General features: G+C 45.4%; 6 protein-coding genes across 16 annotated transcripts in view; 3 read left to right on the plus strand and 3 right to left on the minus strand.

Moving 5' to 3' along the window:
- The window catches only part of LOC132461340 (ion channel TACAN-like), an 8119-nt gene extending 4497 nt beyond the window's left edge, over nucleotides 1-3622 (minus strand). Inside the window, exons 1-7 of one of the 2 annotated variants that reach the window (XM_060056407.1) lie at nucleotides 3451-3622; nucleotides 2789-2907; nucleotides 1934-2065; nucleotides 1748-1807; nucleotides 1538-1633; nucleotides 1358-1447; nucleotides 1199-1264 (exon numbers count right to left, since the gene is read on the minus strand). In XM_060056407.1, coding sequence (XP_059912390.1) covers nucleotides 1199-1264; nucleotides 1358-1447; nucleotides 1538-1633; nucleotides 1748-1807; nucleotides 1934-2065; nucleotides 2789-2907; nucleotides 3451-3525 — 638 coding nt within the window. In that variant the 5' untranslated portion in view covers nucleotides 3526-3622. The remainder of the gene's footprint in view (nucleotides 1-1198; nucleotides 1265-1357; nucleotides 1448-1537; nucleotides 1634-1747; nucleotides 1808-1933; nucleotides 2066-2788; nucleotides 2908-3450) is intronic. The other variant, XM_060056408.1, reaches the window with a different exon arrangement.
- A 266-nt stretch (nucleotides 3623-3888) lies between these two features.
- On the minus strand, nucleotides 3889-7095 carry styxl1 (serine/threonine/tyrosine interacting-like 1). 5 transcript variants are annotated; one of them, XM_060056410.1, is made up of 8 exons: nucleotides 6125-7083; nucleotides 5852-5913; nucleotides 5677-5776; nucleotides 5435-5469; nucleotides 5088-5230; nucleotides 4905-5002; nucleotides 4202-4314; nucleotides 3889-4075 (listed from the first exon to the last, which is right to left on the minus strand). In XM_060056410.1, the coding sequence occupies exons 1-8, from the start codon at nucleotides 6243-6245 to the stop codon at nucleotides 3944-3946; spliced, it is 804 nt and encodes a 267-aa protein (XP_059912393.1). In that variant the 5' UTR covers nucleotides 6246-7083; the 3' UTR covers nucleotides 3889-3943. The 5 variants fall into 5 exon arrangements, with proteins under 5 accessions (XP_059912393.1, XP_059912392.1, XP_059912397.1 ...); XM_060056409.1 differs by having other exon boundaries at nucleotides 5336-5469; nucleotides 6125-7075; XM_060056414.1 differs by lacking the exon at nucleotides 4905-5002 and having other exon boundaries at nucleotides 5336-5469; nucleotides 6125-7095.
- A 717-nt stretch (nucleotides 7096-7812) lies between these two features.
- Nucleotides 7813-14694, plus strand: yipf5 (Yip1 domain family, member 5). The gene is made up of 6 exons (XM_060056415.1): nucleotides 7813-7952; nucleotides 8860-8977; nucleotides 9217-9389; nucleotides 9582-9727; nucleotides 12015-12196; nucleotides 13417-14694. Exons 2-6 carry the CDS (start codon nucleotides 8868-8870, stop codon nucleotides 13577-13579), a joined length of 774 nt encoding a protein of 257 aa, XP_059912398.1. The 5' UTR covers nucleotides 7813-7952; nucleotides 8860-8867; the 3' UTR covers nucleotides 13580-14694.
- A 28558-nt stretch (nucleotides 14695-43252) lies between these two features.
- LOC132461346 (glucocorticoid receptor-like) lies at nucleotides 43253-120402 on the plus strand. 6 transcript variants are annotated; one of them, XM_060056422.1, is made up of 12 exons: nucleotides 43253-44540; nucleotides 45215-45266; nucleotides 45932-46043; nucleotides 46194-47491; nucleotides 97582-97736; nucleotides 105635-105661; nucleotides 108727-108843; nucleotides 111198-111524; nucleotides 112738-112882; nucleotides 113739-113869; nucleotides 119480-119637; nucleotides 120141-120402. In XM_060056422.1, the coding sequence occupies exons 4-12, from the start codon at nucleotides 46203-46205 to the stop codon at nucleotides 120291-120293; spliced, it is 2502 nt and encodes an 833-aa protein (XP_059912405.1). In that variant the 5' UTR covers nucleotides 43253-44540; nucleotides 45215-45266; nucleotides 45932-46043; nucleotides 46194-46202; the 3' UTR covers nucleotides 120294-120402. The 6 variants fall into 6 exon arrangements, with proteins under 6 accessions (XP_059912405.1, XP_059912403.1, XP_059912401.1 ...); XM_060056420.1 differs by lacking the exon at nucleotides 45932-46043; XM_060056419.1 differs by lacking the exon at nucleotides 43253-44540 and having other exon boundaries at nucleotides 44567-45266.
- Nucleotides 120403-120506: 104 nt separating this feature from the next.
- LOC132461176 (uncharacterized) lies at nucleotides 120507-121349 on the plus strand (the record flags this gene model as incomplete). The annotated part of the gene is made up of 1 exon (XM_060056221.1): nucleotides 120507-121349. A coding segment is annotated over one exon (843 nt), but the record flags the coding sequence as incomplete, so codon positions are not given.
- A 5560-nt stretch (nucleotides 121350-126909) lies between these two features.
- Nucleotides 126910-134661, minus strand: part of LOC132461348 (rho GTPase-activating protein 26-like) — a 75357-nt gene continuing 67605 nt past the window's right edge. Inside the window, 4 exon segments of the mRNA XM_060056424.1 lie at nucleotides 126910-127879; nucleotides 128076-128167; nucleotides 130295-130414; nucleotides 130780-130815. Coding sequence (XP_059912407.1) covers nucleotides 127791-127879; nucleotides 128076-128167; nucleotides 130295-130414; nucleotides 130780-130815 — 337 coding nt within the window. The 3' untranslated portion in view covers nucleotides 126910-127790.

Raw genomic sequence — 134661 nt, forward strand, 5'->3', positions numbered from 1 at the left:
TCATTTGAACTAGTTAAGTTCAAATGTGAATGCATTATTGTCTTCTGAGTGAATTGATAACTGATGTTGGAATGTTTTAGGTGTAAAAATGTGCAAAGTCTCAATGATGTGGTAGTAGGTGGTTGCGGTGGCGTTTGGAGAAGGGACTTAAAGTAGTAAAAGGTTGACCCCTGTCCCTGGCATTGTCAACTGTTGTCTGATAGAAGTTTCCTGTTTTCTAATATAACTTTAGATGACAATTTAACTAGTAGCTCATGATAGTCTGTGAGATTGTTCCTGACGTGTACAATCTCCTCTCAGCCGCCCTGAGTGCCCTACGAGTTTCGCGGATAGTGTTTGTGACCCAGGGATGACGGTGTTTGGAGCTGGATGGTCTGCTCGAGAGTTAGCAAGCACTATCTATACATGATGACGGTGTGAAGCATAGGGTGTTAGTGGCTACACATGTCTGAAGTGATATCAATTAGTCAACGGAGGGAAGGGAAGATGATACCATTGTAGAACACTGTTCAGTGGAGAGGTTTTTTAGATTTCGGTAGGACACTGCGAGGGGAGGTATAGCAGGACATTCCAACAACTGCACAGTAAAATGAATAAACAAATGATCTGATAGATGGAGTGGAGATACTTTATAAGTGGCAGGGTGTGAATGCATGTTAGGTTAAAAGAGCTGAGTAAAGCTCAGCTCTGGGCTGAATGAGAGTTTCCCATTTGCATATTAAGATCCCCTAGAATTGAAAAAGGACAATTGTCCATAGGCAATGAAGTTAAAAGAATGTCCAATTTATTGTCAAAGAGACCACAGAACCACTGGGTGGGCGGTAGATTATAACGACATACATAAATCCATCGTCCTGAGGAGTTAACATAACGTCCTTGATTGCCATATCAAGATTGAGTTCAGTTAAGAGGTGAGCATGTAATTATAGAAATCTTAAAGCATGGCTGCAGTTCTTAATTGCCTCTGCAATTAGCTAATTGTTGCAATTGAATGAATGCAAAATAGGAAACAAATATAATTGCGATATATATATATAGTTATAATAACACAGCATCCCTAGGATTAAAATAGGTATCTACCGATACTGTAACTACCTGATCACCATTTCTGTCCTAATCGTTCATGCCTCTCCCATAGCCCCATTGATTGCAGGCACCGCTGCCTGCACTGAAGTCAAAACAAAATCATGCGACTCACCACGTCAGCATGACCCCTGAGAGGAAGGTGGACACATAGTGATGGAACACCCACCAGCCCTTGATCCTGTGGACACAGCGAGGACACAATGTTTGGTGCACAGTCCTCGGTCAACACTGTATCTGTTACTCCCAGACAGAGACGGAAGCCCTTCCCCACCTGGAGCCGTTGCTGATCAGGATGCTCTCTCTGATGGTCAGCGTGCAGTAGTACCACACCAGTAGGAAGTTGAAGAGCGCATCCAGGGCTCTGAAGGAAATGAGCAGGCGAGCGTACAGATCAATTCTATTTTTCTATGTCAATGTGTCAAAAGGAACCCCGACATCGCCGTGGCTTCACCTGTAGCTCAGTAGGAAGCGGCAGGTGAAGGAGAACAGGAAGAGGATGACCGTGAGGACCAATTTAAACTTCTCGTATTCATCCTTGTACGCAAATCTGTAGAAGAAGAAAATGGATGATTGGATTGGAAGCACCGGGAGTTCGTTCTTCTCCTTCTCCCCACATAGTGCGGGATCACTGGGACGACCCGAAGGACACGGGGGGGCTTACTTAGAGTGCTTGTTGAGCAGCGTGACGTTGATGTTCCCCAGAACCAGAGAGAGGTACAGCCTGAAGAGGAACCGGAGGAACACACAGGGTAGTAGTACCTCAGCAGGTTCAGTCTTAAACTTCACCGTTACATCAAGAAAGAGAAGTTAATTCATGTGTTGCTGAATCATTGTAAAATGGTCAAACCCATTCTTCTTGGGCAGGAAAGCTTCCATCTCTAGGAAGATGTCCGGCCTTCCTCTAATACTGTCCTGGATGTCTCTGATGACGTTCCTCTCCTCTGAACTCAGGTCTTGGGCCGGGTGTTTGGTTCTACATCTGAACAGAAGCACATTGGGACAAGATAGATTGGTGTTTCATTTAAAAGAGAAGTCCTCTAGCGTTTATTACCATATAGTTGCATTCTTACATTAGCTAAGCAATGGTTAAGTAGCACTTTAGTAGTGGGTTACGTAAAATTTGTGCAAAATTGTGTACAATTAGTGCAATAAATATATATATATGTATGATATACATATAAAGAATCGTGAGGTAGACTCTGATCTGGGCTCTATCAGTCCTCCTCTTTATGGCAGAAGCTCTTCTGCTATAGGAGATGCCTGGAGGCCGTTGACAGACAACAGAGGGCTGCAGCTTTTTCCTGTTTTTTGAGGGAGATATTCTACCCAGGATAAACTGATATGCACAAATAGATTGATTTGAAACCCTGACGGTAACCTTTTTGCTATTTACTAGTGCTGGCCAAGTTTGATTAAGTGCTAGCTAATTACACCCCTAGAGACCCCCGCTTTCAGAGGCATGATCGGACCAAAAACTATGAAGCAAATGAAGGAGGAATACCCTGGGTTGTTAGATGACTAACCAAAGTTTAGCTTAGATTACTTACCCGGATTCTAGGTTAGTAATCTAAACTGTGATTGGGCTGTCCTCGTGATGGAGAACACTCAAGACAGCCAGTGAGCGCACTGAGTAAGTAACTGTGTTACTAGATGCAAACTCTGGAAAGGCATCGCGGGATACTTATCTTATGGAAATACCTACTCTTTTATTGAAACAGCCAGCTCCTTTAACTTCTTCCTTTGACGTGTGATGGCACTGCTGCAGCTGTCTTGCAGTTTGGTGACCTCTTCTAGTTTATGTTTATAAAGACGATGAGTTTCCTGGAGAAAATAATATTATTTCTGTAGGCAAACATAATGTAATTGTATTCTAACGGTGACACATGTGTGGCAATCTAGTGCAGTTTGTATACATTCGATTCTAAAATAACACATGAGATGGATTGAAATAATGAGAATGGAAACGCTTTTGGCCTAGACTGTAAACCGATTCTCTTTAATCTGAATGTAAACATGAAACCAAAACACAAACTAAACATTGAATCCGGAGCTTGTGACTTCTCTGTTAACAGTGGGCTGTCGTGAAAAGTATAGAGATATTGTTGTCCACATATGGTCGATCATCTTAGATGAGTTTTCATCGTTAATAAAATAGTTATAACCTGGACGCGTTGATTTTTCATTAAGGTGAATACACTGCTCAGCAGACCGGATAAGGAAGGCAGTGAACTAAAGCTGATTGTTCAACACATCACGCCTGTCACTCCTTAGCGGAACATTACTTATCCGGAGGGCGTTACACCCGTTCATTGTTTGGTTAGCCTATATAATACATGTTAAATAAATCTTTTTAAAATCCTTTACCTGGACCTGTTGATAGTCCTTCTCCATGACCTCCCATTCCTGTAAGCACTCACTGAGACTACTCGGGCTACTCATTGTTGTAATCTGGTCTGACGGGTCGTAATGGCAACCTCGTCCTCCGGTGTGCAACAGTTGCGTCCTGTTGAGCGGCCACGTAGTACGTAATGCATCCAGTCCGGCTGCAGAGCACCTCAGCGAACCAATAAGATGATCTCTGGGTGTTCTCATTGAGTCTCAGCCAATGGGAACGCTGGAACAGCCTCTTTAAATAGCCACGTGGTTACCAGGCACTCTCCTCATGGGCTGTTGGTGGTATTTTTAGAAGGTAATTTTGTCAAAACTTTTGCCGTTACATGTTAAATAAATTAATACACTTTATTCCACTTTATTTTATTTATCAATAACAAACAATCCATTTAAATTAACTCAGAAACACTATTTCCAGATTTGTCCGAAATAAACCGACTTTTATTTCGCAAAATCAATTATTTCATCAGAAATTAGGTTCCGAGATATCCGTTGATCTTTGTCCCGTTGTGTGAAGCTCCCAGTCGGACAGCTGTTGCACAAAGCCCCTGTTTGGCCTCATGTTAGACTTGCACTTTTTCAGATATTTCCATGCATCCTGCAGGAATTCAAACGGAAAATTAGTTGAATGAATAAAATAACAAAAAGATAATTTAGTCATATACTAAAACGTTACAGTGCTGGAAGGCAAGTCCTCATAACACAAAAAAAGGCGACCACTCACCTCCAACGGGTATTTGAAATGGTGCATGAGGAAAGCGATGGTAGCAGCACTACAGCGGCTGATGCCATGGGTGGAAGTTACCATAACAGGAGAGCCTTTTTTCACGTGAGAACCTGCACATAAAGACAAGTGAGGGATAACAATAAGACATGTGCTCATCAGTCCTCCTTACACATTCTGATGATGGAATTAATAAATAGATGTTCATTAGATCAAACGAAGGTATACAATTAGGTCCTGAGGCCAAACATTGACCAAGTTTAGGTCAAAGTTTCTTCTTGGAGAATAAACTCCTTATTCTGTAAGAGGAAGTTTAGGGGCTTTGAGTGCATTGAAAAACAATATATAAATGCAATTAATTATGATTACGAATTTGGTTATGCTTTACACCTATACACTTCCACGTCATGTTTTCTGTATTTGAAGTTTTGTCGTGTTTATTGTGTTGATTTGTGTTTGGTTTGAAGAGCCCTTCTATAGAGGACAGCGCCCTCCTGAGGGCAACAGAGGGAAGTGGTTAACGAGTGAGAGAATCACACACTGAGTTTGGCCTTCCGTCTGCTCGGCTGTTCATTCATCTAGAGTGGACTGTCTCTTTGCATTGTCAATTGACTTGCTTAAATCACAACTAGCATCCATACATCACATTAAAAACAGTCAATAACAAACTTGAACGATAACCCATGAGGAATTGTTGTCTTACCAATAAAAACACAGATCCTCTTCAAACTAGAGAACAGATCTGCCGTGACAGAGTCCGCCAGGCACACATCAAGAATTGGGTGGTTCGTAGTCTTGCAACTAATAAAATAAAGATTTTTTTGGAATGAATAAACTCATAAATCGCATATTCTATGTTTAAGACAATTGTTCAACGATCCCTTACTTAAGCGCAGTACTTGAAACATTGAGCATGGCGCTGATCTTCAGGTCCTCACACATTCTGGGACTCCTGGCCTGGTTGTGATCGGCCATGTACAGTAGGCCCACTACAATCTCCACTGGGTAGGGCTCGAAATTGTCCAGCTCCTAAAATAAAAACAAAAATCCACTTGTACATTTCTATTAATCGATAGTGTTAATGCTCATCAAAAGTGTTAATTCTGGTGCTTTGACAGTCACACTGGACCCGACCATTATAGTGTACATGATTTTAAAGCTTCTGAAAAACGGGTAGAGTGCAGAGAACTTCTGGTAGCCTCCTCTCACGACGAAGACGGGATAGAGGCTCACTTTAGCGAGAACCTCCGCACATCTTACGGCTTCACCTGTAGAATACATGTTATCATGAGACCAGCATCATGCGTCACGCTGCAGACCCATCGAAGAGTAGGCTAGGTCCTGCAGGACTTCAACGCCCTCCGTGGTGCAGGCCTATTGGTTATTATCACATTTGCCTCCCTCTCGCAAATGTTTAATTAATCATTTTGTCTATTCATTGTATGCGTTTTGCTTAGAGATAAGGCTGCTCTTACCCAAGTCTTTCAGAGAACTCGTGTCAGAGTCGTACACCACTATATGCCTCATGCTCTCAACTTCCACATTCTCTGGAACCACAAACATGCCCTTGCTATCCTGAAAATGTGATGAATGCACAAAGGTTAAAGACTAATTGTTCCTCATTTAAAAGTCAAACTGACATTTGCTTACCCGCTGTGCATTTTTAGCTGTTATGATATGGCCAGTGTTATAATCCAATTTACATCGGGAATCTGGTGAAGACACACACACACACACACACACACACACACACACACACACACACACACACACACACACACACACACACACACACACACACACACACACACACACACACACACACACACACACACACACACTTGACTTCTCGTCCTTCTCTTGTTTTACATGGACACCTGGATTAGCTACAATACCATCCTTTAACATCCAGCAGATACTCACCAATTAAGTAGAGGTAATTTATTTCTGCCAACTTGGAGACATTGGTGTATTGATTGAGCATGTTGTACAACACACTCGGTTCACAGATCAGTACACCACCCATATTGCGGGTGTAGGCCATGGCATACAGCTATATCTAGGTGACTTACACCGACAATATTTCAACCTTACTGTGCTGGTACGACTCGTAAGACTACAGTTGTAATGATAGTGCAGCCTACTCAGCAGCGCCGTCCGGTCTGGTGCGTCTGTTTGCAGACCGCTGCATAGCAACAGCAGCTGCAGGGACCACAATGCTGATTGACACCTTTCAATTGGAGAGAGGTAGTGGTGTCAATTATTTGGCCCAGTCCACATGGGCGAAAACGATATTTTCCCCTCCGTTTTCCTTTGATGCGTTTCAGGAATATCTCCGTTAAGACGGAGTCATTGCGAAAACGCATCGAGGTGTAGAAACGCTGTAGTTGTACGTATTCAAGGCGCTGGTTCTCCACCAAAAACGTGGAGCGCATCCAGGAGATAGCAGTAATTAAACCTTTTAGATTGAGCCGAAATACTTCTTAATGTAAAGTTTGTAATTCAATTTACCAAGGGGCTGTATTTAGAGCTACAAAAATAATACAAATTAAAAAACTACCTCCGTCCGTCGACGGATCTCATTGACTTTGCATGGGGCGAACTCGAAATGCATTGTGGGTCCGTCCATTCCGTCAGCTCCGTCTCTTGCGTTCAGAAGTTGAGAACATTTTAACTTTTCAGGCTGCAACGGATCCGTCAGCCAATCAGATCGTGGCTCCGTCGGCTAATACAACTCCCCCATCCGTCAGACAAGCCTTCCGTCATCCTTTGGTCTGGTCCTATATTCTCCTCTGCAGTCAGCTCTTCTCCTCTCCTCTGTCCCCCCTTCTCCTATGTTCTATTCTACTCTCTTTATCTCTTCTCTCCGGTCATCTCCTCTGCTCTCTAATTCATATTCTTAAATTCTCATGCTACCCCATAAACCTGAGGAATGTCCCTTCCACCTTTCCTCTGGGTCAGGATGACTCACTGGGAAGGGAAGCTGCCTAATAATACTGCATGAACTTTAATCCAACAAACAGTAATATGGCTATTTATTATAGCAAGTCATGCTATAAAATTATCAACCATATTATCGAGTGTGTGTGTGTGTGTGTGTGTGTGTGTGTGTGTGTGTGTGTGTGTGTGTGTGTGTGTGTGTGTGTGTGTGTGTGTGTGTGTGTGTGTGTGTGTGTGTGTGTCTTCCCCAAGTGTGGATAGGTGTGAGTCCAAAGAAAAGTCAGACCCTTGGTGACAGCCATGCCCCCCTTTATGGTCGCAAATGTATAGATTATACAGATTTCAATGACCCTCCTTTGCACCTTTCAATTGTAATACACAAAGCAGATACAGCAGAGCGATGCGTACTTCAAGTTTAGAAATTATTACACATGGAGAGGATGGGTGAAGTATTCCATTTATTTGGTGGATTTGATTGGCACAGTCCAGGGAAACACTGATTTAGTTCTGGTTTAAACTTAAATATTATCCTGCTACTTGAAACAGGGGCCGGGTCTAGTGGGCATTTTCCCTGAAAACATGTATGTTTATGACACCGCAAGATGTACCATGACATAGGTAAAAGTATAATTTGTATTGTGATACCCATCAGTATGAACTGAAGTACCTCTTTCAATCACAGGAGGCACCGTTTATTATTGTAACGTTTCCCTGTTTGTCCCTGACCGGCCCCCTTACGTAGAAGCAGAACTACCCTGACACGTAGCTACCAAGTTGTTGGGAACCTGAGGAGATTTGTCAAACGATACAGGTAACCCTCTACTCCTAATTTATCAATACTTTGTACAATAAAAATATAATTGAGTGGCTTGACTATATAAATGTGGTATAGTCATCACAAGGAATATGAGCGAGTGTGTCACTGAGCTGTTGGCCCCCGGTATGGAGTAAGGAATAAGCACACTGGTGTTAGCATTGGAGGTAGCGTTAGCTTCCTAGAGATGGAGGAGGTAAATACATTTAGACAAAAGTATTCCTTTGTTCAATGCTAAAGCGGTCTGAAATCACTGTAAGTTGTCAGTTGCTTTTATTCACATTTATTTGTTGAAAGTGCTGCTGCTTGTAGACAGAAGTTAAGTGTTACCAAAGTGTCACCCATATGATTAACCATAATAAATCACTGGTTAATGCACATTATATTTGACCTTATATTGTTTAGCCAATATCTTCTGCAATATGTCTAACATTCTCGCCCTTCTCATGTGGTTGTTGTTACTGGAGTGTGTACCTCAATGCGGATCGTGTACATATATTCATGATCATTACCATGCAAGAAGGTACCAGCACAGGTTTTGCGTTATGCCTCAATGTTTAGGACGTCATCACTAACTTCCTCGGCACTACCGTACTGTATCACACATTGGTGGTTGTGTAACTTCTCTGTTTACTTAGTCGAAAGGTATATATCATCCAAATAAATGGACTTTGGCCAATTGTAATAAATTAAAATGATAAGAATTGAGTAACAGGAACATGGTAAGACAAATTGCAGGAGTTCATGTGAGAATGCATAATGCTCCCTGGGCTGACTTGCAACAATTAAGCCTTCTCTTAATGGTTTTATTAAATAATTGCTGTCATTCCAGTGTCTGTTCAGTCCTATACCAACTTAGGTACTTGCCCTGATAATGAACAAAGGATTGCTTCCTGAATTGCAGAGGGAGACATGGCAGGGTTTGACAATTTAAACGCAGACTTCTACCAGTCCAGCTACAGTGTGGACGACCAGAACCAGGGCTCCTATGCTTACAACGAAGGCGAGGGCCAGGCCAAAACGTATGCTTCTTCCGTGTCCTCCTTTCTCTTGTTCCACATATATAATATATATATATATATATATATACATTACACATATAATCTATTATAGCGTCTGGAAATTGAAATATCTGGTTGATCTTTTCTGTTTCAGATTATAATGCATAATGAATACACAGAGGGCATTTGCCAAGGAAATGTATGTTTTTGTTGCCTCCTGTAGTGTGTTTGTTTTGTATTTATGTGTGTCCTCTCCACAGTCCCTATGTCCAGTACGACTACTCCCAGAACATGGGCTACGCTGCCCCAGGGATGATGCAGCCCCAGCAGCCGTACTCTGGGCAGATCTTCCAGCCCACACCGGCCTTCACGCCCACGGCAGCACAGTCCATGTACGGCAGCAGCTTCGATGACGAACCGCCCCTACTGGAAGGTATAGGGGCGCACACCCTTTTCTCTGGGCACACTTTAGTTAACCTTGTATTCGTTTCTAGTTTAAATCAAATGGAAGGAATCAATGATAATAGATTTGCTTGTTCAAAAAGGGAGAGTACTGAAAATGTGTAAAAAGCGATTTAGGCTGTGATGATTCCCACCTGAGTCCGGCTGTGTTTCCTTGTCCCAGAGTTGGGGATCAACTTCGACCACATCTGGCAGAAGACCCTGACTGTTCTCCACCCCATGAAGGTGGCGGACGGCAGCATCATGAACGAGACCGACCTGGCGGGCCCCATGGTGTTTTGCTTGGCCTTCGGTGCCACCCTCCTCCTGGTAAATCTTAACAAACTCCTTATTTGTACTTCCAATGGAGCTCCATTTATGTTGCACGCGGAACAGATGCTAACAAGTCATCATTTGCAAGTCCAAGTCAAGTCTCAAGGCTTTGGTCATGGGTCCAAGTCAAGCCTTGAGACTCTTATTGTTGTAGTAGAGCACCAATTTTCATTACCGATACCAATACTGAGCAACATATCTTTGAATGGGTCGATACTAAGGGTGTGCACGGGTACACGTGTACACGTGTAACCGGTTAGGAAATCAAAACCGGTTAGGAAAAATCAGTAAACGAAAACCTTAAAAAAAAAAAACGCCATTGTTTAAATTGGAATCGCGACGTCTATACTTTCAACATAAAGTGTACATATTTATAATTTGAAATTCGTCCCAGCCTTTATACCACAGACACTATAGGGTTAATAGCATATAACCACGTTTTCTGATTACCGTTTAGTGAAACAGTAAGTTGACAACATCCTGATTAACACCGCAGCTGCAAATGAACCCCACGGAGATAACCATGGCAACCGGTGAAACAAATTTTATTTTTGCGATCAATCTGCGCGCGCATCGGCCATGTTGATAAACAAATAATCCCTATTGAACTAAATTAAACCGAGTGAGCGCGACTGCGGTCCACTTAAAAAAAACAAAACCTCATTATTTAATTAAAAAAATTGTTAACCGTGTACACGAAAGGAAAGGGGTCGTGTAACCGTTTACATTTTTTTGTACCCGTTCACACCCCTAGTCGATACAAACTTTGATCTTCAAATATATCTAAACAGATTTTCGATATCATTTAAACTTGTTAAGATTTAACAGTTTTTAAGTTTTAAACCTGCTTGCTATATTTCCATTTGGTCTCATTGAGTCCCATTGAGCCTGCTAGAGCGTGACCACGTCACCCGTCCTAGCCCAAGGTGGCTCATACTAAAGCTAACTATTTCGGACGTTGCAGAACCTTGAAGCACAATGTAAAGCTTAAACTGTTGCAGTGTTTCTTGTTTCACTGGCGCTAAAATTATTCATGGATTGGAAATGTGATTGTTGAGCTGCGGGCGTTTGTGTGTGGCCAGCTCTGTTTATTTTACAATGGGTCCCGATGGAGACTGTTGTTTTAGAACGAGTCTATGGCTAGAGGCTAGCTTCTTCCTACTTATCCAGGTGTGTAGCTTCAGGTATAAGCTAAATGCTAATGAGCTTAAAAACTATTTTCTTCACTTCATGCTAACTACACAAACGATATGTCATATGAAAGCTGAGACTCTAGTTTTATTATGAGTTTCTTAAAAATATATAGACCTACACACATAACAATTCATTAGCGTTTATAGGACTAAACTAAACGTTTTAATATAGTATAGTTGATGTTTGCATTTGTTTCTTTCTGTATTAAGGGGACATTTCTTATGTTATCATTGTGCGCTGATTATCTTGCAGTTCATAGTAAGCAATTCACGCTCCTATTTACATAATTTTAGTTCCTTTGTTGAGCCAATGTAAATGCATTGAATGCCTTTAAATAAAAGATGTAGCAGCATGTAAAAACGGAGCACTACAGAGTTTAGTTTGGACTATTTAAGGAAAGGAGCTCTAACGGATAGTACGCACCTACCCCCCACTTAAGTTTCGCCTGTGATTTGCTCTGTAATTATCAACATGCGCAACACAAATTTTACCAGTCCCTGGGAAAAAAGTGCAAGCTCGCAAATATGTCTACGTCTTTTCCCTGCATCATTGCTTTTTATTTTTTTAATCATTTTAATTATTGTTTGATTTTTACTGGACAAGTTGCATATGACTTGATAAAAAAAAAAAAAAAAGTCTTAAATTGCAATCATTTCAGTAATTTTCACTCCAATTATTGCATATTTGCAAAAAGCTGCTGCACAATAAAATATTTTAAGTCGCAAATATCACCCCAAAAGAAGTGAAAAAAAAGTGTGTATATATATATATACTTTTTTTTCACTTCTTATATATATATATATCTACACTTTTTTTTCACTTCTTTTGGGGTGATATATAGTGATCTCAATCATGGGATATTGCCCAAAATCCTGAGATAGCAAACCAATCAAATTGCTCCACCTTAGGAGGTTCACGTGTAGCATATATATATATATATATATATATATATATATAACCACACATCCTTGCTCTAACTATTAGTATTCATTGTATCATTTGTTGTAAAGCAGTCCTACACATTCATCTCATACGATATCCATTTTTCCACACGTAACACACCTTTCCCTATTTGCTCCGACTCTCCCAGACGGGTAAGATCCAGTTTGGCTACGTGTACGGCATCAGCGCCATCGGCTGCATGGCAATGTACTGCCTCCTCAACCTCATGAGCATGACCGGCGTGTCGTTCGGCTGCGTGGCCAGCGTCCTCGGCTATTGCCTCCTTCCCATGATCCTCCTCTCCAGCTTTGGCGTCCTGTTCTCTCTGCAGTGAGTATTCAGCACCATAAACAACGCAGGACGTTGATTAGGGGAGGGAATCACAGGGTACCTCATGATGCGATACGTGATACATGGCCCACGATACCGATAATATAGCGATACAGAGATTCTGCAAAAATCGATGTAAAGACAATCTGATAACGACGCATCACGATATATTTCTGACGATGAACACAAAATGAATGTAAAAAAAGTGCTGGATTTAGGTCTTTATCATGGTCCTTTTCATATTCCTCTTTGGTTATTTAACTTCCATTCAAGTTTCCTTCGTTCATGTGTCGAGTGCCACATCGAGGAGCAGGTAAATCTTTTTAGATCGCCTTACTTTTTCTAATTATTATTATTACTACCGCTTTGATCAAGCATGAAGCGCAAAGTCTGCATCTAGTGTTTAATACAGTATAAACGCTGTTTCAAAAAGTAATGTCCCAACCCTAACATTACCAAAAGGTAACCAACTATGTTTTACTCAACGCTATGAGTATGTGGCTATAGCGACTTAAGGCCTGAACACATCTGCTGTGAAATCTGATTGGCTGCCAGAATCTGGTCATTCTATTCACCAGTAGATGTTTTTTTCCCTTTGGAGCGGTGACTTTAGCTCTTCGTCCCCAGTAATGGAGCAAACTGTTGAGTCATACAGTATTTGACCCTGCTGGGTGGATTTCTAACCATTAGGTGGCGGCAGACACTCAAATGTGAGGAGGTTACATGGCCATTGTGTGTGCATTCCTGTCCCTGCTGGTTGGATAATAACACAATTACCACAATTATTATATTGATGTCTGAAAGTTTAAATGCTGTAGGGTGTAGCTGTGTGCGTCCGCTACACATCAACACTAGGTTTAGCACCCAAAGAAAACCCTACACAAGCACTTCTGATGTAGCTTTGGCGTTAAAGATCCCATATCATGCTTTTCTACGGTCAAAAATAATAATTAGGGGGGTACTACTAGAATAGGGTAAGATGCCCGTATGTTAAAAATACCCCTTGTTATTCTCACACTGTTCATTTTTGCAAAACCAATTTCAGCATCTTTCCATAACGTTCTGATTCGTATCATGTTTAAGGCCCCCTCCCGAGTGGCCCACTCTGCTGTGATTGGTCGAACGCTTTGCGCCTGCGTCAGCAGACTAAAGTAAAGGGAAAAGCATGGTATCACCCCTTTAAACTGCTTGTTTACCGAAGTCCCTTTCTGCCTCCCCAGGGGCCTGATGGGGATTATAATATCGGCCGCCATCATCGGCTGGTGCTCCCAGTCCGCCTCCAAGATCTTCATCTCGGCGCTGGCCATGGACGGGCAGCAGCTGCTGGTGGCCTACCCCTGTGCTCTGCTCTACGGCGTGTTCGCCCTCATCTCCGTCTTTTAAGAATATGCCCCGGAACTACCGCTGTCCGTTGTCCATTCACAGCCCCCGTCTCGTCGCACTGGAAAAAAAAAATGCATTCCAGGGATGTTGGCTACAAGGGGGAGGAGCTAGCTTTTTTTAATGTATATGTCTGTATACATCTATCTCTCTCTCCCTCTCTATCCCCTGACGTGCAGGCACAGCATTCCAGTGCACTCATAGACTGGTGCAAGCGCGCACACACACACACACACACACACACACACACACACACACACACACACACACACACACGCACACACGCGCACTACTACCCCGCCCCCCATCTGCTGACCTAATCAGGGAGCCCAAAGAAGAGGACAGTGGGGTTTGAATGGAGAGCAAGGTGTCCACGTGTCTCCCCTGACCAGCCTACTGCCCTGTGGAGTGGATATACGTGAGGGTGTGTGTATGCGGTTTACGGAACAGACGAACTCTAGGTTACAGAGGAGTACCTGCCTCCATACTCCCAAGCCAAGAGGAGACCATCACCTCTGGGGGACATAACCCACAACCCAGCCTCCCTGTCTATCCTCACACACACATGCACACACACCTCTACCCACGGGCGCAGATGGGACATTGCCCTGCCACCCACCCCGCCCTGACTGAAGAGAGATTCTATTTCCATTTTCTTTTCCTAAGATTTGCTTGAAGTAGAAGGTAACGACAAAAGGCATGTATATGATTTATGAACAAAATATAAACTAGGTTGTTTTGTACGGTTGGAAGAGGCAATGGTGTTATACAACTCGGGTCACTGATGTTCAGTTTACACAGTTCTCCTTTTAAGGAAGTGTATTGAGAACTCGCGTGACGTCGCCTGCCTACTGTTATAAACGCTAGATGCAGACCGTGCTTCATGATAGCTCAAAGTTGTAGTGTTATAAACAAGGCGTCAGACATGATTCGTTTTTTGGCCTATTTCTTTCACTGGGAGATAGTTTTCCCATTTTAGTCAGTGGGAAAGAGAAAAACGGCCATGTTGGGGTCACATAATATCAAAAACCATGGACTTAATCAACACATTGCTTTCATTTTGTGGTTCGGCTTACCCATTTAAGATCATTAAACTTTGTATGAAAATGTACTGTAAACTATGTTCGCAGGAGTTTACTTTCTTTCTTTAAAGATCTACACTTTAAGTGAATATGTCAAGTGTGGATCTAGCATTGCTAGGTTTAAAATACCTCTCCTTGTGGTTTGAAGGCACCATGGGTACAGGAAATGCTAATCTGTACTTTTAAATTACACTTTCTCCATCACTCCAGGTTAAGACCTTAGCCAAGCCTGGCTACAACTTTTTTTTATTGGCTCCATCGCTAAACAAGGCCTCCCCACGACTCACTAATTGGTTGGCCCAGAGCCTGCATGATTGTGAACTTCTAGAGTGCCTGCCAAAAATGACTCTTTACATATACACTCATAAATCGAATCATACATTTTGTCAGAAAGGTGCAGGAGCAACTCTTTTATATTTACTCCTGCAGCTGTTTTACAGGTTTCTGTATGTACCTTCGTCATGGTACATATTGTGGTGTGACTGTCATAAACAAACATGTTTTCAGAGGAAATGCCAGCGAAACCCGGTCCTTGTTTCAAGTAGCAGGATCGTATTTAGGTTTAAACCAGAACTCTAAATCAAGGGAGTGTTTCCCTGGACTATCAGGATATTCGGTTTCAGTATAGTTAATTTCTATCACGAGGAACAATCTTGGATAGGTTGAAATGGAAATATGTGCGTTTATGTCAGGCATCAAAGCCATTATCTATGGCACCCGTCATGGCTATTTCCCAGCTTCCATTGGCTGAAGCCTAGTCAGTTCATTCACAGTACGTCACCATGGAAAGGCTCTGCTCTCTGTCTCTCCAGCATTTGCCAAACAGCCTGGATTTATTGTTGTTAAAAATGACAAAACGTGTAGGCCTATTATAGCCTATATTAAATATTTATTTATTTGTAAAAAAAAATTAAGCTGTACTGTGACATACTCTGAACATGCATCAATTTGCATTACTAAATATTGGTTTTGTACTGTGAGCCGTCAAGAAGCAATGGAATCAATGCCCAGGGAGCCTTTCCATAATGGAATATGTTTTGATGCTCTCAGGGGCCAAAACAAGCCTTCTCACAGGACTTAGATTGGCGGGTGCTATTGCCCCAAAGTTGTTATGCCGATTAAGGCTGCAGCGTTTCACTCAATACTGGCCCATCTCAAAGAATGTTGGTGTGCAATCAAAACGATTAGAAAATAATAAATAATAATAGATCAAATTTATATAGCGCTTTCCCCAGTGCTCAAAGACGCTTCACAATCGCTTCATAAACTAAATCGTCAGCTTGCCTTTAAAGGTTAAGAGCAAGGGTGAAAAGGTGTGTTTTAAGGGCAGTTTTGAAAGATGAAGGAGTGTTGGCATTGCGGATGTCGTTGGGTAGGGCATTCCAGAGGGCGGGGGCGGCTGCAGCAAAGGCTCCCGTCCCGAGGACCGGAGGTTGTTCCTGATGGGGTGCAGGAGATTGGCATCGGCGGACCTGAGACAACGGGTAGGGGTATGGCGGTGGAGAAGGTGAGAGAGGTAGGGGGGAACCAGGTTGTTGAGGGCTTTGAAGGTGATAAGTATTTTGAAATCAATCCGGTATTTGACTGGAAGCCAGTGGAGGTCTTGGAGGACAGGGGTGAAGTGGTCAGAGCGGCGGGTGGATGTGAGCATATAGGGCTGCGGAGTTTTGAACATATTGCAGTTTATTAAGTAAGTGTATAAAAACAGAGACCAGGTCGTAAAGTTCAGAAGTTTCCATTAGGGTATCACTGAACTATCTTTTAGTTGAGTAGTGACGCCACTAGATGAAAGCCTTCCCCTGAATGCTGGTTTAACATAGCCAATTAACCTGCAAATCCAGAAATTGGGCAGAGTCGGTTGTTTGTTATGCATGTCTTAGCATTATTATTATTAACCCTAACCCTAACCCTGCATTATCATGGTCACCTACAAAGCACAGGAGGAGCACCAGGTGCTTCGTTCTGCTGAAACAGTTTAGCATCAATATAGTTCAGGACGGATGTGGGGAAAGGTCTTCAATAGATGTTATATTTGTGGTTTGGACCTTTGTTTAAACAACGACAGCTGTGCGTGAGATAAATAATATTTCCTGTGAATAGGATGTTTAACCTATTGAATGGTGAAAAAGGAAAGTACCGTAAATCTTATGTTTTAGTTTTGAGATAAATCAGTAGGCCTATTCTATATGAATTTGATCCACTTGTAAGACCAGTTTCTGTCTCCACATTTACCTCGGATTACAGTGTCGAGGCTAATGGTTTAAAAATAAACATATAGGGCCTACAACTTAAAAATAGACGACTTTTTTTCTCCAAAACATTATCCTTAAGGAAGTGATTACCGAAATAAATGTGTTTCTTTTCGCCCCACCTGGGATTTGTTTTTGCCAAGCCTAAAGGAAGATCTCACACATGAGGCTTCCTTCAAATATCTGGAAAACCACTTAGCAGCTTCTTATTCAGAGATGGAAACAAGTGATTTTCTTTTCCCACCAGGTCCACGTCGAGGGTGAATTTAGAGCAAACTTAATCCTCTGTTTACATTGCAATTGTACAATTATGTTTTCTTAGTATATTTTTAAAAACTGAGTTTAGTATAATGCAACCTGTTATTTCAGTGTCCTGTATATAGGCCAACACATGTCGCTCATTGAAGTCTAAATAAAAGATACTTGTCGGCCCATGCTTGCTTTTAACCCTATTTTAATGCTAACTATACATTGTTTTCTTTAGCGTCATAGGGAGGATCGTTTGGACTTGTGAAGTCATAGGCACTGTGTTATTATTGTGCAAATGGAGTGTGTGGCTCGTTGGGTAGGAAAACTGTATGTGCTAAAAAGATCTTTCAACATCTGGATTTATTCAAGGACACTGTGGGCTGTTTCTTCTGCTTCCTCACCCCGGGATGACCTGCTGCTGGAATTCAAACCCAGCATTTCCAGGTGTCCATTACTCTCTCGACCCATTGCTGAGGAAAACAGGGGCCAATACAGTACAAGCTCAGTGAGTCATTTATATAGTTTAGCATGTTCAATCTCAACACTTGGATAAATATGTATGTATATTTGCATTTTCGAAAGACGTGATTAGCATAGGCTCTACTCAGGTTAAATTTTATTTTATGCTTGGCCTGATAATAACATGAAAAACAAAACACATGGATGTTAGATGAGGACGTCATGTTTACAACTGGACCACTAGGTGGGGTTGTTAGTTTAAGTAATGACCCATCGTCTCTGCCCTGGTCCGCTCTCAACTGCAGATCAACTTCTATTAGTCAGGTGGCTTAACGAGTATTTTCGACATTACCGTTACCGGGCGGACAAAAGCACCACATTTTGCATGGTAGTCACTTTTAGCCTAGGAGCCACCCCTCCCCCCTCCCTATTTAATATTTAAGGGTATTTTTCAGAATTCGGGCCCATTTTTCAGAATTCGGCCCATTTCTGTCCACAGACAGGGTGTAATTATATTAAAAACGAATTACATCTAATACATTTTAGATCCATTAATTAGTATAAACAAAAACAAGCCTAGACTTTTTTTATGGTTGCTCTTACTAATGATTTTAACACATTTTATTGGTGTTTAGTGGTACAATATCTGTGTTTTGGTGTTGTCCGCCACCATAGTTTTCACATGTCGTGCCATATCTCAAACATTATTTATCACCAGAGGGTGGGGGAGAGTCTGTGGGGGAGGGGGAGTTCGGGGGAGGGGGCAGCAGGGCATGTTTGGTGCTTTTGTCCAGCCTGTGTTAAGAATTGCAGGAAGGGACTCAAACGCAGACCCAATGCAGGAAAGAACTCAGAATTTATTCAAAAACAGTTAACACTCTCAGAAGTCCAGAACACATTTACATTTGCAAAGTGGTGAACAGTCCAGGTTTGCTTTGCCACAGCTGCAGTTGGAACAGTCTCCTTTGCAGGAACATTTAATGAGCTCCCTGCACGCTCTTGAAACTTCTGGAGTTGTCATCCAAACAGGCACCCATAAGTTGGATACCTTGTTCCAGGCATACTGTTGTGGAGAAGGAACCACCTGCTGTGTTTGTGTGCTGGTAGTCCAGATTCCTGCTTGATACACTGCTCGTCTCAGGTGCTGGAGCAGTGCATCCTGGGTGGGTGGCAATTTGTCCATTGCCAGATTCTTCTTGCAGAAAAGTTCCTTTCTTGCTTCATTGACTGAGGTCAAAGGGCTTGTTTTGTCATACAGAATAACAGTCAGTCTCTCGAGCTTCTGGAATGATTCATCATCCAGTTCGAGCTGCTGGAAGGGATGGTTGGCCAGAAATACAAATGTCTCTGTAACATCTTCATAAGACTGCCAGGCTTGCCATACTGACTTCTTGCCTTTTCCATTGAATGCAGAGGTCGTGTCACAGCCAGAGTATGCATGGAACACAGGTAGGCCTTTTGATCGTGACTCCCCGAGGCTTGCACAGATGGTGTTGATGTGGTAAAACCTGTAATTCTTGCCCATACCAAAAGCAACCCAGATGTCGACCAAAGGTTGAGTCGCAAGCATGTCATGGAAGGTGCCAACAAGTATGACAATGACATCTGTATCCACTGTACGTACCAGGAACTTCGTCTCCCCTTGTTCCAGTGCATGAAGAATGTGGACTACAAGCCTCGTGTCTGCTTCCTCCTGATTGCAGTTGTTCATGGGGCTGCTGGAAACAATGGATACCACAGCTGGCCCTGATGTGGCCACAAGACAGCCTTGTCTTGTGGCCAGCTAAACTCTTTAATCTTGGAAATCAAAAAACCAAACAGTTCCTCCTTGTTCATTGAGTCCCGAAGGAAGTCCATCCAATTGCCAGGAAGCTTGGTATGACTTGATACTTTCCTTCGTACACCTGTGCCTCGCTTTTCTCGGGTAGACTCTTTCAAACTGTCTGTGGTGTAAGTGTCCCAAACAAGATCCAATCTTTTTGCATCCCGAAGCTGACTCTCTAGGTAAGGGATGAATATTGCATCTGCATACTCATCAAATGTGCTTACTCTGGTTGTGGGCAAGCAGTGGACGATGACGGCACCATCTAGGACTTTGCAGTTGTAGGTTGAAGGTGGCTCTGCTTGCCCAGGCTGGTCAAGACATTGGAGCAGGTGAGACTTTGTGTTTGGTAAGTGAAGTGCGCCAAGGTCTGACAGAGAAGGTGGGAAGGATTGTATCTCATGTGCAAAGAAATCATCCAAGTTTCCATCCCGGCTTTGCATTGAAATGTACAGCCTGCCAAAGAGGGCTACATTATTCTGAAGCACTTTGATCTTCTTTCCCTGCTTAGATGTTTGCTTGTGATGACATTTTCTGAAGAGCGGCAGAGAATTTCTCTTGATTGGGTCATGGATAGAGTGGGTGCGGTCATCAAGCACCTTCTTGACAAAGTCTTGGTACTTTTTAACCATGGGACAGGTAGAAATTAGCCAAAATAAAGTACAAAATGCATATATATATGCTTAATCTGTGCATGTAGTTTATTAGTTCAAGTAACATTAAATCCATATGCATATTTTTATTATTAATTTGTGATAAATAATGTTTGAGATATGGCACGACATGTGAAAACTATGGTGGCGGACAACACCAAAACACAGATATTGTACCACTAAACACCAATAAAATGTGTTAAAATCATTAGTAAGAGCAACCATAAAAAAAGTCTAGGCTTGTTTTTGTTTATACTAATTAATGGATCTAAAATGTATTCGATGTAATTCGTTTTTAATATAATTACACCCTGTCTGTGGACAGAAATGGGCAGAATTCTGAAAAATGGGCCCGAATTCTGAAAAATACCCTTAAATATTAAATAGGGAGGGGGGAGGGGTGGCTCCTAGGCTAAATTTGACTACTAAGCCCTAAGGAAGACCCATGCAAAGTTTGGTGCTTTTGTCCAGTCGGTATCGGTATTTTCGTTAAGCCACCTGACTATATAGAGCTCGGACGTTCGCCCCTTCCGGTAGACCCCCATAGGGCCTTTGAGATCGTAAAATATGAATGGGTTTCAATGGAGAGAAAGTAATTATTTTCTCTTCCCAGTCTTTTCTAATGCCTGCTGACTTTTCCAAAAAAATAATTCTGCCCCTCTTTTTTTGCTTTTGGACATTTTCTTGTCTTTGGCTTTCGTTGGCCATCTCACTGCTGTATGCTGATCTGCATTTGTCTAAAATGTTAACGTGGATTTATTTATTTACTGTGCCCGTGGTCGCTTCAATATGTATAACAGTCTTTTCATTGGGAAAGCTAGCTACGCATTTGGATCATTTGCCTGACATTTGCTATGATACAATATATAATGTATGCATTACATTTTGGACAGTCTATTCATGACAAGAGCCATGGAGTTAGAGAGGTAGTAACTCGGCTGGGAGTGGTCGCCTGGCTAGGCTAACTAGTAGTTGTGGCTGAGCTTGCTCGGCTTAGTAAGTGGTGCATTCTCGAACACTCAGAAAACTCAAAGTCCCAAACCAAACTAATTCAATCTTTGACAGAGTTATAGGCAAGAGTTTAGTGAATATTTCGGTATGCACTTATCGCTGAGACTAACAAGTTTATGTTCGAAATATATCCAATGAATCACATTCCGACTGTTCCGCATTTCAAATTCTTCGGCCATATCTGGGTACCCTGCTGCCAGAACAAACCAAATTGACCTGTTTAATGGTGACTGCCAGGCCATTGCCTCTACGAACACGACCATGCCTCGGCAGCTGTATTTGGGGCAAAGGCCTAGCAGCCCAAGACCCTCCACAAGGAGATAATAAACAGAACCATGTACAAGGCCCTTTCCCTCAAAGACACATGCTGGGAGAGTTAATTGACAATCACTATTATCCGGTCCACCTGCTGCATGGTTGGTAATGGGGAACACCTGCCGGCCATCAGGCCACAAGCCAGTTTGCAAGCTACTGAGGCAGGCCGTTGCCTTTGAGGAAGTAATGTCGTCACCTAAGAGAGAATGCAGGGAAGCGGCCAGTGGCCCTGAAGAGGCACCCAAGGCTTGAAGAGGGACACTATGCTTTGGCTGCCCTGCTCCAGAGCTAAACCAATCTCCAACCCACGATCAGGAAGTGGCACCAGTGAACCCCACCTCCAAAGCAGCCGGCTAGAGCCCTTTAGGAGGTACTGTGTCAACCTTTTGCTGATGGTGATGGCTAGGTGTTACGTGTGTGGTTGTTTTTCCTGTGTCTCCCCTCTCGTTCTCTGTAGGTCTCACGCCATTGGCTGTTCCTCCACCATCGTCCAACCCCCTGTCCAATCTGGGAGCTGTCTGTTGGCCAATCAATGTCATCTGGCCTTGATAACTTGCACCTGTCTGTCTCCATTGTAACACGCCATTGTCTGCCTGTGTCATGCCGTTGCCTTTGTTTTTGAGATGCCATAGGGGTTTAGGTGAATAGGTAAGATACCCTTGGGTGTACACTACCATCACGTATTTTTCCTCTGTTATCTCATCAGGTTAGAAGCGGGGCCACCCTCTGTATGTATTAGCTAGGTTGTATGTGTGCACTAGTTAGTTGTCACTTTATCTTGTTTTCTTTGATTTGGTTCCGCTTATAGTTCCCTATTCCCCTTGGCGGAACACCCGCCAACTAAATACACTTATGTACCTAGTTTTCTGTTTTGCCATGCTTTATTGTTCTCCCAGTCAGTCCAACAGCAACATGTGTTATGGTTCCCCTACTCCCCTACTAGACGTAGCAAGCTAACATCCTGGAGCCGTAACAATAGGCCTTTCTAGAACCTTTTTGAGCCTTCAGCCACGTGGGAAAAGTGGCCAGCAACCGATATGGGTGGAATCCTGCTCCCATTTTTGAGTGGGCAGGCCCAAAGGGTGTGTCGAGACCTGATGTCAGTGGATGCTGCTAATTATGGTAGCATCAAAACTGCTGTCCTTGTCCACTTTAGACATAGCAACACTGCTATAGCTCAAAAATTCCATGCATGGATGTAGAACCTCGGCCTGCACAGACCCAAGTGGCCAACCTCGCCTGACTGATCCAGAGTTTTCTTATTGAGGTGAACGGTTCTTGCAACACCACCCTTTCTGAAGACCAGACCAGCCCGATTACTTTCATGAGCTAGTGGAGCTGTTAAAGAAAGACAACAGGGATGATCAGAATGTTGTGGACCAGCAAACCTGAGTTCCCAAGGGCCAAATACATATGGATTCCAGGCCCTATCGAGAAGTTGGAGAAAGAGTCTCGCCTGCCAGCCAGACCAGTTTCCCATTGAGACGGCGGCCTGTGAAGTCCCTCTAGTGGTAGGGAGGGATTGCACATTATTGGCAAGCCCCGAATGTCAGAACCCAGCGGACCACATTTGGGAAACCGCTATGTAGGAGCCTCTCCCACTCTGCCCCAGCAGTCTTGGAGACAGGGTAATCAAGCCTCAAATCGGCTGGTAGGACTCAGGAAAACACAGTTGCAACAAGTGAGAACCAAGTTAACCGACAACCAGACTCTTGAAGCTTGAGTGACCTGTTAAGGCCAATTCATAACTCCGGATCCCGACGAAATTCGTCTGTCCGTACCAAACGTTGTTTCCGGGACTACCCGGGCCTTCATACCTCCGTCCGGTTTCAGCGTTGCTATGGATGTTACGCAAAACATCCACTAGAGGGCAGTGACTGTTGTGTCGCAAATTACCGGCATCGACAATCGCAAACATGGCATCTTCAGAGGAGATGATTTTGCTTTGTGTCGTCCGAAATCTGCAAAAAAAGGCGCAAAAGAAAGGGTTGGCCTACGCGGCGGTGGCACGGGACACCCCTCACAAACCCGCAGATTCTCTCCCCAAATGTTGCGCCATTTTAAATGACCAGTTATAACTCATTGCCAGTTGAACAATAAAATAAAAAGGTCAGGTATATAGTATAATATAAGTATAAAACGTTAAAGACAATATATATACATATAAGATATTATACTACTCTATCTATTTTCGCGAATGGTTGGTTTTCTGACTCTATACTGCCGCACCGATTTCTGTTGGTATTGCTCCGTTTCTCCCGGAGCACTCCGGATTCATAAGCTCAGAGGCGACGGACCCACTGACGGACGAAAGGACCTCCGGGACGGGACGAAAGAGTTCCTATCAGTAGCCTATTTACCGTAGGGTGTGAATGGGCCTTTAGCCCATCCAGAGGCAGAGGGGGTCAACCCTCTTATCCCACTCCCCATCATTTGAGACTTCCCTCAGCCAGATAGCGAATGATGTTGTGGGACCCCTCTCTAAGTCGGATGGACTATGCCACCTGCTTCCCGGAGGCCATCTATCTAGTCATTCTGCGCATTCATGAAAAATCCGAACTTCAATTGACCATTTTAAACGGACAATGCAACAGATAATGAGAAAGATGATTGACGTTGATGGGAGGAACTGGGACCAGTTACTTCCCTATGTAATTTTCTCCGTCAGGGAAGTTGTTACGGTAGCGAAAAGGTTGGTTTGGACCCCGGATGCAGAGACAGAGACAGTACGGACAATCCACGGTTTATTGTCAACAAAGGGAAACTCAAAAGATAACCAGCGGGGAAGGCGAAGACAGGAGCGGGTAGGCGTAGCTCGCGGAGGCACCGGAGGTTGCGGTCCGGGGGTAGTCCACTGGCGAGGAACTGGTGTGGCAACCCCACGCCATTGGCCAGGGGCCAGCCGCTGCAGCACCCGCCCCGTGGACAGGTGGTGGAAGGAAGATACCTCCCCCTCCACCCAGCTGCACTAGAGGGAGCATCAACCGGGCCCAGGGAATCAAGAACATTGGGGGCACCTGGGGGACTGGGACGAGAGAGGAGCTTTAAGGGCTGGGGACGGGGGAGACGTGGGAGACGGGAGAGAGGGCTGACCAGGGAGAGACGTGTTGTTGAACCGGCGTGCGTTAACCAAACGTTTTCCCCACCAGGAGTAAGCCGGAGGCGTCGGGTGCTGTTTCCCCGCCGACCCCGAGGAAGGGCTGGACCAGGAGGTCCCGCGCCCTTATTCCCGATTACAGAAGAACCTTAGTTTATATATGATTTCCCTTTTTGTGACTGGACTTGCAATAAAACCCGTTGCACCGCAACCCTGCTTCATTCGTTAATTCCCGAATCCCCGCTGCCAACGAAGGGGGTTGCCACACTGCCAACTGACGAAAAGATAACACGACGTTTAGGAATCACAAAATCAGGTTAGGGAATCGAAGGTCGATGTACACACGTCAGCCAAAATACCGAATGAGACGGAATAATCTGGCGCCGACGAGAAGTCCCCGCCAGGCTTAAGAAAGTGTGTGATTAGTTGATGAGGTCCAGGTGTGCCACGTTGCGGTGCCCAGCTCCGCTCGCCACGCCCCGAACCTGTCAAAGAACCAATGCCTGTGGAGCAAATCATAGAGCAACCGTGACAGAAGTGCCCCAGAGTTTAACAGGTTTCTCCCCCTTTGAGCTGCTCTATGGTCAGAGGGTTGTTCAACATAGTAAGAGAGGCCTGGGAACAGCCATTACCCCACAGGTCAGATAATTGAGCGAGCCCGAATGTCTAAGGTTTTTCCCCTGGTTCTGCATCATATGCAGAAAGTGCAGAAGGCACGGGCACGGATATATGACTGAGGGGCCCAGGTCAGAGAATTTAAATTGGGTGTAAAAGTCTTAGTACACTTTCCTACAAATTAGTTCAAGTTCCCCGCCAGTTGGAACAGGCCATATGAAGAGGTAGAGAGGAGGGGTAAGGTAGTCTGGTCAGTGGACAGGACAACAAACATACCAAACAAACCTAAAGAAATGGTTGGAACCGGGGCATCCCCAGTTGCCTGCCCTGTCCGTTAAGTTTCCTACTCAGATCACACCAGAGGTCCCCATTGGTCAGGAGCTGACCAGAGGAAGGACATAAAAGAGCTTCTGGGGCAAGCCGGAGATGTATTTTCTGACAAACTGGGGCGTACCACCATCACAGCCCATAATATTAAGATGAAGCCCGGGAAAATAGTCCGCCTGAGTCTCATCGCAGCTCAAGGGAGGAGGTGAAGATGAGGCTGGTGCTCGGGGTGATGGAAGAATCTCAGAGCATGGTCTAGCCCCATTGCCATTGTCCCAAAACCACTACTGTATAATGTTAGATCCGTCGACTATACCGCCTCACGGGAGGTGGATTCAGCAAAACCTGTTGTCCAGTAACAGTTGTTAACAGGTCGATGGGGAGACTCGCCTAGCCGCCCTGACTATCGTATCAACCAGACACCTACCCCGCTTGCTTCGGCGCCCCACCCCTGAGCATAACCCTGGGCAGGGCCGTGGCTGCCGATCGTGTCGATCGGGCGACAGTCACCTCGTCGGGAGCAGTCAGGGTGAGGCGTCTCGCTCAGGGACACCTCTACACTCGGAGCCGGGGAACAAACCAGCAACCTTCTGGTTACCAGGCAACCGGCTCTACCTCCTGAGCCCCATGGGGACTCATTCACTCTACCCAATTTATTTTTGCACCCCAACTGTATTATTGCAATGTTTGAAGTGGTAATGTGAATAAACGCATTCATTCAAGTGTGAGGATGTTTGGTTATGAGTTGGTGATCTAGTTCCCCTCACGTTTTTTTCCCCCTATGGTTTTCTAATGCTGGCACGAGAAAATTCATGCATATTTACGTGTATGTGTGTGTGTATGTGTGAGCGTGTCTGTGTGTGTCCGCACGCACGTTCCTGTGCATGTGTGTGTTTTAACAGTAACAGTGTGTGTGACTACACAATGCAACCCTCCAAAGTGGAAATAAACAAGAACAATACTGGTTTAGGAGCCCTATTTTAAAATCAATCATTCATTTATGTATTTATTATTAATTGTAGAAACCATTATTATTAATGGTTTCACCTTTTCACCCAACCTTCTCTATAAAGTATAGTGGAGTATAAGCATGTTACACAGTCGCCGTTAAGCTGTTTGATACGCTGTTGTTGTAGTCGGTCACATTAGTCTTAACGCACTAGATTAGGCCAAATTAGATGTTTTCATGAGCTGACACTTACCATTGTGTGGGGAAGTGGGAAAAAGTCTAGCCCTAGTATCCCCGATAGTAAAAAGTGTGTAGGGTCAGGTTTAATTATGTGTTGTGTATTAATGTGTCTTACGTATGTTTTTACTTGGGTGCGTTGTGAAGCAGTGTGCAGCCATCGTTGTGATCATTCAATGCTCACCTCTCCCCTGTTGGAGCCTGTGTGTGGTGTACGTTATGGCGCCTATGGCTGCTGTGCATCCACAGAGTATGGCTGCTAAACACGGGTAGTGGATACGGTGTGATAGCCCCCCACCCAACATGGTCTCACAGGAATCCGTGAAATGACTACGGTCGAACGCTTAACTCGAAATCCGTGGCCACATCACGGAAACACGCCGATATCCGTGTGTGAGCCACGGAATAACAGTGTCATTTACTTGCATTGGAGCGAATTCCGTGGCCACATCACGGAAATCCGTGATGTGTCCACGGATTTCGAGTTATTCGTCCGTAGTCATTTCACGTATTCCTGTGAGACCAGGTTGCTATGGTGTCAAGTGGCCACTGGGCAGCTACCACTAGGGGGTGCCCGCGGCACTAGTGCCCCCTTTTTTCTTGGCTCATGATAGGCCTCTGATCTTTGTAAAACCCAAACAAATTGTTTTTATTTTTATTTTATTTTTTATTGCAGCTCATGATAGACCCCCTGGTCGTCGTAGGCCCTGGGGCTTCAACCCAGGTAAGCACGTGCATCAAGGCGGCCTTGGTTAGCAGAACTCTTCTTGAACATTTCTTCTTGTTCAAATGGTTGATTCTTGTTTTATGTCCCACAAGGCTCTTGATTTATTTTACATCTGACACGGGTGTGCATAGAGGTTCTGTTTACAGTTGAGCTGATCCCTAGAAACAAAGAAAAGCATCTGTCTTTCACACCTTGGGCTCTCTCTCTCTCTCTCTCTCTCTCTCTCTCTCTCTCTCTCTCTCTCTCTCTCTCTTTCTCTTTCTCTCTCTCTCTCTCTCTCTCTCTCTCTCTCTCTCTCTCTCTCTCTCTCTCTCTCTCTCTCTCTCTCTCTCTCTCTCTCTCTCTCTCTCTCTCTCTCTCTCTCTCTCTCTCTCTCTCTCTCTCTCTCTTTATGTAAGAGGATAGGATCAGGTAGCATGACCTCAGTTAGCTGATCAGGGTTAATAGAGATTTCACAGCTGCTACGGTGGGAACGGTTTTCAGATATATGCATAATGAAGGCCTAATCGGTTGGTACAAAGAAAGTGTGGCTCTTTATGTCTTTGTCACGTATAGGACCACTTTTATTGATGGTATGCTTACCATTGCATGTATGTGTGTTTATTTCGCACGTATCTCTGAGTGTTTCCTTCTGGTTGACATGACACAGCGCCGGGCCCGGTGCCGTGTTGAACCCCTATGTCTCTTCATGTCTTCGGTGGTTAGCAAAAGAATGAATATTCAGTGAATGTTTTTGTGTTCGTATTAGTGGGGCGAGAGAAACAGGACTGGGTGCTTTGCGCCGCACATGGCTTCCTTTGCGCGCATTGATTCAGGCGCAGGCTGCTGCTTCGCAAGCTCCCAGTGCTAACAATGACAAAGCCTGGAAGCTCAATTAAGATAGCTGTAAGAGATGTAACTCTGTGACAGTAGTAATAGTAATAATAAGGAATATTAAGAATTATTATTATTATTATTATTATATATTCAACGATTTTGTCTTTACTACAGCAATAATTCAAGCAATTATCCTTTTTTATTTTATAATTTAGCTGTCCAGTAATTTATGAATTTATTACATCCATATTTTATATCAGCCCCAAAGAGATGGGTCATGTTTTCTGCAGATATAGACTTGGATAGAAGCATGACGGCCTTTGGAAGTATAACTTCTCTTCATCGACCCCGGTTATTCTATAGCCAGGACGTAACGACAAATCAGACATAGTTGAATGAGACCATTGAAGTGCAATGCTGATTCACCAATTTTAATAAGATAAATGCAGGCCTACGCACACACAGCCATACGCTCACACCGACACACAAGCAGACAGAAAAACACACAATACAGGCTGCATTTATTTCAAAGGTGTTCATTCCTCAACGCCAACAAGAACAATAATATGTGCTCTGGAAAACAACTGGTTCAATTAAGAACGTTGACGGCAACATCTGCACCAGTCACGGCCACAGCTGCTGGCCACCCCACCCCCCTCCCCCCAAGAGCCGAGGGGGGGACGACGACGAGGCAGTGGGTCTGATGAGCTGACCTCCTCCTCCAATCTCCCTTCTACTCCTCCTACATCTTAGTTCTCCTCTCCTCTCCTTCTCCTGCGTCCTGCTCCTCCGTCTGCAGCAGCCTCCTCGTCATATCCTCAACCACCGCCTACTATGTCCTCCTACAACCTCCTCCCCTTTCTACTACATCTTCCCCCTTCCCCATCCTCCACCTCCTCCTACTTCCTCCCCCTCCTACATCCATCCTCCTCTTCCCAGATAGTCCTCCTCCTGCATCCTTCCACTTGCAGCCCCCCTACAAACACACACACACACACACACACGCACACACACACACACACACACACACACACACACACACACATACACACACACACACACACACACACACACACACACACACACACACACACACACACACACACACACACACACACACACACACACACACACACACTGTCTCATTCAGTCACACACAACAAACAAAACAACAACAACAAACCAAATACATAGCCTCTCCTTTCTTGCACCCTTCTTCTGTTCCTTATTTTTCTCTTGCAATGCATGGTCCTCCTACACTTTCCACTCCTCCACCCTCTCCTAGTGAGTGTGTGTATACACGTGTGTTGGTGAGACTGAGAGTGTGTACGTGTGTGCGTTGTTGTTGTTGCAATGGCAAGGTATTGTTCCACCAGCAAGGCTGTCACCATGGCTACACTGCTGAGCTACACTACCGATGCACAAACACTCTCTCTCTCTCCCTCACTCTCTCTCTCTCTCTCTCTCTCTCTCTCTCTCTCTCTCTCTCTCTCTCTCTCTCTCTCTCTCTCTCTCTCTCTCTCTCTCTCTCTCTCTCTCTCTCTCTCTCTCTCTCTCTCTCTCTCTCTCTCTCTCGTGCGCATGCGTGAGTGTTTGCTGAGCGAGTGTGTGGAGCGTGTTGGAGTGGATGGTTTTTCTTCCGAAGCAAGGTATCTGTAAATATACACTGGTGTTTTCTCACAATTGGTCACTGTCCCTTTCCCTCACGTTGTTTTAAGCACCAGGAGGTTTTTACGCGGCGGGGGGGGCGCTGATCGTGTCTTTTCCCGGTCGCTATGGACGCGGTGGCCGCGGGCGTCAGTAGTAAGGGTAGCGGGGCTTTTAAAAATCTTACCCGCCGACATGGGCTTAAAGTCCCTGTTGGAGCGGAATACTCCGTAGAGGAGTGCTGTCTGGCAGTGGGTGAACTGGTGGGATATGACAGCATGAAAGCCGCATCCAGGATGAACAGCGCGATTGTTATTTTTGTAGACACGCTGGACAAAGTGAACACCGTGGTGGAGCAGGGAATTGTGTTGAGAAATACGCATATTGGTGTTTTCCCGCTGGTTAATCCTGCAAAAAAAGTAATTCTATCGAACCTGCCTCCGTTTATTAGCAACGAGGCTTTGGAAAAGGAGCTGTCACGTCATGGGCAAATTGTGTCAGCAATGAAGTTTCTTTCCTCCGGCTGTAAGTCAGCTCGTGTAAAACATTTAGTGGGTTTCAGAAGGCAGGTATACATGATCCTTAAAAACGAATATAATGATGAATTGAAGGTGGTGATGAAGTTTAAAGTCGATGGCTTTGACTACACCATCTTTGTAACCACTGAGTCAATGAAGTGTTTTGGCTGTGGGAAAGAGGGGCACTTGGCGAGAGGCTGTCCAGAAAAGAGGCAAGGGGTGGAAGCCCAGGAGCCACAGGCTGCACAGGCAGAGAGACAGGCTGAAGTAGTAGAGAGACAGGAAGTAGTGGCAGAGGCAGTGCTCCAGGTTGTAGATGTGGAAGAAGGGAGGTCAGATGTAGTGGCAGAGGTGGTGGCTGCCGAAACAGGGGAGCAGGCAGGCAGTGAGGGGGGGTCAGAGGAGGCCGCAGCCCAGCGGCCAAATACAGATTCTCAGCAGGAGGGAGGGCAGCCCTCTGCTTCTACTTCTTCGTCTAATATAGTCATAAGTGCACCCACTCAGACTAGTGTTGAGGGAGAGGATGAAGAGGAAATGAACGTTGATACTTTAACAACTGACGGGGAGACAGGAATAAGAGATGATGAAAGTTTGTTTAAAGTGCCAAGGATAAAGAGAAAGACAAGGTCACAAGCAAAAGGGACAAGGTCAAAAAAAAAGGTAGTGCAGGATAGTGGGACAAATGGAGGCTCTGACACAGATAGTGATTTAGAGTTATCTGATTCATCTTTAGCTGATGGTCAGAAAGCCAATGGTTACAGTTTGGAGCAAATTCGTAGTTTCCTCGAGAAGATGAAAGGACGACGGGCTGTCAATGTAGGGGAGGTTTTCCCAAACCGCTCCTTGTTTGTTGAATCAGCTAAATGGTTGATCAGACACAGAGGCGCTGATGGTCTTATGGACACGGAAGTGTATAGACTCAGAAAGATTGTGCAAAGAGTGAACGCAGAAATCAGCAATGATCAAGAGTAAGGAGATACTTTTTTATTGTTTCATTACTCTTGCTGTACTTATGGCTAGTTTTAGAATCTCATCTCTTAATTTAAATGGAGCGAGAGATGCTAAAAAAAGAGCTTTGTTTTTTGAACTTGTAAAATTAAAGGGCATAGACATTTCTTTTTTACAAGAAACACACACCACTGCGGACATTGAAGTCGAGTGGAAACGAGAATGGGATGGCAATATCGTTTTTAGTCACAATAGCAATTTGAGTGCTGGAGTGGCAATTCTCTTTGCAAAAAACTTTTTGCCAGTATCGTTTGACTGTGAAGAAATTATAAAGGGAAGACTTCTTAAAGTCACTGCACGATATGAAAAAAGCACCTTTACATTGTTAAATGTCTATGCCCCTGTTAACCCACAAGAAAGATGTTGTTTTTTAAATAAATTAGCAGACACTCTTTCAGGCTGTGCTCAAACTGATTTCCTAATCCTAGGGGGTGATTTTAATTGCACTGTGGATGATTTAGACAGAAATCATTTGGAGCCAAATTTACAGTCAAGGAAGTTTCTAAAAAGAATTATTGCAACCTATGAGTTGAGTGATGTGTGGAGATCCAAACATGGAAACTGCAGGCAATATTCATGGTCTCATGCCAGAGATAATTATATTACTCTGGCTAGATTAGATCGTTTTTATTGTTTTAATCATCATTTGCAGATTTTTAAAAAATGTTTTTTGAGTCCAGTAGGTTTCTCAGATCATTTTTTGTTGGTGGGAACTGTTTTTATAAACAGGGTTAAACCTAAAAGTGCCTATTGGCACTTTAACATCTCACTTTTGAATGATTGTACTTTTAAGAAATGCTTAACCTTTCTTTGGGAAGAATGGAGGTGTAAGAAGCATGAACATTCATCCCTCCAGCAATGGTGGGACTTAGGAAAGGTGCGGGTTAAGCAGTTTTGTATACAGTACAACTTAAATGTTACTCGAGAGGCGGCTCAATCTATTAAAAACCTAGAGACCAGTATTGTGGAGCTCCAGGAATTGAGTAATTCTACTGGGGACCAATCACATCTTAAAGCTTTCAAAGACAAAAAAGCTGTTTTGGCAGACCTGCTGGGAGTAAGGGCCCAGGGTGCTTTGGTCCGATCTAGGTTTAGAAACATAGTAGAAATGGATGCTCCTTCAAAATTTTTCTTTAATTTAGAAAAAAAGAATGGCCAAAACAGAATAATTCATTATATTCAATCAGCTGACGGCATAGAGCTCACTCAGTCGGATGATATAAGAAAGAGGGCTGTGGATTTTTACACAGTGCTCTATAACTGTCAGTACACTGAGTTTGACCAGAGAGGAGAGTTGTTCTTTGACCAGCTCCCTCAGTTGTCAGAAGATAACAATGCTAGCTTAGAGCAACCACTGTCTCTGCAGGAATTGCAGGGGGCGCTCATGAGCACAGCTAATGGGAAAGCCCCAGGAATTGATGGTCTACCTGTGGATTTTTATAAGTGTTTTTGGTCCACGATCGGGGTGGACTTGCTAGAAGTCATAAATGACAGCTTGGCTGCAGGAAAGCTTCCTCTAAGCTGTCGTAGAGCAGTCCTCACTCTGCTACCTAAGAAGGGAGACCTGTCAGAAATTAAAAACTGGAGGCCGGTCAGTCTGCTATGTGCGGATTATAAAATGTTATCAAAAGCACTAGCAAACCGTCTGAGAAGAGTAATTGGAAATGTAATTCATATCGACCAATCTTACTGTGTCCCTGGCAGGTCGCTAAAAGACAACATCTCCTTAATAAGAGACTACCTACAGATCTCCAAAACCTTAGGCTTGAACTTCGGTCTGATTTCCCTAGATCAGGAAAAAGCTTTTGATCGAGTGGAACATCAGTATCTTTGGGAAACGTTGGGTGCTTTTGGTTTCTCTCCTGTTTTTACCAACAAGATTAAAGTCCTCTATAATCAAATTGAAAGCGTGCTCAAAATAAATGGTGGCTTAACTGCCTCTTTTGCAATCAAGAGAGGTATTCGCCAGGGATGTGCATTGTCAGGCATGCTATACTCCTTGGCTATAGAACCCTTTTTGTCAAAAATAAGGAAATCCTTGAGTGGGGTAAAACTGTCTGTAAATTGTGTACCGTTGCATCTGTCGGCATATGCTGATGATATTATTGTGGCAGTAAATAATGATGGTGATGTGGAAAAATTAATGAAGATTATAGTGTCATTTGAAAATATGTCTTCATCTAAGGTCAACTGGGCTAAAAGCAGTGCTCTTTTAAGTGGGAATTGGCATGGGAGGGTACCTAAGTTACCTGATGGGATTTTCTGGGAAAGACATGGCATCAAGTATCTGGGAGTGCAACTGGGTGATGACTCTGCAGAGAAAAGGAACTGGGAGGGAGTGGTGGAGAAGATGGAGGGCAGGCTGGGGAGGTGGCGCTGGCTCTTGCCCAGGATGTCATACAGAGGCAGATCAATCATTATTAACAACCTGGTGGCCTCTTCTCTGTGGCACCGGCTAGCTGTGTTGGAGCCTCCTGCAGGTCTTTTGGGGAGGTTGCAGAGTATTATTGTTGACTTTTTTTGGGACAAGCTCCATTGGGTCCCACAAAGTATATTATTTCTACCTAAAGAAGAGGGAGGACAGGGCATAGCAAGTCTAGCAAGCAGGAAAGCAGCTTTCAGGTTACAGTTTGTACAAAGCTTTCTATACGGACCACAAAATCTGCCGTGGAGACAAGTAGCTGGAATTGTTTTTGGTTGGGTTGGAGGTTTAGGTTTTGGGAAAACGTTGTTTTCTCTGGACTGTTCTTGCTTCAATCTAAATGTTTTACCACCTTTTTATCTAAGTGTTTTGAAAACATGGAGTGTGATGGAGGCTGGTTGCTTAGAAGCCACATCCTCTTTGTACTGGCTGCTAAGGGAGCCCATTCTAAAGGGGGCTCGTCTAGCGGCTGCATGGGAGGAGGTGCCAAACATGACTGGATTATTGAAGAAGAAGGAGATAACAACTGTCCAGGAGTTGTTGCAGCTGGCTGGTGCTCAGGTGGACAATGCAGAAAACGTGGCGGGAAGACTGGCAGTCCGATCCACACGTGTGGTGGGACGTAGACTGGACGGTTTTAAGAAGGCCTTGTCCTCAGAGGACAGAGCTCTTCTGACTGGATGGTTTAAAGGAGACTTAACACCTGATCATCGTGACCCTTTCCCTAAGATATGCATCCGGCCTTTTGGGAAGGACTGTGAGGCTTTGGGTCCTCTGCTGCACAGGCAGGAGTGGATGTCCATGGACTCTGCGAGTGGAAAGTCCTTTTACATGGGATGTGTGAAAGCTTTAAATAAGGAAAAACTTAAAGGCAAGACTGACACTCCCTGGAGGGATCATCTCAGAGTAAAAGCTGAGGTCAAACCAGCATGGAGTACACTGTACAAGGCTCCAGTCACAAAAAACATTGGGGACTTGCATTGGCGTGTTTTACATGGAATCATAGCAGTCAATGCTTTTGTCTCTATTCTAAACCCTAGTGTGTCGGATAAGTGTCTCTTCTGTAACCTGAGGGAAACCATTTTTCACTGCTTCGTTGACTGTTCACGACTGATTCCACTGTTCCAAAACCTGAGGTCCGTTTTGTCTTTGTTCAAAGAAAAATTTAGTAAACAGTTGTTCATATTTGGTTTCTCCTATAGGAAAAACAAAAAGAAGAAAGGCAAGCTCCTGAATTTTCTTTTTGGTCAAGCCAAGATGGCCATTTATTTAAGCAGGAGGGAAACGATAGATGGAGGCCAGAGACGTGATTGTGTGTCAATTTTCAAGTGTCTTGTTAGAGCCCGTATACGGTTTGAATATAATTATTACGCAAAGATGGAGGATGTGGATACGTTTAAAGGTGTTTGGGACAGTGAAGGCATCCTTTTCTCTTTAAAAGACCCAGACATTACCTTTACAGATCTGTTGCTTTAGTTTGTTTTTAATTTTTGGTTTTTGTCTCTTGTTTTTTTTGTTTTTTGTTTTTTTGTTTTTATTTATGTATTTTATTGTGTGTTGTGTGTGTCTGTGTTTTTGTTTTTGTAAAAATATGTAAATAAATAAGCGGTTTTAAAAACTCAAAAAACTCTCTCTCTCTCTCTCTCTCTCTCTCTCTCTCTCTCTCTCTCTCTCTCTCTCTCACACTCACTCACTCACTCACTCACTCACTCTCTGTATATATATATATATACTGTATATATAAATATATATATGCACGCACATGCACACGCACACAGAGATATTAACATCCAGTCTAGCCAATCTCGTTCATTCATTAATTGATGTATTTACTTATTTTGAATCCACAGCACGGAGCACAGTGGCCTCTTAGACAACCACAGATTTCAGGTCAGACAACTGACTGGTCCAAAGGGCTTCTGTCACCCATGAGGACATAGCAGCACAAGGGCCTGTCGGCTGGCCTAGTTTTGTCTTGGGCATTTGGTGTAATGATTTTGGATCCATAAAGCATTCGCTACATGAGTTATGGTCTCCCTCTACATACATTACGTGGCTCTGGATTGTCACAACACAACAATCATCACAACACCACAACACATATGTGACACTTGCTACGTCCCTATTGTACATGGTGTACTCTGCGTCTTGTGGGTCGGGCGTGGAGGTAAATGTGGTCATGGTTTCACTATTCAGATGAATATGCTCCATTCTGATGAGTCAACTTGCCCGGGATGCTACGCAGGTTCTCAGACCAAATAAACCAACTAAGACACAATTCTCAAATGTTGGGGCAGAGTTCAATTGAGTGCTGCCAGGTTATAGGTGAAAGTGAGAACATCAATAAACACTTAGACGAAAGGTGTTCTCACCAGCAACTGGAGGGGAGGATATGACTACAATTGAGGTGGACGTTTTGGTTCAGTGTGTTCTAGGATGTACGATTGCACCCAGATTGAAATCTCTGACTTGAGTTTCTGCCCTCTTTTTCCAAACCACACCACGTCTCGGCAACACCAATCGTTTCGCGGAACTCACTCAAACATTTCCATTGAGATGCTGGGTTCATTCAGTACGTGGCGTCTACGTCCTATCTTTTTGTTTTATTGATTAGGTCTGTCACCATCGATATCTTTTGTCCTGAAAAGCCGTTGGATTATAGTTAGTTGGTTATAGTTCATATTTATAGTTACTTAATTGTACACTTTTTTTCTATATTTGTCCCTTGGTTTTATTGGTTTCGTTTTTCTTCTTTCATTCTTTCTGTATTTATTTTGCTTGCCTGTCTCTCTTATTTATCCTGCAGGGGGCAATACAGTCACAATACAAACACAATTCAATCCAGAACGATTTACTTACTTCGTTTTTCATTTAATTCAACTTGAATTAATGTAATGCCATATCTTAAAGGCCAATTGTGTGTGTGTGTGTGTGTGTGTGTGTGTGTGTGTGTGTGTGTGTGTGTGTGTGTGTGTGTGTGTGTGTGTGTGTGTGTGTGTGTGTGTGTGTGTGTGTGTGTGTGTGTGTGTGTGTGAGTGAGTGAGTGAGTGAGTGAGTGAGTGAGTGAGTGAGTGAGTGAGTGAGTGAGTGAGTGAGTGAGTGAGTGAGTGAGTGAGTGAGAGAGAGAGAGGGGTGTGAGAGAGAGTGGGGTGTGAGAGAGCGACACACACACACACACACACACACACACACACACACACACACACACACACACACACACACACACACATACAGACTTCCATGCAGACAAGCATCCTCACACACACCCAGGAGTATCGATCGTCGATACAGAAATGTCTGCCCCTTCTAATGTGTTTTACCAGGATGTGAGGCACAGAGAAGTCATCCAAATACAAGGCTTTCATTACCTAGTTAATTCCCCTGCTAATGAGAGGCTTGTTTATCTAGCAGGGGTGATTAGATGGATCACTTAACTCTGATTGGACTCTTGGCTGTTAATCATCCATTAGGATGCAGGCTAAGGACATGTTCCCATGCCTTTGCCAGGTTGAACACAGCTGTTCAGGGGCTGATTGTGGCCCACAACTAGACCACCAGCTCAAAACATGCAGCATGTGTATAATATGGTGTTCGGGGATATTGAATTAGGTTTTATTCAGCTCCTACTACGGTTATAAATGAATGATCTGTTGAGCAAGAGTGGGGGTCGAGAGCAGGCTGTGAGTTTGTGTTCGATGAAGTCTTAAAACGTTTACATATCTAAGTGTGCTGCCTTAAAGGGCCTCAGGTGATGTTAAATAATCAAGGCTACCTCGACTAAAAAATGAAAAACGAAACTGATAAAAAAGCGTTATTTAGGGCCACGTGTAAAAGCATTCTTGGAATAGTACACGGCCCACACGCATATTCTCGGGGCACAATTACATCCACACACCCATTGAGACAGCCTCTTCTAAAACAGCAATGATGCAAAATCAAGTGTGAATTCGCTATAGCTGCAGCCATGTATTTCTGTGGACCAACCGACCGACAGAGCGAGCTAAAAGAATAAAATCCAGGGCCCCTTCAGACGTGGGCCCCTAGGCTGCAGGCTAGGGTAGCCTGTGCGTTGATACGCATCTGCACCCATTCATTACAGGGGATGAGGACAGGTTTAGGGCTGTCAACTTGTCATTTTTTGATGTTCTTAGTGCCGTCAGTGTTGCAGAGCTCTAGCCTGGTCCTACCAGACCATCGTACTTCATTTCATTTGTACAGAAGGTCTGGAACTGCCCAATTGACAAACGTTCACTCACTTGGAGGCGGGTGTCTGTAAAAGTTTTTAAATGATTGGATCTGCCCAGTGCCACTCTGGATCTGCCATAACCCATCGCATAGCGTTTGGGCGTGACGTATGTCATGCGACGGGACCGGCTCCTTCACCACTAACGGAGCCAGCTGGAAAATCAAACTTTTCCCGAACCCGGTGGGGAGAAGCGCCACAACATCATGGCCACCAACAAAACTCTCCAAAACTTGTTCTTGCTCCGGCTTTAATTGATCGATATTCGGCTGCGATCCCAGTACAGACCGAATAGCTTCTCTTGTATCCTTCTCCATTGTCTTCCAGGTCTTCCTCTGACTACAACTGAAACTGGCGCGCGACCTCGACGTCATCGTTCTCAGCCACTCCCTCTGTTCGCTGATTGGACCGCCAAAAATCTGGCTTCCAAGGAACCCATGCATATGAAGCAGACCCAGACCTAGTACTGAAGTGAAATGAAAATTGAGCGGAAGTAGGTAGGTGGGCGGTGCCAGGCTAGCAGAGCTCTACTAATCGCTCCTTTGTCTTCCTTCGCATTCATTGCACGTCTTAAGTTAACCATGAGAGGAACATGATGTCTATGCCACCATAGGTAGCTGGTTCACACCACATTACATCATTCGGTGAGAGAGAGAAAATAAGGTTGTGTATCTGTAGATTAAATTCTGTTTCATATCTGATGGTTTCATCTCACTCTGCGGGCGACGTAGTAAGGGAGAATTTGTCTTCAGTGTATGTCAGTGGACGTTTCATCCTTCCGGTACATTTAACAGACATCGTGTGCACAACAAAGTGTGCCATAACGTCTCCCCGAGAGAAAGAAATGGCCTATGCCTTTGTTTTCGTGCGTTGACAACTTTTGTTAATAGAATAAATGCCAAACGCTGTACGTCCTGTTCCAACCAAACAATACTCTTAATCTAATGTGCTGTTCTTACACAACCCAAAGCATGTAATTGCTATGTAACCCACGGAAAAAATGAATGCAATATCTATTTGCTATACACAGCAGTTGTAGAGCGTGAATGTACAGCCTGTGTTATCTACACCCGCATGTGGGTAGCATGAAAAAAATGCACCAGGAGTGCTGCATTCTGGGTGCCAGCGCCCCGGCAATCAGCTCAATGATCTAATTTTGGTGTGTGTGTGTGTGTGTGTGTGTGTGTGCATGCGCGCGTGCAAACATGTGTATGCATGGATGGATGGAGGGGGGGGGGGGGGGGGGGACAGAGAAAGACCCAGGGAAAATAAAACACTTCCATGGTGTGCTGTGAAGAGGAGCCACCATGTGTGTTAATGCGTTCAGTGTCGAGCCCAACCACAGCAGCGGTAGCGTGTTTGCCTTCATCCCTGCCGTGAACATCTATGTTCACCTAGTTCCCTGTTTTGTCCATGTGTTAAGAACATCATGTGTAAAAACTATAACCCTGTATGTTACCTCCTACACCAAGTGCAACATATAGAGACCCGACTCATTCCGGGACCTTTAACAGAGTTCATTCAGGCACTCACAGGTGTGTTAAACAAATTCACAAACAGACACACACAGTATATTAGACACCTCCATACCCAGAGGTTTTATGCTGAGGTGCACCCATATCCGTCGCTAATCAACCACCACATGTATCTGGTCTTCAGCTATAAGGACCGCATGGTGGACTGGCTGAGATGGTCAGAAGTCTTTCCTTGCTGTGGGATTAGCTGGTTAAGGCTGCAGGTTCCTCTTTCACTCCGGTGACCTTATCCAAGAAGAGGACCGAGTGTTGGTTGCAAGTGCGCCAGCCAATGACATATGGCCAAGGTGACGTGTCATAGGGCCACTGACCAAGGAAACCGAGGAACCTGAATGGATTATGGGATTAGAGACAGGTGACCTGGTGACTCTAGTAGGTCAGACAGAGGGAAGAAAACACAACTATCATGTTCCAAGGAAGTTAAGGTGCTGAGTGAGACTACATTCACTACATTACTTGATAGATCTGTCTAACTATCTATATTTCTTTCTCTTTCTCTCTCTCTCTCTCTCTCTCTCTCTCTTGCTATATACCTATTTCTCTTTCGATTTATCTATCCATCTGGATCTATTCATCTAGATATAGCTATCAATCTATCTTTCTATCTATCTATCTATCTGTCTGTCTGTCTGTCTGACTGTCTGTCTGTCTGTCTGTCTGTCTGTCTATCTATCTCGAATAATCGTCTCTCTCTCTCTCTCTCTCTCTCTCTCTCTCTCTCTCTCTCTCTCTCTCTCTCTCTCTCTCTCTCTCTCTCTCTCTATCTATATAAAGATAGATTTAGATGTTAAAAGCAGTTAAAATTTTGAAAATAAAGGAAATATAAGAAAGCATGACTTATAGATAAAAAACTAAATGAAATTTTGATTATCAGTACAAGAAGGCCTACAGTGCAACAATGAGCTAATATTGATTGAGTGAATCAAGGTGTTTCCTGGAACTGTGCCAAATAGTCTTTCAGCTTCTCCATAGGTATAATTACCTTAACATGCAGAATGTAGGTCAAAATATGAAACACTATGAAAAGGACAAAAATGAAAATGTTAACAACACATGAAGTTGTTATGGAAGTTGTGTGTGTATTCAGTGTGAAGTAGGGCAGTAGTAAGGTATACTATCTAGATCTGTCCATCTATCCTTATAAATGTATCTATTAATATATCCACATCCTATACCTCTACCTATCTTCTAGTTCTATCTTAATCTACCTATCCGCTCTATCTACCCATCAATCTTCATCTCTATTAATATCGCTCTATCTCCCTATACCTTCCTATGTATCTCTATTTCTATCTAAATATAGATCCACCTATCTGTCAATCTATCTACCTAGCTGTTTATCTTTCAATCTATCTATCCTGTCCCTTTGTCTCCCTCTTTGGCACAGTGAGAGTGTACGCCTGTGCCTTAGTCACCGACCATGCCATTAATATTTCAAAGCCTAGAGGATATCCAAGGACCATGTCAGAAGGCTTTTGCTGCATGAGTGCATCCCTATGCATCGCAGCCGGGCCAATAGGTTGCTGCTACGCGGCTTCTCCACATGCCCTCATTACTTCCATAATGTCGGATAACTCGGGAGCTAGCAGCCAGCGCCTCACCACTGCGTCACCACTGCTCTCACTAACTAGTTGGCCGAGGTTTATTGTCCGTCTGCCTGTCTATCTGTCTGACGATGCATCCTTTGCTATCTGACTGCCTGTCTGCCTGCCTATCTGTCCGACGATGCATCCTTTGCTATCTGTCTATCTGCTGCTTGCCGGACAATTTGTCAGCCTGTCTATCCATCCCTCCTCTACCCCCTCACCCCCCTCTCTCTCAATATATGTCTGTTTTTGCTGAATTGTATATTTCTCATGTTTATAATAACCCAATGCTGACTAGTTACCTCAGAAAAAAAGAATATGACCATAGAAAAAATAATGAGCAAGCCATCTCCGACATCATCTGTTATAGAAGGGTTGGTGGTAGTTTATTTAAAATAAACCCTTGTTGCTACAAGACTGCATGTTTGTGTTTGCATCTGAATAAGAAGCGGTTTATTGCAGGTTTAGTTTCCACGGGACCTTTGCTGATAAATTGGTGCAGTGATGAAAGGGATATGGAAATGGACATCTACATGAATTTCATGAATCTAAAAAAATAGAACAATGTATCTTCATAATTGCTGCCATTGGATAGATTACCCATGTCTGTTTATGTATAGGGCTCCTCCCTATGCTGCTATTGACAAACTTATTTCCTACAGAGATCTCCCACGCCATGCGACTGCGGGAGAAAATACTGGTGCTGATATTTGTATCCATAAATATGCAGTAATCAGCAGTCAATCAAGCTGTAATCAATTTGGCATTGAGACATGTTTACTTCAAACTAATTGCACATGGGATATTGTTGGCTTTCCATTGAACACGTGCATAGCTGGAAATTAACCTGCAGAAGCAGAATTACCAATGTAGTTTGTTCCTCCCACATTGTGATAATTCGGTTTTGGGTTTTATCATTGATGTGGAAATGTCCATGTCGAAATTGTACTTGCATGCACACAAACACAGACACATATATGTCTATACTACAGTGCACCACATGTTCTCCAACCAAATGTTTATTGCTTTCTTATTGGTGACTATGGGCACCGGTCATTACCCAATATTTAAAACTTGCCGTGTACCCTGGGTTGTGTTTTGAGAACAGTGTGGTTTGCTCTGGGCCCTGAGGGACCTCAAGTCTCTCTCTAGCCATGCTAACGCTAATGAGACTGTCGCATGCACAGGACACACTGGGCTAGCTGCTAATCACACGCTTAGCATGGAGGTCTGCGCACCCCCCCCCCCCCCCCCACCCTCACTTATGTGCTCGCCTGCCTCTGTCCTCCATGTTAGAAAAAAACAATAAAATAAAAATGTGTGTTTTTGTATCCATGTCCCTAGCCTCTCCCTATCATCTCTTCCTGTATTATCGTTTGATTGTCTTGTTGATGAAGGAACGTTGGAGAGGTTTCTCAGTTTGGCCGTTTGTCAACCAACCCCTATTGCCTTTTCTTAACTCCCTTCTTCCTCCACACAAGCCTCAGCAAATCCTGCGTCGGAAAACATTAACAAACATATGAGACTTTGCCCTGTTTATTTGTGGCATTCCAACAGGAAAGATGAGAAGTGCGATTGCCATTGAGTAATGACTAGGCCAAATAGGACAGCATAATAACAAGGACATTTTCTTTTGGATATGGTAATAGTTTTACATCAAATAAATGTCAATATTTCTTTAAATGTTAAAAAGAGGAATAGTGGGTGCATATATAGGCCTTTTCTATTTCCTCTACATTCCTAGGCAAGTTTGGGAGAATGTGCTCCATTTGTCCATATGCCATTAATAAACAGTATTCGAATGTGTGTGGTTCCTTTCATTAACATCATAAATAATAATTGTATTATTATATTATTTTTTATCATAGATGTTATTCCCCATCATACTGCATAATCCTTCAGGATACCACTGTTTCTTTGCTTTATTTGGGTTTTCTATAGCATATCGCTTTACGTAGAAGCAAATCCATTGAAGGATCCTTTGCCAGCTCCTGTGATGACAGATAAGACGGATGTGCTGCCACTATCCACAGTGCACATTGCAGCTGGTATCTTGAGAAATGGCGGTTTAAAGTTTTTGCTTGTTACATTGGTGATAGTTTAAACAATTATAAATGTATACCCATCTCAGCTTTCATATGCTTTATCATTTGTATAGATAGCATGATGTGAAATATTTTAACGTAGCTTGATCCGCATGCGTTGAGGTCGACTTGTTTGTCGTTGGAATAGTTTATTTCCAGAGCTGTCCGTCACCGTGCCCTTCGCCTGTTAGATCACACGGCTGCGCCATTTGGTTCCGCACACACTCGGCTTGTTGATTTCTATCCCCAAGACTCAAACTTCAAGTCTATTTCATGGGCATGAGACATATTGTATATTTCAGTGGGCAGTGTCGACGGTCAGCGAGGGAGGAGGACGGGGCTCGCCGCGGAATGTGTGGCTATCAAAGTTTGGATAACGGAGCATAAGTTGAACTGTGCGTTTCGTGTCGTCTAGTCCTCCTGTCTGCTCCTCTGTCGTCCTCCTGCATGTTTTCCACCAGGACACAGAGCTGAACCCAGCGGGGAGAGGTTGTTGTCTTGTAGCCAGCAGGCTGAAAGGGGAGAGATTAAATCATGTTGCAAGCTAACGCTAGCTACCATTGCCTTGGCTAACGCTCCAGTAGCGAGCTGCAGCTAGCCGCTGGAGACAACAACACTACACACTACAACACACTACAATAAGAAAACGCCGTCTGAACACGGCTACTGGAACACAACACAACAACACAACACAACAACACGCCAGCCTCTACAGCCCAGAACCTCCACATAGCCTGCGGATGGCTGAATAAACAAAGCTACCGGTCCAAGTGTCGTGTGTTTCCAAGTGCGATGCCTCTCCCATAGCTTTCTGACAGAATCGCGAATTCGTGCAGAAAAAAGGGGCGTTCCCTGCCGCCAAGTGTCAAAGCAGCAGCCCTGCCCTGCCCGGTCGTGTAGCGTTACGGCGGCCAGCGGGCTGTATTATGTAACTTAAACACTAACTTGGTGTTTTCGTGTGGCGCGTAGACCGTTTTTCAACACTGCACTCCTTCTTTATTTCGGAATATTTAACCCGCAATGGACTTAATTACTTATTTTCTACGTGAGATCTTAAAAAGTTGCGCACAAAAAGGGTAAAGACGACCGTGCTGCCATTCTGACCGACTGTCTTGCCTTTGGAGGTTTTTCTTTTTTCCAACACACTGAAAAGGGCGCTAGCAGGCAGCATGGATATCCATCGAGTGTGACAAGAACCCGTGATTATTCTGAACCATCGGTCTGGATAGGACCATGTCACCAGGAGTCTTTATCAAACTTGGTAGACGGACGATGGCCTAACCAGCGCACTGGAGCGCTGTCTCTTACCCCAGGTACGCCTCTGGAGGTCCTCCATGTCTCTGATCCCTGTGAAGACTAGTCTTATCTAATGTATCGGAACCCTGTATGGATTAGTCCTATCAAATGCATTTGACTAGTCTTATCTAGTGTATGTTATGCCTATATGCAGTCTTATCTAACGCATAGCTCTTTAGTTGGAGTAGGCCACTAGTCCTCTACTTTGCGCCACAGAAGCGTAAGGCATTCCGTTTATATTGTGCCATTGTTAATATTTGACTGAAGACCTTTTAACGACACCTTTTCTTAAAGTTGTATGATATGTGAAGAACTCAAGGGAACAAAAACTGTGGTCGGTTTAAATGTTATGACCAGATTCTCCCTGGATCTGTGCAGTGTGCCATAGCAGCCAACAGGTTGCACTAATGGTGCGCTCTGCGCACAGCCGGGGTGTACAGTAGAGCCTACAGTAAGGGGAGGGGATAACATGTTAGTCAGGAGAGGTCGGCGATAATCTATAACCAGTTGTGCCAATCCACTGACGAGGAGACGAGCTGCTGGCCACGGCTCCATGTCGCATGTTTGTTATTTGGATTAATTATTAATGCGCACCGAAACGCCCATTGACGCTGTGCACTTTATTGCGAAGATCTGTGTTTACTTGAAGTGCTCGCAAATGGGGAGGGACTAACGCTATTTGTTGTTTCAGAAGTTAACATTCGTCCCTCAAGAATTCACATTTTAATCAAAGTTTAAAATGGGTGAGTTGTGATCTTTTTTAGGGTAAAGCATGCTATTGGCCTATAGACATGGCGACCGCCATATCCGTGTTTTATGCTTTATGGTTTACCGATAACATACATTCCGTCATTTTCGACACGTTAAATGACTACTAGAATAAGAAAAAAGCTTATTATAAACACCGATCGGTGTGTGCAGTAGGCTATGGGTCGTTGGCACTGCGTTATATTGCAGAGCAGATGTGCTGTCATATAGCCCACCATATCACCAAAGTGATATGTCATGTTGTGCAACGTTGCTGTTACTTTTATGGAGACTCAATGCATTTCAACTTTTTTATCGAGAATTAATTTAATCACAAGCCTAGCCTAGGCATGCTTTGAGTATCTCCTGGGAATGCGTCGCAGCGCTGTGCAGATCGTACCAAATCGGAACCCTTGGCGGTATCAACTGGGCAGCTCCACTTGTTGCTGATCGAGCTCTTTCGTATTTCTGTCATTTTTTCTCCTCAAAGTAGGCTACCCTTAGGAAGCGTTGCACGTTTCATAATCGCAGATGACTTTTCGAGAGATTAGAATTATGATTGATAATGGAGAATATTATAATTGATGCAACAGATTTAGTGGGACTTCAAGATTATTTTCTTTGTGTGTGCAATATAAGCCTTCAATTCTTTTTTTATCAGGGCTGACCATGTTTTTGTGGTTGGATTACATTTGACTACGGTTCATCTCGTTTTCTGTGAGCGCTCCTTCGGGAAGATCTTACTAATTTTCAAAAGTCTTTTTTATCATGAAGTGAGTTTTTCCCCTCAACCTATGAGTTCAAAAGCTGTGTGTGGGCTGCATCACATCATGTCACCTGCCACCATTTTCTATCATAACCTTTTCTTCTTCCACCCACTGCCCCCCTCCCTCCCCCTCCCACACACACCCCACCTGTGTCAGGATCAAGAGATGGAGCAGGGTGGACTGAGGCGTAGCGGTAATCGAGACGACGGGTTGACATTCAGGCCGACGGGCGAGTTCGACGGAGGCGGAGGAATAGGAGGTGGAGCAGGAGGAGGAAGAGGAGCAGGAGGAGCAAGAGGAGTACAGCTTCACTCCGCCATGCACCTGCCTGCGCCCAGGGAGGCTCCTAACGGAAACGGCCCGGGTGGACGCATCGTGGCGGGGGAGGGCAAAGCCCTGGGAGTACAGAAACAGCAGCAGCAGGGGCCGCTTCAACAGGAGCAGCACCATATCGATGTGTTCAACATGGAGGGGAACCTGTCTTTCCTGGAGCAGAGTATCGCCGACCTGGACAGGATGTCTGCCTCGCACGTCATCAGCACGTCCAGCAGCTCCATCCTGGGCAACCTCCCACTGCCTAACCTTTTCGCCATGCCGCACGTCAAACAGGAAGTGGATTTCGGCCTGGAGAAAGACCTGGCCACTTACTGCGGACCCCTGGGACAAATGGGACTCGGCAGCCAATTGGATAGCGGCGACGGAAGTCCCCTGATTGAGGACAGCCAGATCTGGAACGACCTGGAGCTGACCAGCTCCCTGCCGGACATCAGCGATTTTGAGTTGGAGGGCGAGGTGGCGCACCTGGATAACGTGCTGCACGAGGGCAGCGATGGTGGGGGCGGGGGCGGGGGCGGCGGCAGCGGCGTAGCAGAGCTGGGTGCTGCGGCGAATGGCGCAGGGCAGCAACGCCACCAGCGCCCCCATCCGTTTCCCCTGCCGAACGGTGGTCAGAGCCAGCCCCCACCCTCGTTGCAACGGGGCCGGCATCGGCCGCAGCAGCAGCAGGCCCCGCCGCCCCCGATGATCCCCAACATGGTGATCAAAGAGGAGAAGGACGTTGGCGAGGAGGACTCGTTTGTCCGCCTCTGCACCCCGGGCGTGGTCAAACAGGAGAAGGTGGATGCTGGCGAGCGCTGCCAGGCCTCCTGTCTCCAGAGCAGGCCGGGCCCCCTGCAGGGCGCGGGGGGGGTCGCCGCCGACACCAGCGCCGCCGGCACAGCGAGAGGAGGAGCGAGAGCGCCCGCTTTCGATTACAGCGAGGCTGGCGCCACCTCCAGCCGAGCAGGGGCGCTGCAGGACCAGAAGCCCTTCGACGTGTACGCCGACCTGCCCCTGATGGGGGCCGGCTGGGCCAGGGGGAATGGGTACGGGGAGATGTCGTCCGTGATGGGGAGGTGCGGCGATGGGCTCTCCTCCAGCGCTGCAGGCTTGGCTTTCCCCCTCGGTTTCCCAAGGTAGGTGTCAAGTTGCCCAGCTGTTCTGGAGCCCGGCTTTTTGCTTTACTCAATCGGTGGAAGATTGAGTTCAATGTGTCCCCTTGTGTGCTGGCATTGTGATTCGTTTCTGGCGGAATAGGAGATGGCGCAAAATAAATCACGTTGCATTTAGGGAAAGCATTTAAAAAAATACAGCCCAACCCGTTTCAGACCTTGGTTTAGAGTTACCTGAGCCACTGTGTTTAAGGCGACTTAAAAGATGGGTCTTGTTTTCAGGGGGTCTTCACAGTAAGGGTGACCCGAGGGGATCCTGAATGGTCGGCCAAATTGGCTCCAGTCATTCCAATGTCAGCTCGCCAACTCAGCTAATTGCATGTCTAAAATGCAGGCATCTTAAAGGGGCGAACTACTCTTTTCTATAGTAGGCACTTCAGCAGTGATTAAGGTTATCGCAACAGTGCATAGGAGTAAATTACATTTTACGATGACGTAACCTGATCATGTGGTTTATTGTGGAACGTTGAATGTTTGTTATCATCCTATATTTATATGATGTCACATCTGTTCAGTGATGTTCATGCTAATACATTGTTCCATATCGGGCAAAGTCTGAGGGGTATTGTAACCTAGACACCTGATCAGTCTGCCGCTGTCAGATCTAGTACTGTCGTAGTGGACTGGCCATGTTGCTTTGGTTTTTTGTATGTTTTTGGCACACACAGTTTAAGATGATGTAGTAATGATTAATGAATATCAATCCTAATAGGTGATTTTTTTTTTCTGAAAACTTTTTCTGAAAACAAATCTACCTTTGTTCCCAAAGGTAGATTTGTTGGTTTACTCTGGAGAAGCGCATTCGTGTTCTAAGAGAGACTCTAGATCAGGGGTTCATAGCAATTTTACCTTTGTGGTACAATATGGAAATGGAGGGGGGGAATGATTATAATTCTGTCATTATCTGCTCATGCTTTCCCTGACACGTCAATAAGCCTATTTCTAATTGTAAGGCCATTTAAGGACAGAAATTGTTCCTAACGGTTGTGGGTGGTCAATTATCCCAAGCGTTTTCAGAGAACCGCTGCAAGGAGTGCAGGACAGATTTGCTCAGGGTTAACTAGAAGAGTCCCTGGAGTCTTTGACGGTAACCAGAAACTATGAGAGGCATAAATTCTCTCTCTCTACCCTCTCCCTCGCTCTCGCTCTAGCATAGCTTCAGAGAGGAGGGGACAAGTATGATTATTAATGCAGATAAATGGCATCGATTCCATAGGTACACTTTACTCTTCAAGTCAACTTTCATATCAGATTGCTCAATGAAGAGATTTTTGCCTTGCGCTGCAATCAAGATGAAACAACATTTTGGTCTTGTTTTTTGTTTCACCTTCTTTGCTGTGGGCTTGTTCCTTCCAGCTGGTACTTTATCTAAATTAGGGTTGTTAGGTGTTGGACAACTATGGAAATAATTGAAGAACCTTGTGTGTGGCTCAAGGAAAGACCCATTTCTTTTTCTCTGCATAATATTTGGACATTGTTATATAATTGCCTCATTTAATTGAGTAAAAAGCAACTGCAGGATCATTATTAATAAAAGTTTAATAAACAATATCACACGTATAATTAAGTAAACTCGAACTAATCAAAAACAATCAATCAAAATATGAAAGTTTGTTTATTTGCTATCTTAGTCATTGTATATCTATCCACCACAATGAAGAGTGCTAATTCCGTTATCTGTCATCCAAATAAGGTCATGACCGAATAAGAATGTTGGGACGTGTATTACGTGGATCGAACACAAACTGCATATATATATATATATATATATATATATATATATATATATATATATATATATATATATATATATATATATATATATATATATATATATATATATATAACTGCTGCTCTAGGATACGCAAAGGACAAGGACAATCAAGGCTTCTCGTCTATCAGGAAGGACTGGGCCGAACACGTAGGGACTCTGATATTTAAAAGAGTCAACATGGCCTTTGCTGCAAAGGCAGTGTTCATAATTCAAAGGCGGACGATGATCCCCCACCTGCCTGTCCCAGGGAGTGGGGTCCTGGGGTCTTCAACGATGACAGGGGATGTTCCTGTCAGTTATTGCTGCCCGATCTGCACGCTCAAGGCTTGTGTTTGGGTAGAAGGTGTTCAAAGGATGTTTTGTAAAAGATTGTTAAACAGACCCCTTGGAGGCTGGGGGGGTCAGGGTTAGCAGCAGGGTTGGCATTGCTCCTTAGGACTGTTTTATCGTAGCGGTTGTATCGAGCTGTTCACCAATCAAATTACAAAGGAATTGTTAAATGTCTTGAGCATTTGAAACCCCATCTCATTATCTGCTCATGTTTGCCCTGACATGTCGATAAGGCTATTACTAATTGTAAGGCCATTTTAGGACTGAAATTGTTCCTAACAGTTGTGCATGGTCAATTATCCCAAGCGTTTTCAGAGAAGCGCTACAAAGAGTGTAGGGCAGATTTGCTCAGGGTTAACTAGAAGAGTCCCTGGAGTAGTCTTTGACGGTAACCAGAAACTACAAGAGGCATAAATTCTCTCTCTCTACCCTCTCCCTCGCTCTCGCTCTTGCTCTCTAGCATAACTTCAGAAAGGAGGGGACAAGTATGATTATTACTGCAGTTAAATGGCATAGCAGATTTCATAGATATGCTTTACTCTTCAAGTTTTTGCCTTGAGCTGCAATCAAGGTGAAACAACATTTACATTTTTGTCATGTTTTTTGTTTCACTTTCTTTGCTGTGGGCTTGTTCCTTCCAGTTGGTAGTTTACCTAACCTTGTTAGGTGTTGGACAACTATGGAAATACTTGAAGATCCTTCAGTGTTGACCCATTGTTGTTCTCAGCCTAGAAATGTATTTCATATTTTTGCATTCCTTTCTGACTCATTAGATTCCCTTACTGGGTTTCCCGCTTTTTTGAAGGAAAGAGGAATCAATCAATCCAAATGCTTGTTAGATAACATTTAATGTGCGTGATACTCCTTGGTGGGGTTGAAAAAAAGAAAACATCTTATATTTTAATCCATTCTCGAGTTTTGTGGAACAATTACAATTGGATTTGCTCCAAATAAATGACTGAATGTGCCGATCTGTCCAACCGTTCATTTCCTTTTGATCATTACTCGTAAGGGCAGCGGTTATTACCTCTCAAGTGTCTCCTGTACACCAAGCATAAGGAAGACCAGGCCATATGCTTTAAACAAGATGAACAGAGGATTCAGTCCTTGGAATTATTTGTATTCGCTGCATGTCTTACGAGGCAGCAGCCATTTCTACAGCACAGCCTCGCTCTGGTTGTTGTTTTTTCCTCTACATCTAAAAATCTCCCAAGCAGTTGGCTCAACACTAAACACAGCCACTCGCTTGTATTCCTCTCATTAGCCATCCTTGAGGATCTATTTGATTTTCCTCTTCTTGTTACCTTTATGTAGGCCATTTTTCCATCTCATGCGTGCCTTTTGTAATCTTGGTAGTTTTTCTGTATTTTGTTCATTTCACTATAACTGTTTTTTTCATACAGCTTTGAAAAGCACCTCATTGTTCACTTCGAAACTGCATTAATTCATGTTCCGTGACACAGCATCAGCATCCGCTACCACTGTGCTGACCCTTGTAGGCCTACATATCTAGCAGCATGGAAGTGGTGCAATACTGGCAGATTGCAGCCAGTATTAAACACAGGAACCTCACAGCCATATGATGGGGGTTTAACTGTAATGGGTGTATTGTGGTTTCCAACAAGGAAATGGTGGGAGGTCCTCTCACGAAACCTGTTACATCATGCTTTCGTAGAAAGCCCAACATAAAAACCTTTATTGTGTATATGTATGATGCCCACTCCTCTAAAAATGATGTTAATTTGGGTCAATGTTAGCTGATGAGTTTGCATTGCGTATCCGACATCCCGACGGAGAACTGCGAATGCTCGAGTGGTCTCTGTAGTTACGGAGGCGGATTACGGATTCGGAGTAGTATACTTTGGCTAAACGGTCCGCAGGGAACTCCGACTTGAAGTTTTTAATTCCGCATCGCAAAACAAGCCTTTACATTCGCCATATTAACGCTATGTACGCAACATTTACACACCTCGGTCCAGCTCTGTAGCCAAACCACCCAGAAGTGCCTGTACCGTTACGGTTCGGTACAAATATGTGTATCGTCACACCCCTTTAATCTATCATATCAAGGACTATCATAATTTAACTCTCGTGTGTTTTGTTTTTGTTCACTGGCGTTTCATTGCTTCCCGTTGGTACGTTAGCGTTTTTTTACTTTAGCCTACCTACTTTTGGTCTTCATGATTCCATTGGATTTAAATTAGTATATAACATTAACAGTGGCTTCATTGCATTTCCATTTTACAATTCATATGTTCATTTCTTGCATGCATAATTGCACAGGTAACACAGCAGTGAATTTAATTGTAACTACTCCCAAATCAGGTGAAAAGCAATACACTACATAAATAGAAGAGAATTTAAATGCACACTAGAAATAACCATTAAAATACACACATGTACAAGACAAGTGAACAAATGTGTCGAAGCAGAGTTTGTACAGTGAGTAAAGTGTAGTGATTTACATGTTCAAGGTACGTATGGCCTGAATTGAGAAGCTCCTTCTCAGCCTTTCAGCCCTGGGAGTGGAGACGCTTGCCAGAGCGCAGTCATTCAAATAGTTTATGGTTGGGTTGATGGACGCCCTTGGTGATCCGGTTTGCCCTGGGCCTGCATCACCTGGCATAAATGCCTGAAAGGCTCGTCAGTGCTGGTCTGATGATGCGTGGGGCACACCGTCTGACTCCATGCAGGGCTGCCTTGTCCCGAGAGCTGCAGCTGCCAAACCAGGCAGCAATGCTCCCAGAGAGCACAGACTCAAGTGTGGCGATGTAGAAGGATTTCTGCAGCGCTCTGGAGGTCTTTAGTTTCATCCATCTCCATAGGTTATCTATGCACTGCCTTGAGAGTGAGTAGACCAAGAGAGATCCTCAGAGAGGAGGACTCCAAGGTATCTGTCGCTGCTCGAGCGGGTCACCGTAGATAATGAGTGGTGTGTGCCTCCTGAAGACCCAACACCTTTTCCTCTGTCTTGGTGACGTTCATTTCCAGTTTACTGTCTTCATCGTTTTAACACCATGACGACAGAACCTCCACCTCGTCCAGGATGACTCATTGTTATATGAGATCAGGCCTACCAGCCCTGCGTCATCCACGTCAATGCATAGGCTACTCTGATTCAACAACATGGTCAAAGATGTTTGATACGATTTAATCTCTCTCTCTCTCTCTCTCTCTCTCTCTCTTACTATTTTGCTGTTCAACTTTCAAATATTTAACTAAATAAATCCACTTAGGTGGTAACCTTTGGCACACAACAATTGCAGCCATGCAAACTTATGTTATTTTCTCCCAAATAATGGTAATATTCCTACCATTATAATAAGAGTTAGTTGTATTTTTTAAATACTACAATATATTTTAAATGAGTGACTTTTGTGAGACAGAGGGAAGTACTATGGTATAGTTGGTTTACTACATTAACAATGTTTAAAAGCCTATACAAGACTGTTAAAGACTCCTTTAGAAATAATAATAGTGGTCATATTTGATCAATACATGGACCTCTAAACTCAAAAGGAGGTGGTTCAATGTTGCTCTAATGAGAGTCAGTAGTCAGAGAAAACATTTTTTACTATTCTATTTGTTAGAAATTAGCATCTTTCAAACCGTTCTCCCGGGGCAGCGGGCACCTGGACCCTGGCAGTTGTGGAAACGCCTTCTCTATCCATGCAACCCTATTTAACACCTTACCAGTTTGCGTGGCTGATTTATCCATTGACTCATTACAGTGCTTCCTCTGCAATGGTGCAACGCCGACGCATACCTATAAGACCATTTCTGTCGTAATGCACCAGAGCCCTACTGGAAAAAGTAGCTGTGTTTCCATCTACCACTTTTGTCCCACAGAAAATAAAAAGTTCATACAATTAGGTGCATTTCAACTGTGTTGGAACGAATCAACTATTTTTCACAAAGCGTACTTTGGTCAGGAGTTGGCGGTACAGGCTACATAACACATGGCTGTTATAACTATGTGGAGGTTGCGAACCAGAAACCAAACCTTGCCTTGGCCATCCGAGAACAATGGTTAAGGCCGAGGAACAATTTGGTCTCCTCATCGATCCATTACGGATCAATTGTAGCCCTTTCTACCAACCTTTTCTTATGCACTACTTTAAACTCGGCATAAAAATAAGTTGATAACAATAGTGCCACTGCGTGAAAAAGTCATAGGGGAAACACTGAATTAACTCCCTCCTTCTCCCTGAATTTAACATCGAGCTTTTGCTTCCCAATTCGTGATTCAACATTCTATCCTTGAGTGTTAGTTGAGTTGCTTCCTTCAGTTTGTCTGTGGAGCCTATTTTGTGTGTGTGTGTGTGTGTGTGTGTGTGTGTGTGTGTGTGTGTGTGTGTGTGTGTGTGTGTGTGTGTGTGTGTGTGTGTGTGTGTGTGTGTGTGTGTGTGTGTGTGTGTGTGTGTGTTTTTATGTTTGTGTGTGAGAGAAGTGGGCTTTCTGCAAGCAAAATAAAAACACAAAGACGATGCTAAGGACTCAGTTTCCGTTCTTCAAGTGTGGTAACTCGGTTTGGTAGAGGGGCTCAAAGTAAGGACCAGGCAGGGTGTGAGGGTCCAAAGCCTCAAACGGCGGCTTATTACACTCGGTTTCGTATATCCACACAAGCGCACGCTGTACATCGAAGTCGGGGGGGGGGTTGCTCGAGTCGTCGTCCACGTGTCCGCCGTGCGGCTCACTCTACGGTCTCGGTCCTCTGCGTCGTCCTCTCTTCCACTCGACACTTCCACTCGTTTCCCCGATTGCGGCTCTCGGGAGGTCGGGGTTTGTCGCCGGCTGTTGGCCACCGGCGGTATATCCCGGCCTCGACTCTCCCGAACAGGGGGCGTGGCACCGGGGGAATGCCACACACTCCCCTCCTTTGCTTATGCCCCTCCGTGCGCGGGGCCCAGCCCCCGCACGCATCTCGGCGGGACAGAGCGTCGGCGTTGGTGTGTTCCCGCCCCGGCCTATGCTCCACGGTAAAGGAGAAGGGCTGGAGGGACAGGAACCACCTCGTGATCCGAGCATTCGTGTCCTTGGCGGTGGCCATCCACTTCAGTGGGGCGTGGTCCGTCACCAGGACGAACTGGTGTCCTAGGAGATAGTACGTTAGTTTTGTGACGGCCCACTTAATGGCCAGCGCCTCCTTTTCTACCGTGCTGTAGTTCCGCTCGTGGGGGAGGAGCTTCCGGCTGAGATAGGTCACCGGATGCTCCTCTCCGTTCCGGACCTGGGATAGGACCCCACCTAGTCCCACCTCGGACGCGTCTGTTTGGAGGGTGAAAGGGAGGTTAAAATCAGGGGTGACCAGTTGCGGCTCCTTACATAGGGCCCCCCGTAGGTCCTCGAAGGCCCTCGTCGCTGCCTCAGTCCAGTGGACCCTATCCGGGAGGGCCTTCCGGGTGAGATCGTTCAGGGGGCAGGCTAGGGTGGCATACCCCGGGATAAAACGCTGATAATACCCCACCAGCCCCAGGAACGATCTCACCTGCTTCTTGGTCTGGGGTTGAGGCCACTCCCGGATAGCCGCCACCTTGTCCTCCTGGGGTCGCACGTTCCCCCTCCCCACCCGGTACCCCAAATAGGCCGTCTCCTCCCGCCCCAACCTGCACTTTGCCGCTCGTAGGCCGTGGAGCACGGCCCGCACGTGCTTGACGTGTTCGTCCCAACTGGCGCTGTGGATGATTATATCATCGATATATGCTGCGGCGTAACTGCTGTGCGGCCTTAGGACCTGGTCCATCATCCGCTGGAACGTAGCGGGGGCCCCGTGGACACCAAAGGGCAGGACAGTGTACTGAAACAGGCCCCCCGGCGTCGCGAAGGCCGTCTTCTCCCGGGACGACGGGGCCAGGGGGACCTGCCAGTACCCCTTGGTTAGGTCCAGCGTGGACAGGTACCGGGCCGGTCCCAGCCGCTCGATCAGCTCGTCTACTCTAGGCATGGGGTAGGAGTCAAAGTCAGACACTTCATTTAGCCGGCGGAAGTCATTACAGAACCGGTGGGTCCCGTCCGGCTTGGGCACCAGCACGATAGGGCTAGCCCAGGCGCTACGGGATTCCTCAATTACCCCCAGTTTCAGCATCCGCTCCACCTCGGCTCGGATGGCGTTGCGCCGGGACTCGGGTACCCGGTAGGGCGGGATCCGGACCGTCACCCCCGGAGCGGTCCGGATCTCATGGGAGATCACCGAGGTCCGCCCGGCACGTCCGAAAACACGTCCCGGCTCTGCAGCACCAGCTCCCCTAGTTCTTGTCTCTGTGCGGGGCTGAGGTCGGTCCCCATCGGGACGTCAGGGATCGCGGGCCGAGCCATCAAGGCCATGGGGGCCCGTAGGGGAGGGTCGTCCTCACCCCGCCACTGTTTTAACAGATTCACATGATAAACCTGGGTGGGCTTGCGTCTCCCGGGTTGCCTCACCTTGTAGTTGACGGGCCCCACGGCCTCTACTACCTCGTACGGGCCCTGCCATTTCGCGAGAAACTTGCACTCGCTGCTTGGAACCAGCACTAAGACCCGGTCGCCCGGTCGGAAGTTCCGCACGCGCGCCCTCCTGTTATACACGCGCGCTTGGGCCTGTTGAGCACGGTCGAGGTGGTCTCGGACTATGGGCCAGACCTTGGCCATTCGGTCCCTGACGAGCTCCACATGTTCGATGGTGGTCCTGTGTGGAGAGGGATGACTCTCCCACGCCTCCTTCGCCAGGTCCAGTATTCCACGGGGTCTCCTCCCATAAAGGAGTTCGAAGGGCGAGAACCCCGTGGAAGCCTGGGGCACCTCACGAATGGCGAAGAGGACGTGGGGAAGTAACTGGTCCCAGTTCTTCCCGTCCGCCTCGATGCTCTTTTTGAGCATCCGTTTGATGGTCTGGTTGAACCGCTCGACTAGCCCGTCCGTCTGCGGGTGATACACGAGGTCCGGAGCTGGGAGACCTGTAACAGTTTTAGTAGCTCCTTGACCACGCGGGACATGAAACACGAGCCTTGATCGGTGAGGATCTCCTTTGGGAGCCCCACCCGGCTAAAGAGTAGTACTAGCTCTCGGGCTACCGCCTTGCTAGTCGCCGCACGCAGTGGGAGGGCCTCGGGGTATCGGGTCGCATAATCTAATATGACGAGGAGATATCGATGTCCCCGGCTCGTCCTGGGGAGGGGTCCTACGATGTCCAGCGCTATTCTCTCGAAGGGAGTCTCAATAATGGGCATCGGTATGAGCGGACTCCGCTCCACTGCCCGCGGGGCTACGCGCTGGCAGTCGGGACACTCCTGGCAGTAACGCGCTACATCTCTACGTACCCCGGGCCAATAGAACCGCGCCACCACCCGCTCTCGCGTTTTGTCCATGCCCAGATGTGCGCCGAGCAAATGTGTGTGGGCCATGAACAAAACCTTAGACACGTACGGTCGCGGTACCACCAGTTGTTGTACTACCTCCCCCTCGCGTACGTCGACCCTGTACAGCAACCCCCGCTCAGTGCAGAAGTGGGGGTGGGTCAGGTGGCTCACTGAGTCCCTCACCTGACCGTCGTGGGCGACCACATGTCCCCACGCGTGCCGCAGGGCATCGTCCCGATGCTGGGCCGTAGCGAACTGTCCCGGTCGGCCTGGGCGAAGTCCGATAGCTCAGTTAGGGGGGAGCTCTCGGGCTCCTCGGGGGTGTTTCCCCTCTCGGAGGCGGTAACGGTGTCGGAGCTGGGCCCCGCTCCGTCTCCCGGTCCCGGTCGCACCTGGTCCCCGGTAGATCGGGGCGGGCTTCCCGGCGCCGACGGTCCCTCTCCTCCGGAACCCGGCTCGTCGTCCGTCTCGGTCCGCGCGGCGGTCGGTCGGCGGGTCGCTCCCAGGGCTGGTCCGTGGTTGGCGGCGGTCGTCGGGGCGGGTCCGGACTCCGACCCGGACTCTCGCGTCGGCGGGCGCCTTGCCCCTCGCTGGGCCGGGCGTCCGCTTCGGCCGGCCGGACGGTGCAGCTCCCGTCCCCCTCGGTTCCCCCTCATGGGGCTCCAAAAGCGGGTGAAGATGGGGCAGTCCCGGCCGATCAGGAACGGCACCGGAAGGGTCGGTACTATCCCGGCCCGGGCGACGAAGACCCCCTGTGGTGTGCGTACTACCACGTGGCAGGTTTCGTACGTCCGGGTGTCGCCGTGTACGCAGGAGACCTGCATCGGGGTTCCCGGTCTGCCCCCGGCTAGGTCGGCCCTCACCAGGGTCACGGCACTCCCCGTGTCCACCAGGGCATGGGTGTCCTGGTGCATCACCTTGATGGGGACGGTGGGGGAGTCCTTGACGCCCTGTGTCCAGCAGGTCGCCAGCATACAGGTGGGGCGGTCTCTCGGGGCGGTGCACGCGGAGGGCATGGGGACGTCCTGTCGGTCGGGACAGTCGCGGACCAGGTGTCCCCGTTGTCCGCAGTGGTAGCAGCGCCGGGTCTCGGGTTCCCCTCGTTCTCGGGGCGGGGTGGACGGCCGGGTCCTCGACGGCGGTGTTGGGGTCTCTCTCCGGGTGGCCCGGGGGTTGGGTCTCGGGCCCGCCGCCAGCCGCTGGGCCACCTGCCAGTTCTCCAGCTGGCGCACGAGGTCGTCCACGGTCTCAGGGTGGTGGTGGGCCAGCACCCTCCGGGCGTCGGGGGGCAGCTGTCGCACGGTGTTGTCCACCACGACCCGATCCACGGGGCTGGGTCCCGCTCAGTCTACCAGCCACCTCCGGGCTAGCCGACATTGGTGGGCCACCTGGGTCCGTACGGGTCCTCGGACGTCGAACGTCCACTCGTGGAAATTGAGGGCCTTCGCAGCAAGGCTATGTCCATAGTAGGCCAAAACGGCCGCCTTGAGTGCGGTATACCGGCCCGCGTCCCCGGGGTTGAGGTCCTGACTCGCCTGCTGGGCGGGTCCGGTTAAAAACGGGGCCACTATATAGGCCCACTGGGCCTCTGGCCACCTCTCCCGGGTTGCCACCTGCTCAAATGTTTCTAGGAAGGCCTCGACATCGTCGTCGGGTCCTAGTTTTGTGAGCCGACTCGTCGGGGCGGTGGTCGGCGGGTCGCGGGTGGCCTGCTGGGTCAGGCGGAGCACCGCCTCCGTCAGCAGGGCCAGGCTGGGGTCCGATTCTCTCGGGCCGGCTGGTCCTGCGGCTGTCCCGGGGTTCTGCATCTACGTCCGCGGGTATTCACCTCCGCGAACGGAGGAACCGCACAGGAGAAAAAAAAAAAAAAACGAAGAGCCACTGCCAAAACGCGGGGAGGGGTCCTTACCGGGAGCCGTACGTGGACCGAGTTGCCTGCATTCTCCACCATATGTGGTAACTCGGTTTGGTAGAGGGGCTCAAAGTAAGGACCAGGCAGGGTGTGAGGGTCCAAAGCCTCAAACGGCGGTTTATTACACTCGGTTTCGTATATCCACACAAGCGTACGCTGTACATCGAAGTCGGGGGGGGTTGCTCGAGTCGTCGTCCACGTGTCCGCCGTGCGGCTCACTCTACGGTCTCGGTCCTCTGCGTCGTCCTCTCTTCCACTCGACTCTCCTCGTTCTGTCGGCCGGTGGCCTCCTTTTAACACCTGGGTGTCTCCCGCCCAGGTGTTCCTCGTTTCCCCGATTGCGGCTCTCGGGAGGTCGGGGTTTGTCGCCGGCTGTTGGCCACCGGCGGTATATCCCGGCCTCGACTCTCCCGAACAGGGGGCGTGGCACCGGGGGAATGCCACACAAGGCGACAGGCTATCAGCTAGTGGGTTGTTGTTGATGCCAGTTTTTGGTGTCATTATGCTAGTGCAATGCAATGGAGTGAGGCACATGATTGGTCTTCGCCTATTTGAACACAACTAGGCATGGTGTCTGAAAACCCTGTTTGTACTATCTTGTATTCCACAAAGCAGTAAAGCAACACACAACATAAAAAGATCTGTTCCCTTAGGGGTCATTTGAGACACGAGGCTCTCTACCACCCCTCCTTGACAAATTGCTATAGTTTGTGTGTGTGTGTGTGTGTGTGTGTCTGCCTGCAAGTGTGTATCAACTATATATGCTGCTCCTAACCATACATTTTGTGAATACATATTTATATTATTGATACAAATATCGGATATATGTTGGTATTTTTTGCAGCACTGAATATCCGTGTTCGTATTTGTCTTCAGCCCCGGCAAACCACCCTTGCACTTAAAGGGTGTGTACTACATCACCCCTACCATATCATATGATTGCTATGACCCTATAAAGACGGGTGTTGTCTGAGCCTGAGCCTTCGTCCCCTCCGAAGAGCATCCACAGAGGTCTACGTGATTGTCCAGCTTGGCCTGCACCACTGGTCTCAGCCCTGTCCGATGCATTACACGGATACCTCCGCGTCAACTCTGTTGATGAATGAATAAGTGACTATTGGAATACCTACCAAGACTTTGGGCAGTGCAGAGAAAGCAGAGGGTTGGTGCCAAACAATTGTTGGCGGGTTCAGAATCCCCCGCGCAGGATGACGCGTTTCTTCTTCTACCTTATTCGTTTTGAACGGGCACAACTATGACACGTACATTCTTTGCTTTGTCCCAACATGCTCTTTTATCCTGAGATCCAGGGAAGTTTCCAGGATTCTGGGTCAGTACCAGAATGCTAACTGTCTCTGTAACTCTTAACAGTGGCCTCTTAACTAAAGGCCTCTGTTTAGTTCAACTGTATGAGACTTTTTAGCTTTTATACTGCTCCTGGCGGATCAGGTAATCTCTTCACTGATTGGTTCAGGGAAACCATATTGCCTTCCAATCAGATACAGCCAAGCTCCACCACAGGTGTGTGAAGGCAACAGTTCTCAATAGCAGATACTTCCTCGGGAAGCGAGTGATATTTTTGGGTGATTATTTTCAAAACATTGCCTCTGCTCTCTTGCCAGCGATTAAATCTTTCCTACAGCATCCTCCACAACCTGTTGGTCATTATGCATATGATGGTTTTATTTGTTTAAACCCATTTGAGATTCTGAGTAGGCTGGGAATGATGATTGTTGAACCCTACGCTATTGCTGTCCCCTTTCTCTGAAGCATTTCCCCCTCCATAACATAATGTCACATTTACATTCAGGGGTTTATGCTGACGCTTTTATCCAAAGCGACTTGCAACCATTCATTCACACATCACACACCGACAGCGAATCAATCGCGCAGGGCGACAGCCAGCTCGTCAGGAGCAGTCTGGGTGAGGTGCCTTGCCCAGGGACACCTGACAACTAGCAACCTTCCGGTTACCAGTCAACCTGCTCTACCTCCTGAGCTACTGTCGACCACTTTGTTAGTTTCGATTTCAAGGCTGCTTGCATGATAACTGGCCCAAATAAGGGAAGCATGGGGCTGGTGTGCCATCCCTGATGGCGGTGGTTGGCTGTTAACGGATGGCGTTCTCTGTTGGCGAACATCTTGAGTCGATGTCGGCCAGCCTCGGCCAACATTCTATGGTTGGGCTTTTGGCTTTTATTCAGGCAGTTAGCAAACACCTAAAAACTTAACACATTACTTTCCGGGATTGTCATCCTTTTTTTGTTGTTGCATATATTTGTATGAGCTTTTTGTGGACAGGACCATAAAGAGAGACTGAACAGTGGGTTGAAGAAGAGAGGGAATGTGACATTTAGCTTGGGACCACAGAAGGAAGTGGAACCTGGTTTGCTGCACGTGGTGGGTGGAGCAGCCCTATGCCATAGATATTTCTGTCCTCGTATATTGTGTAATATATAACATTGTTCTGATAGCCCCGGCTCAAAGTAGTCAAGTTGAACAGGACATGTAAAGGATGCAGCATGGTCTCTTTCACGAGACAAAGAGTGATACCAATAACTAGTGTCGGAACATCTTTGCTGTGAAGATAGAATATTGCGACTGCGTTGACCGCCTCGTCGGGGCCTTTGAAGCTTGTATGAGTAGCCTAGGTTCGTCAATACAGCTTTAATTTTTTCATTTCTTTGAAACTCCCAGCAGGCCCGGGAGACATTATTATTTCCCTCCAGTTCACTCTCAAGCACTGTACACTCATTGGCTGAACCCTAGGGACTGTCTGACTCCATTGTGGGTGGGACGGGGACGCAGAGGTAGTGTGGGGGGAAGCACCACTGTACTTCACAACAAAAATAATATGCTTTCACAGATGCAGCGAGGGGTCTGGTCTATATGGTCATATTTTACTGTGCCTTGTAGATGGCATTAGTGCCCGGTCTTTGAGAGAAACGGGGATAGAGCATCTTAATTCGACTGCCTTAAACCGCTTGTCTGTGTCTGGAAGACATTAACAGCGAGCGCCGGAGGGTGCGGGTCGCCTTGCCAACGCCAAACTCAGCTGATGAGTCGGTAGACGGTACAGTGGTGATGTGTTTGATTTGTTCAACAAATCACAGGTTGAACATGAAAAATCGGTCCCTCACTCTCTCTGCTGTGTCGCTAAAACCCTGGGGCCGTGCGTGCACAGCAGGCTGCCACTCTTAGACAACCCAGAGGACCTTTTGCCGTGCTCGGGCCAATGATTAACCCACTCAAGGTTACTTTACCAGTATTGGCAAAGACTTGCCTTCTGTGTATTTAATTAAAGGATTACAACTCCTATAATGGCCACACTTAAACCCATGCACAAAAAGCATTTGTTTATTGTAATGGGGGGGGGGGGGGGGGGGGGCAAAAAAAGCATTCCTTAAACAACAGGCTTTGAGTCACGATAGCCAAGGTGGTTGCTAGGGGCCTACCAGTGGGCGTAGCTCTTTAAACACTGGCTAGCCGCCAGAGATCAGATGTGAATGAGTAGGATTCTGTCAATGCCACCACTAAGCTGTTCTTTGTTGTCTCCATGTGTTTTCTTTTGCAATTTGTGATGACATTTGAATAGGAACGGCTACATATTGTAGAGGCATCCTAATTACACTTAAACTAGACAAAATCCCCTAATATAGGTATGCACACCACATTCTACTTTGCAGGGATGCAACGAATATTCTGAATAATACATAGTGCGCCCAGTGAAGGGAAGGCGAGGCTGTCTGCATTTTTTTAGGCTACCATAAATATGGCTGCAGTATTTAGTTATTTATACATTCAATTTAAGTCTGTACAATAATACAAGTTGTTCTATAATACAAGGTGAATCCCTAGTATTTTTAGTGACCAAAGTTGCTCACCCGTCACCGCTTTTAAGGGGCAAGCCTGTTTACGATCAATTCATTGTTGGCAATGCATGAATTGCAGCATGATTATTGTGACCCGTTGACCTCAGGGGATTGTATGCAAGTGCTGAGTGGGTTGCATGTTGCTGTTAAAGATGCAGTGTGAAGGATTACACCCCCCCCCTTCTCCCCTCATCACCACTCAATAGAGGAGGAGCTACGGTAGCCTGTAAGCGGCTCGCAGGGGGCCAGTTCGTCCATAAAGAACCGCGTCCAGTACTGTCAGGTGATGAGGTTCATTGCATGATTAATAAATTATCTTTGGTTGTTTAGTCTATGAAACTATAGTTCATAGCTGACAAGTAAAATAATGGTTATTGTTGATTCTTGAAATGTATGGCCTGTTCCGGGATACTGTAGAAAAAAGGCGGTTTAACATGGCTCTCTATAAAGATATTAAAGGTTGTATCAGAGATGTTGGGTACTTCTGTTGGTATTTGAAGGGCGATCCCAAACAGATAGAGCCAGCTCGCCCCTCCCTGCCGTGTTTCATGCATACAGAAACAAATATCATGAATGCAGCGGAAAACCCCAGAACACCCACACATTGTCGGTGTCGGTGATTGGTTGAAACTTTATTTATTTTGGTTTTGAGCACAGGCTGCCTACACAGACACGTTTTTTGACGGCCTGCTTATGGGGCGGGCAGCTAGCGGATCGCGACGAATGATCAGATGAATGTGATCATCTATGTTTCGGTCTAGCATCACTGATACGACCTTTTTAAGGTCTCATTCTAGGATAACGAAGCAGTGCACATTTAAAGTAAAGTGCGATGACCAGCCTTGTACGCTGGTTACGATTAGGGTTGAGCACCGAAACTCGGTTCCAGTAGGGAACCGTTTCCGATGCAAACGTTTGTAACGAGATCGAATAAGAACGCACGTTTCGGTGCCTCATAACGGTGCATGACTTTTTTTAACGCCCCCTGCCCCGTCGCCATGGTGTTGCGGCATCAACTTATGTTAGTGCTGGGCAGTATACCAGTTCACACGGAATAACGGTGTGTATTTTCGTTAGGATATGATTGTTGTATCTATCGCCATACCGGTGTATTTGATTACACAACGTTCGCGACACTGTTCCAGACAGGACCCTCTTCAATGTTGCGCTAAACACGCGTGGTACGACTGCGACTGCGACTTTCTTTATAGGTCCATGACTGCGAGGCGTCAGGCCAACTGGTAAAAGGGTGTGTCACTCACGGGTCACGGCTTTCAATCATATAAACCATAAAGCCTATGGGTGTCTCGTGACTCGGGACGGACTTGTGAACGCGTTGCGGCATCACTTATTTGATGTTGTTCTGATTGAAGATCGGCAGGTTGTAGTGGGTGCGTGCGTGCATGAATGAATGAAAGTGTGTGCGTGTGTGTGTGTGTGTGTGTGTGTGTGTGTGTGTGTGTGTGTGTGTGTGTGTGTGTGTGTGTGTGTGTGTGTGTGTGTGTGTGTGTGTGTGTGTGTGTGTGTGTGTGTGTGTGTTGCGGCGGGCGAATGTAATTTCAAAGTAACTAACAAACAAACAAACTCAAAGCCGATGTATTCATCTGCTTTTTTTTGCTTGTGATTCATTTTGAGGAATGGAACATTTTTATGTCATATTTTCATCCTTTTTTCTCTCTTGGTGGTTGCCCTGCACTTTGCTTTTGTGTCCCATTTGAAGTGAGGTGGTTGGTGCAGCGAAAGCCACACACCACTACCCCTTTTCTTAACTCTTGGTTTTCTAGCAGTGGTGGAACCCCAACGGGATTGACAAGGCCTGTAATGTTGATATCCGGGCTCTAAGGTTGATATTGAGTTCTTCAGACACCCTCCTCTTGGGTGCTTCCCTCATTCCCCTTCACTCTTTCTGTCACTGTCGCTTTTTCTCTCAATCTTTTCTCTTTCTTTCTAATTTTCGTGCTTTTCTTTCAACATTCTCTCTATGTTTGGATGTGGATTGCTTCCAAAGAACTCACTGGAATAGGGTCACAGTTTCTTATACTATACGGACTTTTGAGCTAATTCTATATACAATAATTTCAAATTTGTGTATAGAAAAGTATGTATTTTTCAAACGTGTACTGAATATTAACGGCCCTTATGCTGCTTGACATAAGAAGGGCTCAGAGAAAAAACCTACTCAAGGAATTAACTTGGGGTGAATTACAGACAAACATGCTGAACCGGTTTATTTCCTTATCATTGCATATCTGCAAAGCAAAAGATTATTTACGTCAAGGTTCAAACTGTCCTTTTCACTCTCGTCTTCAACATGCACGGCTCTCAGGCCGGTCATGTGATATTTGGGGAATTTGTTTGTGCTGCTGTGAAATTAAATTCATTAATAAAATACTTTAGCGATACCCACTTACATTTACATTCATGACATTGCAGTGCAATACAAGCCCCAGCAGTGCAGAGAGTTGAGAAGGGTCCACTCTGAGTGAATGGAGCATCTCCTCACCATGGTGTTCAAGTGGCACCTGGCTTCTGCCGAGTGGGGTGAGCGGATGGAAGAGACGTCCCCTCACCCAACTCAAAACACTGTAGTCACTAAAGAACCATAATTATTATAGTCATCTTTACCAAGCTCCTCAAATCACTATACTCACTATTGTCATTCTAATCAATATCTTCTCTATCGTCAATTTGCTCCAATCACTATACTCACTATAAGAGGTTTGATTGGGCACAACATAACAAGCCTTACCCAAGCCTGATATTTATGCTTAAGGCTGACAGTGCTATGCACATTTTTTTTTATAGTACTCTGACAATGATCCACGGGCACGGCATACAATATCCGTAACAACCAGCGTCAACCCGAAGATGGCTGCGTCAAACTCCTCCTCTCTCCTCTCCCTTTGGCCTTGTTTAAACATTGAAATAGCGGCTAAAGTCATTATTAAAACCCTTCAAAATGTATTCGCTTTGTAATCAAATTAAATCAATTAAGTGGTGCAAATGCTCACGTTGCTCTTCACATACATTTGTGGATGCATGTTTAATGGAAGGGCTAAAACACAGATTAAAACAGGTCATTATCTCACTGATTGGATAATTATCAAGAGCTTTGTATCATATCTCTGTGGAGACACCTTTTATTATTATATATGGCCTATCCTGGAGGGCCCTTGAGCTCAGGGGCCCTTGGGCACGGGCACAGAGGGCCCCTGATATTATGGTCGATCCACGCTCGACAAAAGGTAAACATCACAGTGACTGTCCGTCACTATGTGACATTCTTATTAGCTCGGCTCTGTCATGTGTGTGTGAATGACAGGACAGAGGGGTGCGTCTGTCTCTCTCCCTTCCTCTCTCCCCCTCTCTCGCTCCCTCCCTTGCTCCCAGATTAAGAGCGGAGGAAGCTGCCCTTGTGTCTAGTCCACTTGTCTAGTATATCTCCAAAAAGGACACTGAGACTACTACACCCAGAATGACCAGAAGGCTTAGAAGTGAAAGATTTTAAGCAATGGCACAGTTTAGGCTTACATTTTTTTTTATTAAAAGAAAGTCAGTTGTACAGGTTGTCTTACAATGGTCAATATAAGTGGTTACACACACACAAACAGACATTTTTGAATGACTAATGTTTTTAATCCTTATATTGTTTTATGAAATAATAAAAAAAATAATGCTATGACATTTAACAAGAGGAGGTTGGAAGTAATACCAAGACGTTAACCAATTCTACTTGATACAGTTTAAAAAGACAATCAATGTATTTATTTTCACAAAAATAATTGTGATGACTAATGGATCAGCACACATGAATGCACACAACAGGCTTGGAAGAATGTCAAAATGCTAATGTTGATAAAAAAAATACAATATTTTATTTTATAATTAAAGTAGAAAATAAAAGTAAGTTGTTTCATCATGGGGGTGTTATTCCCACCTCTGCATCTGGTTCTCAATAATAACACACTGAAGGGCCCCTCCCGATCCACCAGAATCCCCAAAGGATGTCAAGCGTGTAACATCTTGCTTTCATCATCTTAATGCCTCTGGGTTCAGGCTATTTCTGTATGGGAAAGAACAAGCAAAATGTATTTTGCTAAAGAGCATTACCTCTGAGTTAGGGGTGTACTGTATAAATGGTATAGAAAGTATAGAAAGCGTTATAAAGTAAGTATCGCGTTAATACAGTAACATAATTACTTTTTCATATAAAAAGTAAAGTTACGCGCATGTACTGAAAATATTGTAACGAAATGTAGTTCCTTTTTCATTCGGCGCAACTTTTCTTTTCCCAGGGACAGATTTGACAGCGATACTAGTATGCTATTGCGCAAGCACGCAGGTGCGCTTGCTGCCTGCCTGCGTTCTTGCGCAATAGTCCCTTCACAAGCTCTCATTCCACACCGTACGAGACAGACGCTGGTAGTGTGAAACTGTCTCTGCATCTCAGACATCGCTTCCGCAGCCATTTTCCAAAGCCAGTTTTTATGACAAAAAAAGCCAGCGGTGGAACGAGATAAGAATCGCCGTCACTGTTTACCTGTGTAAGGACATGGTTCCCTCGATCACTCGATCCCAGGCACGCGTTACCTGCTCGCACACACTTCACCCAAATTGAGATGCCAAAATTATTCGGCAAGGTCCGAGGGCAAGTGGAGAAAGAAATCCATAATATTAAATATTTATGTTTTCAGAGATGGGAAGTAACTTTGTGAAAATATTTTGCATTTTTATACTGCCTAACCAGTATTTAACCCCTTCAAAAGCATTTATATATCGAAATTAAAAGATAAAATGAACTTACCGTGATATAATACCATTACCGTCCTATGCCTCAAATCGTACCAGGAAATACATTTTAGTCCATACCGTACAGCCTTACTCTGAGTCCTTGATCACCCTTTTTGGAAATATTAAACTATGTATAATTTATGTTTGTCTTCTTGAGTGTAGCTGAAAACAACATTTGTTTGGTTCATCAACATTTTAATTTGTTTCTTGGGTTTGTGTTTACCACAACTCGTCTCTGAATCCATAAACATGGGCCTCGACATGCCGGTGCAAACTCATGGAGCTTTAAAGGTCCTACACATTTACCTGCCAAGCCGGCAGCCCGCGGCAAGAGGGGCCCTTTTAAGTAAAAGCCTGAAGCAGAACAACCGCCCTCATTTACTGATTGGTTAGACTTGTTGGGAACGTCTGTCACATACCGGTTCTGGTGTGTGACAGTGTTGGCTTTTCAAATCGTCCGGCTTGGGCCTTGGTAGCGGGCTGAGCAAGAGTGCCCCCGCAAACCAAGCCTTTTTCACAGCTACACGGGAGAGCAGTTCACTGTGGTCATTGTAAGGACAGGTTTAGTGTGAGGGATGATGGACGGAGATCTGACGCTCCTTGAGGCTGTACCTGACGACGAGGACTATACAATTCAATGTACTGTCTTGACTTTAGTGGCTTAGGCTTGGGGATGCATGGGTGTCTATCTACTAGACCTGCACATGAACACATTTGTTTATTCTCTTTCTTGCATTGTCCCAAGTAATTAGCTCATTTGCTTCTAGTATATTTACTTGTTAAATATCATACCAACCAATAAGTAAAATTGAAGTCACCCAATTGACCTTTACAACAAAATATGCTAAATTACCAAATAGTAACCTAATAATATAATAGAAATGTTGATGTTTGGGATACTCACTACATGTTTGTACCAATTCTTCCGGGGAAACGCAATGTCTCGTGTGGAATCACGGGGGACTTGGAAGTTGGATTGGCTGAGGAGAAGTAAGGCGTTTCAAGTATTGTCATGAGGTCAGGTAATAAAAGACAGCCGAGAACATTGACCAACGATGTTGGACCCACTAATGAAACCTTTACGTTAATGGCCTTTGGAGGCGTAATGTGGAGAACACTTGCATCATATTCACTTGCTACTGGTCATGGGTCTGTGTTGCTGTAGATCGGAGAGAAGGGGAGGGAAGGGAGCAGCGCGAGTGTATTGGGCTGTGTGCCAGCTGGGGCAAAGTCTGTCGTTCTCCCTCTCTCCCTTAATCCCTACTGTAACTGGCAATGTTTGCACACTATGCAATATAGCTCTCACTCTCTGGATTTTATAGAAATGCATGTGGCTCACCTTCCCCCATTTTGGAATATTGAGTCCAAAATCCAAAATCTCAACATAATCTGGACTCATTGCTCGAGTCCGAGTGAACATAAAATGAATCTGAGTCATCGGGCTTGAAATGTAAATTATTGCCTCCATATTATCAAATAACACTACCTTCAAGGTTGTTATGGTGATTATTAAGTTAAAGAACATAATGACATAATGGTACTTGCAGATAAAAACACAATCGATAAATTAATATCCAAGAAAACCAAATAAGGAACATTATTGAGGGGACAACAGAACAGGAATTCATTTAATACGTACTATTACGTACTATACATTATTTCTTCAATGCAGTTCCCATTCACATTGAGGTTTAATAAACAACCCTTTACCCCTTTAACTTTACAGGATATTAAGTTAATCAGGTTATGGAAGCAAATGGAACCGTTTAGGCTAACTTCTATGTCAGAATTATTTTGTCGATTAACGAACAACGTTTAATTGTTGACATTCATCCAACACAACAGGTTTTAGCCTGTTGTGTTGCATAACCTTGCATTATGCTCTAATCACCGATGGATATGAACCATTAAAATCGTGCTGTAGAAGTCAAACCCTGTCAAATGCTGATCAGACATGAGTGCAAGTATGAAGCCGGCTCTGCCCTAATGCCCTTGAGGTTTTGGTGACTCTTTGGTCCAAAATGTTGTACTAATAAATGGTAATATTATGGAATATTATAATATATATCTCATGCCAATAAAAACAACAAACACCAAAACAATTTGGATCACCATGTGGCTTCATGAGTATTGGATACTCATTCCGGACATCTGAGTCTCAATGCAGTCAGGGCTGGAGTCCAAGTCCAAGCGCAAATCAACGGTAATCCACTCCTGTCACGGTAAAGTCATGAAAATTGGGATTTGAGTTCTACGACAATGGTAAATACTGTAATGTGCATATAAACATCACAGTATATCGAATATAAGGACAACATAGGACTGTATCGAAAATGCTAAATTTTTCATCATCACACTTGTATCTTACTAATTGAATCAGTTCAACCCTGTCATGCATGCCACGCCAGGTACTTTCCTTAGGCATGTTCCTCCAGGTGTATCGAGAAAACAATGAACATGGCATGACATTATAGTCTATAAAATGGATTTAAAACATTTTCTTTTCTTTTGTTAACTTGTGTTTATACTGCTTCATATAGGCTGGTTCACACCAGACAGGAAAGACCACTTTTCATGTGGATCCTGGAACGAAAATGTTTGGGAACCTCAATTTGTGAGGGGAAAAAACGAAAGGTTCGCAAACTGTTTTCCCCCCTCTGTGGGCTCGCTGTAAGTTGGCCAATTGGATCCCTGAGCGTTTCTGTTTGTGTTCTTTCCTGAGTGCTAACATTTTGGATCTCAATGGTGTATTACGCCATGGACATGACCATCTATCTTTTGTCTGCATAGTTCCTTCAGTGTTTGACCCCGCTGACAAAGTAGAAGGTTTGTTCAGTCCGAAGTCCTTCCTCTGGTCTTATTTGTAATACAAATCTAGAAACAAGGGTTTATTTTATTTAAAGTTCCCATTGCATGCTACTTTATGGAGGCTTTTATATAGGTGTTAGTGGGCCCCTAATACAGTATTTGAAGATGTTCAAGAAATGTAGCCATGGTGCAGAACTACAGCCACTATGTTGCAGCCCCACTATGAGCTTTCCAAAACCTGCTGTTTTTAGAGGCGGGTCAAAATGGAGGGTGGGGGTGCAGGCCCTGAGCAGCTTGCGGCCATGGTACCATGCGCTAGTGTTTACAGTGGTTGTATCGCAATTGCTCGGATCATGATATCTTCCGGAGGCGCACGCAGCCTTTGGCCGTGTTCTGTAAATATTCTAGAACACTCCGGGTGCTTCGGCGGGAGTCCTGGAGCTCTATATCTAAATAATATCATTATATATATATATATATAGATATCTGTTATCACGGCCAAAGCTGTATTCTCCTCCGGACGATATTATGAATCTCAAACGACTGCGTCGGGTTCCCCGACGTCTCAGATTCTTCCATTTCCACATCAATCATGAGTACAGACTGAACCAGGGAGGCTTTGACTCCGTGACGTCCAGATTGTACCGCGACATGGAGGAGAAAGGGACGGTGGCCCGGGACTGTCTCCTGCCGGGGCACTGGCGCCGGAGCACCGCTGCCGAGGGGCCAAGGAGTAGCCAATCCTTGGCAACAATCGCGGTGTCGCGGTACAATTTGGACTTCAGGGAGTCAAGGCCAAAGTTCCTTTCCCCCAATTCCTTCTCAACCATCGCCCACTACGAATCTCGTTGTGGAAGTACTGGGAGTCCGCAAACGGAAACAATCCCTTTTTCCTGCTCCATCTCGCCGCTCAGTCTGTGCTTCAGATTGATGTGGAAGTGGAAGAACCCGACACAGTCGTTTGAGATTCATAATATCATCCGGAGGCGAGAAGAGTTTTTGGCCGTGATAATATATATTTAACAATTATTCGCCAAAGGCGAAGTGAATAGGAGCCTGAGGTGAATAATTGTTTTAGTATAAACTACACGTGATCACTCCAAAAATAAATTGCGTTATTATGTTGCGTGTAATGCGCCATAAGACCAACAGCAGTACATGCGTGTGTGTGTGGGGGTGTGCGTGTGCGTGTGCAACATAGTACATCTGTTCTGTGTGGTTGAATCACACACATTTACAAAAGTTATTTCTTTCTACTTATTTCCTGTTGTCATACTTAAACCCTCAAGTTATTTTGCTAACCTACTTCCTGGTGTGTCACTCTGACCTCAGTTTTCTTGGTTAAGACACACAGGAAATCAGTATATCATCAAAGGGTGATTCACACTCCTGGAGGTTAAATATACAATGAGAAGATAAGCTCTCAAATATCAAATGTATTAATATTTCAAATCAATATATAAAATTGTATAAATAATAACTGACTACATACTTAAAGGTGTAGCGTGTAGGATTAAGTAGCATGCCTGTACTGGCCTTGATAGATGAATTGCATTTATTCATTAATTTATCATTGTTAATTGTTCCACTAAAACGTTTCCTCTAGAGCTGTTTGTCGTTCTACTGCTGCGGTGCAACATCACCGTCAGGGAGGACCCGCCTCCTATAGGAGGAGGACCCGCCCTCTATAGGAGGCGGGACCCGCCCTCTATAGGAGGCGGGACCCGCCTCCTATAGGAGGAGGACCCGCCCTCTATAGGAGGCGGGACCCGCCCTCTATAGGAGGCGGGACCCGCCCTCTATAGGAGGCGGGACCCGCCCTCTATAGGAGGCGGGACCCGCCTCCTATAGGAGGAGGACCCGCCTCCTATAGGAGGAGGACCCGCCCTCTATAGGAGGCGGGACCCGCCCTCTATAGGAGGCGGGACCCGCCCTCTATAGGAGGAGGACCCGCCTCTTATGGGAGGAGGACCCGCCTCCTATGGGAGGAGGACCCGCCTCCTATAGGAGGAGGACACGCCTCCAATAGGAGGAGGACCCGCCTCTGATAGTAGGGTTTCAGGGAGACCTCCTATAGGAGGGTTTCAGGGAGGCCTCCTATAGGAGGGTTTCAGGGAGGCCTCCTATAGGAGGGTTTCAGGGAGGCCTCCTATAGGGGAGTTTCAGGGAGGCCTCCTATAGGAGGGTTTCAGGGAGGCCCCCTATAGGAGGGTTTCTGGGGGGACCGCCTCCTATGGGAGGGTTTCAGGGAGGCCTCCTATAGTTGGGTTTCAGGGAGGCCTCCTATAGGAGGGTTTCAGGGAGGCCCCCTATAGGAGGGTTTCAGGGAGGCCCCCTATAGGGGAGTTTCAGGGAGGCCCCCTATAGGAGGGTTTCAGGGAGGCCCCCTATAGGAGGGTTTCAGGGAGGCCCCCTATAGGAGGGTTTCAGGGAGGCCCCCTATAGGAGGGTTTCAGGGAGGCCCCCTATAGGAGGGTTTCAGGGAGGCCCCCTATAGGGGAGTTCCAGGGAGGCCCCCTATAGGAGGGTTTCAGGGAGGCCCCCTATAGGAGGGTTTCAGGGAGGCCCCCTATAGGAGGGTTTCAGGGAGGCCCCCTATAGGGGAGTTTCAGGGAGGCCCCCTATAGGAGGGTTTCAGGGAGGCCCCCTATAGGAGGGTTTCAGGGGGGACCGCCTCCTATTGTATGGTTTCCCATTTATCAAAAATAAAGCATGACGGGGCGCCCGCCCCTTCATGCTTGATCCCTGCAACCCGGGTTCGATTCCGGCCCGCGGTCCTTTGCTGCATGTCTTCTCCTCTATCTCCATACCTTCCTGTCTATCTCACTCTATCATAAAGCATATAAATGCAAAAATATATCCTAAAATAAATAAATAAGGCACAAAGTGCTTTGTTGCCTTAAACTCCTGTGGCCCCATTAGCGACTACAGCAGGGTTATCAATGTATAAATGGCATTGTAGTGGATTTTCTTCGATTTGCCAGATGATGAATTGCTATCTCCTGAGGTGAATGTATTTGTTTGTCCTCTTTTGTTTGTAATGTCATTCGAATATCACAGACTCGAAGACAGCAAAAATAAATGATGTAATTGGCTCTTGAAATTCTAAGAAAGGTTAGAAGGCTTGCTTTAGTTAAATGAGTAACTCAAAATTGTAAGATTTATGAGCTTGGCTTTCGTTGTTAAGTTGTTCATTATTGAAACTGCATGTGACTTTTAAATAGTCAACTTAATTTATCGTTAAATCTTTATCGCAATCTTTTTAACGGTTTTATAATCCTTATCTTTTTCGTTAAATCTTTAAATCAACGATAATAATCGTAATGGGAGGGGATTGCATGTGGTAAGATTTGGTCAGTCGCGTCGCATAAATTGGAAGCATCCTTCTATACCCATTACTGAAAACAATAGTTCTCCCTAATGGCAATCAGTACCAGATGTTATTCCTTAAAAGGAATGGATATCAGCCTATGTCAAAATGCCCAACTATTGTATGGCCCGTTTACCCGTTATGGGATATTATAGCATACAGGTGCGTCTGATAGATGCCTAGTGTATCTATGAAGTGAAACCGACGTGCATTTAAATCCTATTACAGCACAAAAACGCCCTTTTAAAGACGTTTTTGTGCTGTAATATCTTTAAAAAATTTTAATCAAAGGGAATGAAGCCCATGAAATGTTTATCCTTTGCTTTTGGGATTAGCGTAGTTAATGGTACAATAAATCCATGGCATCTTGGCGGTCGTCTATCTGCTGACACTGTTTTCTACCCCCTGGCTGCGTGCGCCTATCTGCTGTGACTTGGCCCAGAACACTGCCTATGTACACATGACTAAACTGAGTAGCCCCGCCCATTCTGCGGGCGATATGGCTGGATTAACACAATGACGACAGGAAAGAGGAAGAAGCTGAAGAAAACGACTAACGGGGTGGTTAGGCAGGACCCAAGTGCACAGACTGACAATGGTGACAGGGCAGTCCAAAGGTTTAATGTCTGCACAGATGATTAGGATCAGGCAGGCAGAGTAAACGGGGGCAGGCAAGAGTTCCGGGACCGGCAGGCAATCAGGTAGGCTGGGGTTCCGTCGGCGGGCGGAACCTGGACGGGCTTGACTCTGGAGACATGGAATGTCGGGTGGATCCTCATGGACCTAGGAAGCCGAAGGCGTACCGCCTCCGGGTTAATGACACGAGTGATGGGCAAGGGGCCTACAAACCTGGGGGCCAGCTTGCGACTCTCCAATTTAAGGGGGAGGTCGCGGGTGGAGAGCCGGACCTTCTGGCCAGTCTGGTAGGCAGGGGCCGGCGTACGGCGCTTGTTGGCGGCGGCAGCGTGGCGGTCCGCTGTGGATGAGCAGGTGAGGGTGTTATGCGCATACTCTACCCACACTAGCTGGTCGGACCAGAAGGCCGGATTGCGGTTCACCAGGCAGCGAAGGGTGGTCTCCAGATCTTGGTTCACCCTCTCGGTCCTTCCATTGGACTGGGGGTGGAAGCCGGAAGACAGGCTGACGGAAGCCCCAACTAGGCTGCAAAAGTCCCTCCAGAATACCGACGTGAATTGGGGCCCCCGATCAGAAACGACATCAGTGGGCAGTCCATGGAGGCGGAAGACGTGATGGAGGGCCAGTTCCGCAGTCTCCCTTGCAGAGGGGAGTTTAGCAAGGGGAATGAAATGGGCCAGCTTACTAAATCGATCGACGATGGTGAGGACGACAGTGTGGCCTTTGGACGCAGGTAGACCAGACACAAATTCCAGGGAGATATGCGACCAGGGACGATGGGGGATGGGCAATGGATGCAGGAGGCCGGCGGCGACAGGTCTTATTCCGGTTGCATACAGGGCAGGCATCGACGAAGCCCCGGACATCCTCACCCAGAGACGACCACCAGAAGCGCCGCTGCAGGAAGTCCTGGGTCCGCTGGATGCTGGGATGGCAGGTGAGCCGGGAAGCATGCCCCCACTGGAGCACATCGGAGCGGAGGGGAGCCGGAACGAACAGGCGGTCAGGGGGACAGGAACTGGGAGCAGGCTGATTTAGAGTGGCGGCCCGCACCCACTCCTCTATCTCCCAGGTGACAGAGGCGACTAGGCAGGAGGCTGGAACAATGGTGGAGGGTTCAACCGTCTCGTCGGGGCACTCGGGGAACTGTCGAGAGAGAGCATCAGGCTTAACGTTACGAGAACCAGGACGATAGGACAAGGTGAAATTAAACCGGGTCGAAAAACTGCGGGCCTGTCTGGAGTTGAGCCTCTTGGCGGACTGAATATACTCAAGGTTACGGTGATCGGTCCAAACCACGAACGGAACACTGGTACCCTCTAGCCAGTGCCGCCACTCCTCCAAGGCCAGCTTCACCGCCAGAAGCTCCCTGTTGCCAATGTCATAATTTCTCTCTGAGGGGGTTAGGACGTGACGGAGCCTCTGAACGCCTCTCCCTCCTACGAGCCTGGATACGGAGGTCGAGGCAGGTGGCGAGCTCGATCAGGCCCTCCAGTGTAGGCGGTGGGTCATGGGCGACGAGCTCGTCCGGTACCGAAGACTCTTCTCAGCTCTTCGGCGAAGCTCTGGAAAGAGTGGCAGGTGGGGGTACCTCTCTGCCACTCAGCGGTGCCCCAAAGACGCGCCCGCCCAGAGAGGAGGTTGATGGTGTAAGCCACCCGGGCTACTTCGGAGGCGAAGGTGAGCGGCTGAAGGGCGAAGATGATGGAGCAGTTGCACAAGAAGGCATTACAAGTGGTAGGGTCGCCATCATAACACTCGGGAATCCCCACAGTGGGCTCACGGGGCGAAGGGACGAGAGGTGGAGCGGCGGCGCCTACTTGGGCGTTCGCCAATTCCTGGCGGACGTGCGCCAGGTCCCGCTGATTCTGTGCCGTGGCAGCGGCCATCACCTGGTGCAGGGCCCTCTCTACTTGGGAGATCCGGTCTTAGCCTGGGCTGGGTCCATTCTTGGCCAGATCGTGCTGTAACGGGGTGGTTAGGTAGGACCCAAGTGCACAGACTGACAATGGTGACAGGGCAGTCCAAAGGTTTATTGTTTGCACAGATGATCTGGATCGGGCAGGCAGAGTAAACGGGGGCAGGCAAGAGTTCGGGGACCGGCAGGCAATCAGGTAGACCAGCAGGGACTCGACAACAGGCGGTTGGTCAGACAGGCGAGGGTTCTGGAACAGGCAGGATCAGCGTTGTAGAAACAGTCAGGAGTTGGGGAAAGCTCTGTGAGTAACCAGAGACGATCTGGCAGAGACGAGTTGAGAGAGAGGATTTATATAGAGGGACGGTGAACTAGACACATCTTTAGCATATGGCCAAATAAATGTACATGGTGTGTCTTTTTACAATTGATTTGTTACCAGCATTCGTAGTGTTGATCAGCTGAGAAATAGTCCGCCAAAGACGTTGACGTCGCTTAGCAACCGAGGACTCTGAGGGATTATCAGTCTACTTCACTCACCGCTCTACGCACATGTCATGCAGAAAGAGACGAGAGCGACAAGGGCCGCAATCATGTCTTGTTGTGCGGTTGGTTGCACAAACTGTTTTAATAAGACTAACAAAACGTGGAAGTTTTACAGGATACCATCAACTCGCACCCCATTTAAGGCAAACAGGAGATGTCTTTGGTTACAAGCTATCAGATGAAGCGATTGGAACGAGCAGATGATTAAAGGCTAGGCTTACTACCGTCACCGAAGCAAGTCCGGATGTTTTCAAAAGCATCTGTCATTTCAAAAGCAACAACAAACAGATCACACATATCCTAACAACAGAACGGACAAGAGAAACTTATAAATCCCTTTATTTACGTCGTTATGTTGTGATATAGTGTCAATAAAGACCAAATATATATATAGCTTTACATTTACGGCAACACTTGTCTTGAAATTATACGGAGGAGGCGGGCCGTGCTGGTGTCATATACCATTGTTGGCAACGGCAGTTACCGTTCCTGAACGGCATATGCCCTTCCATCCGAACGGCAGTTAACATTCCAGAACAGTATATGCCGTTCCTGAACGGCATTTGCCATGGTATGTCAGTGGTCGCGGTGGCACATGCCACAGGCCAATAAATGATCTTGATGCTACTGGGTCAGGGATGGCCATTGGTCTTCTGCCTAGTTGTGCAACGACCAGTTCAAGCTGCCCCTGATGGCTAGCTGCTGTTGTGTGCTGCTCTCTTGGCCTGCTCATGAACTGAATGTGTCTCACTCCTTCAGTCTCGTTTCCTCCATGCCCATCAGACAGGCCGGGTGCCTCGCCGTCCCTCTCCTACACCTTTCATATCCTCTGGCAGCAGTCATGGACTACCCTGACCATTTTGGTAACCCGAGGGCAATAATGCGCGCACACTTGTCAGTTTAACGTCTTTACTGAAACCATGCTCCCAGCTTAACAGCCAAAGTATACACGAGACCAACAGGTGCAGAGCAATCACTAGAACAACACGGCGGAGTACACAGGTATGAGCACAAAGGTTCCGGGGTGCAGGATATAAACGAGTGCAACACTAATTCAGTCTATAACACATTTCCTCCTCCGTGCCTCTCGTATGTCTTTCTGGCTGACCTCACTTTCTTATACATATCACTCTTTTCTTATTTGTGGGTTACTCTTTACCACTGTGCTTTTCTCCATATCTAGTAGATTGTCTTTTTTCCATGCTGAATGTCGGGTCCAGTAGTGTGTGTGTGTGTGTGTGTGTGTGTGTCTCTCTCTCTCTCTCTCTCTCTCTCTCTCTCTCTCTCTCTCTCTCTCTCTCTCTCTCTCTCTCTCTCTCTCTCTCTCTCTCTCTCTCTCTCTCTCCAATTTGTTACCCCTCGGTTGCATTTGCATATTTTCAATCTTTCAATAAATAATCACCTCGATCACGGTGATCAAGACCACTCTTAAAAAAAGAAAAAATGCTGTCTAATAATTTCCTAAGCAAGGGTGCTTTTTAAATTGTCTATCAAACCACCAGAACAAATACGTTTTTCTATTAGCAAACCTATTATACTCAAAACGGTTCTTCACAGTGGTAATCTCCCCTTCCCACAAATTGGCCACTGTGGTTTGTGTTTTTTTACACCACGGTATCGATGCACACCATTCGCTCAATCCCAATCATCTGCAGATGTGTCCCTGACCATACATGTATCTTTTCCCATCCCATGCACACATTGACAAATGTATTCAGATGTGACTTTTGTTGTGTTTTATTCCATGGTTCATGTTTTTTATCTTCTCTGTCCTCTTTATGAGGACTGTAGTTATTGTGTGCAACATCGTCATTTTGTTTTTACATTTATTTGCCTTTCTTAAAGTGGGACTAACATGAACGGTCAATCAAATACACAATATAACTGGCAAATTATTAATGGAATGTTTATTCTACAAGCTATAGTTATTTTTTCCAGTTATTCTTTCTTCCGCTATTCTGCCTTCTTTCCATATTTTACCTCTTCTTGCATGGCAGAATCCTTCTTTGATAACCTTTATGAATCTTTAAAAGGTAGTGCCCATAAGACTCAGTGGCAGTATTACATCCATGGCTTGTGGGCCTGTACTTGATCCCTTGATGCCTTCATCAACTTACATGCATTGCACTAGACTATAGTCAAGTTATTTTTATTGATGTTACGTCCCTTGGTGTCGTATAGGGCCCGAACAGGAACACACCCAAGTGCAATCTTATCACCTCCTAATCCTAAAACCCAAACCGTACTCGCTTCGCTATTCCTCCAAGATGAAGACTCGACTTCAGAGGCTGCCGTTTCGCAGATCGCCCAGGACTGTGAAGGATACCTAGCTTGGAGGAAATCCAACCCTTCAAAGAAAACAAGCTATGCCTATTTGTTATTCTTTGGTTTATTTTTAAAAGCAGATGAATTTGGCCACCGCCGTAGCCTTGTTGATTTTCTTTTCTTTCTATTTTCCAACTTTTTCATTTTTCTCAATCGAATGAAGACTTGCTACCCCTCATTGCCACCCCTAACCGATCCCCTACCAAATGGGGCAACCCTACCCTGTGACGTCATCATGGCCTCCCCGTGCCCCCTAGCAGATAACCAGACCCCTGCAATGTTACAAGAGACAGACTGGCTGCCATTGTCTCGGGCAACGAGCAAGACCCATTGTAAAGATGTTTAACCTGAAATGGTATTTATATTTTGTAATTGGCATGTTTAAATAAAGTGTTAAAATTTTTTTTATAATAATAATACTATTTGTCCCTCGTAATATACTTTTATTTTGAATGTCTCTTAGCTACATGTTAAAGGTGGTATTAGTGTGTCCGTGGTCGTCGCATCGACTATACGTCATCCAGCTCAGGTTGCGTAGCCGTGCGTGTGCGCGTGTCGGCTCATTAGCATCTGTACCGTAGCGGCCCGTGCCGTAGCAGAACACCTCTCCCAAGTGGCCAAATTGGCCCGGCCTGGCCAGACTGGCCACACTCACACTGGCAGATTTGAGCACGGTTAGGTGCTAAAACAGCCACGGCCAGATGGCCTAGTGTGAGTGCACCCTTAGATAATAATCGGTTAAGAACAAGAACACTTTAGAAGAAACACTTTATTTAAATAAGAAACACTGAACCACACATCTAAAAATACGCACACACACGCACACCTAAAAATACACACACACACACACACACACACACACACTCTCTCTCAGCTTTTGAGAGAATGGTGGAGAATCACATCTTCTCCACCATTCGCGATCTTCCGAGAGTTCGCGGCCGGGCTTCGAAGCCCGCGGCCGGGCTGCAGAGTATAATTAATAAAATAATTACTAGTTAATTACAGAGAAAACACTTACATTTGTGTTTTTCCAATCCTGTCGCATCTTTTCGCCCTCCATCTTGTCTAGGATATTTCTTGATTTTCCGTTTTCTCGCAAGGTATTGTGGGAGCAAGTCAGAACTGAAGCGCTTTGAGGGTGCCCATCGAAAATCTCAATTTTGAGGGGATGTTAGCCCTCCCCCTACCCCTTAAGCTACCTTTAAACTGGTATTGGGACATGGCTCCACGGCGCGTGAACGCGCAACAGTGAGGGTTAGGGCTGAGATTTTGAAGCGAGCAAAGTCCACAGTTCAGAGAAGATGTGTGAATGAGAATGTGGTCAAATGAAACTTTGTCAGCTCCTTTAATGAGCTTGCACTGTTTCATTTCCCCTCACAGAACCCAACATGATGTAAGAGGCGATAACCTGGATTCTTCTTGTCTTTCCTTTTGTTCTTCATGGTCGGTTGCTGATTTTAAGCCTGGCCTACATCGCTGCAGGCTCTCAAAAGCCTGTCCCTTAATGCATAATGCACAGTTATGAAACGTATCTTGTTTTCCTCATTTGGTTATTCATCAGCTTGCTTGCAGCCTGAAGGCAGATATTGTACAGTGTATGTGTACGACAGTATCAGCTTTCCATTGGGTTTCTGTTGCTCATTGATCCAAAGAATTTTGATATTTTTTTCATCTTTTCTTCCTCATTGCACTAAAGGTGAATCATGGTCTTTCCTGTAGAAAGCTATTTTATGTATAGTACATACTGTGACGCCCTGGATTTTCCGAGCCCTGAGCGTTACGTCAATATTGGGGATGTACCGAAATGAACATTCTTGGCCGAAACCGAAAACCGAAAATGAGGAAACCAAGGCTGCAAACCGCAAACCGAAACACAGAAAGAAATTATTATGACATTTATTACCGGTAGTACCATTTAGGGTTGCCACGGTATACGGTATTAGGTTAAAAAGGTTAAAAGTTCGGCAGTTTGTCTTTGCACTTTTTTATTTTTGATGTGTTTTTTCATTAAAAAAAAATTATATACAAACTAGGGCTGTCAGTTAAACGCGTTATTAACGGCGTTAACGCAAACCAATTTTAACGGCGTTCATTATTTTTTTTAATTTTTTTTTTGGCTCAAAACAAAGAAGCAGTAGCCTGACTGCTATGTTCAAGGCAGTATGTTTGTATGTTCATCGTTTAATTGCACTATAGGCTTTTTTTGTATCTTCCTGCTTTGATCAGTATATGCCAATGTTGTTATCAATAAAAAAACATTTGCACAAGGCAAGCCGATGCACTTCTCCATGTTGATAAGAGCTAACTATGACATTAATGCGATTAAGCACGATTCAATATTTTAATCGCTTGACAGCCCTAATACAAACCTAATAGATAGGCTACCTAGTAAAGCGTTGAAACACGCAAGTCCGGTAAACATAGCAACGCCGTTGATGCGCTGCCAGATGCTGTCACCGAGTGTGAGAGGAGAGTTGACGGAGAAGATGGCGGTTGACCTAGTTTCAAAGTTTATACCATTGATACTCGTTAACACAACCCTAGTACCATTGCATTTATGCCTATGACTGTGTACTAACTTCATTAAAATCAAGGCATTGCAATTTTTGCAAATCGCTATAAGTGGGTCTTTCTCAGAAACATTGAAAAACGTCCACACCGCAGACATATTGGCGCTTATCCAGACAAGCGTGTGCTGGCCGCGCTTTTTGTCTGCGTCATCACAAATTTCAGTTTCGGCCGTGTTGTTTTCGGTGATAAAAGTATTTCGGCCGAAAACCGAGAATGCGCTTTTGGGCCATTTTCGGCCGAAAATTTTCGGTGGCCGAAAATTCGGTGCATCCCTAGTCTATATCTCCCTCTCCCTGTAAGGTGCTCTTGGGCACTAGGCGTTTTATTACATATTCTTTGGTTATGGCTTGTCCTGTGTACTTTGACCTGCAGGAGGTGCTGGAGATGAGCATCCCTCATTAGCATTCCGCTAATGAGGGAAATGAAGCCATCCTTGTTTATGGCTGTCGGGTTATAGCCGCTGTCCTGTGGCCTCACTCTCTCTCTGATCGGCTCTGTTTAGACGCGTTTTGAGGACTGAATGCAGCGGGTCGCAATGCCTTTTTGCGTTGTGCATAACATGTGTCATGCTGGCTTGCACAGCTCTTTACTTTACCTTTTCTTTTGATTTATGGAAATACTTTGAGCCAAGTCGTTTTTGACACACAGGGGCTCGTCAGGGATCATTTAGATCAGGTAATTGTGTGCTTTAAGCAGTGTTAAGGCCCATGTTGGCTTTGATAGCGACGTGCGGTGAATTAGGCTAGACCAGTGGTTCTTTTTATACCGCCTACCACCACAGAAAATATTGGTCTCCCCAAGTACCACCATTATGACAGATGTTATAAAATATGGCTGCGGCACGGAACGGCTGCGACTTCTGCCCTGCGTGCATTTCCACCGGGCGCGTTCAGATCACAAGATCACGCGATAATCCTATACCTAATGTACTCACCCTCCACTCCCAAAACTACTGCAATTAAATGCCACGCTTTGTCCTTTCTGACATTGTCCTTGATTTGGATGATTTGGTACATAAATACCATGTTCAGGGTTTTCGTCGCAAGCTGTTCCTGCCATGGAAAATGGCGAGCGAAAATCTGGGTGGTGCTCAAAAGGAGTTGAAGGAACTTTATGACCGTAAGGCAGTGGTAAGGGCTTTTAGGCCAGGTGATCAAGTTCTTGCCTTGCGGCCGATACCAGGTTCAATCTTTGAGGACTTAGCCCTGTACAATATCAACCGCCGGGTCTCAGAAACAAATTATGTTTTGTCAACTCCTGAAAGAAGACGCAAATCACAGCTTTGCCATGTCTGCCACCTGCTCAAGCCTTATTTCTCAAGAGTTTTCAGTGGGGGTGGCCACACCCAACATGTCTCTGGTGGCAACTGAGGATGGTGTGTTTGGGCCTGATGATGCAGTGTTGCATGCTCGGCTAGATAATAGTGAAATTCCAACAACTGAAAAGTTTAATTTTTGAGTTTTCATCCTGTCACGCCGGCCTGTACCAGCGTCATCAAAGACGATATAGAGGTGAGAAACGCGAAACCAGTTCTTCAAAGGTTTTGTTGTGTCTCAACTGACAAGAGGAAAAGTCTGGACTCAAGTGTGCAGTACTTCCTGGATAATGGATTGGCCGTACAATTTTATTCCAGCTGGGCTTCTCCTTGTTTGCTCGTGAAGAAATCAGATTCTTCGTTCAGGTTTTGCACAGACTATAGGAAGGTAAACAGTGTAACAAAAGTTGAATCGTTTCCGCTAGCCCGCATGGAAGGTTGCGTGGACCAGGTGGGTAGTGCTCGGTTTGTGAGCAAATTTGATTTATTAAAGGGCTACTACCAAGTGCCATTGACCCCCAGAGCTCAAGAAATTTCGGCGTTTATAACACTGTCTGGACTCTACTCATATACCAGCATGAGTTTTGGATTGCGCAACACCCCTTCAACCTTCCAGCGACTCATGATCAGGGTTGTTTTAGGGTTGGAGGGGTGTAGTGTATTTGGATGATACTGTCTGTCATGCAGACACCTGGAATACACATCTGAGCCCCTTTCAAGCTTTGCTTGGCGGCTGTTGGCGGCCAACTTGACAATAAACCTTGCGAAGTGTGAATTTGCACAGGCTGGTGTGGTTTACTTGGGCAAGGTGGTAGAGCAGGGGGTGTTGCGACCAGTTAGGGCAAAAGTGTTGGCCATCGACAGGTTCCCCCCTCCCACTATGAAGAAAGAGCTGATGCGTTTCCTGGGTATGGCTGAGTGTAACAGTAATTTCTGTTCCAACTTCTCAACAGTTGTTGTCCCGTTGACCGATTTTATTGGAAGGCACTGTCAAATATTTGTGGTCTTCCGAGGGTAGCAGCAAAAATGCAAAGTTGTTATTGACCTCTGCTCTGGTTTTGGCTGCGCCGAGACTGCCCTTTTTGTTACAGGTTCCTGCCAGTCGAGTTGGTGCATTTTTGCTGCAAAAGGACGACGCTGGTGTTGATAGACCAGTGTGTTTTTTTTTTCCACAAAAGTTCAATAAACATCAATTGAACTATTCAACTTTCGAGAAAGAGGCTTTAGCGCTGATACGGAGTCTACAACATTTCTATGTTTATGTCGCGGGGAGGCTTACATCCTGTTGTGGTGTTTACAGACCACAATCCCCTCACATTCATAGCCTGGCGCCGCCCACCTTCCTACTTCCACTTAATTTTCATTTCACTTCAGTACTAGGTCTGGGTCTGCTTAATGTAAATGCATTCCATGTCAGCCCGATTTCTGGCAGTCCAATCAGCGAATAGAGGGAGTGGCTGAGAACGATGACGTCTAGGTCGCGCGCCAGTTTCAGTTGTAGTCAGAGATGAGTAGTCAGTCAGTCAGTCAATCAATGACAAGACCCAGCGTCGACAGTTGACCACAAACATTATCTCTGTCCTTACCGTCGAATATTAATTTAGAATGTACAACTGTTCCTTGAACTATTACATCAGATGAACAAAACCTGCAGCTATCGTTCAGAGACATCTTCACGTTTCATCTTGTTTTGTTTGTGTACAGCCTGCGCGTGCGCGAAGCGTGTTTTGCGGCAGGTCCCGTCGCATGACATACGTCACGACCAAACGCGATGCGATTCGTTATGGCAGATCCCGAGTGGCACTGGGCAGATCCAATCATTTTAAAACGTGCACTCTACAGTCACCCGCCTCCAAGTGAGTGAACGTTTGTCAATTGAGCAGTTCCAGACCTTCCGTACAAATGAAATGAAGTACGATGGTCTGGTAGGACCATGCATTCCCATGCATTCTCTCCAAAATTCATATCAGCGCTTAATGCGCTGGGCACTCTTTCTGCAGCCATGCAGCCTTGTCATTCGGCACATCCGAGGCCAGGAAGAATGTAATGGCTGACGCCCCTTCTCGAGCCCCGGAGGGACTGGAGTGAGGAGGTTGTCCGTCTGTTTGTCTCGTGTCTTGTTCTGCTTCAGGTGTCCCGTGTATCCAGGCGCCGGATATACGGGAGAGTGGGGGCGGTAATAAGGTTGTGAGTAAGACTGTGTGGACTGTTTGGCTGTCGGTCCAGTGTGCCAATGTGCAGCATGTGTGGGTGTTCCTTTAGGCCTATGTCTGTGTGGAAAACTGGAAATGTATGTATTTTTTGGGTTTGGGTTCAAGCATAGAATAAGTTTTGTTGATTGGGATTTAGAGATGTTTTCCCCGAAGCACATGAAGTGGGCTCCTGTCATTCAGGGGGGAGTGATGTGACGCCCCAGCTTTTCCGTGCCCTGAGCCTACCTCCCTCTCCCTGTAAGGTGCTCTTGGGCTCTAGGCGTATTGTTTCATTTTCTTTGGTTAGGGCTTGTCCTGTGCACTTTGACCTGCATGAGGATCTGGACATGAGCATCCCTCATTAGCATTCCGCTAATGAGGGAATCGAAGCCATCCTTGTTTACGGCTGTCGGGTTATAGCCGGTCTCCTGTGGCCTCACTCTCTCTCTCTGATCGGCTCTGGCTAGACGTTTTTTGAGGGCTGGATGCAGCGGATCGCAATGCCTTTTTGCGTTATGCATTACATGTGTAATGCCGACGTGCATGACTCTTTACTTTCCTTTAGATTTATGGAAATACTTTTCAATAAATACAGATTATTGTAATTAATGTATCCGACGGTGTCTTTCTCCCTATGTTCAACGCCTTTGAGCCGAGGCGTTTGTGACAATGCATGTAATGGCTGAAACTTAAGAAGCCATTTTGTTTGACCGCGTGGTTAACCATGAAGTTGTGTGTTCCTTAATGCGTAATGCATGTCATATGTTTTGTCTCGCGGTTATAGCATAGGCTGCTCGCTCTCTGCTAACTACCTTCTCCCGTTTTCACAATTGCACTCGGTCCACCTCTTAAACTTCATTAATCATGGCGCAGACGGGGATGTGGGCGTATGTTAATGTAGCCTTCCATTAGGCAGAGCCCAAGCAATCACCGCTAAACCAAGCCATCGTTGCTGCTCTCTTTGCTGCTACGGCACATATTATCTGTATTTTTCTCCCCTCCCACTCACTCGCTGCCTTAAATATAATTATGCCTCTCACAGATCATTTTTATTTATTTATAAAAAAAGAATTGGTTTGCATCCCAACCAAAACCTGTTGGTATAAACAGTTTCCAACAAGCCTAATGGGTTTTCTATGTGTGTTTGGATTTGCAGTGTACCGATCAATGTGTTTATTATACAAAGCCTATTCAGAGGGAGGGAAGCGAATGCTTGGGATGCCTTTTAGGTTCTTATCTTTCGCTTCTTCAGGATTCCGCAATGTACGTTCCCAACTGTGTAGCCTAAATCCCAGAGATACACAATTATTTGATAGAGCCTCAGAGGTACCAACGACTGCAGAAGGATCACGACGTACACCACCACGATGATAAAGGACATCTCATCTTTCTGTTAGGTGGGGGGGGGGGGGGGGGAGATGTTTCCTCTCGATTCTTCTAGTGCTGTTCCGTGGGATTTATTGCCATTGTGCCAAAGTCTTCATCAATAAAAACATAATTGAGTAGGGCGCCTTATTCAATTAGCCCTAGTGCCCTGGCCCTGATCCAGTTTGGGCTTTTGTTTTGCTTGATGCAAACAAGAATTCAAATCCACGCAACGCATTCTTCTGTTGTTTGAAACCTGTCAGTTACTTTGTTAGTGTTTTCTATTTCTTTGAGCCGATGCCAGCTGTGCAAAGGCTTTGTGACCATTCTGACACGCCTCTCCCCTCACCAATCCCTTACCTTTCTATCTAAATCTCAACATCTTTTATTTTCTTTGGCAAAACTCATTCACTCCATCCACTTAACAGAGATTTGCACAGCAATTCATTTTGGTCTGAGAGGTAATGAGCTATTTTTTCACGTCATTTATTCATCTCCTTTTTCCCATATATAATGTCTCTAGGCTAACGAGATTCAAGCCAAATTCACAAGTGTATGCATGTATTTTTCTGATTACCATATTTTTGCAAATGGTTTTAATGTAAACCGATTTACATCAACGTGTAAGGCGTACCTAACTACCCCCATAATAATTGGTTTTTGCTCCTACTTAATTCTTTACCTTAACTCTTTCTGCATTACAAAAAGGAATATTTCAAAAAGAGCTGTGGATTTAATTGAGCCGCCATGTTTTTTTTTTTTTTATTGGAAGCTAACTTCTTGGTCAACTTCTGTTCCACCAAGCGGCAGCCTTGAGTGTATGTTTGTGAGGGCCAGGAGGAACAGACTATAGCAGTTCGTTTTTCGAAAGACATTTAGGTGGTTCAATGTCTCAACTTCCTGTGGGATTCAACTCCCAGAAAGCCTGTGTTGTACAATACAGGTTTATCCAGTTCGGGTTAAACCTGGGAGAGAGAGTTTAAGAGTAGGCTTATCAACATAAACTCAAACAAAACAAACTTGAAATCATGAGAAATGATACTACCTCATCTGCCTTAACTCTTCCAGGTTTTTCATAAATCTATTGCTTTTTAATGTGTTTAATGTGTTTATTTTGTATTGTTGTATTTTGTTTACAGCCCTGTATGTATGTAATATGAGCCCACCAATTTGTGATTACCTGCCCAGTGATTACAGATGAAAATTAGCTCATAAGCTACCTCTGGCATGTTTAAATTTACGTGGAAATTTGAAATTTGATTAATAGGCATTGCCCCTGGTAAATGAAATAAAAACAAATTAATAAATAAAAGCACATTTTTGACCCTGTAAAACATCTTTCTAGATTCAATGACCCACAGAATTGCATGAACAATACTTTTGGAAAGGTCTGAGCAGTAATTTGGAAACGCACCAAGGCATAATTTGTTTTCTTCAATTAATTAGTAGAGCAGCCTGAGCTCTGCCCCTCTCAGGGCTCTAGAGTGCCCCTTTAGAGGCACTGCTTCTGCTACAATGCCTGATCACAGCAAGGGCTCCCTGCACGGCTTAACGTGTTTCAATGGAAACATGCTGAACATTGTACACAAAAGTTTTTCCCTTGTCAGCCCAACCACATTCTTTCCTTTTTTAACTAGATTTGCACATGTAACCCATTTTGATTGGCAGTTTGAATTCTAAAGCTACACTCTATGTTACGTTCCATTGCAGCCATCACTTATTTTTTCAAAATAATTCAACAAAAAAGTCTTCTGGAGAGCCAAACCGATCCACCCACACAGCCCAGTCAATCCAGGACTGCAAATTGAGATTTCGTTTTTAACAAAAGTGATGTTCTTAGAAAAAGGGTACACTATGCAGGTTCATTGTGAACACACAAATCGCAGCTCCAGACATATACAATGTAAATATTGAACTGTCCCAGTCGATCTGGGATGCGGCCCATTCATGATATAGCAGAACTTATGGGGCTGAAAAAGCAAATGCAATGGGTAGAGTTGGACCGTGTTTCCTGTTTTGTTACTGAGGACGTTCTACTGGTGAAAACTCGTTGGGTTGAATGGTCGAAGCCAACGCAAGGACTACCTAAAGGGGTGATATCATGCTCTTTCGACCTTTCCCTTTGCTTTAGACTGTTATATGACATGTGTATATGTTGTACGTCTGCTTAGCTGGAAAAATCTTAGACGGAGCCAGGGGGAGTATTATATTCGCGCCCACCGAGGAAGCCCCTCAATAAATGTGTGAAACGGCACATTTGCGCTCAAACTTCACTTCCGTAACAGTGTGACGTCAGACTAAGTCCTCGCTCCCGCCTACCAGCAATGTTTACAACTTCTCGGGGTCTGAATTTGCAGACGCATGCGCAAAGTGTTCGACCAATCGCAACAGACTAGGCTACTCGGAAGGGGGGCCTTACGCCTCGTTTCCACATACGTACATTCTCGTATGCGATCCAACCGTCTCCGACCGAAAGTCCATTCATTCCTATGTGATTCTCCGTAATGTCAGTTTTTCCTCCGAGACTCCTCCCCTCCGTAAAATTTCTTTCCGGTATGTCCGTAATATACAGTCAAAAAATGTAACTTTCGCCGTCGTTTTACGGAGATACCGTATGAAAGTTTTTATGTTTTTCACAAAACATGTAAGTACCTGGCAGGCCAAACTCCTCGCCGACCTCTTTCCAAGCCTGGTTGGTTTTGTTTTTATCTCTGTATATGTCGATCCTCATGTTCCAAAGTACCGGTCTCCTAAAAACGGCCATTATCATACGCTCCCCCATCTTTTGTCCTTAAATAAATTCATGTCCGTACGTAAAACACTAGCGACTCCTTCCGTAAATTTACGGAAGCACGGATACGAAAAACATACCGTATGAAAGTTTTTATGTTTTTCACAAAACATGATCTCTTTCCAAGCCTGGTTGGTTTTGTTTTTATCTCTGTATATGTCGATCCTCATGTTCCAAAGTACCTGTCTCCTAAAAACGGCCATTATCATACGCTCCCCCATCTTTTGTCCGTAAATAAATTCATGTTCGTACATAAAACACTAGCGACTCCTTCCGTAAATTTATGGAAGCACGGATACGAAAAACTTACGTATGTGGAAACGAGGCGTTAAAACCACAAGATACAAATCAGACCGTTATGGAAAGACGCTAAAATCGGTTTTGCATAAATGAACATTAAGAGAATAAAAAGGGGTATTTCTAACATACAGGAATGTAACCCTATTCTAGTAGTACCCCCAAATGCAATTATTAACCCTAAAAAAGCATGATATAATGGGATCTATAATAAGGCTGTTTATGGTGGCCAGCCTACCTGGTGTGGTTGACCCCCGCCTCCAGCGACGTCATTGATCAAAAAATGAGGCGAAAGAAATTAATTCCCCCGGAATATAGTTTGTCAGCCATCAAACGTTAGGTGTTAATCTAACGTCTGATTTGCGAGTCTAAATCCAAGATTGCTATGCGTTTTTCTTTATTTATATATTTTTGTCCACATGGATAGATAGGACTATATCCAAACATAATGCTTACATGCTTACCAGATAGAGATTATTCTTACATCCATACAGTCCGTTTATATGTCAACTGAACATAACAGCTTGTGGCGTTAGCATGGGTTGTGCTCACTGCGGCTAAGCCCTCAAAGCTTTATTTCCTTTAAAGCTTTGAATTCCAACACACAAAGCAGCATTCATGTGACCTCACATAACCCCCCCCCCCATCCTTTAAAAAAAAGAAAAAGTACAAAAAAACAGCAAAGAAATGGGGCCAAGTACTTCATTATGTTTCCCTGCTTGAGGCCCGGGATACTGTCGTGCATCGTTCCTTAAACTTAAATGTGCTCATGATTATCATTAATTTAATTTTCGCATAACATTCCAGTCACATTGCATGTCCTGTCGTGGTCATACACTCTCCCCCTGACCCATCAGTCCTTCTTTGTTATCTTAGTCTGGTCTCTGAGTGTTTCAGGTGAACCATCCATCCACGTAAAAGTGTTTCTCTCTGCTCTGTTTTGAAACGAGTGCTTTTGTGGAGAGTCTTGGGGAAACTGTTATTGTGCACCCGTAAACTTATACTGGACTGACTGCCGTCGGTGAGTAAGTGACTTGAGTTTCCAGGATTTTCCTGCTGGCTTCTCGCTGCCTCCAGTGGCCTCCAGTGTCATTGTTGTCGCGTTGCATCACCACAACGCTTTCTGCTTTTTTCAGACTTTTCTTTTGTGTTGATTCGTTTTTTTGCAACTCAATTCAAACCGAGCAGGTTTCATTTGTTAAACTTCTCTGGTCATTCAACACACCCTCGACCATTGTTTGCACCATGGTGGACGTCGACTCTCTGAGTGTTGGTTGTTTGGTCAACTATCCCGCGAATTGTATTGGTCATTTTTTTCGGCTCTGTTTTTATGGCGCCAATGTTCTGTTTGAGTAGAGTGAAGTGATGGCTCCTGAATAGAGCCGGCAGTCCCTCATCCCCGTCCAAGGTTATTTTAGCATCTGAATGAATGAATGAATGAATGAATGAATGAATGAATGAATGAATGAATGAATGAATGAATGGAAGCTTGCTTGCTTTCTTGCCTGCTCGACTGGCAGCCACAGTGGGAATGAGAAACATGGCAGAGACGTTCTGCTTTGCTAATGGCCCTTGATGATCTAATGTGGATGTTCAAAGTGTGCCTTTGTGCATCTATGTGGTCCGTGTCTATGTGTTTTAGAAAGGACATGGAGAAAAAGAAAGAATGGGAACTTAAGTGTGAGGGATGGATACATGGACAATCCCTTAGTGGCTTGCTTTATATCTGCGGGTGCCTCTCTAACAACCAAGGGCTCCACTCAATTATTCATTGAACAGCAGACTACACACACACGCACACGCACACGCACACACACACACACACACACACACACACACACACACACACACACACACACACACAGGGCGGCAGTTGCTCAGGAGGTAGAGCGGATTTGCTGGTAACCTGAAGGTGGCTGTTTCGATCCCCGGCTCCTCCTAGCTGAGTGTCGAGGTGTCCTTGAGCAAGGCACCCAACCCTAACTGCTCCCGACGAGTTGGCTGTCGCCTTGCATGGCTGACTCCGCCGTCGGTGTGTGAATGTGTGCGTGAATGGTGAATGTGTGGCAATATTGTAATGCGCTTTGGGTGGCCAATGGCTAGACAAGCGCTATATAAATGCAGTCCATTTCCATTTCCATTTACACACACAAACACACACACAGATATATACATGCAAGCACAAAAACACACAAATACACATGCATACACATACACACGCACAGCACACACATACACATGCACACACCCATACACATGCACACGCATGCATCGACCCACCCATAACATAGAACACACACCTGCATGGGCCTAGCGTCTTGTCTGGGAATAACATTAGCATTGAGTTAGTGAGCGGAAGTTGGGCCTCACAACAACACACGCGCGACTGATACATATGCACCCGCGTTGTGCGGACTCTAAAACTCTAAAACAGACGCACGATCACAGGATATGTGTGTCGGGAGTGTGCGTGCCTGTCTCTGGGTAGGTGAGGCGCACATTCCCCGTGACTTGCCTGACGTCCACCAGGGGGCTCCTCCCACCGGGTCTTCTGATTGGCCCGAGAGGCTTCCCTCTGAGGGGCGTCAATGGCAACAGCAGCAGTAATGGGGACATTATATAACTGTGGCGGATGAAGGGGTAGGGCGCGTGGAGGGGGGCGTGAGTAATCAAGGCGGACTGAAAAGAGACAGAAAGGGAGAGCGAGGGATAGAGTTGTTTATGGGGAGGGAGAGTGTGAGGACACTTTAGAAAGAGGAAACGAGACTGCGACTGAGAGAGCTAATCTCTCTCAGTCATTCACTTATTTATTTTTTTATCAAATAACTGCTCTGGAGGAGCCTCCACAAGCAGCAGGCACTTAAAGGACAGCATCGGCATGATTCAATTTGTTCTCCCCATTGCGTCCTTCCGTAAGAACACAACGTCACCAATGAAGAGGGGGGGGGGGGTTTGCGGGCTGTTTTGCCCATGAAAGTTCAGGCAGTCACATGTGACGGGGTCAGTCCACCACAGGTTCACTGATGCACTTCCATTGTGTAAGAACGTTGGAACAACAGCCACACAGCCACTAATGCTGTGCATTATATCACATGTCAGGACAGCCTGGGTTTAGGCTTTGGCTTTGGTCATGGTTCCCTCACTCGCAGGGCTGGGTGGCCAGCTCGCTCTAGCCGTTTGGTCTGCAGATATATCCAACATTTAAAGGGGATGGAGGCCTTTAGGGGATATGTTGGTACAACTGAACAATGGGAATATTACCTTACTTATATATATTTTTTATTTTCATAGGCTGATCATTTGCCCATTATGTTATTTTGTGTTGTGGCAAAGTCAACCTGTGGGGTCTCTGAAGATACAGCAGCATAATATTTTAATTACAAATAAAGCTATTTTCCTTTCCACATACAGAGTAATATTGACGTTAAGTAAGGGATAATGTATAGAACGCCTGTCATTATCGGGAAAATAAGCCCTTACAGGGCGAACCGGGCAGCAGAGGTGTCTTGCTTCGACCTGAAGCATTATCCCGCTTATTACACCTACCAGCGGCCCCGTGGGCCGCTGGTGGGTGTAAATGCCAGGGCCTTTTTTTGATCCCAGTCTGTCCCTGGATACGAAAGACGTGAATCAGAGGCAAAAAGTCCACTTTCCTTGACAGCGGTCATTGTATGCACACACAGCCGTGATCGCCAGTGTTATGCATTATCCCTTACATATTTACTTGAGGATCGATATATATATATTTTTTTTAAGAGACCCCCACAGAGATGGAATCATAACTCGAACCCTGACTTTACGCAACATAGCGAGCCAGTGAACCCAAAACAGTTTTTTTTTATTTTTTTTTTAAGTAGTAATTTGTCTTATATGATCGTTAACATAGTAATCTGTGCTATTTTATCACTGTTACCGAAATAAGTCCCCAATTTAGAGAAAAAAGGTGTCAAGTACTATATTTCTCCTAAAAGCTTCTCTGAAACGTATTTTATACCGTTACGGTGTGTGTGGATGGTGAAGCTCCGTCTGAGCCTATGGTATATCGGAACAGTGTGTGACGCATTTCATACACAGCATAGCTCATTATATCACTCGTACACAACGACGGTACTTAAAAAGTATCACAATGTTGCCGTGGTCCGCAACCATGGCGATAACATGCCCCCCTCTCTCTCAGCCCAAAACTATTCTTCAATTGCTGAAATACTGGCCGTTTAACCTATAATGGTATTATTAAATACAAACACAAATCAGTACTCTGTATCAGCAAGTACACAAATGTAAGTACTACTGTACTGTAAGTCCTCTGTAAGTACTATACTTACAGAACTCTTAGAATGGGAAAAGTGGAAGGGGTGCCTCCCTAGTCTGTCTATGCTATCTATGTGCCCTTTGTTGAGGTTTCTGTAAGGCGGCTTCACGATGTTGACTTAAATCTAACATTGTCCCAGTATATGATACATGTTACATGTTTTGACAGCCTACAGCCTCTTTAGGCCGACCCAGAGTCTGGCGCTTGGGGCTGTAACCAGCGCAGCTCCTATAGCCTAATGCAGCTCTACGGTGTAATGCTACACGCTGATTGGGTTAGCATGCGCCGTGACGCAGCCATTTCCAAGTGTCACCCAAAATCTCACACTCTCACGTTTGCCCTTTAGGTCACATTATGGTCCCCTGATATGCATGTTGAGTCGAAGGAGATTGTTGAAATAAGCTATAGATATTTGGTGATCCATTTTAGCATACCGTTATTTTTTTTTAAATGTCTAATGGACGTCCTGCATATTTGAACTGAGTATTAGTGCTGCCTATTGATTTAAAGCCCCTGAAAACAACTACTCCCTCAGTGTGGGAGAGCGATCACGTTCACCGGGAATAAAGACGGTTAAAAACTATTTGTGTGGAAGCAGATGCAAACTTGATCCATTAGTTAAAGCCAAAAAGCTTCCACTGGCCTACACAATCATGTGCTCTTGATGAAAATAGTTATAGTTAATAGGAAGCGTTTTGTAGTTGGCATTCTCTTGTGTATATAAAGGTAACCGCACATATTTAATAGCAAGTGAAGGCAGTTTGTCGTGACCAGCATCACGTTAGTTCAGCAGTGTTTGGTTCGGATTTTGTCAAGCATAAATGTGTCTCCCATTTAATTCATGGATGCACATTGGAATGATTGTGAACGCATTTATTATGTGTGTGTGTGTGTGTGTGTGTGTGTGTGTGTGTGTGTGTGTGTGTGTGTGTGTGTGTCTGACTCTGCTGTGCTTGGCTCACAGCAGAGATAGACGGAGGTAAAAGAGAGGGACACACATGTATGCGTGTAGGGCACTCGAAATTTGTGATCGATGTTCAGACCACAAACACTCAATAGGCTACCTCAAATCCATCGATATTCAAGGAATCTCTTGGAGCGGAGCGCATGACCAAAAGAGGATTTGCCTCAGTACAGAACCGTGTGCCATCAGAATAGCAGCCGTTGCACTATCAACCGTAGCATCAGTGTATCAGCCATGACACTAGCCGCCGTGGCATCAGAATAGCAGCCGTTGCATTAGCCACCGCAGCATCAGAATAACAGCCGTTTATCAGAAAAGCAGCCGTTGCACTAGCCACTGTAGCCTTAGAATAGCAACCGTAGCACTAGCCAGCATAGCCTTTGAATAGTTGCATCATGTTTGCTGCTTGGAAAGGGCAAGTGAAGGAGGAGCCCAGATCGGAGCACAGAGGGACACAGCTAGTGTGGCTGGTGGACGGACTAAGCTGTCTATTGATGATGTGCTGTAGGTGTTGTTCCAGCATGTCAGAGGAATGTTACACACGAGGCTGTAATTGCCAGAAGTTGCATGATGACACTCATCTGAAAAAACAGATGGTTCAGGGGGTTTTAGGGAATGAAGCGGTGATGTACGGATATTTAATTTCATTAGGAGTTTGGATTTTGTGTGATTGTCGTTGATGATTGACTTGATTGACTGGTACTTATGATCACTTAAACATGGATGGTTCTTCTATCTTTAAAACACACTCACACACACACGCACACGCACACACACACACACACACACACACACACACACACACACACACACACACACACACACACACACACACACACACACACAGAGACACAGACACAGACATACACAAATACGTAGGCCCATACAAACTCAAAGGTCCATTTTACTTCCATCTCTATCTCTCACTCACTCTCTCGTTCACTCTCTCGTTCACTCACTCACTCATTCACTCACTCACTCACTCACTCACTCACTCACTCACTCACTCACTCACTCACTCACTCACTCACTCACTCACTCACTCACTCACTCACTCACTCACTCACTCACATACAGACTCACTCTGCCCTCTTCTCTGCGTGACTTCCATAAACAAGTGTCGTCTTTCCAATGACCGCGGGGGCTTGGGTGCTTTGAAATTAGGTCAGGCTCTCCCAGCGAGTGAGAGGCCGAGAAAGAGAGGCCGAGATATAGCGCGAGAGATAGAGGGAGAGAGAAAGAGAGACTGTCTCATGTTAAGTCTCACCACATGCCAGGAAACTAACTTGATGTAAAGGGCCAATTTTTGCTCATGTTATTTGCTTCCCAAGCTGTATTTTACAGGCTTTAAGGGCACACAGCAGACAGACAGACAAACCAGGGCAGACCGGACCCGAACTGGGAAATATCCGTTCATGTCAATGCAATAGGGCCAGCATATTACATAAAGCCCCCTGCCTTCAGGTGTTGGATTTACAAAGTAAACATGAGTAGTGGAGGCCGGATTAAAGGCTTTCTGTAAAAGCCAAGGAATTCCCCAGATTATGAAATTTGGGCAATGTTGTTTTGTGTATGTTTTGTGTATTTTTACGTCATTGTGTAATGATTGTTTTTTGGCATTGCAATATGTGCAGACACTTCCGGGGGGGGGGGGGGGGGGTTCTGTCGTTGAGAAAGCTGCCAAAATGGTAGTCTTGCGGCTATTAAACTTAATACCACGGTTCAAGGACTATGGCTAAGGCTTAGGCTAATTATAGACAAAGAGAGAGAGAGAGAGAGAGAGAGAGAGAGAGAGAGAGAGAGAGAGAGAGAGAGAGAGAGAGAGAGCGTAGATGACTCACGATACTTTTTATTCCTAACCTCTAAAGATGGGGCTTGAATCCGCGTTTTGATTTCCACACATTCTCTAAGGGTTTTCTCGATATTTGCTAAAAGGATTTGGATGGTGGTTATAGATGGTTTAATTATTCTTTGTAATATTCTCAAGGATCAAGGCATTCACGGATATGTTTATGGGTTGTTTATGTTTGTACCTAGGATCTAATGTTTGAGGCTTTATGGTTGATTCCTAACTAGCTGAACATTTATATGGTCTAGCGAACGCTTGTTACAGTGTTTGTGTTTATGAAGTGTCTGTTAAATCCAGGTAGTCTTTGCACATTGGCTGGGACTACTATTACACTATCCTTGCCCAAACACCTTCTATCTGTGCCTTGTCCTCTAAGATGGAATTGACTTGTTGGGACACTTGTCTTGCTCTAGTAACTGTCAGTCACTTTAGTCTGTCTGTCTGTCTGTCTGTCTGTGTAATGAGAGATGATGGGGATTTCATTCTTCACCGTTCATTCACTGTCACAACACTGTTCAAACCGAAAACCGTAAAACCCATCAACCTATTTTTTTTTTTTTTAGTTTGTCCTTTCTAATCTTCTTTGTGAGTTTTCCAATGCAGTGGTTCAACAAAGATCTCTGAAAATCAAACATTATGAGCATGAAAATTATTGCTAACAAATATTGCTGAAGCAATAGCATAAAAAAACTAAAAACAATGAAACAATGCAATGAACAAACAAAACAAAAACAAAAAAATTCAAAAATAATCAATGAAACCATCTCTCTCTCTCTTCCTCTCAGCTCGTCCTCCAGAATAACAGAGGGAGGAGGTCCGGTGAAGCCAGCGGGCGCGGCCCACAAGACGTGCCTGGTGTGCTCAGACGAGGCCTCTGGCTGCCACTATGGCGTGGTCACCTGCGGCAGCTGCAAGGTGTTCTTCAAGAGGGCCGTGGAAGGTGCGTGCCCCCACCTCCACCACAATGTCCACACACTCTGCAAAGGCACAAAGCTCACACACAAACAGTCCACATACTCCTACTGAATACAGCTCAGAACTGGATCACCAACCCTGGGGAGTGATGGTGTCATTATTATTGTCATAATTATTGTTTTTATACTTTCAACCAACAGCAAAATATTACCTTGATGTTTGTGATTTGTGACTCCATTAAGATTCTCTGTGTTGTTCTCCGTGATTAAGAGCACTGGAACGTAGATTTGGTGGATTGACTCCTGTGCAATGGAACAATTGTGGCAGCAACTTAATCAAGATCTAAAAGTAGAAAAAGAAAACTGAGCAACAAAAATACTAATTAAAGTAAAAATAAAAGTAGTGGAAAGCAAGGAGACACATCGATAACATGTTTATACTAACCCATTTACCTTTTAAACATCAACTCCCAGCGAGTGAGAGTAAAAGTCCAAAGTGTTGAGAAAATCTTGTGTTGGCTGATGTGTGTGTGTTTGTCATAGCCTGGGGTCAAATGGGCTCAGGGCCGTCTGATTATTGGAACAGCATCAAGCACCCAGGAAGTGAATCATCGGAATAGCCTCCTGCTACCTATTTTATTTTGATGTTTATGTTTCCACACTTTGTTTCCTTTACTTTTTTTTATTTATTTAGCATTTCCCTTTTAGCTCGTCATTCTCTCTTTCAATCCATCTTTGTCACTCTATTTTCTTGTTTCCACCCACTTCCTTCCACTCAAGGGTGGGATTGTGAGCAGTTTTATATTTTGGTCCAAATAAAAGAAAAAGTACTCACTCGGAAGAAGTCAATGGCATGGAAAGTAAATCAACTCCAAGAGTGAAGTTAATTAAACTTAAATCAACTAAAAGACACGTCTACTATTGAATGTGTGAATGCACTCAAGAGTGCAAACTAGAATATACAACGGAGCACCCAAATAGGGAAGTCAGTAATTATTCTTCTCAACCACGCCAATCTTCCTCACAAAGTGTATTGACTAATGATTTAAAACTTAAGAATCAAAAACATCCAAATAGCCTAGATGAAGTTAATCAATGTTGCTTTTTATGCTGCATCCACAGTTCCCAATAAGGGTATACACAGAGGCGCTTGAGGGGGGTTGCAAAGATACCTGATACATCAATCTACATTCCTTTATGGCTGCATGGGGATCATAATTCAGGGCTCGAGACTAACTTTTTGCATTGGTCGCACTGGTGTGCCTAACTTTCTTTTTTTTTTAGGTGCACCATCACAAAATGTAGGTGCACCCAAATTTTTCATTGCGTCGCTGTTTAACGCCATAAGGTCACCTTTTTATTGCTCTCCATAACTTTCATATAATGTGAATGATTTTTTAAACAAGAATAAGATGTAGAGAAATGCTTATCTTTATTTGAGGCACAATTATATATAAAACTAAAAATAAAGTGTTTCAAGTGCTTCACTGAAATTGAGCATTTCAAACTAAAACATTTAGCAAAATAAAACATTTCCAAATCAAAGGGCCTGTGCTCAAAGGGTAATTCACCCCTTAAACAACATTGTGCTCAAACACTATGGTTCCTATCTTGCACCCAGCACAATTTACTTTCTACACCGACTCATGTATCGTTGCTAGTTTTGCACCCGACGTAAAGCGGATTTCCCCCCCGCAGCAACTCACCCCACTACACTTGAGCCCTGAGAGGCTTGTCGGCGAAAAGCAGAGGCGTGTTCTGGCGCAAATGATACATGGTGCTATTTTACAGATCGAAAAGCATTTGCGCCACTGACCGAAAAATTCGGTTAGCGGTTAGCTCAGTTGGGGTTGCTATTTTGACGTACCATGGCAGGTCGGAACTGCAACATAAGCTTACACACCAGTAGGCTATACACAGCGCAAACATGCAGTGTATAGCCTGTGGATTGTGGGGAATTTTTTTTTTCCATAGTGGCTGCATGAATGAAGACTGTAGTAGGCTATACCATGCATTAAAATAATAATAATAACAATAATAAACTCAAGCAAAGTAGGTTATATCCCAGCCTTCCAAAACAAAATCTTGTTTCAGGGTAAATGATAACGTTGGTTAAATTATTTGGGAAAGAACAGCTGAACAGTGGTAAGAAGTTGTACTTTTAAAACAATGCATCTGCAAACACCGTACAGCGAACCCATATTTTCTTGACAAAGATATCGTGTACGGGATTGATGAGTATTTGAACGTGAGGAAACCTAGTTTTACCGCCAGTGAGTGTTTAAAAGAATGAATGAATGCTTGGCGCGCTTGTGTGCACCCATCTGTTTAAACACACGTAAACTAAACACGTAACGCATAATACAGTCCATGGCAATGTATACTAACGGGGGGACACATGCATATTATGAACAAAAGTCGATAACGATAATGTATACAATACTGGTAGCGAACAATGTTTGTTAAAGGGGACATATTATGAAAACAACACTTTTCCTGGGATTTGGGTGGGTCTCTGGTGCTCCCACACGCATACAAACTTTGAAAAAAGTCTGTACATGATTTTTTGAGTGAGATGTGCATTTCTGAAAGTACCCCGCCTGCAGCTACCAAACGAGCGAGTCAGTTTCGGCACAGTTGAATCTTACCTCCCACTTCGCCAATCCCCTCAAATCAGAACATAGCTAAGATTTTGTGGACCCGCGGACGCGCAGCTGCGGCGGGGGGGAACTCGGCGGCAGCTCAGCTCCGGGAGTAGCCTACAATCCCTTTCTCTGCCGAACTGCCGCCGAGCTCCCCCCGCCGGAGCTGCCGGACTGCCGCCGAAGCTTCTGCGGCAGTCCGGAGGAGGAGACATGGAGGAGAAAGGGACTGTACTCCCGGAGCTGAGCTGCCAGACTGCCGCCGAGCTACCGCCGCCGGACTCAGCTCCCCTGGAGGACACCCGCCGGAGCAGCCGGAAAGCTTCCAAAGTTAATTTCCCCCAATTCTTCTCAACCATGGCCGAGAAATCCCCCACTACGAGTCTTTGCTTGTTGTGGAAGTACCAGAGACGTCAGACGCAGTCTTTATGATTCATAATATCATCCGAGGAGCACATAGTTTTTGGCCGGGATATTAGATATAATATTATATAAATACCCATACATAATATTATTATTATTATTACATTATATTATATAGATATAGAGCTCCAGGAGTCCGCAAACGGCAAGAATCCCTTCTCCTCCATGCTATGGTTCAGTCTGACAGCTCATTGGTAAATGGGCAGCAGCTCATTTGCATTAAAGCTACAGACACCAGAAACTGCATTCTGAAGGGACTGAAACAGAGAGGAATAGCGGTAGGCAAGATGTTTTTTTACTTGTTGGGAAAACACCACAATATGTCTCCTTTAATGTATTGCCGCATATCATTAAATAGACCCACATTTGCGACCAAAGGACCACATATCATGCATGTGTTAAGTTCTTTCTACCTCGGTTCATTTTCTTTCTCTGTTTCAGTAACTCTGGCGCTCAGGTCGCTGCCAATATTGAAACACAAAGAACCGACCGAGCTCTTTCTCTTGTTGGTTTAGTCCACGATATGATCCTACCATGAGTGTGAGTTCGGTCACAGGAGAACTCAGAGAGATGATGCGATTGCGAAAGAAATTCATGTTTTCACCCTGGCAGGGTCAGGTGCACCAGTGCGAACTAGAAAAAATATTTGTCGCACCCTTGGTCGCACGCTGGAGCCCTGTAATTCAAGGTGTTGGACCAGATGGCTATAAGAAGGCTGTGAGAGCCAATATACTACACAGCAAAATTATAGTGGGCATCTCAGGGATCTCAAAAGATTTGTATTTAGATCAATTAACAGCATAAACTAGGGATGCACGATGTATATTTTTAAACCAATACTGATAACCGATAACTTTCAACTCCTAAAGGCCGATACTGATACCGATATCACACACACACACACATTAATAATATGAACAAACCCTCACACTTGATGCCAGATATGCGGACATTGGTGTCGCTCAGACATCAGTAGAATCAACAGGGTTTTTTGGTATAGCTGTTGCTGCGTTGTCCCTACAACAGAGACAACTTAGCGATATCAACATTAGTAGTTCTAACTGGAGAGACTGTGACATCCGCGAGCTGCTGATCATGTTAGAGAAGGTGATGCACTCGCACTTAACGAAGACGGGGAAAGATGGTGCAATCTACGAATAAGGAATTTATTCGTAGATTAAGTTGCGTAGACACTCTGATGTATGCACATTCTTGCATGCAAAAAAATTAAAATATTAGTAGTATGCAAATGATTCTAAAGAGGTCTACTCTCTGTGCATAGCCCCGCCTTGTCCAGTGTACCAAGAAAGCCGGCTCCGTTATGAAGGGGGATTTTATTCCCTCGGTTTTACAAAGGCAAGACAGTGAAATTGCATGGCGTGCCAAGCCGCGACCGTACGGCGGAAACTACCACAACAGAGACTCGCTCTTCACGTGTGTGTGTACAAGGGAAAAAATTCCTTTGGCCATAGGTGCCGATAAAGGGAACAAAACTGATCTCTTCGCGATTGCACTTAAGTATGTTGTTTAATTTACTCCAAGTCACGTGAGATATTTAGTTATGTACAGAGGTAAATCTGATATAGGTTTTTCCATACATAAAGGTGTTTTGAACCTTTATGGATACAGGTGTCCCTGATTGAGAATTTGCAACTATTTTACGCTATTACAATAGCAGCAGAAATGTATGAACACTACAATACAATCCATTCATCGACACAGCAAAGATCAAATAGACAGTTGATGAAGCAGGGCAGAACGGTCACAGCAGATATGTCATAGGCAGATTCGGTTCCTGTTACACAATGGTGGATTGCTGACTAATTTGGCAACATATATTGAGAATCAGAATTCATAGAAATACTGTTGCTGATACGATCAGAGCAATGCTAGTTCACATGGTATTTGTTATGTTTGACTTAAGGCAGCCAATGTTTGCCATTTTATTGGCATCAATGTCCTCTTTCCTGGATCCACTTTGTTTAGAAGTTTCTATTGACATTACACTTCCAAAAAAAACTGTTGCGTTGCGAAATGGGCAAAGCCTAAGGTCAAAAGGTCAATTTTCCTGTAGAAGTTTGTTTTGTAATGAATTGATTATCTGAAAATAACACACAATCGCGGTAGGCTCATCGATTATGTGACAATGATATTAGATTTTATAATTGTTTTCCTTTTATAATTGCTTAAACTTTCCTTTAATAGAATATAGAGATACTTAATTTGTTCTCCAAATAGAAATTAAGTGTTGCAGCAGCATTCACATAAATGACAAACTTACAAAAACACACAATTAGGGAGGTAAAACAGAATTACAACACATATATAAATATTTTATTTTTATTTTAGATAACAATACAATACAATGGCGATATAATTTGTACCAGATGGCACGATATTGCTATTTAAATCCAAATTAAATTACAATGTGCATTGTGCACCGCCACTCAGGATGGGAGCTCCTGCTGTGAGTGGCCCTGCCGCGGGGGGGGGCCCAGAGGGGAGTCCTCGTGGGAGGCCAGTGCCGTGGGCAGGGATGACCTCCGGGGACGGCAGAGCTGGAGGAGCCTCCGACTGTAGACCCTCGGTTGTGTCACCATTGTGTTGTGTAGGGGGTGTGAGATATTTTCCAATATGTGGAGTAGCTTGTGGAACCTTCTTCGCTGCACAACCAACTGTAGGGGCCCCTGTCCAGTCCTTTCCGGGTTGCTCTGGGTTGCCAGCTTGGATGCTGCTGCCCCTACAGATTACCGTTAAGAAAATTGCACTTGCCACAATGGAATGGTAGAAGATATGCAACATATTGCTTCGCAAATTGAAAGACCTCTGCTTCCCCACGAAGTAGAATGTGCTCCATCCCTTCCTGTACACAACCAAGCGCTACATTTCCAGTAAGGTCTGTTCTCCAGGTGTGGCCCTCCACCAACCCCCGGTTCTTCCCCTAGGTTGGAATGCACGGTTCAGCATAGTGCTGTTCCCTCCTAGTACCCACAACCATCTCCTTCGTCGTGGCCCGTTTACGAGACGGTGGCCGATCCACGCCACAAAGTGGACAGCGGTCGCTGTGCTCTGTCTCCTGTCCAACACGAAGAGCGCCACCATGGCAGAGGTGTCCGATGACGTCTTGCAGTTCCCCTAGTCGTTACTGCGAGTCGGATGTGTACAGGCGAGGCTCCAGTGCTGCTGACCACCGGCTCAGGCACGCGTCCCCCTCAGCCTCCCCAACGGGTGGTCCGTCCGTCAGGGAGTTCCTAATCCAGGAGTTTGTCAAGGTGTTGTCAAGGCACTGGAGGAGTCAACAAACCTTCTCACAGTGCAGCCTGTTGTTTTCCAGGGGAGAGTAGGCTCACTGAAGCAGGTGGATGAGGGCGTCTACAACTCCGAACTCGGGCAGAAGGCCAACTGCAGGGTGGTGTGATGCTCGGGCCAATGGTCTTCAGTCATTTTCTGCTGTTTGGAGAAGAGTTCTTCGATACCTGAACAAGGCAGGATATCTGGTACCAGGAACCAGGAACCTGGAACCAGGAGGACAGGGGGGAAGGTAGAGGGATGCAAGTGTTTCTGGATGTTGGTGAGGCCGTATAACGTTTGTATCCTTCTAAGCGATTAGTTTGCTATGTACACATACTTGTACCTTTTAACTCTAACCCTGATGTTCTACACTCATTCACAATTATGTTGTAGTAATGATTCATCTGGGAGAGTTTAATGCATTTTGGTTATACAACTGCTGGCAAACCCGTAAAGAAAAGTGATAATGGGGGATGCGTTTTTTTCTTCTTTTGCTCAGCCATTGCTGTCAGGTGCTTTCATCTCCCTGGAGAACCTGGTTAGTCCTCAGATCTCAAATGCAACGTCAAACTGTCACTCATCATTTTAATCATTGTCAATACAAAATTTAATATAGTGTACAGAAAACGGTTATAAACAGATGTATTTCAAAATATGACATGTAATGGTAAAAGCTAAAACAAATATATCAACTTCTTCTTGGGTCGGTCAAAAGCAAACAGAAACATACGCGTGCATTTATGCATTACCTTGAGACGTGACAGCTCGGCCAACCGAGGACCTCGACCGACCGAGTGGCCTCCAGTGTGGCACCTCCAGCCAGCGGCCCGCCCTCTCTCCAGCGGCGGCTGCTGGGAGCTCTCCACTTGGTCGATGGAGGTGCTTAAAATAAAGAATCCCTTGCCCCATGTGAGCACGCTCCAATATAAAGTGAATGGTAGGCGAGTGGGCCACGCCCCGCTATTTGGTGGGGCCGAGCCCACCAAACAGTTATTTTTTGTTTATGACATCTATTCAACTTGATGTATACAGATGCATCTTCCAAATGCAAGACGCAGCTTGAGTTTTAACTAATGTCTGTCAGACAAATGTCCTTGTCAGCCACGTGTACTCCAAACAAAAGAAATGAAGTAACAATGGAGGAGAAACTTAAAAGGTTACGTGAACACACTACACCCTGGGCTGAGGTGGTCCGAGGCGGAGATAGGCTGAGCTGTGTTGGGGGTGTCCATGCAGGGTCATACCAGAGTACAACTGCTGGTCGTACATTAACACACGTCTTGGACGTGTGTTACTGAGGCTTATTACTAGCACGCTTTCTGGAAACACTCCCTTGTGCTGGTGATAGTAATGATAAACATTGACTCATGCAAGGGATTGCATTGTTGAGTCTTTTCTTTCTGTAAAATTGTCCTTTATGTAAAGCTCATACATGTTAACTGTGCCTGCTTTTGTAAGTGATGATAAAATGATGTCTGTGACTGTGTCTGTTGTCGGCAGAGGTAGTGACGGTATGGTTTTCTTTTTTCTCCCCCTTGCTGTCCTCCGGTTTGGTCTCTATGCTGAAGGATGGAGGGCGAGACAAAACACAGATGGTAAATAAATACACCTTTAATTATACCAACTAGAGTTTCAGCTGATTGTAATGTTCTTGATTGACTTAAAACAGGAACCCCTCCCACATGTGATTCAGATGTTAATGTCTGCAGCTAATCTAACAAATGAGTAAATGTTAATTGGCACTGATTAAGCATACTTTTTCAGGGGGTTATTCAATTTAAATTCATAGACATAGACAGAGGTCTCCAGATGCGACAGAACATTATAACAGTACATTATTGATTATTGTCTTTAGTTTAGTAAATATGATTACCAAATCAATCAGACTATGTAATTATGTCAAATATATTTGATGTATTTCTGGATAATATTTGTCCACAATGTACCAAGCAAACAAGCAAAACATATCAAGGTCCTATTGAAAAGCTTTTGACTTTGTAAAATTCCTGTTGTCGTAGAATTACCTTTACCTTTATCTTTTATGATGTGCCTCGGATTAAGCAAAAACATGTTAGTAAAACATGTCTGTGATTACAATCAGACTAGTAGGGAGCCGACCAGCTGCATTAGCTTTTCAACCTGCTGTGATGGTGCTTTGTAGCCATGTTTGTGTAGTTAGCGGCTCACAGTAGGATTAGAGGCAGCTCATATCAATGGGATCAGGTCCAATTCGTTGTTTCTCTGGAAAGTTGTGAAAAAGGCGATACGAGTGCCCCAAGGAAGGTGTAGATTGTGGTTGGGAACAGTGCATAAACCAAGACTGCTGTAATGTATGAAGAATGTATTTTTTAAAAAGCAGTAATTGCTGATAATTCCTGCAGTGTCACTCGACATTTCTAATGTGGACAAAGATTATACATTTTGTTTACGTTTTGCATAGTTGTGTTTGACTCCCAGACAGAATGTACCATGTTCGAGCTCCATTGACCAGACAGTCAGAAAGTCCGACTTTTTTGGGAGCTAATGGTTACCTAAGAAGCCAGCATGGTAGCCACAAGGCAAGTGGCTGACTTTCATGACCCTGGATATAAACCGCAGCCGACAAGGGCTCAGTATGTTGGCAGATTAGGAGCGTGGGTTTCCAACAGCAGGCTCGCTGGTTCTGCAGGGTTCCTTCCTGATTCCACCGCAGTTAAAAGGCAAATCGCTTTGTGTTTGGACCATCGTTGAAATCGTATAACTTCAATCTTCCCCCATGCATGTTAAACAACACATGGGAGAGATACAAAACAGAACAAAGGAACAGAGAGGACACATTTCTTGAGTAGAAGTTGTAGCAGCATTACTTTAATTTGTATGTTATATATAGCTCCTCGATTTGTACCCTTGCAACTGTGTATGATACGTGGGCTGCAGTCTTGACGGAATGTGAGCAGCTATGTTTTCCATCTTGCTGACGTAACATGTAACTCAAGCGTGTATTCAATTGGATCATGATAAAAATAGGAAAACATCTCGATGAGTTTATAGATTCTCATGCCCGCTCACACATTATTTAAAATGGCTTTTTGCATAATCTGTGTTCTGCAACATCGAGTAGAACTTTATGGGCTTTAGAACAAGTCAATGGAAATAAATAATAGATGAGAATTACCTTTTATCTATTTCCCCAATTAGGGTTTACCCATTGAATATAATATATATATCTAATAATATATATCTAATAAATTAAATACCTTTAAAATTGTTTACATGTGAAACTATTTGAATGATTTTGAACGTTTCATTTCCATTGGATACCAGCTATTGATGATCCTCATACTTGAAGGTGTTATATTTGCATGATCTATTTTTGGGTGGCTACGAGATAAATGTGTACCAATGCTGCTCCGGTTTGGCACTTCCGCAAGTTTCCAGGTCTTGTTTTAGAATCCAACAAACCCACAGATCTTTGGATTGCATGTTTCTCCACCACTTTTACTCAAGACGAACCACAGCAGACCGCCTCGTGGAGGTTTAGTCGTACGATATAAGCACTTGGATAGTTGAGCAGGCCGATGATCCGTCTGTTCTCTGCCGAGGAGAGGTGCCAGTCTGCTGATCACGGAGACGTAGCTGCAGTGCGCGTGTCTCACGTGGTGTGCGGGAATGCCGTCATGTTAAGCTCTTTTGAGGAACTATTTACACTTTTAATGGATTAGCATGTTGGGACTCCTGCTTGACCGCAGACTAATTATCGAGATGTTGCGTTTCATTTGGAGATGGATATAAATGTGTGTTGTGTTTTTTTTGGGCTAATGTGAGGCACAATAAGTTACACGAACCCACAAAAAAAACCTTCTGGAAGGTTCCTGATTGAATTGCAGCTTTCAACACCTTTCCATGCCCAGTTGTATCAAAACAAGGTTTGTTACTCAGATGGAATCAGTGAAGCTGCCTGGCTGCCTGTGTCTCTGTATATTTATGGTGCGTAACCAAAATTATGTGATGACAAACCAGCCAAAAGGATGTGAAAAAATCGGACTCATATGATACTCATCAGGCGGTTTGCGTACAAACCCTTCTTTCATGCATCTTTTCATAATGGGGCTAGTGTGGCCTTGTGGCCTTGGCAGAGTTGGTGATTCTCTTCAAAGACCCTGCAAGGCTGTTTACCTACCAGTCGTGTATATCTAACCAAACCAAAGCCATTGAGTGCATCTGAGGGGAAAGGGGGCATTTCTACATCATTATATATGTTATGGGCTCTAAGGGAGGATAGAAAGTGTTCATATTTTGAGTGTTTAAACCAATAAAGAATCGGAGTAGCAGGATTTCATGGAACAGAAGCAAACAAGCCTTCCCACAATGCTATGATTACCCCTTGAAGCATGTACATGTCCGGGTCAAAGCTCAGCAAGTTGGGGCTTCTGCAAATGATGAAAGAGGTATGGTTGTAATGTGAAGGCTCCATAATGATGTCATAGCAGCAGCTCCTTGACCTCTCCTCACCACAGGTGAGCACATGCTAGAGCTTTGTCAGGTCTGCTTGGGATCAACAGGTGGTCAGTGTAGTCCCAATATGCCCAGCTAAAGCTAACCTTCTTAAACCATTTTGGCTATTTCTCTCTCCTTCCCTCCCTTATTCTCTCTCTCCTCCTCTTCTCTCTCTCCCAAACAGGGCAACACAACTATCTGTGTGCGGGCAGGAACGACTGCATCATCGACAAGATCCGCAGGAAGAACTGTCCGGCTTGCCGCTTCCGAAAATGCCTTCAAGCTGGGATGAATCTGGAAGGTAAACAGCAGCTGTTTGGAGTTTGACCCTGGGATATCCAACTTTATATTATGTCAAACACGTTATCTAAGCCAGTGTCTGTAGAATATAACATCCCCCTCAGTCAGAAAACATATCCAGACAACTGCTATTTGCAACACCCACTTTTTTACTTTGAGGAAAATATAATTTCTCTAACTAAATGGGCTTCTGCTATGTTGGTTGGATTAAAAAATATGGACTACTCAATCTTTTTTTTTCTGTAATATGACTTAATTTATTTAAGTAATATATAAGTATTGAAAGGTGACGGTTAAGCCTGGCAACTGAAGCTGTGAGTCAAAACTCTTCCACAGATACGTGACAGACATGGCCATCACTGATTTTAAAACGCTAATACGATACATCGCTGGGTAAATAATAATAATAATAATAATAATAATAAAATAATAATAATTATATAATGAACAAATACATCCCAATGCTCTATTTACAGGTGAGAATAAAATAACACAGACGCACGATAATAGTAATAAAATAAAGCCAAGACATACCTGTAACGTACATACCTGTAACATATCTCTTAAAAATGCATTTGCTTGGTTCTGACTGTCTTGTGTTTACCTGGCGACAAAAAGAAACGACCACTTCAAGAACGGATAGTCGATTAAATTCCTGGAAGCATTTTTTTATTGTGGGCTTCCCATCGTACAGTCTATGCTGAAACAGCAGTTGAGTTGTATTGTTAGAAGCCTGGGTCATTTCCTGAAAGGTTACAAGTTAAGGGCAAGCATTGGTCAGGTTGTGTCTGTGTGCTGCAGGCATCCACCGTGCTGTCCTCTAATGGGTCACATAAGGTGCTCCCTCCGGATATAATTCCACATTGCATGAGTGTAATTATATTTAAGGGCTAATTTCTTGGCATTTGTTTTTTTTCACATTCTCCCTGTATGACTCACTGTGCGCCTAACTCTCCACACCGTCCTCCTGTTACTCTTATCTAGGGTCTGTCCATGATAAATGTGAGCCCTTTCAGAGAAACTCTTATTATCACACTGTATGTAATTTTGTCAATTGTCCGTTTGTAGTCCTGGAGATATATATATATATATATATATATATATATATATATATATACATACATTAAATGCACCACATAACATGCCTTTCCCCCCTGGTGAGCGCAGACCCTCTCTACCTGGGTTCAGACGGGAGACATCCACTTAATCACATCCACATCTCATCGTCAGGGCCCCCTGTCGCTTGCTGTGTCACTTGCCTTGCCCTTCTGTCTTTCTCTCCTCTGGTTTTCCACCTCTCTCTCTCTCTCTCTCTCTCTCTCTCTCTCTCTCTCTCTCTCTCTCTCTCTCTCTCTCTCTCTCTCTCTCATCAAATAGGAGCTCTCCCAAGCTCCCTTGTTAACACCATGTTCTTTACCATATCCATGGTTTGCTTTTCAATAAGGACGAGTGTCTGCCGCTCACCTTGAGAGCAAGTGTCTGTAGCTTCAGTGTTCCACACTGTAAAGACCTCTCTTCCTGCTCGGTGTCCTTCACGTCTTCACTCCGCTGCAGGACGCGTCTGTATCAACCCAATGTAGTGGCATCGGCCACCATTTAACTCCCAAATTGCACATTTTCCTGGTTAATGTTAATTCATTACAGGACCGGTAATTTGAGTCCATAAAATGCAGCTAGCGTCATCTCCCTACCTTGAACCCAATAAAAGGAGAAGATTTGAGCTTTGACACGAATCCAGTGGTTAAGACACAGGAGATGGAGCTATACTCAATATGAGTGGCAGCGAGGTTTATGACAATTAATCATAAACGAATGATTCATTGTGTAAAATGATTGTGTCGATTGTGCCTCGAAGATTAGTGAGGCATGCATTTGCATAAATGTGTGTCCTTGTCACGTGTGTGTGATTGGGAGACAGAATACGCATGTAAGAGGAACTAAAACTAAAACAGGCTAATGCTCTCAGTATTTAATGCTATCGAGTGATTTTATGGACTGCAGTGCATCAGACCTTGACTCCCTCCAGGAAAAGCACTTTGTTGCCATAGAAAAGCCAACAGGAAGGGAAATTAAAAAGGCATAACATGTAATACCTTTCTCCCTTCCCCCCTTAGGACATGTTCTACCAAGAGAAAATGTATATGCATTGCGAAATGCGCTTTATCTATAACCGTCTTATTCCTCTTATATTTATGCTTGCTGCATTGTTATTTGACTCATTTTGTGTCACAATGATACAGACACGCTGCAGGGTGGCACGGCGTACCATTCTCTATGATGACGCCAAGGCTCTGTTGTTTTGTACCCTCCCCCCCCCCCCCCCCCTCCCACCCCCCCTCCCCCCTCCCCACTCAGCGAGGAAGAACAAGAAGCTGATCAAGATGAAGGTGCAGCAGACGTCGACCGCTCTGCCGGCGGCGGGGGACGTGCTGTCCGGCGGCGGCGGTGGCGGCGGCGGCGGCGGGCTGCCCAACGGGGGGCTGAACATGGCCCTGGTGCCCAGCTCCATGCCCCAGCTGGTGCCCACCATGCTGTCCCTGCTCAAGGCCATCGAGCCCGAGGTGGTCTACTCCGGCTACGACAACACGCTTCCCGACACGTCCACGCGCCTCATGACCACGCTCAACCGGCTGGGAGGGCAGCAGGTCATCTCTGCCGTCAAGTGGGCCAAGTCTCTGCCTGGTACGAGAGGGAAAACGTCTCCTTGCATTCGAGTTCAAATTTTGTTCAGAAATATGCTTGTGTGTGTGTGTGTGTGTGTGTGTTTGCACATGTGCGTCTGCACGTGTGTGCTTGTGCAAGAACGGGCCCACTGATTTCCTCGCTCTGAGTAATCACCGGTGAATCATGGATGTGGGCCGGTCTCGGAAACTCACGGATGAGCTTTTAGAGAGGAAGAAAAAAAACAAGTGTGCTCCAGGAGAAAACACACTCTGTCGTGGCACTGGTCCGGAACAGAGTGGTGCCGGTGCTGTGTGATCGGAGATAAGGAGGGGGGGCTCCCTGATGGCGGAGGTTATGTGAACTGCTGCTTCTCAGAGGCAGTTGCTCTTGGGGGAAAAAAAGAAAGAAAGAAGAAAACCAAAAAAAAAAGGCACAGTTGAGCCACGGGCTAAACATGCCGTGCAAGCTGTGTGGAGAGCCGTTCTTGGAGGGGCAATTCTTCTACCTGTGGGAAAAGAGCAGCAGACTTTCGTCTGATCCTCTGCTCTGACAGATTCGCCGTGCCTAAAGGATTGCGTGATTTATCACCTCCATCCACTGCGCTGTAGAACTTGCTGGCCCATATTCTGACGTTTCATGAGAGACGTCGGTGCTTATTGTGGAGCCTGCTTTGCCACTTAACGAACATGCTTTATGAAACCTGATGACAGTAATGGCTGAGTTAATAATAATAATAATAATAATAATACATTTCATTTAGAGGCGCCTTTCAAGACACCCAAGGTCACCTTACAGAGCATATAGTCATCATACATTGTCTGATCCCAATCCCAACCCACCGGCCAGGTGGGCCATTACCTGGGCTGAGGTGGATCTTTCGTCAAACGTTGTCCCACAATAGTCCTAACGCCGTGTTGCAGGCGTGCTGAGCCTTCTCGGCTGCAGAATTGTTGTAGCACAGATTCAAACGAGAATTTGAACGATTGCGTGAGGCGCTGCCGACAAACGAGTCGAACTCCAACAAAAGTAATAAACAGAAGAATGTGTTTCAAAGAATTTAGGCAAAGGGTTGAAGGTTGGTTTCCATGACCTTGTTTGAAATTTCAGGTTTTTTTATTTGGTTCACCGAGGGTTCAACATTATTAGGCAGAATCGAGTTCTAGTTTGTGTATGACTTTGCACCATTTTTTTTTTTAAAGTTAAAAGTTAATTTTTGTGTGTCCCTCCTCAGGCTTCCGTAACCTCCACCTGGACGACCAGATGACGCTGCTGCAGTGCTCGTGGCTCTTCCTCATGTCTTTCAGCCTCGGTTGGAGATCCTATGAGCAGTGCAACGGCAACATGCTCTGCTTCGCGCCCGACCTCGTCATCAACGAGTAAGAGCTCAGGATAAAACGTCTAGAGTGATGTTACCACAGCTTGTTGCTTTTTTATTTAGGATTAGCATTCGCTATACGAGTGCTGATGCTACACTTAACTATTCTTATTTATAAAAGCGGTTATTTCATCCGCACAGTAAGACATTTACTTTAGTACAGGAAACTAAACAAATGGGAAGATAAAAGTTCAGGATTTAAAGTTGACACACTCGCAATACTATGACATTAAGTAAAATGAGGTTCCTGGGCATGTAGTCACACAGAAAGACTAATTGACGTAAACATTGTTTCTAACATTTGCATTTGATAATTACCATGGTAATAAGTCTTTGATGCAGTGATGCGCTTTTCTTTGGTCTTCAACCTTCAGTCGAATCAATCAACCTTCAATCGAAAAAGGTCAATTAACCAGAATACAATCCATTTTAACTACTCCACGCCAGAAGAACACCTGCTAAGTATAATACTACTGTGCTGGAGGGACCCGCTCTGGTCTCCGGTCCTACCTCAAGGACTTTCTCGTTGCTGTAGTTCTCCACTTTGGAAAGACCCCAGTATCCCAGCGCTGATAAACCGGAAATACAATTCGCAAAAGGCCAACATTTATAAGCAGCAAAAGAACATTGCACAACGACAACAATTACATTATGGTACGTTTGGTGTATGCCAACAGACGGCAAACATCGGACAACAAAAGCATACAGCATTGTTGACTCTGTCCCTCCCTCCCTCCCTCCCTCCCTCCCTCCCTCTCTCTCTCTCTCTCTCTCTCTCTCTCTCTCTCTCTCTCTCTCTCTCTCTCTCTCTCTCTCTCTCTCTCCCTCCCCCTCTCCTTCCCTCTCTCCCTCCCCAGAGAGAGGATGAAGCTGCCCTTTATGAATGACCAGTGTGAGCAGATGCTGAAGATCTCCAACGAGTTTGTTAGACTCCAGGTTTCCTACGACGAGTACCTGTGCATGAAGGTCCTACTGCTGCTCAGCACCGGTAATAGAACTGCTTCCTACTATGTGTGTGTGCGTGTGTGTGTGTGTGTGTGTGTGTGTGTGTGTGTGTCCAAGCCAACGACCTGTTGGCTTGGACCCCTAATAACAATAATAACCTCGAGCAAATATCGCAGCCTTGCAAAACACTTCTCAATTGTGTTTCAGACCATCAAAATAGGGCCCTGAGCATTCATTCAAAGATGAAAATGAACTAAGAAAAGCTTTATCTATGGAACAACAACAAAAAGTACCCTCTGATAAGTGTGTCATGGCATAAGGTGAAGACGCAGCTCATTCAATTGTGTACGTTAGTAACATTTACTCCTACTACTTTGGCAAAGCGATAGTAGTTATATTTTTTGAAAATGGGACAATTCAAGACAAGACTTTTTTTCACCCGCCCAACCGCTAATCAATGGTGTGGACTTACCGACTAATTCATTGGTTTTGATAATCTAGCCTTAAAATAACCCACAATAACAACCCAACAGCACTGTTCCAAATGTAGGCCAAAAAGCCTTGAATCAAAATAGCACAGAGTGCGTCTCTCAGACAGACAGGTTGTGGCAAATGACTTCTTGAAAAAATTGGTGTCTGACATCTATTCGGGGTGAGAATGAAACGCTTAAAAATCAGTCAACCGTAGAAGTCAGTTATCAATATATTTTCTATGTATATGGATGAACCTGCCTCCTCTGAGATCCTTTCCAGTTGGTCTCGAGGTGCAGTTTGTTCATGGCATTGGGCCTGGCCTACAGCAGGTGCACTCTGAGAGTGGGTTTGTACTGTTGTTCTCCTGTTGTTCAGCCCTCATTTCATTTCAGAAAGCAGTAGAAACACACCAAGCTTGATCTTGTTTGCTCCCTCATAAGGTGTTCGGGTCTGTGGGACCCGTTTTCAGTTTTTAGCTTTATAAAAGTGATACAAATAATTATTATTTTGAACTAAGATTCATTGGCTTTGGCTCATTTTCTGTGAGGAACATGAATCAGAAAACATTTTCAATGACCCCCCCCTGTATACCCCCCCATCACATTTATATTACACACAGGGTGTTCGGGTCCAGTGGACCCGGAGCTAGTTTAAGTGTGGAAATCATAGTTTCTGTGCACCCTCATTTTCCCTTCTTCCTCTCTGTGTGTGTGTGTGTGTGTGTGTGTGTGTGTGTGTGTGTGTGTGTGTGTGTGTGTGTGTGTGTGTGTGTGTGTGTGTGTGTGTGTGTGTGTGTGTGTGTGTGTGTGTGTGTGTGTGTGTGTGTGAGGGGGAAAGAGTAAAGCAGGTGAATGGGCCCTTGGTGTGAGCACCCACAGTGTGCACCCACTGTTCCCACACAAGGTTGCAAAATTGGAGCACCCAACACTATCAAGCTTGGGGACCTGACACTATAAAAAAGCTCTGTCAGCGTGGTTCCATACCACAACTGATCAAGATGGCAAAGCAATTCTCTGTTCAGACTGCCTTACAGCTGATATTTGAAGAGACAGAGGGTTTTGATGGTGATGCAGAGGAAATAGTTTCGGAAAGTGAGGATAACATTTCAGAGTTTGAAGAGGAGGATGAGCATCAGCCAGCTCCGAAACGTAAAAGAGCCTCAGGACTAGCCCTTCAGCAGCCAGGACAAGCCTGCGAGCAGCAAGCCCCAGGACCATCCCGTGAGCAGGCAGGACCAGCCCACAAGCAGCCAGCCCCAGGACCATACCGTGGGCAGCCAGGACCAGCCCGCGAGCAGCCAACCCCAGGACCAACCCGCGAGCAGCCAACCCCAGGACCAACCCGCGAGCAGCCAACCCCAGGACCAACCCGCAAGCAGCCAGCCCCAGGAACAACCCGCAAGCAGCCAGCCCCAGGACCATCCCGTGAGCAGCCAGGACCAGCCCGCGAGCAGCCAACCCCAGGACCAACCCGCAAGCAGCCAGCCCCAGGAACAACCCGCAAGCAGCCAGCCCCAGGAACAACCCGTGAGCAGCCAGCCCCAGGAACAACCCGCGAGCAGCCAGGCCCAGGAACAACCCGCAAGCAGCCAGCCCCAGGAACAACCCGCAAGCAGCGGACCAGCCCGTCAGCCAAAAAGAAACGCTGTGAAGTGTGTGGACCCATGATGGACAGAAAAACACAATATACATGCAACCAGTGCAAAAAATACATATGCAATACACACACAGTGAGACTCTGCCCCTCATGTGTGGTATAGTCTGATATACGTATAATGGCCGTGTTCAGAGGCTTTAATGTGTTGTTCAGACAGATGTTATTGAGTATGTTTCAATTTCTAATGATGTTGATTATTTCCCAGTTATGCCTGTTTTATGAGGCATTTCCTTATTTTGTTGCATTTTAATGCAAAAAGAAACAAAAACGAGTGGCACCTCTATTCATAAATGTGATTTAACAAAGGTAAAGTGAACAAATTTAACATATGTGTTGTTTATATTACTTGCAATTGGGATGAAGTAACCATCTGGTGAGTATTTAAAAAAAAAAGCTTGAGTATGTTGAATTAAAAGGCAATGGGTCCACCAGACCCAGCAGCACCTCCTGTGTAACAAAAACACGAACACCCTATGAGGGTTAACAGGGTCCAAATTTACTCCAGTTCAAACTATTAAAATGATGGGTTACATATTAAATCCATGGGTTTGCTGGTAGATATCTCCACTCAAGTTAATAATGCAAAGGATCCTAAAAACAGCTCAGAGGCAAAGATAAGGCCATCTAAAAAGGCTCTAAAAAGCCTCCCTTCTTAAGAGATGCCTTCGGAGAAGGCAGTGGCTCACAAACACTGTTTGCTTAGTTTTTACAAATTCTAAATTATACCTGTAGTTAAAATACAAAGCAACTTCACAATACACACTAATAATAAAAATGACAACACAATGTTAATATTATAAACTTGCTAGAGCTAGCTTTTTGAGAATTGTGCTAAGTGCTATGTTAAAGGTGCCCTATTTTACCACAAGGGCGGATCTTGATTAGCCATTACAATCTATGCTAACATAGCCCCTTTAGTGACCTATGGATGCATGGATAGACCAGCCATCTGTTGGTACACATCTGAGTGGACACAATATCAGACCTGGTGTTAGAATCAGAATCTAACAAATGTATTTTTATGTTTTGCCTTTGGTTAAAGGCTTACCAAGGACTTTTGACTGAACGTCATTCTAAAGTGTTACTGAATTATTTATTTTGTTAACTGATGTATCTGCTCCATCAACAAATCCTTCTGTCTTAACTCATCCCGCCGGAACAAGAACTGCAAAAGGAGAGGGAAGTCACACCAAGGGGACGAGAATGATTTAATTACAGAGCGATGCATGCGGTGGATGCAGAATGAGCTCCTTAAAGCTCTCCACGGGCGCACAACTGTGTCCGCAGAGTTCGAACCTTCTGAACACGAGGGGCCAGGGGGAAAGCACTCGCGCGTCCAGCATCAACCGCAGGGGTTCAGAGGTCACGGCAAGCGTTGCCTGTCAAAGACATTGTCCCCCGTGAGCTAACAGCTTAACACTTTGGGGGACCGTCTCAATCAGGCTCCTTTTTAAGACAACCTTTGGCTTCGTTTTTTGGGCTTTTGCGTCATGAAACTCACGAAAGACTCGAGTCATGGGATTTTTGTTTGCCATAACTTTTTGTTGGCCATTCCTCGCACATGGTCAGCGCATGTCAGTGTCAACCAAATCAAAATGCTCAAACGGCTGTCCACAGCAACGTTGCAGCGTAACTAGGGATTGGTTAGCGTTATGATTTACACAATTATGCTAATGTTATCATCAGTCGTACTCTGGGCCCGTTTAATGCGGCGTTTCGGGAGCCCTCCCTGGACGTGGAGGCGTCGTGGCTCTCCTCGGACTGTCCGCACACCTCCACTGTGCCTCAGCACTGCGTTCCGCTCTACTCGCTGCCGTTTACTCCTTGGAGTAGTACCGCTTATTTCGGTAACGTGTTGGTACGCCTGAACAGGATAATATAATTCAACACTAACTCCTGTTACAAACAGGTGTGTGTGTGTGTGTGTGTGTGTGGGGGGGGGGGGGGGGGTGGGGTTTCAAAACATTTCTGCCAAATCTGTCTGCCATTAAAATAGCGACAGCCTTTGCTAACACAGAGAGGCGAGGAATACAAACCTGCAAGTGTATCTGTATGGCAGACGGTGGGAAAGGGAAATCATTTTACCGAGAAGAAAAACATCTCGTGGTTTAACGCCCAAGCAGAAAACACACCGGGCAGAGTCCAACGCCTTCCCCTCCACCCCGGGGGGTCGGCTAGCTGTTTGATTATGTAAATCAGTAGGGGACCTTGAGCTGCCTTGTTTGACTTTGCATGCTCTTTAGTCTGGTCCACTGTGGTGCGTGGCTCCTGTTTGGCTGGGATCCATTGGAGGGCTCGGCGGTCGCATTTAACCTCGTCTACCCCCCTAAAGGTCACAGGGCCTGCCAGCCTCTGACTTCCTCCTCTGGCTCAGTGCTTCTGAGAACAGGGGATCTGAGGACACGGCTTATTTCGCATGCAGTTTGATCAGTGATCGCCACCGAACCAGGTGTGTGTGTGTGTGTGTGTGTGTGTGTGTGTGTGTGTGTGTGTGTGTGTGTGTGTGTGTGTGTGTGTGTGTGTGTGTGTGTGTGTGTGTGTGTGTGTGTGTGTGTTAAAGAAACCACAATCCACATGTAAGGGATCTTAAGGGCTGGAAATCCACCAGGAGCCTCGTTTTGACTTCATTGAATGTGTGTGTGTGTGTGTGTGTGTGTGTGTGTGTGTGTGTGTGTGTGTGTGTGTGGCTGTGTGTGTGTGTGTGTGTGTGTGTGTGTGTGTGTGTGTGTGTGTGTGTGTGTGTGGCTGTGTGTGTGTGTGTGTGGCTGTGTGCATTTGAACTGTTACCCTATCATATGGAAACCATTTTTACAAATACATGTTGTTGATGTGTATTTAACGGCCAGTGAAGACCGAGTAGTAAGCGGGCGCAAGGTAGAGATTGGGGGGACACGCAGCGTGGGCGGTAATACAACGGGGCGCGGCAGGGCAAACCCACACGGTTGGAGCACTAGTGGGATGAACGCCTTTGTGAAACGCTCCCCGTGAAATGCTATGCATGGATACAGCAGCCGTACCCTCTGGTAGCAAACCAATGTGCCCAACCGTGTGGCCAAGCTGTGAGCGAGGAGGGTCTTTGCTCAGTTATCTGTGTCCAGGGCGGCATGGGGCTCAGGAGGTAGAGCGGGTGAACTAGTAACCAGAAGGTTGCTAGTTCGATCCCCAGCTCCTCCCTAGCCAAGTGTCGAGGTGTCCCTGAGCAAGACACTTCACCGCGACGGCTCCTGACCAGCTGGCTGTCGTCCTTCGTGGTTGACTCCGCGGTCGGGGTGTGAATGTGTGAATGAACGGTTAGGTCACTTTGGATACAAGTTTTGCTACCAATGACAGGAGCCGGTGCCAGGTCATCAGCCCCACCTAACCTATTCCCTCTCTCTCTGTGCGTGTGTGTGTGTGTGTGTGTGTGTGTGTGTGTGTGTGTGTGTGTGTGTGTGTGTGTGTGTGTGTGTGTGTGTGTGTGTGTGTGTGTGTGTGTGTGTGTGTGTGTGTGTGTGTGTGTGTGTGTGTGTGTGTGTGTGTGCAGTACCAAAGGATGGCCTGAAGAGCCAGCCTGTGTTTGATGAGATCCGGATGACCTACATCAAGGAGCTGGGCAAGGCCATTGTCAAGAGAGAAGAGAACTCGAGCCAGAACTGGCAGCGCTTCTACCAGCTCACCAAGCTCCTGGACTCCATGCAGGAGGTCAGAGGGACGCGCGCGCACACACACACACACACACACACACACACACACACACACACACACACACACACACACACACACACACACACACACTTCTGCTAATAAAATAATCACGAACTCTCCGCTCATTCGTCTGGGAAACATCTTCCACCCTGTAACACGAGGTCTTGGCAGCCACGCCCCATGCCACACTCATATCGGGGAGCGGCATGTGGCTCAGGAGGTAGCGCGGGTTGGCTGGCAACCGGAAGGTTGCCGGTTCGATCCCCGGCTCCTCCTAGCCGAGTGTCGAGGTGTCCCTGAGCGAGACGCCTCACCCTGACTGCTGCGGCCGGTCGTCTCCGCCGTCGGTGTGTGTGTGTGTGAATGGTTGAATGAGAGGCAGTATTGTAAAGCGCTTTGTTTGGCCACTGGCTAGAGAAGCGCTGTATCAACGCAGCCCATTGACATCCAGCAGAGCGCCGTGTCTAACCCCCCTCGACGTCTCCTCCCCTATGGGCCAGATGGTGGAGGGCCTGCTGCAGATCTGCTTCTACACCTTCGTCAACAAGTCCCTGAGCGTGGAGTTCCCCGAGATGCTGGCCGAGATCATCACCAACCAGATACCAAAAATCAAAGACGGCACCGTCAAGCCCCTGCTCTTTCACCACAAATAGAACCGCCTTCGACTGTGAAACTATGCCTTAACCCCCCCTCACCCCCGCTCAGACGCACACACACACACACACACACACACACACACACACACCCTGGAACCACACGGACCTACATACCCATCTCTTATCCTCCCCCCTCGGGCCCCCCCCCAGTAGCTATGTTTATGTTGTCATGTGTGTGCAGCTTGAGGCCTTTGTTAATTGTTATTTCACCCTCCCCCTCCACACCTGCGGTCTGCAGAGCCGTCCAGGTGTGGGCTCGCTCTTCAGCCCGCTTCAGATCACATCAGCCACCCGACCGCTGACCAAGCATCCCCGCAGAAGGTTCTGGAGGCGGACCGGCCCGGGCGCCGCCTCAGACCCCCGGCCCCTAGACCCCCGGCCCCTAGACCCCTGGCCCCTAGACCCCCGGCCCCTAGAGCCTCGGCCCCTAGACCCTCGGCCCCTAGACCCTCGGCCCCTAGACCCCCGGCCCCTAGACCCCCGGCCTCAGACCCCCGGCCCCTAGACCCTCGGCCCCTAGACCCCCGGCCCCTAGACCCCTGGCCCCTAGACCCCCGGCCCCTAGAGCCTCGGCCCCTAGACCCCCGGCCCCTAGACCCTCGGCCCCTAGACCCCCGGCCCCTAGACCCTCGGCCCCTAGACCCCCGGCCCCTAGACCCCCGGCCCCTAGACCCCCGGCCCCTAGACCCTCGGCCCCTAGACCCCCGGCCTCAGACCCCCGGCCTCAGACCCCCGGCCCCTAGACCCCCGGCCCCTAGACCCTCGGCCCCTAGACCCTCGGCCCCTAGACCCCCGGCCCCTAGACCCTCGGCCCCTAGACCCCCGGCCCCTAGACCCTCGGCCCCTAGACCCGCGGCCCCTAGACCCCCGGCCCCTAGAGCCTCGGCCCCTAGACCCCCGGCCTCAGACCCCCGGCCCCTAGACCCCCGGCCCCTAGACCCCCGGCCTCAGACCCCCGGCCTCAGACGCCCGGCCTCAGACGCCCGGCCTCAGAGCCCCGGGGACCCCCCCCCCCCCGGGTCACACAGCTGCAGCTGTCTCTGTGCCCTCTAATAACCGCTTCGTCTTGTTGCCAATCTTTGATCTTACGTGGGTTTAGCACACACACACACAGACACACACGTATGTATTCACACACCCACTCTCCCCTCCCTACTCACGCCGTAGCTCCATTGTGGGTGTAACTGAAGACTCCCACACCGCCCCCCCAAAACATAAACAAACACAACCACACACACACACACACACACACACACACACGCCCAAGTAACCCCACCCCTCTAGGGTGTGAGGGTGTCGGGCCCACGGAGCTCCGGGCGTCGACGCTCAGAATGTACTCAGGACCTCGTCCCCCGGGACCCCCCCCCCCCCCCCCCCCCCCCCGTGGCTCTGCTCAGTCCCTTGGTAACCATGGATACGTACACACGGATATATGTATATTTACAGTACGTCTAGACCGTATATACTTACTTGTAGAAGTCTGACCAGCCTGCGCTCCCTCCTGCCTCCGGCGGCCTTGTGAGGGGACCTCCTCATGAACGTGACACCAGCTCCCATCGTCTAATACCTGCCAGCCCCCCCGCTCGCCACCCTGCCCCCGCCCCCCCCCCCACCAGCACCGCCACCGCCGTACAGAGAAATGTAGTGACACTGGTTCACACTCGAGTCGCAAGAGGAATACTCTGCGATGAGAGGAAATTCAAACAAAGACAAACTAAACGAGAGAGAGCGTCTAAACAGACACACACAGATCTGCACTTTGGAATGGAGGATAAAAAAACGTGTTATGGTGTGGACAGAAAACTACAAATGATTTCAGCAGTGGATGAATGAGGTTTCACGAAACAGGAACTTTTTTTTTGGATGAACCCGGCCGTTGGAAAAGAGAGGAGTAGAAACTGCAAGCTTTTTATGCATAAACACAGTGTACCCACGGACACACATGCGCCTAGACAAATGTTTACACCGAATTGATCAGAGAAGGGAAAAAGTTGTGCCTTTTTTAATCTTTCAGGCTTCTTTATAGCCATACTGTCTGAACTGCTGACAAACTTGCATAGGAATTTAAAAAAGGTTGGCGTAATCTTTCTTTTCTTTTTTGCGCTTATTTATTGTTTTGCTCCTTGTTGGCAATTTCCACTCTTCTTCTTTTCTTTTAGTTTTATTTTAAGTTGTCTGGTTGATCTAATGATGCCGAAATGTAAACAAAAGTAAACAGTACAGGGGTTGTAGCACGTAGAAATAGATGCATTATTTTGTAACTACTTTTTACATATGGAAAAATCAAGGTGTTCCTTTCTTCAGTTAAATGGTTGTTAGGTCAAATCATTAATCTCCCTTCATTGTCAAACGATTACATCAGCTGTTCAAATGTATGATTAACCAATAACGGCTTTTATGCTAATACACATTTACGTTTGTACAAATATACCATGCTATACAATTCATGCATATGCAAATCCATAACTGGGTATTAACTACCAAAATCGACAGAGTAAATGCAAGTTAAGGAATCAGATTTCAGGTCAGTGTTTGGTGTTGGGAAATAGCCATAATTCAGTCCCAATTGACTTGTTGTCATTCAACACAAGACCTACCTTGGTGTTCCAGGAACTTTGTTGGTAGGAAATATTTTTTAATCTAAATACAACCATCTTTCTATTTGATGCATTGGCTTTTCTCCCTGACTCTCAACGAGTTTGGTTCTGTTTTCTGCAGTTCAGTTAGATTCGTTTGCATGGTGTGAGTTCTGAGGAAACTGAAGCTTCTCTATTTAAACCTATTTCTTTTGATGAGGTCACACACTGGTATGCAAATGTGTGTTGATGGGAAGGTTGACTCCCAGTTAGTCCTGGGGGAATGGATGGGTGAGTGTGACTGTCTGGACAGCGTAACATAGTGCACGTGAGACAATGCTAACAGGCAATATGGTGATAATGATCAATATATATATTTTTTATAATTCTAGCCCCCAATTAATCTTGTGATTAAAAAACAAACAAATATTATTTTTATGGTAAAGTAAAATTTGGTTACATTGATCAAATACGAATGTTTCTATCTAGTCCTCGTCAACAGTTTGTATTTGCGAACTTTATCTTGAATAAAGATATTAAGAACCGAGGAATCAGGGAACTAAAAAGGAGAACCCTGCTTGTGAGCAAAAGTCCTCTGTGCACAATATGAAGGTGAACCAGAATGTTACAGCGGGAGCGAGAAAGATCTTTCTTTCTTACATTGTATTTTCCCATCAACCTTGGCATTTTGCTTCACCTTCTTTATATTCTTAAAAAAACAACAACGTATTGTTCATAATTAGAAATCAAAATAATATATTTAAAAACAAAAAGAGTGAACTATGAAGAAGTGTGTTTGAAATTATTTGGCAAGATCATTATTTTTTGAGCGCTCCATCATTGAGGTTGTTGGAAATATTCACAATCAATGAGTTAATCTGTAAGCCGTTTTCCCCCTCACTTGGATGTATTATAGCAGTGCCAAATCAAATATCAAATTGTTTCTAGTTCATTTCTACTCCCAGAGTAAGGTGTCTGTATGGAGTGGTTATTGTCAGTTAACCACTTAAGTTGTCCGTCATTTGTGGCTGTCATCAAAACCTGGCTTCAGGGTGCTCATTTATGAAAATCTGATACTGTTTTGTTATTTAAACTAAACCGTATTTTTTATGTATATTAAAAAAATGATCTATATATAAATCTATATATATTTAAAAAAGTACTCCTAAACTTTTTGGTCCAGATTAATTTTTATTGTCAGTATGCTATTACTGTTAGAAATTGTATTGTACTATTAAATCAGCACAGAAGTACCCTATCATATCCAAAGCTGCACTCATCTGTAGTGCATGTGTTGCTTTTTATAAGTAGCAAAGCTACAAACCTACCTAACATACTCAAGTGGCTTCTCAAAGAGCCACACATGTGGTTTACTTTCTGACCCGTGATTTTACTCAGACCATTATGCCCTTTGACCCATCGTCCCAAATACATCTTTACAGAGAAAGAAAAAGGCTAATGTATGCTATTCCGAATTGCAGGTAATAGGTTGCCATAGAGACAAGTCTTTTGTGTGCTAGCTGAAGCTGTCGGTGAAGGCAGGTTGTGGGTGCATGGGAGCCAGTATTCTACGAGACAAAGTATCTTGTGGCCATTAAGCGGTCGTCCATCTGTGTTTATTTCCTCCCTAAGGGCGATCCTAGTTTCATCCAATTCCCTCTGTCAATAGATTTATTTCCCTGGCAGGATTCTTATCGTTAATAATTAAAGACAATGTTGTTTCTTTAAACATACAGTATTACAATATTTTGGATTTCAGGTGGCGGTGCTTCTGGTAACCAGCTTTAACCATCTTGATGTGTTCATACGCCTGCTTCTTTCTGAAATGGCCATAAGTGTACATAACAGTAAATATATATCCAGCGCCTATCTGATATTACAGAATATTTTTTCAAGGAAAAATCCTGTATATTCCTATGCTTCACGTTTTCATTTTAAAAAAGACATATTTGAAATGTTTGACTAAAAGGCCTTGAGAGAGATGGAGTCCGAGAGCCATAGACAAAGGATTTAAAATTCAGGAAGAACAGACTTAATTATCAATGCTTTTTATGATTTATTGTAAAAAAATATATATTGAAACGATATTCTCAGCATTTTGTATTACAGCAGCTTAGTCTCTTTTTGGTATCCATCATTTTACTCAATCTTTTTGTACATTGAGTCTCAAAAAATGTCCCAGAGCCCTGACCCCTTTTCTCCTGTTTGTTGTTTTTTGTGTTTGATAAAGTAGTCGTGTTGCTTACGTTTGCAAAGTGTTAAACATGGGCACGTTGTAATGTAAATGTCATTTTTAACAACCCCACAGGAAGTCGTTATGAATAATCACTGTGTTTTAAAGTTAGGGGAGACGATAACGATGTCAGTATCGGTGGGGGGTCCCTCGAATGGACATTTTCTACATCAATGACCAAAGCAGAAAATATATAAATATATACATATACTTTACGAGTTGACAACAGAGTATTCGAACAGATGTGTATGAAGTAGCACCAAGGAATATCAGACATAAAGACCTTCTATATTTAGTTTGATGATCTCGTGTTGAACCCCCTCCCCCCCCCCCCACACACACACACACACACACACACACACACACACACACACACACACACACACACACACACACACACACACACACACACACACACACACACACACACACACACACACACACACACCCGCCTGAGAAGAGTCTGGATTGCTTTGGCAGGGAAATAAAGAAATCATGTGAAAGAAAATCTAGCAGATCTTGCAGACAAATTGCACTACCCTCTTACTGGTCATGAAAGTATATTTTGTATAAAGTACATTCAAATACTATCTTTAAGACTCAAGGGCAGATGATGTTTCACTGGTATGGCTTTTATGGAAGTCTGTTTTTTGTTCGTATTTCAGTTATTGTAAATGTAATCTTATGTATAAAAAAACAACAAATAAAAGGTATATATGAAATGTCTATTTGTTTAAAAAGAAAGAATAGTTGTATCACTTTCGTAATTGACCTCTTCTGGAGTCATTGTCAATATTTCACTTATTTGAATAAATGTTAAATAAAAACAAAAAAGGTGTAAAAAACGACAGTGTTTTGTTTTGCCGAAAGTGTCAACAAGTTCTGAGTTGGACATGGCCTAGTGTTTGGGAATGAGAAGTTTGACATTCACCTGTTGGTCGTTCAACACTCCCCCTCCCTACTTAATGACACAAGCCATTCTATGTCAACACACAGGTGCTGCAATACCACAGGGTGACCGAACTACTGTAATACGGCGAACGTCGAGGCTGTGCTTTCAAAGTGCTTTGCAATTACACACAGACACACAACAGACCCGTGTGCGCGGTCTTCAGGGACGATTTACCACCCTGGGCAATTACTGCGCGTGCTTTGGCCTTAAACACCAGCCAGTTGAACACTTTATTTTTTTTTTACCGCTACTTAGTTAACACATGCAACTATATTTTATACAATTTGACCCATTCCTTTGTGTTTAGTGCAGCGGGATCTTTCACTGAGACTCAGGCAACTGCTCTTAACTACAAACAAACAACTATAATTGTATATTCGATATCATTCTATAAACGACTAATAAGGTAACTGTATGAAAGAGGCTTTAGTACTAGAGGGAATATTCCACTTCAGCATGCATCTCTTTCGTAGCTACAGCTACACTTGTAATAAATTCTGTGAACATGCATCATTAAGAAACAGGAGACCATATGGAGAAGTTGAATTTTATTTCATTGTTTTTCATTGTCATCTTGACATAGATTTAAGGTTGAGGAAACAACTGACATGCTAAGGTATTAAGTTAGTAGGCTCAAAATAATTCCAAATATAAATTTCTTTAAAAAAAAGCACCCTACCAAAACTGTATTTACAATTTCAATAATAACCCACTCCCAGAGAAAATGTAAGAAATAAAGAAAATATAAAATTTAAAATAGCATTGAGTCCAGGATTGTGCATTTGAAAAACTCATAAATAACATGTAGGAACAAAGTAGTCTAGTTTCACATTTAAAATGGTGTCTTCTCTCATATAAAATTACGACCAATAACCAATGCACGGAGAAGTTATTTCAGTAATGAGAGGAAATAATGTTTTTTTTTTTTCATGGGAGCCTCAAAGCAGGTCAGCTCCAACCAACAATAAATTACTTTGGGTTGAGCCAGGGTTCTCAGTTCCTCTAGCAGGGCAAGTGCTTAAAACACACACACACACACACACACACACACACACACACACACACACACACACACACACACACACACACACACACACACACACACACACACACACACACAGACACAGACACACACACACACACACACAGACACACAGACACACAGACACACAGACACACACACACACACACTAGAAACTATCAGCCAAAGTTAAAAAAAAAAACACTCCTTCTCATGCCGAGTGAAAATTGTTGGAAAACAACAAAAGTTTGAAGAATCCAGATTTCTAAGCATTCTGTGTTCCTTATTGTTTTTGAATTGTTCAGTCATTTGGAGTTCGACCTAATCGCTCGCTTTAATACATCAAGGGAAATACTTCCTACTGAGAATGCAGAGATATGTTAAAAGGTGGCAGTGCATTTTATAAAGGTAAGGTGTGTGTGTGTGTGTGAGCTGGTCTCATCGTGTTTTCTTCCAGTGCAACTTCAAGTGGTCTGCTGTCCCCTCTTTGTGGTCTCCTCTAGCTTGCAAGGATTTGCTCTCCTCCCATTTATCCATCGTCTGTCTGAACAGCTGTTGGATAGACCTGGTCCTCCAGGCGTTTCTAGTTCATGTATCTTTTGCAGTCAAATCACTCTTCTTTCAGTTGGGTATTGATACGTCCGGGAACAAGCCAAGACCCCAGTCCAGCGCCACCCCCAAACCCAAGACCCCAGTCCAGTGGGAACCTGGGTCATACAAACTCCAAATAGTTCTCTGGTATCAGACCCGCCCTGCCATCCAGGGTGCCCTCTAGCCAGCCAGGCTCCCGGGATGGACGCACTGTGGAGAGAGAGAGAGAGAGAGAGCATTGCGGTAAACTAGGATAACGCTGCAATCCATGAACTCTCTCAGCCTGCACTGTGATGACCAGACTCAAAAACACAGCCTGGGAGACACTTGTTCAGGGTCAGGTACCCGTTCCTGGGGCTGTGATAGGCCACTTCTGTAAAAACCCCGCCCTCTCCCCCTGACTCACCGTTCTCAAAGATGGTCCCCGCAATGAAGGACAGCTCTGAGTTGTGTTCAGCCTTACAGGCGTACAGCGCACGAGCCCTCCTGCCAGCCACACTAGAGAGAGAGAGAGAGAGAGAGAGAGAGAGAGAGAGAGAGAGAGAGAGAGAGAGAGAGAGAGAGAGAGACAAAATGGTTTCCCTTGTGATGCCCGTGCCAACTGCGTGCACAAAGCATCTTACACTATGTAGCCACGGTAGAAGTGTAGTAAACTACTACATAGTAACAAGTAATAACTAATGACAGCGATAAGACACACGGCAACACTACAGGAACATATCTTATTTGTTTTTGGTTTTATATTTACATTTACATTTAGGGCATTTAGCAGACGCTTTTATCCAAAGCGACTTACAATAAGTACATTTGTCATAAGAAGTGCATCAATATATCGCTGTCGGTACAGAAAGGATGTTCATAGAACCAAGTGCAAGCACCACAATCGCTAGGTCAATCAATCCCCTGTGTTACAGCCATGATAGCAGCTACTGCAGTTGCTACACAGTTAAGTACTACAATACAATACAATACAATACAATACAATACAATACAATACAGTGTACAATGGTGGCCAGAAGGGGCCACCGGGATGTATATATACATATTGTCATTCCAAATTAAAAAGGGGCTAAAAACCATGGCCTGGCTTTTGTCAGAAACGCTTTACAGCGTCACACATCACACACACATCACGTCGTAGACAGTATCAGGGGCAGGAATAGAGTCAGAGTGGAGTCACTTCAGTCCCTGCACCATCCCACCGTAGTACAGCAGTCTCACTCATGTGGGCTGGACATGTAGTGATGAGCCAAACTCCTCCTCTGTGGACTCTGTGTTGTGTGTGTGTGTGTGTGTGTGTGTGTGTGTGTGTGTGTGTGTGTGTGTGTGTGTGTGTGTGTGTGTGTGTGTGTGTGTGTGTGTGTGTGTGTGTGTGTGTGTGTGTGTGTGTGTGTGTGTGTGTGTGTGTTCTGTGCGGGGGTACAGGTGTGTGTATGTTTGTGTGTGTGCAAAGGTGCAGGTGTGAGTGTGTGTGTTTGTGCAGGGTGCATTTTTTTTGTATGTGTGTGTGTGTGTGTGTGTGTGTGTGTGTGGGTGTGGGTGTGTGGTGGTGGGTGTGGGTGTGGGTGTGTGTGTGTGTGTGTGTGTGAACAGAATTTTACGAGAAACGGAAACGGAAACGAAAACCAAATGGTCTTCAACTGTTCCGGAACAGAAACGTTATTCTGAAATCCCCAAAACCGGTTAATAACGTTTTTTTTTCGTTCTCTATATAGCCTATAAAATTTCACAAAAGCATAGCCTATTTCATGAAAAAATAATAATTATATTTCCGGTTGACGCGTTCACTTCGCCGCCCGCTAAGCTCAGTTGTCACAAATTCCCACCACAACCCTGGCGAGAGGCCGTATGCCATTTCAGGTGCGATCTTAAATAGGCCTTACTCGCACAGTGGAATTGATTTGGAAATTATGTTTGTAATGTAAGCCTGTGAAGATAATATGCCTGCCCAGGCCTTATGTCGTTTCAAAGTCGGGACTTTAAATGTTTGCACAATGAAATGTAGAATTAAATTGGAAGTTGTTGGAGAGACTTGGGCATTTGTCAGCAACATAGAAAATACAACATATTCGCTTATGGCGGGGTTAGAAATGATTGAGCGAGCCTCTATATCTGAAGATCTCCATGGAATATGGATACAACTTACAACCAGGTAAGGAGTTTCTAGCCCACTTATCCAGAAATGATTTTGATACAAAATTATATTGATCATAGAATATAGGCTACAGTCAGCAGCAGTCTGCCTGGTATGTGAGATGGAGATCGTGAATATTTTTGGATGCTGCCTGTGATTTATGATTTTTTTTGCATTTAGACTACTGTGTAAATTAAGGGCAAATACCAATAACTAGGTCTATTGTAAGGTATCGAGCACAAGAATAGACTAGGCCCAATAACACTGCCGGAACGTTAAGAACGAACGTTATTTTACGCTCCGAACCGGTTCAGGAACGATATGTTGGTGGCAGAACGCAAGAACGAAAACGTTAAATATACCGGTACCGTTCGGTGCGGAACGAATGAAAAATAATTTCGTTTTCAAGCCCTGGTGTGTGTCCCCCTTATGGGCTCATGTTCCCATGTGTGGCGGCCCGTGTGACCGTGAGGCGGGCCCACGGCCCCTACCTGGCGGGGATGGAGTCGCTGGAGGCGGGCGAGGTGGGCTGGGGGCTGGAGGGGGCGGAGAACATCGGCCATGAGGGGGAGCGGGGGGAGGGTGGGCTGGGACACGCCGCGCTGACCGAGCTGTGCAAGCAAGACACGCACACACGCACACGCACGCGCACACACACACACACACACACGCACACGCGCAAATAAAAACACACCCACACACACACACACACACGGACAAACAAGCACACACACAACGTATGCACAAAACAAGTATGCACGCAAGCATGTGCAGGTGCACACATATATGCATGAACAAGCAAGCATGCACATACACACCCACACACACACACACACACACACCCACCCGCCCGCGCGCAAACACAGGCACACACAAACAAACAAATGTAGAGTAAGATTGCCGTGGTTCATAAAGTCACGTGTGCCTTTACCATGAAGAGGCAGGCCATGAGCTTGTGTATGAAGGGCGATTGTACCTGCTAGTGATGCTGCCTGTGCTCTTTGGGTTCAACCTGCAACACAAGGACACGAACAGGGGGATTGAAGGGCTGATGCTTTTTAGACCTTTCCCTTTGCTTTACACCGTTATGCGTCGTATGCATGTTTTTTTTTTTACGACCGCTAAGCTAGAAAAATATAATTCAGAGTCAGGGGGAGTATTCCCGCCCTCCGAGGAACGCCTCTCATTAATTGTGTGAGGCAGCTCGGTTGCGATGCTTACAACTTCTCGGGGCGTGAATTTGCCGACACACGAGCAAAGCGTTTCGACCAATCGCAACAGAGTGGGCGTTCAACCAATCACAGCAGAGTGGGCTACTTTGGGGGGGCGGGGGGCCTTCAAGTGACATGATACAAAACAGAACGTTTTTGAAAGACTCTGAAATTGGTTTTGCAGAAATGAGCAGTGCGAGATATAATAAGCGGTATTTCTAACATGCAGGCATGTAGTACCTCCAAATGCAATTATTAACCCTAAAAAAAGCATAATATGGGATCTTTAAACTCAATATTCAGTGAGAGAAAAATTCACTTGGGCCTCGGTCATCTACCAACAAGGCAGGAGGCCTCCTCTTCTCCCTCTTTGAACAGATACTATACCACACAGCCTGAGGATCATTCACTTCATTGTATTTGGTTCCGGTGTTTTTTGTTGAATGCTTCCCATTAAGTTTTTGTTAACTCTGAGAAGACGGTGACAATAAAAGCAAAGAGACCGCGCGTTCAATTAATGTTCTATCATGCTCTGTGCTTAAAATGACCCATTTAACTGAGACTTGTTGATGTGTAGCAGGGGGAAGACAGAGTTGTGTTCACAATAACAGCGGACATACTGTATGTGTGCATTCCATTTATGTGTACATATAGATAGCCCTGTTTTTTTGTATTAGTTCTAAAAGCTAAACACACACAGACCGACCTAATTAATCACCAGCAACGGGTTAAACCGTTTTCCATTCCGTCTTTCTTCTACCCCGCCTGTTTTGAATGCATAAAGTGAAGCGCTGCAACAACCACAGCGTTCTCAGCTTTGTTCGTCATCTGCAAGAACACCAGGGGGGGTGTAAAAGATGAATGATATTAGCCTGACTAAGGGATTACACACACACACACACACAAAACACAGGCAAGTTTTCATTTCTAGGAATATGACACCAGCACAAGACATGTGAGTCAAAATGATTTTTCGGAATAATACCCGCTGACGCAATAACAGTAATCCCTTGTCACGACAAGTCGTCCGCATTTTTCGTCTGTGTGAAGCGTGCAACATATGTGTTTCTGTAAGAGGGTGGAGTTGAACCACCTCAGGCAGACCAGAAATACTCCCCAAGCCAGACTCCACCTGGAGCGAGAGGGGTGGGTGAGACAGAGAGTGAGAGTGAATTAGAGACAGAGAGAGATAGAGAGAGAGTGAATGAGAGGCACATACAAGAGACCGAGAGCCAGAGAGCCAGATCTGGTAGGCTATTGTAAAGAGGCTGTCCGGTTGAGATTTATTTTGGGGTCATTGCTCAGTTTCACTTCTGTCGGTTTCTAGGCCTCTCTCTCCCTCTGGGTCACCTCAGGCACGCTATAAGCTAATCAGAGGAGATCAAACATTCCACAGGGGACGTTTGAGAGAGTTCCGTTCAACATTTTGCCTTTTCACATCCAAGACCAGGTTCTCTCTCAATATTTCACTTACTGTACGTTACTTACGTTACTGTGCGTTACCCCCAAACAGGAAGGGGCGACACGATTCCAAACAAAGTCAACGTAGAGACGCAAATCGGGCGAATCTTTCGCTAGAGAAAACCTGCGACATGATTTGATTTGCAGCGGAACACTTTTACCCGGCACGGGCGGGCGCGTTCACGTGGATTTCCAGCGCAACACGTGGATTTCCTTTCGCTCAATTTGAAATATTTCAACTTTGCCGCGACATTCGCGTGATGAAAGTCAATCAGCAGGTAACAGCGTGGCCACTGAGTAATATGTGTAACGTAACAGCCAATCAGCGTTCAACCGGCCAACCATTCCCTGCAGTGCAGTCCGGGGTGAACCGTAGCATGAAGGAGAAAGTGATTGTTGCCGTTTTCGACTCCCGGAGCTCTATATAACAGTCCCTCCAGAAAAATGCGGCTTTCTTTTGTGATTGTTGCGGCCAAAAATCCTTGATTATACCGCACGTTTTTCTTAAAAAATGCGATGAAATATGCGGCATATTCATGCAATTTTATGCGATAAAATTGCGGGAACTTGCACAAATTGCGGGAACTGGCGGAAAAATGCGGGAACTTGCAGAAAATACAGCTTTTCAATGACGTTCAAATCGCGTAATTACGTCACTTCATAACGTTCCTTTGGCAACAGGGGGAAATGGCTGCTCTTGTGTGAAGTAAACGCAACATTTTTCTGCTAAGATATATGTGACTTTTTGCAACGAAAATGCGGGGAAATTGGCAATTTATGTGTTGAAAGTGCGGTATATTTGAAAAAATGCTGCCCCCGCGTGAATATGCAGACTTCGGCTGATTATGTGTTGAATTATGCTATCGCATAATCGCTTTTCTCTGGAGTGACTGGTATATAATATAATACAATTGTATATATAATATCACGGCCAAAAGCTCTGTGCGCCTCCGGATGGCCGTAGCGCGGGGAGCTCTCGTAGGGATTGGGCTTCGCGGGGTTTGTTTACTAGAGTTGGCTCGGTCGCGAACGAATCAGTTCGAATGAATGAATCTTTAAAGGCAAGCCCATACCGGACTGAAAATCGGTGTCGGTGACATGAGTCTATTTGGTGTGGTCGCTCAAATCGGCCACGTCGGCGTTCATTTCAGCCGATTCAACATGTGTAATCGGCCATTCGAGTCGGTCATTCTTTTACCATTCTGATTGGTGGAGGGCTAGCAGCTTGACTAGCGAATCAGTGAAGCCCGGAAGTGAGAATGGTAGAGAGCTGACAAGGCCAGTATCTCCGTATTGACATCATCCATCGTTTTAGATTTTTCCGTTCAGCGAGTAATCACAACTACAGTACCTACAACCTCACTCTGTGCTGACAACAGTGACTGGTGATGACAGTGTGTGTGTTTTGGTCTAGAGAGGACCTGCTACTTCTGGTTTTCGTGTTTTTTGGCCCACAATACAGATTAGCGGCGTCTGTCGTTTTGGAGACATTACATCTCGCGCAAGCACGGAACGTACGGCGTCGGCTGTAATCCCGTAGGTGTGTACCGCCCATGTCGGTGTTCGAGTCGGCCAGATTAAATAGCCCGACTTCATTTACCGACGCGAATCGGGCAGTTGGTCCGGTGTGTGGTTGCCTTTAGACGAACGAACCAAACTGGTTCCTCTCTCTCGTTCATCTCGTTTGTTCTCAGACTCGACTCCTCCCAGACCCACTAACTCGCTGACAGTTTGTTCACTCGCTGTGTGAGTGGTGAGGAGGGACCTACTGAGAGACGTCACGACTCACGAGGGCCAGCCAATCGAATGCTGTTCTAGGACTGAGTCTAGGACGCTCTCGTTGAATTTTAGCCAATGAGAGACAGAAATCAACCGGTTTCTTTGGGAAAAAACAAATGGGCGTAGTGAGCGAGGTATCTATTATTCACATTGGCCATCTGTTGCATGGACGTATTTAAAGGATACATTTTACTTATTTATAATTCGAATTTCGTCCCAGCCTTTATACCACATTTTTCACAACCTACAACATGCTCCACGTCTGTGGAACCAGCTCCCCCTGGACATTAGATCCGCCCCCTCCATTTCTGCCTTCAAATCTAGGCTAAAAACCCACCTCTACTCCCTGGCCTTCCTTGCCCCTTGACCTTTTAGCCTACCTCCTGTTCATGTCTGTGTGGTATGCC

This window comes from Gadus macrocephalus, chromosome 7, assembly GCF_031168955.1.
Source record: "Gadus macrocephalus chromosome 7, ASM3116895v1".
Lineage (NCBI taxonomy): Eukaryota > Metazoa > Chordata > Actinopteri > Gadiformes > Gadidae > Gadus > Gadus macrocephalus.

Excerpts from the sequence above, each read along its gene's own strand:
- styxl1 (XM_060056409.1), bottom strand. The coding sequence starts at position 6,245 with ATGGCCTACACCCGCAATATGGGTGGTGTACTGATCTGTGAACCGAGT. Across the intron at positions 5,777-5,851 it reads CAGCTAAAAATGCACAGCGG|GATAGCAAGGGCATGTTTGT; the intron begins GTAAGCAAATGT and ends TCACATTTTCAG. Across the intron at positions 5,003-5,087 it reads GTTTCAAGTACTGCGCTTAA|TTGCAAGACTACGAACCACC; the intron begins GTAAGGGATCGT and ends TTATTTTATTAG.
- yipf5 (XM_060056415.1), top strand. The coding sequence starts at position 8,868 with ATGGCAGGGTTTGACAATTTAAACGCAGACTTCTACCAGTCCAGCTAC. Across the intron at positions 9,390-9,581 it reads CGAACCGCCCCTACTGGAAG|AGTTGGGGATCAACTTCGAC; the intron begins GTATAGGGGCGC and ends TCCTTGTCCCAG. Across the intron at positions 9,728-12,014 it reads TCGGTGCCACCCTCCTCCTG|ACGGGTAAGATCCAGTTTGG; the intron begins GTAAATCTTAAC and ends CGACTCTCCCAG.
- LOC132461346 (XM_060056422.1), top strand. The coding sequence starts at position 46,203 with ATGGAGCAGGGTGGACTGAGGCGTAGCGGTAATCGAGACGACGGGTTG. Across the intron at positions 47,492-97,581 it reads TTCCCCCTCGGTTTCCCAAG|CTCGTCCTCCAGAATAACAG; the intron begins GTAGGTGTCAAG and ends TCTTCCTCTCAG. Across the intron at positions 112,883-113,738 it reads CCCGACCTCGTCATCAACGA|AGAGAGGATGAAGCTGCCCT; the intron begins GTAAGAGCTCAG and ends CTCCCTCCCCAG.